The following is a 134,817-nucleotide window of genomic DNA, read 5'->3' as shown; positions in this document are numbered from 1 at the left end:
AACCTTTCCATGGCTGACGTATCGAGCGGAATCGACGAGGGCTCGAGACGGTACGACAACATACGTACATCAGCACCGGCCTCGCAACACGCACGGAATGCAGACCTCTGTTGTCTCTATCGTCTGTTGAAAAGTGCTGCCAAGGCATTCGCCGGTAAAGCGAGATAGACAATGCTGAAGCCTACGGTTTTATCTCGCACACAGATCGTACCTTATCCCAGTCATAACACACACCCTTGATGCAGTTTCATCGCTTACTACCACCCAACTTTGCATCACACAGAGACACGATTGTTCTGCATTATTAGTTGTGTGCAGTTGTGAGGGTGAGAGCGAGAGAGAGAGCGAGAGCGAGAGAGAGAGAGAGCGAGCGAGAGAGAGAGAGAGACAGAGAGAGAGAGGGAGCGAGCGAGAGAGAGAGAGAGAGCGAGAGAGAGAGAGAGAGAGAGAGAGAGAGAGAGAGAGAGAGAGAGAGCGTGTGTGTGTGTGTGTGTGTGTGTGTGTGTGTGCATGCGGCTGTGTGTTAACGTTCTAAAAACTGTTGATATAATATAGATCTTCCATACCTCAAAACTGGTCACATGAGTTATAAACAAACTTGAAACTTCTAGACGTGTACGTTCCCGGACACGTTGTTTCAATCATAATTCCATTCATATATCAGAATTTGCTTAAAACAAAACAAAAAATCCCATTCGCGCGCGTCTCATTCTGTCAAACTCCGTGTGTGCACTCCACAGTTTTGAGATCATCAACGTCAGTGTTTTCTTCTAATTCCCCTGGAAACAAACCTCACACCCTCCCCCACCCAGCCCAAGCACCCACCCCATCTCTCAACCAAAACCATCGGGAGGAGAGAATGTCTGCTGCAGTCAATATTACTATCAGGGGCAATCAAGCAACCTATTGGAGTCTGCAACAGATAATAAAAACGCCATTTGGTGTGCCCTTTGGGAGTGGAGGCGGTTGTAGGACTCATAAAAAGCTTCTCCAACTGATATACCCCCCACCCCCTCTCGTCATCCCTACACCTTCCCCCTTTCATTGTTTCAACGTTTCCCACCCTGAAATCCATAATATAAATTATTTCACTGGATATCAACCCGTGTGTGTCACACATCAACCTGCATGCTTCTGATAAGATGCTCACCGGCATGTCTCAGACTAGCATAGTCTGCAGTGTTTCTATTCTAGATCAACAAAGCAAAGGGTGGAACGAACAGCTACAAATCTATGCACCCAGACGTATGATATCTATTTTAGTATTATGTGCACGTAACGAATCATCTTTCCGATTTTATACACACTATGAAACAATCATTTGAAATTAACTGTGCATTCTCTTATCTGTTACATCTGATTGCTTCCGGGCGCAATATAATAATGATTAATTCATCACAGGAATTGCGAGTATACGTTATTAGTCGTAACAGGATCTCGACCTAATATGACCCAACTTTTAACAGATTTGAAACCTGATTCAACCAAAGTTGAACTTTACATTACACACTACATTATTTTCATAAACTGTGCAGTGGTTCAAATACACGCACATGATAAAGAAAATTCTTTGCTTCCGGTTTATTTTGTAAATTCTGCACGGTATCCGCATAACAGCTATATTATAACACACATGCAACTCAACACATATATATCCTTCAATCTAACATAAACGTCAGCAGCTGTCTTTTAAGAGCTGCCGCTTTATGTATGTAAAAGATAACCTGAGTTAAACAAGTGCACTTCAACCAAGCACGGGAAGTGCCCCTCGCCTGTTGTTATTCAAGGCAATTTGTCAAATCGCCACCCCTCCGTCGATCTCAACCAATTTTATAACAGCGCCGCCTGTCCAAAGCACAAGGCAGATAAAGCACACAAGCAGATAAAGCACACAAGCAGCAAATTCCCAGTGGAGAAAAAGATCCAAGGTAATAAAGAGCACACCTGCTTGTCCCGGGCATTTATCAAACAAACTCTTCCCTCCTTTCAGACGTAATAACCACCCACCTCACAGTCATTTCCCACATGGAAAACATCTTCTGATGTGCACGTCTGTTGAAAGCCACATGAACAGAAACAGGTGAGAGAATCTGTGATCGAAACAGCTCAAGAGACGGCAAACAGCGCAGCTGCTGTTTTGTTCCCTCAGATAAATCAATCTTTTCCGTCAAAATAACCACCCACCAATTTACCAAAGCTCATCAGCTGGGAGCGATTTTCTCTGCTTGGACTATTGGTTTAAACAAAATGTATTCTGAAAATACAGGGTGACATACATGTATAATAATACGATATGAGCATTTGTTACCACACAACAAGCTAAGCTTATACTAAGTGTGGTTTTAAATATGTACATCTAGAAAGGAATTATTATTTCATGTTATGCCGAGGTCAGAAAATCGCAAAATACCCTTATTAGAAATGTAAAGCAAAGAAAACAAATTGGAATTCACCTGGGAGTGGGAGCACTGATTGAGGTGTAGAAAAAACACACGAAGAAACCTTGGGTAAGTCGCCAGGCACCCTTTCCTCGCAAGACTAATCAAATATCTATAAAGATATCCTTTACTCGCAAGACTAATCAAATATCTATAAAGATATCCTTTACTCGCAAGACTAATCAAATAAGGTGTACAAAAACCACGAAGATACCTTGGGTAAGTCGTCAGGCAACCCTTTCCTCGCAAGACTAATCAAATATCCATAATAGACACTGACAGACACATTGATTAGTCACAAAATTAACGCAAAGATTGTTTCGCCATGCACATTCATGGAGAGAGTGGTAAGGAGGATCAGGGTGCGGGTGTGTGTGTGTGTGTGCGGGTGTGTGTGTATGTGTGTGTGTGTGTGTGTGTGTGTGTGTGTGTGTGTGTGTGTGTGTGTGTGTGTGTCTTTATGTGTCTCTGTGTATATGTGTGTGTCTGTATAGATCTGTGTGTGTGTGTGCAGCTGTTTATTCTCTCTTCTGATCAAACGGCCATCAATAATCATAGACAGCTTTCTGTTTCATTACCAGTACCACACATCCACGTTCCCAAATCTCCCTTCAAGTTGAAGCAACTCAGGCCATGTTTAGGTAAACAGAAGACTCCAAGTCAAAAGCCAGACTCAAGGAAAAAATGCATTCAACGGGCTAGTGCATGATCATTGATGTAGCTTCATGCTGAGGATCCTCCTGGGAAGATTTGTCAGGAAATAAAAAGAAAAGCCCAACAAATCGCCTTGCGGTGACGCAATACAACCATCTCATTCAGGTCAAATAAAGAAAAGAAAAAGAAGAAAAACTACATTAAAGAGGGCCTGGGTATCGTGGAGATTCACTCGTGTCGAGGATTATCCGTGGAAGATTTTTCAGAGGAAGATAAGAAGTCCAACACAAAGCCTTGCGATGAATCCAGCCTAAAGGATCTTATTTTCTTCTATTGTTTTTCGAAGAACATGTTTTCCATTTTTTATTTCTGTTCTTTTAATTGACAACTGTAATCCTGATCTTATCTTTTTTTCTGTGAATTGCAGAGTGCATCAAGGAATTCAAGTTGTTAAAATCCTTTCTCGCCTCAATCGACCTCATTCACACACACACACACACACACACACACACACACACACACACACACACACACACACACAAACACGATCACAGTTTTGCTCAAGTCAGAATCATATTGCTAGTGTGTGTGTGCATGCGTGCGTGAGTATGAGTGAGTGTGGGTGTGTGTGTGTGCGTGCGCGCGTGTGTGCGTGCGTGCATGCGTGCGTGAGTGCGTGAATCTGCACCTTGATCCGTGCATGTATTCCTGTTCGTGCAAATGTGCATTTCGTTTTTGCTATCTAAATTATTAAAGACACAAACGAGGTGTCACGAATTCTTGATGGCCGGACGCATTTGTTAAAACACAATCTTAGAAACCAAACGGTCCGACTCAGTCCAAGCCTCTTGGCAACCCCATTTCGCACGAGGTGTCCACAGTCACGAGAGGCAGGCAAAATCAATTGAATTGTTCGTTAGCATCAAGAGCCTCCCTCACCCCCACCCCCACCCCCCAGCCACAAGTCGGGCTAGCGAGACAGTTCATTTGCAAGCATTCTTTCCAAAAACAGAAAAGGTGGTAGGGACTGTAGAATTGGCACCGGTAGCAAGTATTGCATTGTTGTGGGAGTCTGCGTCCCACTTTCTCGTCTCAAATTCATTAGTAGCTATACAGTACTCGGGGCAGACTTCGCAAATGAAGCCTGGGCAACAACAACACACACACACACACACACACACACTCTCTCTCTCTCATTTCCGTTGTCCATGTGGAGTCCCACAAGGTTCTGTGCTTTCACCAACATTGTTTTCATTCCTGATCAGTGATTAATGAACTGGCACTTGAAATGTTTCAAAACGGTAAACATGGAATACAGTTAACACCTGACGTGATGCAGATTCTCATATTGCTGTTTGCCGACGATGTACTCTTGATATCCTATAGCGCAGCCGGGTTACAGAAACAGATTGATGTGTTAAAACAGTTTACGGATAAGTTTTCCATGACAGTCAACCTGGATAAGACAAAGGTAATCGTTTTTAGAAAAGGAGGATTTTTGGCAGCAAATGAAGCCTGGAAGTACGGAAACGAGGACATAGAGGTTGTGAACAGTTACAAGTTCTTGGGGCTAAATTTCACCACAAAATTGTCATTGACGCAAATGGTCAGCGATCTGGCCTCAAAGGCAAAGATAAGGACTGGTCAAATCCTAAGATGTTTGTGGAGGCTAGGCAACATACCTAGAAGCGTATTTTTTAAAATATATGACGCACAGGTCCTCCCGATCTTAATGTATGGATCTGAGCTGTGGGGATTCCAAAGGTTTGAAGCTCTTGAGAAAGCCCATTTGTTTGCATGCAAGAAGTTTTTGTGTGTAGGACGACAAACACCAAACAAGATGGTATATGGTGACTTAGGCCGCTACCCACTTTATGTCACTTCGTCGGTTCGCTGTATTAAGTATTGGCTGAGAGTGTTACATTTGCCAAGCGAAAGACTCCCAAGGAAAGCATATGACATGATGAAACATTTACAGGGTTATGGCAAGAAAACATGGTCTCATTATTTGAAAGAAATGTTATGCATGTACGGCTTTGGGGATGTCTGGCTGCAACAAGGTGTAGGCGATTTGAATCGATTTATAGCAGTATTCAGACAACGACTGTTTGATTGCTTCCAGCAAGACTGGCACGACAGCATCATGAACTCGGAGCGATTTGAATTTTATTCGCTCTTTAAACAATTTTTTTTGCGCTGGAAATGTTTGTATGTTAGAAAGAGAGAGAGGGAGGGAGAGAGAGAGAGAGAGAGAGAGAGAGAGAGAGAGAGAGAGAGAGAGAGAGAGAGAGAGAGAGAGGAGAAAGAGAAAGAGAGAGAGTTTGTGCTGTGGAACGATAGAGAATGATTGAAAGCCGATAATGTATGTTAGCACTGTATGTTAATTCATGCGCTGGATATGTCTTTAGGTTTAAGAGTGAGTGAGAGAGAGTGAGTGCGTGCGTTCGTGTGAGTATATATGTTAGAGAGAAAGAGATAAAACCGGTTGATTGTCCATAAATACAAACACACCGCATGTATTACTGACCCCCCCCCCCACACACACACACACACACACACACACCCCGTTGAAATGAACCTTGTGTGTTTAATCAATAAAATGTCTTACGTCTTACGTCTCTCATTTGCATTTTATCATCTCACTACACGTACGTGTTTGCTTCAGTTTTATCACCATACGCCTACTACCTTTAGTTTCACTCTCGCCCACAACACACAACTATTGTACTAAGCAATCTTTTGCAACAAGTTTACAACTAACACCAAGGAGGAAGAACACTTTCTCTTATTCTTTGTAGGTGGAGATTTACACTACAGGGAAGATCTTTGCCCGCATCACACTGTGAGTGTGACTACTGAGTACTGTACAGATGTATGCCAAAGATCCAATTAGTCACACAGGCAACCAACATCCAGACTCAAGATCACTGTCCTCATAAATCCTTGGATCGCACAGCTGTTAATATTTCTGCTCTGATCACAAGATTTACATCATACCGAGAATTAAGGCTTTTAGCATTAGTCATGTCATGTACACAGTCAGAATAACGGTAACTAACTCAATAACTTTGAAGTTTCACCAGCAAATGACAGTACACAGAAACAGACAGCTCAGACAAAATGTTCTAATTAAAAACGCTTACACACACACCACACACGACACACACACACTTAAACACACACTCTCTGTACAAAATGGTTTTTATCTAAGAGATAAGGAAGTACAATCTGACCTAATTGAGCAAACACGGCAGAAGTTTTCTTCAATGCTATTACTTGAGTGTTCTTGGTTGTTGATCTGTTTGATCACACTCACAGGCACCCAGATTTTATATCACTATCAGGTGGTCTCAAAAGATACAATCGATTGAGAAACTATCTACACAAAATAATATTATGAAATTGTTATTGTATCAAAAGTATGCTACTTTAGCTTTAAATGTGTCCGTGACTTCATGGGGCTCAAGTTTCACGTTTGTGGATGCAGGTTCAAGGGAGTTTTCTGGGATTCAACCCCAGAATCCCTCCTCCACCCTCATCTCACTGAGGAACCATCTTGCACTTGCAGTACACAGTAGGTATGCTCCCTCTAAACTTTATGTATCTCTCTCTATCTCTCTCTCTTTAAATCCAATCCATCACCCCCCCCCACATGCACACACATTTGACTACTTATTCCTATGAGATGCATCTCTCAAAGCTACATGAGATCTTTCATTGTTGCAAGGTGGAAATGAAAACAAAATCTCACTTTAACAAGAAGTCAACTAAAGCATTTTAAAGCTTTCACACTACAACCATGCACTGTGTATTAACTTATAAATAGTTTTACTTTTCTATCTCAAAACAAGGCTAGCCTGTTGTGTAACATTTGCTTCATTCAGTCAATGAGTCACACACAATGAGTGTTTTTCTTTTAGTTTCAATACCAAATTCAATACGTAAAAAAAAGAAGTATTTTTTGAAACTTTTGCAAAAGTGCTTAACAACAATAAACCTTTGCTTTAAGACTACAGCGGAACCCCCTTTTTAAGACACCCCCCTCCCCCCCCCCCCCCAATTTAAGACTCCCTCCCTTTTAAGACCCTGTTTTCAGACTTTCTGTTCATAACCTCTCTAAATGTACCCCCATTATAAGACTCCCTCCTTTTTAAGACCTGGTTTTTTCAGATTTTGGGAGGTCTTACAGTTAAATGTGGGTTGCACTGTACACTAATGAGGAAGAAAAAAAAATACAACTAATTCACAGTGCTCACAGCAGTACCTGGCCTTAATCAGATCACACTCACAGCATATTCTTTGTCTGACTGATACACAAAATGAATTCCAACAATTGTACCATGCAATTCTATCTCAACAATTGTACCATGCAATTCTAATTTCTGTCTCAAATGCAAATCAACACAGCAGAAACCCGTGACTGGGTCTTATTTCTGCAGCGTGCCACTTTCTTTCTAGAAAGTTCTTTATTTGGTGTTTAACATCGTTTTCAACCACAAAGGTTATATCGCGACGGGGGAAGGGGGAAGATGGGATAGAGCCACTTGTCAAATGTTTCTTGTTCACAAAAGCACTAATAAAAAATTTGCTCCAGGGGCTTGCAACGTAGAACAATGTATAATTACCTTACTGGGAGAATGCAAGTTTCCAGTACAAAGGACTTACCATTTCTTACATACTGCTTGACTAAAATCTTTACAAAAATTAACTATATTCTATACAAGAAACACTTAACAAGGGTAGAAGGAGAAACAGAATCCGTTAGTCGCCTCTTACGACATGCTGGGGAGCATCGGGTAAATTCTTTCTCGTCCCAACCAATATGGGACTCCCCCCAACCAATATGGGACTCCCCCTAACCCGCGGGGTGTAGCTGCCACTGGAGTTTCTGAAAAATGGACTAAGGCGGTGGAGTGTGTCTTTTCAAGAAATGTGTCACTGACAGCCGCAAGCAGGGTGTGTGTGTGTGTGTGTGTGTGTGTGTGTTTACAAAAGAGGATTCAACAGTTATTCTTCACACACTCAATGATTCTGAATAGCCGGACACTAGTCACTCCATCTGCCATGATGAAAAGCACATGGCCTCTCTATTAAAAAAACATTTGTATTTCAAAAGCGTGAATCATATGACTGAGAAGTAAAATGGAGTTGTCTGCTGTACATGAATGCACGTTTTCCAATCTACACAAATCAATCTTTATACAGACAGCTGTGCCAAGGGCTGTTTTTTTATTTGACTGAGGTCTACTATTAAGCATAGTGTGCAGACACACAATGTATCAACTGTGTGCACTACTGCTACTAGTTCAGTAGTTGTCAACCATTTTAGGACTGAGAGACACAGGTGTGGCCTTTTCTCATAAAAGAGTTGTTGTTCCAATTTATTATATTGTATGATATTTTTCTCAGTTTCTTTGTATAGATGCAGGGTAGCGACCTGTAGATAATGTTACCCTCCCCTGCCAACACACACACACACAAGCAGTATCAGCAAGTTGTGCATGCACACATCCACACTGGTACCATGGCATGCATGTACATGCATTGAAACACATTAACAGTATTTTAAGTATTTTAAACACTAAGTGGCTAACACTAACAGACTTACACACATGCACACACACACACACACACACACACAAACACAAACACTGAGAATCAGAAATACAAGGAAAGAATAAAATCCCCCCTTGGATTGTATTTATGGTTTGCTTCTTAGTTGGATACCATGGGTTGACAACTCTCGCCATCAGTACCACCTGACCACTGATGAGACACAATAGTGTCGAACTGATGCTCCCAATAGGCTGTCTGTGAAGGGATACTTATTTCTCTCTCTTTCTCTGCTAAGACTAAGAGATTTTAACAAATCTCGGAAGAAAGTCTCTGCTGACTTTCAATTGTTTCTTTCACAATTTCTGATGTTTGATATCACTACTATATGGTTGAGATCACCAGAAGATAGCACAGTCATCTTTTCTTTTACCGATTAGATCAATAGATGTTTAATTATTCAACAAAAGGAATAAAAGAAGAAAACACTCTTACAACAAGCCAAAGCCCACCACTACTCTGCAAACTGACAAACACTCAAAAACATCTTGTCTAAATTTAATTCAATTACTGAGTGAGTTTCATCCTGTCAAGGAAAACTACAAATAGGCCATTATGAGGAGAAAGAAACTATTTTCTGCCTAAAGGTCTTGACTTCAGTTGAGTAGGTGAAATTACATCTCAAACGAGGAAGCGATGTGCACGAAAAAACAAAAAAGCTGTATTTGAAGCTGTTTTCAGTTTCACACAGTAACATCAAAATGTTGATGCAAAAGACTTTGATTGAATCTGCATTGAGAGGAAATGCACATGAAACTCTAGCCGACTGGGTCTTTGGAAAAATGAATGCATACAGCATGCACACAGTGTGTCATTCATGGTGAATGAAGAGAGGGGGAGATAAGAGGGAATGACAGACGAGTGTCTCAAGTGTCCTCCAGTGACAGTCTGTCGCCCCCATGACAGCTGTGTCCTACAGAGTTACCTAGACCTCAACCTGCCCTTGAATAATACAGGAACGAGTTATGTCAGGTGAGACGAGTCTCGGTTTCACTAGATCATACAAAATGCATACATCATTAGGCCAAAAAAAAAAGAGGTCTGTTTACGGTAACATAGGCCCAAAAAATAGGGTCGGTAGGTCGGGATTTTTTTTTTCCCTCAAAAAAACCATATTTTTACGTTATTTGATTTTTTTTTCTCCCCCAAATGCCAAAAAAAGTCTAGGGTCGCGCGAAAAAAATAGGGTCGGTCGGGTTACCGTAAACAGACTATTTTTTGGGGGGGGCCTTACATGTGCATCATGCTGCACTAGTGTGAGTGTGTGTGTGCACATGCACTATTGTATGCATCAACTGCAGAGGACTTTGACCTGCAGGCTGAGTCATGCCAGCTTTATCAGTTTATGTGTATCTTCAACTACATAAATTAATAGATTATACTAGACACCTCTTTTTTCCAAAGGCACAGACACACACAAACAGATCACACACACACGCATCAACATGCCTGTACACACAACACCGATAGGGCAGTACACAGACACATAAGAAAGGACATGTAATATAAGTGCATATATATATATAGTGTGCATGAGTTGTTAATGCGAAAGAATGTGTATGAGTGCGCCTTGAGTCGCCTTGTGGTGAGATATGTGCGCGTTATAAATTCTCGTATTATATAAAGGTATCATTGTAATTATATTATGCAGTTTTCCACCACTTTGCCAATAGTGAGACTAACAATCGCTAGTTGTAGTAGAACTCCTGCTATACAGCTCAAACACAGACACTCAATCACCAACTTGAGTTCAAAACACGACATTCACTGGCAAGCACCACACATTGCAATGGAAACAAGTTGATTGGCAAAGGAAAGTGGCATAGACTTGTAAAGATTGTAAAAACTCTGCTCCAGGGTGCTTTGTTATAATGTTAACACTCAACTGTCCTTCTCCGTTATGTTGCATTAAAATGTATCCTGAGCATGTCTATGGAATTAGAAAATGGCAACTGCAATGCCATAAAAACAGCTGGTTATAATCAAAAGTAGACAAAGTGTATGGAGCAAAGATCGACAAACTCCTAATAAACCTGGTACTATTAGACTTTGAGCAAACGTCCAATATCAACAATACTGACTTTCGCTGTAACGTTTGTAAAATCATGGCATACTTCTCACAATCACACGAGTCACACTACTCACAGTATTCAGTATATAATTATTCACCCCTTAATTTCCATTTCAACATCATAAACTATGATGATGTAATTGCTGATGTCAGAGACTCAAACAAAACTGCACCAAAGTCTGATATATATATATCTACATGCGTCACATAACCGATGACATATAGTATGACTTAAATAAAAAGTTACTTTTGCTGTTAACATAGATATTAGGGAACTGAAAAGAGTCAGCGTGCTTTTAGTTTTACTCTTACTCTTAGTTTCAACTTCAAGCTTCCTACTCTTATTTTAAGTCGCCTAATGAATGACAAGAAACCATTGGAAGTACAAGAAAGTCAGAAGAAACTAAGAGCGCTATCGTCTCTGCTGCAACCTTGGAAACCGACGCACAGCTGGGCCGATAAAATTAGGATCCACTGAAACGCTCGTCTGCGCTGAAGCGACCGAGCAGGGTAGTCGAGGGGAAGGAATCGCTTCTGAATGCGATCATGCTATGCAAAACACACACAAAATGTTCCCGCTGCCACAAAACAATTGTCCCAGCTCCCAACGAAATCAGATCGTCGCGAAGCAAACCCCAGGTCGGAATATTCGATCGCGAATCTGCTGGCTGCATAGCAAACGACCTGTCAGATCATCGAAGAGCCGATGCAGAGAGCAACTGAAACAAGTGGAAGAGGCGTCGGCCGCATCATAAGTGACTAATCGGACAAAATGACAAACAGGCATGCGGTGAAAATGGATAAAATTACTCACGCTTTTTCTCATGGTCGTATCCCACCACAACGAAGTAGTCCGCCAAGCGAGACATCACAAAATTTCCCCGTAAAGTACTCCTAATCGCGCTCTTCCTCTACGTAGTCGCCATGTTGAATCGTTCCCATCAGTGCGTTGCCCTCTGCATTTCCAACATTTCCGGGGAGTTGTGTTGCACTAGAAAAGACAAGTCTGTAAAGACGAGTTGAAAATAAGATTGCACGAGTAGCTTCCCATCTAGTTTTGACTTCTCGCCGTCCAGCAGTTTTGCTCATAATCAATCATGATATTATTCATACAGAAAATGTGAACATATATGCCATATAACAAACAAGTAACAAGAAAGTGAAAAAAGAAGACAACCTACAACAGAACAACGACAACAACTACAACCAAAAAAACAAGCATGCAAAAACAAAGAAACAAAAAAACACAAGCATCAACATAACATACTGTTGTAAGCATAACTACTGTTGTCCTCAAACAATCTGCTGTAAGACCCATTTTTTTCTTTACATGAACTAACACAAAAAGTAAACAACTGTTTAAACATGTTTTTTTTTTAAAATGCAACCATTTCTTAAGAAAAAGACTACAAAAGAATTTTTTTTAAATGAAACTTTAAATTTACTTCAGTGTTTTTGTGTGCTGACAGTATGCTTATGTCGGTTTCATCAATAAGCACACAATTATGCCTCGAAAGCAAGCAAGCAAGCAAGCAAACAAACAAAAAACAAACAAAAACAAGACGAAAACCATGAGCGATCACATTTCTGCAGACAATAATTATACTAAAGCCCCAAAGTTAAGCAACCTTTTTTTAAACGATACATTTTTTAACTTCATTTAATGAATGAGTCTTATCAATAGTTTATATCGAAAGCGTGTCTATCTGACTTCCTCGTGAGTATATATATATATTCACGATTTTCACCTGTTAAACTCGACAGAAAACTTCATATCTTCAAAACATCGTCTGCTATAGTAGAGCAAACAAGGGATGTCACTCCTAACACAAATTCTGTGTTGACCCTGTTGGGCGCAAAGTAAGAATCCGGGGCAGAGTTGGAATAATCGGGATTTCCCGAAACCTCATTTGATTTCCAACAAAGCGCCGCATTTCCGGAAACGAGCTGCCTCGTTCTAGAAATGGCAACCCTTCGACTGGCACAAAAAAGTATACCCTTTTCACATGTCATGAATAAGGTATATGAAAAAGCAAGGTCTTATACAGGGGAAGTCTTGAATTGGGGGTGTGGGGGTACACTGTGTAACAATTCTCTCAGCCGACACTCACTCAGCGCAGGGACCTATATTAGGTCTATGCTCAGCGCATGCAGCTAGCTAGTTGCTGCTGTCTCGATCTATTTTGAACACAATGATTTTTTTTCTCAGAGTAGAGTGTTAGTTTGTTACAACAGGCTGAAATCATCTTTAATTTGAATCAACATTTTGCAACAATCAATCACATCAATATAGCGCACAGACTGACTTGCAAATTACGTTTCAAGAGCCTAGATTACCACTGCAGTGACAAGAGCCTACTCAGTAAAGGGACGTAATATGCTGTCTCTGCAGCCCAGAGAGACTGTGTGAGTTTACAGATCTCTGGTTTAATATACAATCAGTTAAGACTGAGTAGTAAAAAAATTATTACAATCGATAGTTACCAGTGAAAAGTTAGTATCAGAACACTCTTGTTGTGTTTTTGTTGTTGTAAAATGTAAGATCTGAAACGTTAAAAATTACGTAAAATTGGTGCGTTTTGGTCGAGTGGGATGGGTCGTTGAACTGTGTTGTTACAGCCAGCCGAAGTTATCAAAAGTGTTTTGCTTTTTGTAATTCGGTTGGTTTGGTGCGTTATACAATGCATCTGCTTTTTCAAGACTAAGCATTGATCACTTTAAAACACAAGGATCACCATAGGCCATCATGACTTGTATCATTTTACATCGCATTCTAAGAAAGAGCAGAATTCTCACTATGCGCGCGGTACATTTCTAGAATCGCGTAGCGCAAAGTTGGAATTCCTACAATGGCGGCCATTGTTGGAATTCCAACAAAGCGCAGGTCATTTCCGGAAAAGCGCCGATGACGAGATGGGTTGCAACAGACCCTAAACATGGCTGGTTACATTCGAGCTCTGCGCTGGAGGGGTGGTTTTCAAGCATTTAAACGTTCTTGTCATGCTCAGAAAACACGCCTTTTGTGGCTGTCGCAAGATCAGAACTGTTTTCAGTGTCGTGCACTAAGTTCCACACCTGCATGTCGTAATCGTTATGAAGAAGTTTTTAGACGATCAATTGAGCAGCCAGACGACTTTTGGGCAGAAGCAGCGGAGAAGTTGGTGTGGCACAAAAAATGGGACCAAGTGTTGGACAATTCAAATCCTCCCTTCACACGATGGTCTGTAGGCAGCATAAATCAGGAAAGAAGTATACTGGGAAAAAATCATTGAATGTCAGCCGTTTTTTATGTCTGAGGTTCTGAATTGAGAATGTTGGGCAATCTGCCAATCAATTGACATGCATGCATACATGTATACAGTTTATGACCTGCAGTTCATGACCTGGTTAAAGTTTGATAGTGCATGGTTGTCACCTATTTCTGCACTCAATGCCTGGCAATGCAGAACAGCTTAGGGGTGATTTATGCCATAGCCAACATTACTTCTGCATGTGATCATTCAATTGAGTAGATCCGAATTGATTACCTAGGGTGGGAGGGGTGGGAGGTGGGCTGGGGCTCAGGGTGGGGAGGGGGGGGGGGCACACAACTTGAGTGTGATCTCTTTTTCACAAGGATCTCCTCCCAGCACATTCCCTGTGACCAAGAAGTCCACCTGCAGGAAATGCACTTAGATGTATTGACCCCTTAAATTCTGCTGAGTATATGATGTGTGGAAATACACTGCTATTAACTTTGCAGGGATTTTCAAGCGTTCTGGAAGAGTTGATCCCCAGAATGAGTCTAACAAAAACTCAGATGAACTGACTCCGATGTGTGTATATATATATATATTATGTAGTGTCGGCTTCATATGATGCCCTTTTCTTTGAAAAATCTGAACATTGGAGCCGAAAGTCACTGGCAATAGTGATCGCTGAGCATGTGTGTTCACCAAGTTCATGTGACCTCAAGGGAAACTTGCGTGATGAAGATCGATGAATTTTTTGCAAAACTTAGTTAAATGAGTTCTTAAATTAAGTTACGAAAAAAAATCTTATTCTCATCTGCCTGCATATAATTCCAGAGGCCATTATATCCATGATGGCTTGAAACATTTTTTTTCTTCTAACAACACTTTCTGTTTTGCAAAATATGCATGAAAGACTTTTTTCAATACTTTTTACATTGCAGGTTTGTCGGTGGTGAGCTGAACACATGTTACAATGCAGTGGACCGTCACGTCAAGTCAGGTCGCGGTGACCAGGCAGCAATCATCCATGACAGTCCTGTTACTGCCTCTGTTGCACACATCACTTATAAACAACTGCAAGAAAAGGTATACTATTTGGATGAAATGAATGTAATTAAGATAATTCTGGTATTTTGAGTTACATGAGAAGTGAAATTCATTTTCCTGCAAAGAATAAGGCAAACTAACGGATTCATCGCAGCCCCACTTTGTCTTTCTCAATGATATCACACACACATACACACACACACATGCACACATACATATGCTCAAAGTCACATACACATAAGACACACGCACGCACGCACACACACACACACACACACACACACACACACACACACACACACACACACACACACACACACACAGAGTCTGAGTCACACACACATACACAGTATAGAGAAGAAGAAAAACCCAATGTATTAAAAAGTTTACAACAGTTCATAAGAAGCAAACTCCTCAACACAGAATCGAGGAAATTAAACAGAAAGTGAAAATACATTTATTTGCTAAAATAAAATTTCTCTCAATATTTCCCTCCCACAGGTGAGCCTACTGGCAGGAGTGCTACGCAAGCATGGCGTGCAGAAGGGGGACAGAGTGCTGATCTACATGCCCATGATTCCAGAGGCCGTGATAGCCATGCTGGCCTGTGCCAGGCTGGGCGCCATACACTCCCTGGTCTTCGGGGGCTTTGCTTCCAAGGAGCTGGCCACCAGGGTCAACCATGCAGAGGTAGCTCTTGGTGGTGATATGATGGAACCCCCCTATTATTAGACAAGACCCCCCAATTTTAGACCCCACCGACTCCCCCCCCCCCCCCCCCCCCCGAAAGCGGCGTATGGCTGCCTGAATGGCCGGGTAAAAGCGGTAATACACATAAAAACCCACTCGTGCAAAAGCATGAGTGAACGTGGGAGTTTCAGCCCATGAACGAAGAAGAAGAAGAAGACGCCACCATTTTAAGGCCCTGCATGTTGACTCAGATTATCTGTTCATAACCTGTGTAAATTTCCCTTTCTTTTAAGACTCCCTCCTTTTTCAGACCTGATTTGGGCGGGGTTGGCCGCTGTCAGCGTGAGTTCGTCCCCACGTTCGTCGAGAGATTTATTTCTCAGAGTCAACTTTGTGTGCAGACTCTCCTCGGTGTCCGAACACCCCCCGTGTGTACACGCAAGCACAAGACCAAGTGCGCACGAAAAAGATCCTGTAATCCATGTCAGAGTTCGGTGGGTTATAGAAACACGAAAATACCCAGCATGCTTCCTCCGAAAACGGCGTATGGCTGCCTAAATGGCGGGGTAAAAAACGGTCATACACGTAAAATTCCACTCGTGCAGAAAACACGAGTGTACGTGGGAGTTTCAGCCCACGAACGCAGAAGAAGAAGAAGAAGAGACCTGATGTTCTCAGATTTGTTGGAGGTCTTAAAAGGGGGGTTCCACTGTAGAACATTTGATAGCAGTGATGTACATTTTAGTCGGTCTCCGGTCTCTGACCGATCCAATTTCCCCAGGACCTATAGCTTTAACCCCAGCAGGACACAGGTCCGATTAACCTACAGAAGAAGTGGTCAAGGGTCCGATCGTTTTTGACAATGAAGCGGACATGCGGACTGTTCAATTTTCAAGAGGAAAGCTTGTTTCGGTTTTGCCAAGCGAAAGTATGCACTGCGTGTGACCAGTTTGTTGAGTGAACGAGGCACCAAATGGGATCTGATTCTTTGAATTAATTTATCCTCTAATTGGATCAAGAAGAAAAAAAGAAAACCGAACCCATATGGTGCCTCGAGTGCATTCATTGGCTCAGCAATAAATCGTTTAAACCAATGGGAACCACCCGTGCATGTTCGCACATGCGCAAGGCATTACTTTTCGTCATAATATCCGGAAAAACCGTTGTGCGTTCAAACGAAAATAAAATGAAAGAGAAACGACATGGGTCCGAAAAAAAAGCTCAAAGCAGATAAAAAAAATCAGCAGACATTGATGTCCATGCTGCGTTCGCCAGCCACTGTGGCTTCAGCTGAACCAACAACAACGTCAACCGAGAACGAACTCGTCGACTGAAGTGGAGAGTTATGGTGACAGTCGCGGAAGGTGGAAGAATTTAAACTGAAAAATCTTTTTAAATGCGGTTTTACGAGTCGTGTTTTTGTCCTATTGAAATTGCAATCTCAGGACACTGTGTCCTATTGATTTTCAGTCTTCAGGACAATTGTCCTGAAGGCTGCTAGAAAAATGTACATCACTGGATAGAGACGGGTCCCTGAAATTCAAGGCCTGGAACTAGCTTTTTATGACAATGTCATCTTTGAAATTCAGATAATATATTTTAATGTTTGATGGTGTGTGTGTGTGCTAGTGACTTTAAGTCTCCGTGTGTGTGAACGAGTGTATGTGCGCCTTGAGTCGCCTGTTGGTGAGATATGTGCGCGTTATAAATATTCGTATTATTATTATTATTATTATTATAAGTGTGTGGCTATTTAAGCTTCTCGTGAGATAATGCAGAGCTATGTGCAGAACTTCTTCTATAAGATTCATTTAGTTATGGACAAGTCGTCAGCACATTCAAGATTAAAAATGTTGAATAGATCGAGCTATGGATGCCTGTTTCTACTGAATAAAGAAAGTTTTCCATTAACCAAATGAAAACCATCTTTTAAACTCAGTTTATAACACACTGCACTTTTTCCTCGACTGGATTTCTTTATTGAAACAGTGACTTTGCCCTCCTTCAGTAATTGTTATTTAGCGCTTTGAAAATCTCCGCCGGTTTTGCAATGAAGCTACACAGGTGATTATGCAGTGAGGCAGGCTCGGTGCCTTGTTTCAGCCAAAGGTTGTGATCAGCGCCAACTGTGGGGTGGAACCGACTCGGGTGGTACCCTACAAGCCCATGCTAGATGGCGCCATTGACCTCAGCGAATTCAAGCCCTCCAGTTGCATCATTTTCAACAGACCACATGTGAGTATGTTAGGAGTACTGGAATATGCATTGTGTGGATGATCAGTAATGAATTTGGTTTAAATGATTCAACTTTGAGTTTGATCAGAGGAATGGACGTTTCTTTTATTTTGTATTTTGTTAAAAGATGAGGTTTTATAAGGCAGAAATCAAAACACGATTAAATTACATGTTCTTATCTTTGATTGAAGCTTGACATTTTTTGTTGTTGTTGTTGTTGTTGCTGTACTTGGTTCTATTCTAAAGAGCTTGAAACAGTGAATGTGCTTATTTCACATCATCTTTAGTTTTTGACTACACTAGTACAGTACCTGCTATTCAGACTTGGTCGTGTGACAGACGTTTTCTTCCACACGAGATTACGTTGATTGTCTAACGAAGCCGTCAGGCTGAGTTAGACATCAGCTAATCGAGTGTGGAAGAAAACTCTGTCACACGACCAAGTCGGAATAGCATTTATGTCTCACAGCTTCAACAGAGGAGAGAACAAACACGTTTTGCGTACTCAAGCTTGACAAACCTAAACACAGGAGCAGCCATTGTGGAGAGATCTACTTTTTGACGGAAGTGAACGAACAACTATGAATGACGTCTCGGTATATGTGAATGACGTCACAGTCATCGTCACAGTCTGTATCTTTTGAAGCATCGCATTCTTCATGACGTCTTTCTGTGTCTGCATCCGCGAAATGTTTGTTCTTTTCGGGGTCTTTGTCATCTATGTTCAGAACTCTGTCCTTCTAGTTTCAGACTAACAGGCCTCCTGAGCGAGCCGCTTTCCAAGGGCAGCTAAATTCGCGTATGGAAACTTCTGTCGTCTGGGATGCCGTTCTCAGTATTCTCAGCGTTGAAAAATGTGTAAAGTGAAGAAACGATAACAGCAGGAGAAATAAAAGTCGTGTGTGTATTTTGGGGCTTTTGGAGGGACGATTTTGAGTTTGAATCCGTTCTTGCACATGCTCCAAAGCGTGTAACATACAATCTTGCACACGTTTGCTTTAGTAGTGGCAAATAAGGAAAGCGTGTGACATAAAAAAATGTACAACATTTTGTGTAAAAAGTTGTGAACAGTGTAACTGGTTAGACACTGCACTAGTTTAGACAAGTGTCATCCAACTCTCAAGTCTCCATTGGTACCAAGCGGTAAGATTTTCTTGCCTCACTTTTTTCTGTCAGTAAAGGGAGCTAAATCTAATCAGAAAATCATCAGTATCAATTTTTAACGAATAATTTTTATTTCAGTTCGATCCAGCCCCCTTGAAAGCGGGGCGAGATTTCTGCTGGGAGGAGGAGATGGCTGGTTCCTCACTTGTGGACTGCGTACCTGTTAGTGCCACTGATCCCATCTACCTGCTCTACACCTCTGGTACCACAGGTATGCCAAAGGTAAGGTGTTCTTCCATTCAATACTCTTAGAAACGCTCCTATATGTAATAGGTGAATGCTGCGACGGGCGTGGTGGTAAGACGTCGGCCTCCTAATCGGGAGGTTGTGAGTTCGAATCCCGGTCGCTGCCGCCTGGTGGGGTAAGAGTGGAGATTTTTCTGATCTCCCAGGTCAACTTATGTGCAGACCTGCTAGTGACTTAACCCCCTTCGTGTGTACATGCAAGCACAAGCCCAAGTGCGCACGAAAAAGATCCTGTAATTCATGTCAGAGTTTGGTGGGTTATGGAAACACGAAAATACCCAGCATGCCTACTCAACGAAAGCGGAGTGAAGCTGACTATGCTCTCAGAGTATAGTATGGGGAACTCAAATGGCCAAAACGAGCTCACACGTAACCAGACAATTCTGGAACGCTGAAGAAGAAGAAGAAGGTGAATGCTGCAGGGACTGTCAACTTGTGAAACCAACTCGTTTATCTAAAACAAGGCATTATAATCTTAAAAAGATGGAATCAAAAAATAAAGTGAGTTGCATTATTTTTTATCCCCCTCTGCCAAGTAGGATATTTGACAGGAAATAATGTCATCTTAAGAGGTAGAATTGTTCCTGTGTTCTGAAATGATTTGTGTGGGGTTACATATACACTACATTGGAGTGTGCACGTTAAAGATCCCACGATTGACAAAATTCTTTCCTGGCAAAATTGTATAGGCATAGATAAAAATGTCCACCAAAATACCCGTGTGACTTGGAATAACAGGCCGTAAAAAGTAAATATTCGCCGTAATGGCTTGAGATTTACTGGTCGATGTGAATGCGTGATGTATTGTGTAAACAATTCCATCTCACACGGCAGAAATTAATATGTAAATCGCCGTGAGCTCTTGTGAGAAAGGGCGATTAATAAATGTCCATTATTATTATTATTTTATATAGTGTCTAATCCTCCTGTACCAAGAAGAAAATATCTTCCCAGAGATGAAAAAAAGTCTTCTTGTGAGATATCTTCTCTTTGCTTTTACAGGCAGTGGTGCGTCCCAGCGGCGGCTACGCGGTGGTACTGCATTGGACCATGTCCAACGTGTACGGCATGAACCCAGGGGACGTGTGGTGGGCTGCCTCTGACCTGGGCTGGGTGGTCGGTCATTCCTACATTGCCTACGCTCCTCTTCTTCACGGCAACACGTCTGTTCTGTTTGAGGTACAGCAGTACCTGCGATGTGTGGACCCTCCCTTAAAAGGACACCTTCTCTTGTCCCTTTTTACATTTAGTCAAGTTTTGACTAAATGTTTTAACATAGAGGGGGAATCGAGACGAGGGTCGTGGTGTATGTGTGTGTGTGTGTGTGTCTGTCTGTCTGTCTGTCTGTCTGTGCGTGTGTGTGTGTGTAGAGCGATTCAGAGTAAACTACTGGACCGATCTTTATGAAATTTTACATGAGAGTTCCTGGGTATGATATCCCCAGACGTTTTTTTCATTTTTTCAATACATGTCGTTTATGACGTCATATCCGGCTTTTTGTAAAAGTTGAGGCGGCACTGTCACACCTTCATTTTTCAATCAAATGGATTGAAATTTTGGCCAAGCAATCTTCGACAAAGGCCGGACGTTGGTATTGCATTTCAGCTTGGAGGCATACAAATTAATTAATGACTTTGGTCATTAAAAATCTGAAAATTATAATTACAATTATTTTTTGTATAAAACGATCCAAAATTACGTGCATCTTAGTCTGAATCATTTTTTGATTCCACACACATATAAATAACAGCTATTGTGTTTTCAGCGTAGCAATAGGGTCCGATATTTAGACGAGACAAGTATAATGCGACGAGTCGAAGACGAGTCGCATTATACTTGTTCGAGTCTAAATATCGGACCCTATTGCTACGCTGAAAACACAATAGCGATTATATAGCTGTTATGACCTTGATTTGTTGTTCCAAACTTACAAAATGACAGTTTTTGCGTCGATGCGTTGATCTCAGGTTTTGATAGCAGACAAACTTCTTACGCGCATCATGTTCGCGCAGACATGCACACCGCTACACGCTTTCTGACTTTGGAAGAAAAACTGACTCCAAGTGCATTCGACTTCACAACACAGTTGTTGAAACAGCTTTTTAAGTTGTCAGTGTAAGCTGTTGTCGATAGAAACATCGCCGATGGGTAAACCGGAACCATGCGTCGGCCATTTTACTCAATATGCTTTTGGATATTGCGGAGAATGGCCGACTTTGGCAGCAATATATGCTTTGATGATCGGGAGATACCATCCAATCACAGCCCCCGAATTCCCCCACGTGTTCATCAGAATAGCTATATTATGTTATATTCGGATTAAAAACAAGCTCTAAAAATTAAAAATATGACAATATTATGATTAAAATAAAATTTCCGAAATCGTTTTAAAAACAATTTCATCTTATTCCTTGTCCGTTCCTGATTCCAAAAACATATAGATATGATATGTTTGGATTAAAAACACGCTCAGAAAGTTAAAACAAAGAGAGGTACAGTAAAGCGTGCTATGCAGCACAGTGCAACCGCTACCGCGCTAAACAGGCTCGTCACTTTCACTGCCTTTTGCACTAGCGGCGGACTACGGTCATTGTGAAAAAATGCAGTGCGTTCAGTTTCATTTTGTGGGTTCCACAGCTTGACTAAATGTAGTAATTTCGCCTTACGCGACTTGTTATATTATCTCTACCAAAGTATACCTGTCATGACAGGCCATCTGCAATGTAGGGACACTTTTGGCTGGTCCCTAGGGTGTCCTTTCATCACAGGTACCACTGTACATTGAATTGGACTCCCTCTCTCCTCCTCATTTTGTTCAAACTGTTTTTCAAGTTAGTACAATGCATTTGTTAGTTACTTGAGTGCTTTATTAGATGGTTTGAAAGTTAAGTTCTTGTTCTTTGGAATGAATTTCTTTATTTCTGTTTGAATGGGTTTAAGCATGTTTTATTCATTTTGCTGTGTGCAATCGTTTGACAAAAACAACATATAGAACGATAACAAGCAGACTGCTTATAAACACGTTCTAAAAATGATAAGCTATACACATTCACGATTACAACTGTTTGAATTGTGTGGTGTATCTTGTTCCGGCTTCAATTGTTATAACAAATCTTGATGATTTGTTTTTTCAGGGCAAACCTGTGGGCACACCTGACCCTGGGACGTTTTTCCGTGTCATTCGCGATCACAACGTGAAAGGAATGTTCACTGCCCCCACTGCACTCAGAGCCATCAGGGCAGAGGTAGGTTAGGCACAAAAAAAAAATAGGTGTGGTTAAGGTAACATAGCCAAAAAAAATAGGGTAGGAAGGTAGGCAATCACTTTTTTTTTTTAAACTTTTTTTTCTAATGTGTGCAAATTAAACCTACTTGACAGGGAAATAAGTGTGCGACTCGAGCGCTTTCGCTTTCATTGCGTGTTCTGCACTAGGTTTTTTTTGTTTTGTTTTGACAAATGTAATCAAAAGCTATAGGGTCGGCCCCTAAAAATAGGGTAGGTCGGGTTACCGTAACCACACCTATTTTTTTTTAGGCCTTAACAGTTCTTCTGGTTTGCTTTTGACTGTTGTGGCACTGTATGTTTTGCTTGGCTTTGAAGGTGTTTTGCTTGAGAAGATATCAGCATTGCAATACAATGTTATATTGTAAAGCAACACACACCTTTTTCCCCCGTCCGTTATTTTTAAAATTCATCTTTACACTTAGCCTGATAAGAATATTGAACAAATCTAGTGAGATGAGCACGGTTTGAAGTGGCTTTCTGAAATAAATTGTTCTAAATCTTGCCTTGCTTGTTTCCTGATGTTTTTGTTTCTAAAACCAGAGGACACAAAAATCATTGAAAGAATATCTCTACACCCTCCTTATTTGAATTTTGCTGTCAGATGTTGCTTTGCGTAAAATTATACACTTTTGTTAAGATAGGTTTTTTTTGGCCCAAAAGTGCAATGTGACCAGAGATGCTTTAATCACGTTGAAATGCAGATTAATTACAATAATGACAGGATATCTTCTTCTTCTGCGTTCGTGGGCTGAAACTCCCACGTACACTCGTGTTTTTTGCACGAGTGGAATTTTACGTGTATGACCGTTTTTTACCCCGCCATTTAGGCAGCCATACGCCGTTTTCGGAGGAAGCATGCTGGGTATTTTCGTGTTTCTATAACCCACCGATCTCTGACATGGATTACAGGATCTTTTTCGTGCGTACTTGGTCTTGTGCTTGCGTGTACACACGGGGGTGTTCGGACACTGAGGAGAGTCTGCACACAAAGTTGGCTCTGAGAAATAAATCTCTCGCCGAACGTGGGGACGAAGTCAAGCTGACAGCGGCCAACTGGATACAAATCCAGCGCGCTACCGACTGAGCTACATCCCCGCCCATGACAGGATATGAGAAGGGCGGGAGATGTTGGAAGAATAACATATGCGGGTAAATGAGTGTTAATCACAATATATCCTCCCTTCATTTTGCAAATCCAACTTTGTCATATCAGTTTTTACTTTGCAGTTTTTAGCTAGATGTTTTACTTCTCTGTCTCAATGTTGCTTGTGTCGATCTGCAGAATCCATGCAATTCTCATGATGTGGTTATACAGAGGAGTCCGGGTACAACGAATCTCAAGGGAGATACATTTTAGTTCGTTATATCAGTAATTCGCTGTAGAGTTTTCAACCCTAAATGGCCTCAAGACAAGTTTTCCCAATCACCTTCAAATGATCGTCCCATCGATCTTTCCTTGGAGAGTACAATCTCTGCATGTTTTCAACAGCTTCATAATATAATCCATAGAGAGAGGCAAACTAACAGCGGGAGGTGCATGAAAAGCGTCAGTTTTCACGATAAAACTTTGACTCGCTCATTCACGGGACATAACTGCACTCCGGACTGTCCACAGTATTGAGCAATTTAGGAGACTTCACTGCCTGAGGAGAGTATTGATTCAAACGAACGCGTGGTTCTATATCGCGTCACTCGGTCACGGATCGGAGAAAACAAAAAAACAGTTCCAGATTTCAAAACCATGTTCGTCAGCCATTGTTTTTAGCAAGACAGACCACATGTGCACGAGCTTCGCTGACGTACATCGCAAAATGTCATGACGTCACCACAACTTTCGGTTTTGGTTTGATCTGTTCCGTGCACCTCCCGCTGTTAGTTTGTTCAGAGTTCGCTCATCACACGATGTGCACTTGTGTTTGTGTATTTTTGTGTATTTTTGTCTTTGGAGACAATTATTGACATCAGTTCGTTGTAGCCTTGTGACTTTTAGAGACAAAATGGCTCTGGGGCGATGAAAACGTGTTTGTTAAAAGAGGGGTTCGTTATGCAAATGAGTTCAAAAGTTTTGATGTAGCCGGAAAGTAACAAGTAAGAAATAGAAGGCTGTCTGCCGGGAAATCAATGGCAGTTTGTTAAAAGAGGGATTTCGTTATACCCAGGTTCGTTATAGCTGGACTCCACTGTAATCCTTTCAGTTTACCGATAAAATGGCATGCTATGTTGTCTTGAACCTTTTTTACCACATACTTTTAATTGTTTTCAACATTGTTGGAACTTGACAGAGATGCACGGGAGGGGTTTTCCAGTCACCACAGCTTAAAGGCACAGTCCTTCTTGTGAAAACGGTCTCAGATCTTTCTGGGCTTATGTACATGGGATAAGACACCCCTCCACTTGGTCACATGCCAATTAAAAAAGAAATGAATAGCCTGGGTGCTCTCTGTGCACAGCGTGATTTTTTTATGAAATAATTTTGTAAAAGCAGTTAGGGTGTTGATTTTTGGTATGCGACCAAGTTAGTGGAGGCAGGGGCGGACGAGGGGGGGGTTCTGGGGTTTCCGGAAACCCAGCCAAAAAAACAACAAAAAATAAATTGTGTTTTTTTTGGGGTATTAATCAGTGACAAAATCTGCTGCCTGAAACTGGTAATGATCATCCTCAGAATGCACCAGATTGCACCATTTTGCATCCTTTTTTTCAAAATTTTCCGGGGATGAACTGATACGCCCCTGGGAGGGATGGTCTTACTCCATGTAGAAGCCTGGCCAGGTCTGAGACGGTGAGCCGCACTGTCTTCACGAGAAGGACTGCCTCTTTCATTTTGTGAAGACATGTTTTGATTTTGTGTCTTGCTTTGCTGTGTTGTCACAGGATCCCGAAGGGAAGTTTGCTAAGAAGTATCTACCTACAGACAGGTGTGCTTTTATATGCTACATACGAATATTGTCTTTTGCAATTTCTTGTTTAGATTGAACGTATATTCATCAATCATCACAGATATTTCAGGATTTTACGTGGAATGAGAGCGTATATTTCCACCTGAACACATACCAATAATCAAACAGCATGGCTGCATGCTTTATGCGTGCAGAATGGGAAATTGTTTCTGAAGTAATTTTAGATGTTGATATAGTGCAGAATCAGAATTTTGTCTGAGTTAATTCTAGTTGTTGATATTAATGCCGTGTACAAAATTAATCCAACAGTAGCTGGGTTCTTGAGTTTGGAATTGGTCTTACTCTAAGTGAAAAGATGCTAGCTCTTAATTATCCCATGACAGATCTGTGTTGATGAATACGTTCGCTTACACAAGACAGAATTTGTCTGTAACATGTTATGTCTCTTATGCCTGTGTAGTACAGCAGTGGTATGCAGGGAAAAGATTTAGCGGCACTTGACGGCATGGTGGCGCTGTTTGTTCTGTAAGTCGCGCTAATTGCCATTCACAAAACCCCGTTTCGGCCCGCCAAAGTCACGTGACAGTTTTAAACTTGCGGGACTTACCTCTCGGCTCTACAGTTACTAACGGCATGATGCCGCCGGGTAATTTTTTGATGTTTGGATGGTTGTGTCCGCATCTGGTCTGATGCAATCGGTTGCCTCGCTGACAGTGCTTATCTCGTCTAGTAGGAAGCGTCGAGTGGCGGTGATGTTTTTTGGATAAGGGTGTTTGTGCGAACAGGGCAAGAAGCGAGGTAACAAACTCATTATTTAAAGGGGCTCAATAATGGTCTCCTGTATGCCAGTTAAAATCCGAAATATCACCGTAGTAGCTAAAACGGCTTCAGCATCTGAAACCACCTCAAATTTTTATTTTTCCTGTGTACCACTGCTGGGCTGTTACAATAATGTAGTTGGTGAATCGCTGTGATGAATGACTAGCTATAGAATTTGATTTGCTAGCTGTATGCTTAAAATTCAATGGCCTGTACTCATCTGAACCAAATCTATGGATCTGTTGCTTTTAACTACAGGTAAAGTATTCAGTAAAAGAGTTCTGATATTAATTGATACTGATAATGATATTAATCAATGAAAGTAACTCGCAGCTGAACATATAGTCGGTGAATATGGTCTTTGTAAATTATGCACTTTCTTTTCTAACAAAATGGCTTTGTAACCCATGAATTGAATGTGAGCAGACTGTTGTTTTAACCCCCTCAAAGTTGTCCTGTGTTTTACTTTTTAGAATTAACACATCTTTTTGCAAGCATTAAATGTGATTTGTGAGTGCATGCAATGCATGCATATTTAAGTAAATATCTCATTCAAAGTAACAGATAGGTGCGACGTGCTAAGTGTAAGCATTGGTTGTGATACATGTACAGGACTAGTGACAGTGTTGATTTTTTGTTAGCATCAATGCAGAATGCAACAAAATATATGTGCATAATTTTTTGGTTGAGTTTTAGGTCATAATTTATCCGGTAGTTAACACTATTATGGGAGCACAATGGGGTAGTGAAGATGTTCTTGATACATAAACAGTGGAACACCCCCACCCCCCCCCCCCTCCCCACCCCACTTTTTGAGACCTCCAAATATCTGAGAAAATCAGCCAGGTCTTAATAAAGGAGTCTTAAAATGGGGGTATATTTACAGAGGTTATGAACAGAGAGTCTGAGAAAACACATCCTTAAAAAAGGGAGGGCGTCTTAAATTGTGTGTGTGTGTGTGTGTGTGTGTGGGGGGGGTGGTATTAAAAGGGGGGTTCCACTGTACAGCAAACTAAATTCAAAGTCAAATATTGAAAAGACATCTCATGTCTTTGGCCTTAAAATAAGCAATTGCAGAGTGGTGGAAGGGGGGGCGGGGGGTTGACGATCGGAAAGACAAGATTACTAGGAACTACCTGGTGCAAGGAACATTCAATAAAGCAACTTTTGTTTTCTGCGACCCAGCTTTAAGGTGTTGTTTGTGGCTGGTGAGCACTGTGATCATGAGACCATGGACTGGACCAAGAACTTGCTGCAGACACCAGTCCTGGACAACTGGTGGCAGACAGGTATAAAATGGGATCACCACAGTGCCACCTCAACTTTTGCTATAAAGCGGATATGACATCTTTGAATACATTTATCGCAACAACAAAATTAAAAAAATGTCTGGAATATAACGCACATGTAAAGTTTTATAAACATCTGTCAGGTTACTTTTTTAAGAATCACTGTGCATGCACACACGCAAGCATGCACGCACACAAACATGCACGCACACGCAACACCACAACACAACACAAACAACAACACAACACAACACACCACACCACACCACACCACACCACACCACACACGCACACACACACACAATCACACACACACATAAATATCACCCATCACCCTTGTATTGATTCCCATTCTATCTGAAAAGATGTAGTCAAAACATAACTAATAGTTAAAAGACCAAGGGAGATTCGACTGTGTATTAGGTTTGGTTCCGCCGGTAACTAAGCCAAAGTTTTGGATTCTGCCGGCGTTACCCATGCAGATGCAGATGCAGAAATATTTAGCAAGCTTTAGATTTGACAAGATTAACCCTTCTAACAGAAAGACAGTTATGTGATATAATTTAAATGTTCCACATTTGTGACAGAAACTGGCTGGCCCATCACTTCAACGTGTTACGGACTTGACATGGATCTGAACCCTCCCTCAGGTGTCACCGGTAAACCTGTGCCTGGCTGGAATGGTACGTGCACACTTTCACGCACAAGCACTTGACTTTAAGTTGAAGAAAAGTTTAAGCTGTCAATGTTTTAAAGTTTGAGCGTCAAGCAAGTCATAATTTAGTTTTTTTTACAGTCGCACCTGCCTTGGCGACCACCTCTCGAAAACAACCATGACCTGTCTGAAACGAGCGCCTGAAAAGATCCCTGATGAGTTTTTATTTTGTCTGTAATTCACCTTTCCATAAAACAATCATCTATCCATAAAGACTGCTTTTTGTTGATCGCTTCTGTGGTCATTACAGACAGGTTTGACTGTACTTGATTTTGATGTGAAGGGGGCTTGCAGGAAGGAGGGGAGTGGAGAATTAAGGCTTAGGATTGTGTTCTGTGGCTGTTGTGAGCATGGTTATTTTCAGTGTTGTGTTGCATTGATTGACCTTCTCTTGTTTTGATGCAGTGAAGGTGTTAAGTGCCCATACAATGTTACTGTTATGAAGATGTTTAGTTAGAGTGGGTGTCGGTCATCTGGCGTTGAAGGTTCAGTGTCTTGGTTGTTGTGTGGCAGTGAAGCTGTATTACTGCTATATATATATATATATATATATATGGCTTTACATGTCTCTGTTGTTTATATTGCAGTGAAGGTGTTCAATGTTTCTCTTTGTTTGTTGCTGTGAACACATTAATTAAATGACTCCCAGAGTGTCCAATATTGTCTGCTAGATAATCCACATGCAGATTCAGTAATAATTGACAGTAGAAATAATTGACAGCGTCCTTGGGTGAAGACTGATGCAAGATACTTTCATAGCCAACATCAGTTCCAGTTTGAAGGGAAGTAATATTGTGTAACAATAATGTTGGACGAAAATAGCCAGTGTTAATGTTGCTTGGGCAAAATTGATTTCCCTCTTTCATGCAGAGAGACGGCATAGGTTGAGCAAATGAGAGCGAGCCTTGCTTCATTAGGTAGATCATTTGGTCTCATGAGAACTGCATTGGAAACGGCATGATACTGTGCGGGAGGCAGAGGATCAATTATATACGATAACATTTTTATAATTTATTATATAAACATTTTGTAATCATATATAATTAGTGAAGCGAGCTTTGTGAAGTCGACTTCTGCCAATTAATTTGAGGCTTTGAACATCCTTCATTATTGTGTTGCAGTGAAGGTGTTCAATGCTGCTGGGAAGGAAGCCGAGGTTGAGGAACTGGGAGAAATCTATGTCAAGTAGGTTTGTTTGTTTGTTCGTTCATGGGCTGAAACTCCCACGGCATTTACGTGCATGACCGTTTTTACCCCGCCATTTAGGCAGCCATACGCCGCTTTCGGAGGAAGCATTCTGGGTATTTTCGTGTTTCTATAACCCACCGAACTCTGACATGGATTACAGGATCTTTTTCGTGCGCACTTGGTCTTGTGCTTGCGTGTACACACGGGGGTGTTCGGACACCGAGGAGAGTCTGCACACAAAGTTGACTCTGAGAAATAAATCTCTCGCCGAAATGTCAAGTAGGTACGTGAAATCTAGAAAATGACTATGAAACAATCTTAGTTTTGCACTCAATTGTGTGAGCTGGCACTGGTAACTGGCATTTGAATGGACAACCAACAGTTTAATCAGAGTCAAAGAGTGTGACTATATAGGCCCATTGCAGAAACTCAAGTTATCAACAGCATTTCTACTCGGCGCGCGCGGTATGAGAATCACGGGTCGTAACTCTCTGGAATTGGTCATCCGCCGCCATGTTGGATGCCTTGCACGATCTCTGACAGTGCTTGAGCGTTGGGTGGCGACTCGACAAAAGTGAAAATGACACGTTGTGTGGCCAAAAACTGCAGTGAGCAGGCACACTTTAGGATCCCTAAAGTTGTTTACCATCAGGGTGACAACTAATTTTGATGCAGGCGCTAACATTTTTAAAAAATATTAATTTATTACCTGTACCATTATTGCTGCACTAAAACTAAAACTAAATGTTAGTTCCTTGTAGACTTTTTTAATATAAGATTTACTTTTGACTTTTGTTGTTGTCATAAATTTACATTTTGGTTTTGTTTGTTCTACAGGTTCAAAAGGCTATTATCATCTCATGAACCGAGTCAAACATTGTCGATGAGTCGTACGGGTCTATGCCGTCGATATCTTTCAGTTTCTCAACATATCGGGCTCTTACAATCGGCACAAGACTGTCAATGTACTTCCCAACTTCCAGCTTTTGAGCCTTGACGGTTGTTTTCTTCATTTTGTCTGCATACACAGTGAAATACGCAAAAAGAACAAGAGTGCAATGAAGAAAACTAACAAAGACGGCATCCAATATGGCGGCGCGAAGAGATTATGAGCGGAGTTGTGCCCCTTAGGGCTAAAGCTAGCCGATCCATTTGATAACGTCACGCCGAGTAAGAAGAATGAATTGGACCTTTACCTGTGTCTCTGAGTTTGTCTCCCCTGTGTGTGTGTGTCTGTTCTTTCTTTAATATAAAGATCTAACAACACAGTGAAGCTGGTCAGCTGCTTGGTCATTCACTGATTCACTTCTGTGCTTATTTTCCAACACTAGGCTGCCTCTACCACCATCATTCTCCACCCTGTGGAAAGCAGATGAGCGTTTCAAAGAAACATACTTCACACAGAAGCCTGTGAGTGTTTCAAACAGCAGTATATAAACATGAACAGAAAGCAGTTTTTTCTCGGAATTATTAAAAATGTATTTTTTTAACACTTTGAGGAAAAATCAAGTTACTTATTATTGAAAGATTGTGCTTGCCAAAGCCATTAGGATTAACCTTGTGATTAAAGTGCTTTCTAAGCAGTTGTTTTAATCAGTCTGGTTTTCTCTTGTTTTCATCTTATGAACATTCTAAATGTTAGACTAACTTATTGTCTTGTACAGAATAACAACTGTGTGAATGGTGCTATACTGAATGAAAGAGTGTGACATGAAGTTCTTGTACATCATTGTAAAGAGTGTGAATGACGTTTTAGTTTAGTTGTCAAGCGCTTAGAGCAAGCCTTTTTAACGAAAGTTTTTGATTTAGCGCTATATAAATGTTATTATTATTATTATTATTATTATTATTATTATTATTATTATTATTATTTCTGCATTTGGAGCATTTTGCTTCTTTTTCTCCAGTATCTTTTATTGCAAGACAGCCAGGCATGATTTTAAGTCAATGCTGTTCATTGTAAAAGAAAAACCACCACCATTTTAACCAATTTCCTTCAGGGATACTATGCTACGATGGACTCTGGTGTGCGAGATGAGCATGGCTACATATGCGTCATGTCTCGTAGCGATGATGTCATCAACGTTGCTGGACATCGCATGTCCGCTGGTGCATTGGAGGAGGTGGGTGTACAGTGTGTTAATATCCCACGAGCTTTGTCTTTTGCTCTGTATTTCTAGTGAGCAAGTATTTCTGGTGTTTGCACGCTAGAAAATCACAACTTTCACACAGTGTTCTCTTTTTGCCGAGACTAGAGAGAGAGATACAATGACTGATGATCATAAACAGTAACATACCTAATTCAAAATATCTAGGTTTTCCTTTTAATGATTTACTAAGAGTTTATGGTTGATTTTGTTTCTGTATCCATTTAAAGTTTAAGCTATCTGAGAGTGATGACTTGATACACACACTTGTTACAAAGGCAAACTAACGGTAATCTGAAAAGATTGTACACAGTCACAGGTTCACAATAGTAATCATCAGAAATGATTGAAGTTAGTTCCCTTTAGTTCTCAGCAGTCACGTGACTTGTGACTGCTGATCCCTCTCTCTGTGTGCATAGTGTGCTGTGTATATGAGGGAGGAGAAGGCGTTATTGTCATTAAAATGTGCTTACAATTTTAATTCGTTTTCAATCATTTCTGAATGTTGTATGTTTGATAAACTATAGCTATCCACTGGGTACATTTTTGACATTAATTGATTTGAATTATTTTATTAATTGATTTATTGCTTTACTATTTTATTGGTTTGAATGTTTGCAGGCGATCTTGGAGTGTGGTGATGTGGTGGAAGCAGCGGTGGTCGGGGTTCCAGACAAACTGAAGGGGATGGTGCCCCTTGGACTGTGTGTCATCAAACATGGTCAGTTTTGATCTCAATGAGATTATAGATGTAGGTGTGTGTGTTTGTATGTTGCTGAATTTATTCGTATTTTGACAGCGTCATTTAAGCGTGGAAGGGTGTACCCCTACTCTCCCAACCCACCCAACCCACTCGGCCTCCCATCTACCCCACTAACAAGCCCATCCACCCACCCACCAAAAACATCTTCCCGCTATTGTGTTTCTTGCATGACGATAGGGTCTGATATTTTGACTCAAAGCAGCCTAATGCTCCTGTCTTGGACATGAGGCATGTCTTGTCAAAATATTGAGATGACATGATGATGATGATGATGATGATGATGATGATGATGATGATGATGATGATGATGATGATGATGATGATGATGATGATGATGATGAAGATGATGATGATGATGATGATGATGATGATGATGATGATGATGATATTTTTCTGTATCTTTATGTAAATGTGAAATGCCTTGTGCAGATTGCATAACGAGTCACGAGGAGATGGTGAAGAATGTGATAGAAGCGGTGCGCAAGTCTGTGGGGCCAGTGGCGGCCTTCAAGAAAGCCTTGATCGTACCCAAGCTGCCCAAAACTCGCTCCGGCAAGGTGGCCCGCAACACTCTCGCAGCTATGGCTGCTGGGAAACCCTTTCAGGTACAGTTTCTGTCCTCGAAAAAAGATCTTAAGATATGTTTTGAAGGAGTATTTAATCATCACACAATTATACTTTAATATGGCTTTTTACATCTGATAAGATCCGCCCAAAATATGAATTGAAAATGAAAAATAGTGACACTCATGGCTTACCATTTCAGGGACAGTTTCTGTCCTCAAAAAAGTCTGAGATATGTTTTGAAGGATTATTAAATCATTACACGATTACACTTAAATGTACTTATGTAGCTTTCTGCATCAGGTAAGAGTGTAAGATAATTGCCCAAAATGTGACTGAAAATAAGAAAAAGTGACAGTCATGGCTAAGGCTGCTGGAAAATTCTTTCAGATACTGTTTCTGTCCTCCAGAAATTCTAAGATGCATATTTTTTTCATTCATTTATTATTCCATTACAAGAGTGGTTAAATAGAGTAAAATGTGGCCGAAAAATAAACATTTTAAAAGTCTCTTAGATTGGATGGTAGCATAAAACAGTTGTCATAATGGCAAACAAACAGATAAAGAAACAGTGGAAATGTAAACACAAGGTAAAGTTAGTACGTGTTTTATTTGAAATTAAGATCTATATTTTAAAGTTTGGTCATCCAAGTATAAAGATTTTTGTTTTGTTTGGTTGGTTGTCACATATGTGCACTTAAAGTGGCTTTTGCATGGAGTGTGAAACTGATACTGGCAATGGCTGCCTTGTGTTGTAGTGTGTGCTGTTTATTAAACCTTATTTGGACAAATTTAAGGCATGTGCAGGTACATTTAGCGTGATACAGATGCAAGGAGGCTGATAATTACTCTGAAGATTGCTGCATTTCTCTCCAACAATGGTTTTTGCAGATGATTTTCATTATTCTAAACATTCTTATTTTAAAGATGCAATATTTCTAAGTTTAAAATAACATATGAAAGAATCGTACACAAATAACATAAATGAATGAGGTATTGGGTGAAGACTGACGCAAGATACTTTCATAGCTGATAGCAGTCCCAGTTTGAAGGGAAGTAATTGTGTAATGAAAATGATGGAGGAAAACAGCCTGTGTTATGTTACTTGCATGTAACATTTAGTGAGTATGAGGACACACACACACACATGCACATGTACACTTGCATGCACACAGACACACACACACACTTAGTGAGTATGAGGACAAATGCAGTGATGTACATTTTTCTAGCAGCCTTTAGGACAATTGTCCTGAAGACTGAAAATCAATAGGACACAGTGTCCTGAGATTGCAATTTCAATAGGACAAAAACACGACTCGTAAAACCGCATTTAAAAAGATTTTTCAGTTTAAATTCTTCCACCTTCCGCAACTGTCATGACTAGATACTCAAAGGATTGAATCACATTTCAAAGTTATTTGAACAGTTGTCGGTTTTTTTTCACTGCCCATCTGTCGACAATGTTTTTCAGGTAGGCATCTGACCGTTCTGCGGGTCCCTCAAGTTTTGCTTTCAGGATCATGTCCTGGGTTTTGACACACAATCGGTTTCTTCGAGCCGTGCACACCAAGTTCTGTGCACTGAATCCTCTCTCAATGATTTATTGCTGAGCCAATGAATGCACTCGAGGCACCATATGGGTTCGGTTTTCTTTTTTTCTTCTTGATCCAACTTGAGGATAAATTAATTCAAAGAATCAGATCCCATATGGTGCCTCGTTCACTCAACAAACTGGTCACACGCAGTGCATACTTTCGCTTGGCAAAACCGAAACCAGCTTTCCTCACGCAGTGTTTACTTTCGCTTGGCAAAACCGAAACAAGCTTTCCTCTTGAAAATTGAACAGTCCGCATGTCCGCTTCATTGTCAAAAACGATCGGACCCTTGACCACTTCTTCTGTAGGTTAATCGGACCTGTGTCCTGCTGGGGTTAAAGCTATAGGTCCTGGGGAAATTGGATCGGTCAGAGACCGGAGACCGACTAAAATGTACATCACTGCAAATGAACACACACACACACGCAAACACACACACACACACACACACACTTTGTGAGTATGAGGACAAATGAACACACACACACACGCAAACACACACACACACACACACACACACACACACACACACACACACACACACACACCCATACACACACCCACTTAGTGAGTATGAGGACAAATGAACACACACACACACGCAAACACACACACACACACACACACACACACACACACACTTAGTGAGTATGAGGACAAATGAACACACACACACACGCAAACACACACACACACACACACACACACACACACACACACACACACACACACACTTAGTGAGTATGAGGACAAATGAACACACACACACACGCAAACACACACACACGCACACACACACACACACTTAGTGAGTATGAGGACAAATGAACACACACACACACACACGCAAACACACACACACACACACACACTTTGTGAGTATGAGGACAAATGAACACACACACACACGCAAACACACACACACACACACACACACACACACACACACACACACACTTAGTGAGTATGAGGACAAATGAACACACACACACGCAAACACACACACACACACATGCACACTTGCATGCATGCACACACACATGTGTACTCTCACACACACACACACACACACACACACACACACACACACACACACACACACACACACACACACATTTTAACACTTTAGAGTGATATACTGAGAGAATTTGTTCAACACTTCAAGTAACATATCAATAAGTTGTTTGTTGATTTGTTTCCTTCTAGATTCCAGTCACAATAGAAGATGCTTCAGTTTATCCATCCATTAAGGAAGAACTGCTGAAACTTGGGATTGGCACACAAAATTAGTGCTGTTATTTCATAGGTTATCTGTTTTTAGTTGTCACTTAATCATTGATATTTATTTATACAGTGGAATCTGCTTATCAAGAATTTGGGAAAGTGCAGTTAGTGAAAAGTTTACCATTTCTATTGGGATGCTTTTCTGTTCTTTTTTTACAATTTCACAATCTCATGCTTGATTGAGTTAAATGTCACAATGCGCAAGTTGAAAATAACCAATTTAGTAATGGTTCGGATGTACAAATTAGTTCACTTGAACAAAAAAATCCAATGCAAGCTAGCTCACTGGAAGTAGATTCCATTGTAACTGTTGTTTTTGTATTCATTAAGGGAATTGGATTGCATTAACACTAACATGGGTTTTGTTTTCTTTTGGCGTTTCTCTCACAGCTTAAGCTTTTAAGAAGGAGATTAGCTTGTACCGCTTGAGCTGAAAATTCAAACGTGAAATAATCGGACAGTCAAAATAAGTACCTACCAGAATTTTGTTCGAAAAAAGGGAAATAAAAGTACATGTAGTTGGGAGGGTGAAGACAACAGTGAGCAGTTAAAACCTGGAACCAGTTTGTTTGAGAATTAATGTTCAAAGGTGGAACTGGTTAGTTTGCCTTTGAATTAATATTCCTCTGTGTGGTACCGAGACAATTCGGTCAGAATGACATGTAATGGCAATAATTATATATAGGTCCAAATCTCCTGGCTGCAGACAAACACTGTTTAATCAGAATACAGTGGAACCCCCCTTTTAAGACCTCCAAAAATTTGAAAAAAATCAGGTCTTAAAAAGGAGGGAGTCTTAAAATGGGGGTAATTTTACAGAGGTTATGAACGGAAAGTCTGAGAAAACAAGGTCTTAAAAGGGAGGAAGTCTTAAATTGGGGGGTCTTAAAAGGGGGGTTCCACTGTACATCCTATGTATTTTCAAAACTATGGGACGGTCAATTAAACAGGGATCAGAACAATGCGTCAGATTAAAAAAAAGTATGTTTTAGTGATGTAAGACTGAGGTCTGAGAACAACTCGATCTGTACCTAAAATCTTCTCAGGGTGGGTTTGTGGACAAGTTAAGCTTTTCTTCAACTACAAGAGATTAATTTGTCTACATAAAATATCACTGCTAGGTTAACATTATGTTCAAAGCAGGTGACAATTTAACTGCTTCTGGCAAAAAGTGTGTAAGTTATCTGCATAAGCTCATGAGGTATGGTCACAGTAGCCAGCATATTAATTACATATTAGTTACAATTAACTTTGCAGGTGTACTGTAATGGTTATCTTAGCATGCTTTCTTGTGATAGAGGGCTTAACTTACACTCAGTAAATCATTAGGGGATATGTAATCATGTATCCTGTATTTTTTATTTTTACCTATCCCTAGTTATATGTTTTGATTTTTGTTCTTGTTTTGCTTAGTTCTGGTTGCTTTTTTGGAAACAGTATTGTTTTTTTTAATTAGTGACCTTTAATTGCTTCATTTGGTTACTTGGTTTAGCTGCTTTTAACAGTTTGTGAGCAACTGCTTTTTTGTTACATTTTCACCGCTTCGTTTTTTTTGTTGGTGTTGATTTAAGTGATCTTTACTTGATTTTTTAAAATTATTTACACTGAGTGCACTAGTGTACTTGGAGAAATAGAAATGTGCTAGCCTGCTTCAGGAATCTGACACTGGTTTTACAAACAGAAAGCATTATAATTTCAATCAACTCATAAATTATATCCTGTGTTCATTCTTTTTTCAGTCTGATTGATCAGTTGATGTTGAAGAAGGGGGGGGGGGGGGGGGGGGGTTGTGTTTTAGTTTCTTTCAATCGATCTCCTGCAAAAAATAAAGTGCCCTGATGTTGGTTTCTGGTCTTCCAGTAAAAAAACTATGAGAGAATCCACTTTTCGTATTGAAACTAATAAAAGTGCGATGTATGTTAATTCTAATATTTGCCCTAAACTATAGGTTTTGCACATGCAATTCTCTAATCCAAATCTTCAGTTTGAAAATGAATTTACTGCAGCTGCGGATGGAATTGTTCTTAACATTGGTAGGGAAGATGACAGTGGGTTTTATTTCATAACAGAACTTGAAATTGGAAGAAGAAAAGGTTAGATTTTTATTTTTTAATCTGTTATTATTTTGCCTTGCGTTTGCATGTACGTGGTAGACCTTACCACTACCAGATTCATAATTATGTCATTAACAATTTCAAAATCTTGGAATCCTCCTCCTAATCTGTATGTATCAAAACCAATCAGAAATAAAATGACTCTTTCTGTGTTTCAGATACCAGTGGCCATTGAAGATGTCACAGCATATGACTATCTGGAAGCTTCTTTCCAAAGAGCTGGCTACCAGCCGGCAGAGGCAACTAACCGCGATAAGTTTTACCCTCGCAAGCATTGATGTCAGTCTTGAGGAGAGGGGATAGCTTTTAATCAAATCTGCAACTGCAGTTATATGGAAGTCTGATTATGTGCATTTTATTTTACTGGGCTTGTTTTAAAAAGAACTATATCTGGTTCAGCCTACTGCATGCAGAGTTGGAAAGGGTTTTTGACTCACATGTGAAGCAAAAGTGAGTCTATGTACTCACCCGAGTCGTCCGTCCGTCCGTCCGTCCGGACGTCCGTCCGTCCGGCCGGCCGTCCGGCCGGAAAACTTTAACGTTGGATATTTCTTGGACACTATTCAGTCTATCAGTACCAAATTTGGCAAGATAGTGTATGATGACAAGGCCCCAAAAAACATACATAGCATCTTGACCTTGCTTCAAGGTCAAGGTCGCAGGGGCCATAAATGTTGTCTAAAAAACAGCTATTTTTCACATTTTTCCCATTTTCTCTGAAGTTTTTGAGATTCAATACCTCACCTATATATGATATATAGGGCAAAGTAAGCCCCATCTTTTGATACCAGTTTGGTTTACCTTGCTTCAAGGTCAAGGTCACAGGAGCTCTTCAAAGTTGGATTGTATACATATTTTGAAGTGACCTTGACCCTGAACTATGGAAGATAACTGTTTCAAACTTAAAATTATGTGGGGCACATGTTATGCTTTCATCATGAGACACATTTGGTCACATATGATCAAGGTCACTTTGACCCTTATGAAATGTGACCAAAATAAGGTAGTGAACCACTAAAAGTGACCATATCTTCTGGAACAACCTTGATGACAACACGATCCAGTCGTCAACGGTCAACGAATTCAGAGGAAAGCTGCCAACCGCTGACTAAAACACCAAGTGCTCTCCCCAAATTCCGCCAACGTATATTCCCAAGCTTGGGACCTGTTGGCGTAACTTATCAAGATCAAGATATCTCATGGTAGAAAGAGCCAATAAGCACCATTGTACTTCCTATGTCTTGAATTAACAGCTTTGTGTTGCATGACCTTGGATGACCTTGACCTTGGGTCAAGGTCACATGTATTTTGGTAGGAAAAATGTGTAAAGCAGTTCTTAGTGTATGATGTCATTGCTAGGTTTAGTTATTTGACCTTGACCCTGAAGGTCAAGGTCATGTAAAGGTCAAGGTCAAGCATGTGAGTCGTATGGGCTTTGCCCTTCTTGTTTGTACATATTTATGTTGTTACACTTTGTCCATACAATAGCAGATGACGTATGTGTCCATAAATATGTACAACAACATTGAAGTAGAAGAGCAACAATGTTCACATCTTTCTTCTGATTTTGACCAGTTACTTTTTCATCACATAAAAATCTGTGACATATCCGTTAATGTATGCAAGTTTTAATACATTTTTATTATATTTTTCTCGGCTGAGTCAGAGGTTGAAGGGAGAGGGAACAGGCTGGGGGACTAAAAACTGCGTCACCACTGATTTTGGGTTTGGGTGACCTGTGAAAGAATAAGCATATGGAAAGAAAGGGACTTGGGGGAGGGGTCAAGCGAGACCAAAATCACTGTGCCTTTCTGCTGGTGTCGGTATTGAATGACCAGTGAATAATAAAAATACTGGGTTTTCAATTGTGTTGGCCATTACACACACAAATATGTGTGTGTGTTGTATTTGTGGGGTTGATTTTTTTGTCATGCTTCTTCAAATGAAAAAGAGATTTATTGTTTGATTTTGCTACATATATTTTCTTGTGCCTATGCAAGCTCACAGAGAAGAGAAAATGTAAGTTTAACGCCCTCACGGCAAAGCCATTAGGAGCATGTTACAAGGAAAACCCCGGCTTTATTTAAACATAAAAAATAAAAATGCAGGGGGGGGGGGGGGGGGGGGGGGGATGATGTAGACAGCTGGCTAGCCGGCTGCCGGCTGCAAGAGGAGACCTGAAATGGGCTAGGGACCGGGTTGGGTCGTCTTGGGTCAGTGCTGAAATGGTTACTTTATGGGTTGTTGGCCGAACGGTCACCGGGGCTTCATGTTTTTGCATGTATGCGTGTTTCCAAGGCCTGAGGCTTTCGCTGTGACCCTGGGATCTTTATTGTGCGCATGCATGCACACGGGGGTATTCGGACACCGAGGAGAGTCTGCACAAAGTTGACTCTGGGGACACACATCCCGCGCCGAACTTGGGGGTTGAACCCACGCTGATAGTAACAACCGGTTTTAAAGCCAGCGCCTCTACCGACTGGGCAAACTCCCCACCCAATATGTTGGGGTCAAGAAGTTCCATGGAGGGCGGGGGGTATGGAGTAACACATAGTGTTTTGCTCAGAACATTCCCACCCAAGCAGAGCGGCGCTAGGGGTACGCATTACTGTGAAGCTGGCAGTCAGTGCTACCAAATGTCGTCTGTGTCTACCACTCACAGCAGCATGGTTGTACTTCTATGCATGCTGTGATGAATCATGCAGCTTTTACACAATAACATTGCATGTCATATCAGTTGCTGTCCATAGCAAACACATGCTGATGAGAATGATGAGTTGAGACAGAGAACTGGGAACATTCATCAAATGTCACATAGTGCAAAGTGCTCTAAACAAACAGGACATACAAGTCTTATTGACTGGTAAACAGGACATGGAATAAAGGAAAACATTATTTTGGTTATGGTAATCAAACATGATAGGGATAGGTGATCTTTGAGGATGGGCAGTAGAGGAATACAGATAATAATTTCAGCATTGTGTGAACTGTGAATCTTACAGAGATCCTGCTGAATGTGTGTGTGTGTGTGTGCGCGTGTATGCGTGCACACGTGTTTACATAAGCTTCTTGTTTTTGTTTTGTTAGTTGTTGGGTTTTTTTTCATTCCTTTTTGGTCAATCCTGGGGGCCTTGAGCAGTTTGGTTTGTATTCCAAGTCTGCTTCTGTATTTGCCTGATATCTTTCATTGCAGTGAAAGGGTATGTTTGTGGGCATGATGTGATGGTTGTGTACACGTTCTTCATAAAGGGCACACTATATCAATTTTTTGTAGTAAAAAGAAACATTTACATTGATAGTCAGTATTACTATAAATTAAGCAGGGCATTTATATTAAAACTTGTAGCAATCCTTATTTGGCCTTCTTTTACATTTTTGCTCACTGTTTTCACTGTTATTGTGATTAAATAAAATTATATATAATGTTGCAGTAAGGATTTCCCAAAAATCTATTGGGATTTTAACTCTGTTTTTCTTCCACTTGTTTAGCTTTGTTTAATTGTTAATTCAATGATGCTGCTTTTTATCTCGCAATAGTTTTGTTGTGTAAAATAATGTGGTACAAATTTACGTACTACATAATCTGAAATACTGCTGATCTTAGTTGAGAAATTAAATAAAAGAAGTGCTCATCATAATCAGTGCCAGTAATTCATTGTTTGTACACTCATTAACATGTAATCAAAGGGGTGTTACACACATATGCATTCTTAATATTAATTTTGTTCATGGAAGGTTGTGTATTGTTGGTAAAAATAAACATAAATGCAATATTTTAAGAACTTTTCTCTGAAAATGATAACTTTGAGCTGCTTTCTTTAAAGTGTGTGTGTGTATGTGTGTGCGTGTGTGTGTGCAACATTGTGTTTGCTAACTACGCAGAAGAGAGAGAGAATTGAATCTCCATGAAATGTGTTTTAGTTTCTTTTACATACTAAATCTTATTCGTTCATGAATGCTTTCATCGATGTATTTTCCATACTCAGTTCAAGTTTCCCGTGATCATTTTGGTGAAACAGATGTCTCACGATGCTTTCAATTATTTCTGGCAGGATAAATGGTCTTGGAAGTTTTGGTTCCTTCAAAATTTCATCTGGTGCAGTGTTTTGCATCAAGGCATCCGTGTGTATCTCTCTCTCTCTTTCTCTCTCTGTCTCTCTGACTTAAAGAATTTTAAGAGTTTCAATATTTATTCAATTTTTCACATGAATGAAAGCATGACTTGGCACATTACACATTTACATTATGAATTACAGTACAAATAAACAGAAGGTAATAATACTAATCATGCCACACAATGAAGTACATCTAAATTATGAATTCATAATACAAACATTTCCAAGCTGCAACCATGCAGTTCAAAACAGAGGTTAACCAAACAACAGGCTGGAGAATTCTCTTTTGATCTCTGATTTTCTGAGAAAAGCGAATGTCCTCTTGAGAAAAAAAAATGTGGACCAAAGAAAAAAATCTTTGAAACTTCACTTCTGCCTGTTCTCACTGCCAGCAAAGGTCATCAAATTGCCTTTAAAATAGCCGGGCCTAGGCAGAGATTTTCCCCCTCGGATATTGACCCTAGCCTGAACTAACTAAGGCACAAACAAGCACACACACAATGACAAAAAAACTCAGTTTACTGCGTAGCATAATAACAATTCACTTCTCAGAAGTGGACAAAGCAACCATGAACAGTTGATTGTACAGGGAATGGTTTTGACACGCTGGGCGCCTCTGATTTTACGCTGTCTGTAAAAAGACAGATTTTCATTTCACAATTAGAGATTCAGGCAGTGAACTGGTGTGTTGCGTGCTTTTCTCAGCCTCAAAACATTGAGCTAATTAGCACCAAGGATCATTGGTGAACTATCATGGATGGTGAAGTCATTTGGTTTTGAGTCACAAGTCTACAAAATCATGTACAGTGTAACAGCAAATCTAAGTTTAACCTACACTAGATCATGCAGTCTCGATGTGAGTTGTGTACGATCAATTGAACTTTAAAACCATGGGTCATACACGACACATGCTATTGGAATAGGTATAAACCTTGTACTGCCTCTTTGCAGAGTATAGGTCCTTCATGACCCAAACGTCTTCCGATTAGGGATTGAGACACTTCAACTCTTCAATGGGACTGGGTGGCCGAGCGGTAACGCACTTGCGCTCGGAAGCGAGAGGTTGCGAGTTCGACCCTGGGTCAGGGCGTAAGCAATTTTCTCCCCCCTTTCCTAACCTAGGTGGTGGGTTCAAGTACGTGCTAGTCTTTCGGATGAGACGAAAAACCGAGGTCCCTTCGTGTACACTACATTGGGGTGTGCACGTTAAAGATCCCACGATTGACAAAAGGGTCTTTCCTGGCAAAATTGTTTCGGCATAGATAAAAATGTCCACCAAAATACCAGTGTGACTTGGAATAATAGGCCGTGAAAAGTAGGATATGCGCCGAAATGGCTGCGATCTGCTGGCCGATGTGAATGCGTGATGTATTGTGTAAAAAAAAAAAATTCCATCTCACACGGCATAAATAAATCTCTGCGCCTTGAATATGTGCGCGATATAAATTGCATAAAATAAAAAAAATATAAAAATGAATCCCTGCGCTTAGAACTGTACCACGGAATACGCGCGATATAAGCCTCATATTGATTGATTGATTGATTGATTGAACTCCTTGACAAATTCCATATTAGTCGAATACAACCTACATCGTTCAGAATCTGTAGTTCAAATGACATCATTATTATTAGTTTGTTTACAAACATAATCGTTAGCGACCTGGACTGAGGTGCACGCATCCAAACTGGGGTCTGATTGGTTGAAATCAGAACAAATCTCACTTTTAATCGATCCGACCCAAGGGCTGTGTTAACCACCATTTTGGGGGCGGGGATGTAGCTCAGTCGGCAGCGCGCTGGATTTGTATCCAGTTGGCCGCTGTCAGCGTGAGTTCGTCCCCACGTTCGGCGAGAGATTTATTTCTCAGAGTCAACTTTGTGTGCAGACTCTCCTCGGTGTCCGAACACCCCCGTGTGTACACGCAAGCACAAGACCAAGTGCGCACGAAAAAGATCCTGTAATCCATGTCAGAGTTCGGTGGGTTATAGAAACACGCAGCGCGCTGGATTTGTATCCAGTTTGCCGCTGTCAGCGTGAGTTCGTCCCCACGTTCGGCGAGAGATTTATTTCTCAGAGTCAACTTTGTGTGCAGACTCTCCTCGGTGTCCGAACACCCCCGTGTGTACACGCAAGCACAAGACCAAGTGCGCACGAAAAAGATCCTGTAATCCATGTCAGAGTTCAGTGGGTTATAGAAACACGAAAATACCCAGCATGCTTCCTCCGAAAACGGCGTATGGCTGCCTAAATGGCGGGGTAAAAAACGGTCATACACGTAAAATTCCACTCGTGCAAAAAACACGTGTACGTGGGAATTTCAGCCCACGAACGCAGAAGAAGAAGACCACTATTTTGGGGGCACCAACTTTTGGTTTGTGCACTTCAGCCCAGTTCAGTAGGAAGATTAAACGGTGTTTCAGGATTACATGAGGTCTCCAGCAAAATCTCGGAATAGTTTCAGAAATATGTTGTGAGGATCTGGGTAGTGCCAGCCCCAGGCAGAATTGTACAGGTTAAAGAAATTAAAGCAATTGATCTGGAAATGACAGCCCACTTCGTCAACATCACGGGCCAAAGAATCTAGACACAGCCATCGTCGAACGCTGAAGAAGAAGAAGAAAAGCAATTGATGAGCAACCTAAACTGCCTGTGTATGTTCAAGAACTACACACACTAATGCACACACACAAAAACAAAGAGAATTAAACAGTTTGGTGTTTGACTAATATCACAAAATGCCTTTGATGGGATGTTGTAAGGGATGCATGGCTTCACCTGGAATAGTAATTAAGTAGATGGATGGAAGGACGAATTTAGGGGTAGATGCGAATGGTGAGTGTGTGGGGGTTGGATGTAACAGAAGAACTAGCAAGATAAAGCTCTTACATACACACATACACACTTTTTTAAGCCTAAATAACATGGACAAACATTTCCTGGGCAGTAAATCAAGAAAAGCAAACGGTTTTTACCACTCCCTTCGTCATGGTCCATTTGATTACACTCACTGAATTACAGTGAACACCCCATCCCCAAATAGAAGACTCCCTCATAAAAATGTGTTGGCTCTAGCTTCAAAAACAGAAATCCTGAATGTGAAGTTTTTATGATCCCGCTGTGACCCCAACATTTGATGAGGATCAAACAAACTGGGGTCATGTCGGGAGATCATCAAACCCTAGAAGTGTGGCAAGTTTCAAAACTCTAGCTTCAAAAACATCCAAGATATCACCACAGCTTCAAATTTTTGGTCTTTCTTTCTTTCTTTATTTGGTGTTTAATGTCGTTTTCAACCGTTCAAGGTTATATCACGACGGGGAAAGGGGGGAGATGGGATAGAGCCACTTGTCTTCTTCTTCTGCGTTCGTGGGCTGAAACTCCCACGTACACTCGTGTTTTTTGCACGAGTGGAATTTTACGTGTATGACCGTTTTCACCCCGCCATTAAGGCAGCCATACGCCGCTTTCGGAGGAAGCATGCTGGATATTTTCGTGTTTCTATAACCCACCGAACTCTGACATGGATTACAGGATCTTTTCCGTGCGCACTTGGTCTTGTGCTTGCGTGTACACACGAAGGGGGATAAGCCACTAGCAGGTCTGCACATAAGTTGACCTGGGAGATCGGAAAAATCTCCACACTTAACCCACCAGGCGGCCGCGACCGGGATTCGAACCCTCGACCTTCCGATTAAGAGGCCGACGTCTTACCACCCCGCCACAGCGCCCGTCCTGAGCCACTTGTTAATTGTTTCTTGTTCACAAAAGCACTAATCAAAAAATTGCTCCAGGGGCTTGCAACGTAGTACAATATATATATGACCTAACTGGGAGAATGCAAGTTCCAGTACAAAGGACTTAACATTTCTTACATACTGCTTGACTAAAATCTTTACAAACATTGACTATATTCTATACAAGAAACACTTAACAAGGGTAAAAGGAGAAACAGAATCCGTTAGTCGCCTCTTACGACATGCTGGGGAGCATCGGGTAAATTCTTCCCCCTAACCCGCGGGGGGTAATTTTTGGTCTACGGCCGGCCGATTGACAGTCTCAACATGGCTGTGTCTATCTCATTACCTCACAAGCCGGACCCCTAACACTGCTCATCCTTTAGACTCTCCTGATTCTCAGGAGAGTCAAAAACAAAGTAACAAATCTGATGCATGAAACTACACGGAAGCAAATGTTGACCAAATCATACTGCTCTAACCTAACAAGGAGTCGGTCCACCAGGGACAGACTGCAGGGTTCCAATTCAACTTTCAAATGACATGCAAAAGTGATACAAGTTGAAAGGTTCCAAAAATAAATAAGCTTACATTTGCAAACGCAAAAGATAGTTAATGTCATGCACTTCCCTGGATTTTCTTCACCTGAAAATATGCCACAAGCTCAACATGGTTGTGTCTAGCACATAATCGTTTCTGGTCCAAGCAGACCTGCCTACGTGTGATATTATTCTTCAGTAGTATTAATTCCAGTTCCAAGTTAAGTCAAGCACCATTCTCGGAAGCAGTCATGAAAGATTTCAATTCACAAAAGCGACAAAAGTTCACAAAAAAGGACCATGGGCTGCTCAATATAGAAATTGTAAAGAGCAGATTTGACTAAGTCAAAATTCATTTCCAGTCAAAATTCTATGACACTAATATTACCCAATATTGACGGACTGTGTGATGATATCTTCTGCTATGGTCTGTTGAGACAGTGATATCAAAATCGAGACCGGAGGTCGAGATTTTGATATCACTGTCGAAACAGACCAATAGCAGAAGATATCATCACACAGTCAGTCAATGTTAGATATATTGCTAATTCTCTGGACATTTTGTATTTACTGTAAAGAAATTAAAAAAGTATTTGTCTCAGTTTTGGCTGTTCCATATCCCTCCCTCTGATTATTATTTCTTTTTGTTCACTCTTTTCTTGTACTTTTCAGTTTTTCAAAATGTTTTTTTCTTTCAAAAAGTCTTTAGTCACTTGCTCAACTAAATTCTGGGATAATTACATTTTCATATATATTTGTTTGTTTTTAAATTTAGGTGTTTTTGTTTTTGAAGTGGGGAAGCAATAAAGAGGTCGTCGATATCAAAACTGATATCGACGGAAATGTCGTCGATATCACTTTTGCACTGAGCTCAGTTTTGCCCAATTGACCAATGGAAATCCACGTAACATATGAAATAGCAATATTTAGCTATGACTACTATAGTACTAGTAGTTATCGAGAAATAGAAGCAGTCGGCAGGTTTGCACAAGTTATGTGACCACTGTACCATCTGACAAGTCGTGACTACTGCACAATCTGACAAGTCATGTGACCATATGACAAGTCATGTAACTACTGCACAGTGGGACAAGTCATGTGACCATTGCACAGTATGACAAGTCATGTGACCACTGCACAATCTGACAAGTCATGTGACCACTGCACAATCTGACAAGTCATGTGACCACTGCACAATCTGACACAAGTCACGTGACTACCTCACAATCAAACACAAGTTGTGTCACCATCTCGTAATGTCAGAGGTTGTTATACACCGTTTGCTCTCATATATGGCTTCAGGCCTGCAACCAAAAATGATCTGCAATCTCCTGATTTAGCCCTGTTGATGATTTGACATCACACTGAATGAATCTCAATGAGTTCACTCCTCTCAGCTCACTCAGCATCACTTCCATGGGGCTGTTTCAAAAATCTTGGTTTTGTTGGTCAACTTACTCAACAAGACTCTTTAAATTCAGCATTTAACCATGCCCTCAAGCTCATTTTCATCCACTTGGCAGTACGTGTGCTTTGATGATAAGCGTATCGTTCTTGATGTAAGACGAGTTTTTCAACGCACTAAGGGGCAGGAACTCCATATAACCAAAACCTTTGTGATTCCTGGGAGTGGTTGGCCTTTGAAAGGCTGCCAAGTTTGGTTTTGCGGCAAGCGTTTCCGCCACATGATTCCTGAGTTCACAACAGTCATTTTGATCCATAACAGACAGGATTATTCGGCCGCCGAACGGCCATTCCAGTACATCGTCGTACTCGCCCTGCATGAAGTGAATGAACAGCGACAGGTGGCTCCCTCTGGCTGAGTCGACACCGTTCAAGTTGGCCCGCACACAGAGTTTATAACCTCCGGAAGGAGAGGTGTAGAACGGCAGGCTGTGCAGAGCCGTTGTTTCTCCCTTTTCAGCCTCACGCTGGTACTTGGAGTAGTTTCGTATTTTCCAGAAAAACTCTCCGTTGCAGATCCGTCCCTCCATTTCGTTCAGCTGCTGCTCCTGTGCCCGCATCTAAAAGAAAGGAAAGACAAGTGAATATGGAATGTTTCTTGTACTGGAGTGGTCTGATGCAAAATTCACACAGATTTTTGTACAGCTTGTCCTACTATTGTGAATTCCCAAACTATGCCCATGTGGCAAAAATGAAATAACAGTCATCACTGTTGAAATTATTCCGAAGTCAATGGTAGCGCAACGTTCTTTAAAATTCCCTAAGAATGCACACAAAGGCAGAACATGTTTGAAGAAGCCTGCACATGACAACTTCTACAGTGGAACCGCCCTTTTAACCCCTCACAAATCTGAGAAGATCGGGTCTTAAAATGGAGGTAAATTTACAGACGTTATGAACTTCTTCTTCTGCGTTCATGAGCTGAAACTCCCATGTACACTTGTGTGTTTTTAGCATGAGTAGGGTTTGTTACGTGTATTACCCCGCCATTTAGGCAGCCATGAGGGGTAATGAACAAAAAAAATGAAAAAGAAAGGTGTTAACAAGAAGGGCAAAGCCCATACGACTCACATGCTTGACCTCGACCTTTAGGGTAACTAAACCTAGCAATGACATCATACACTAAGAACTGCTTTACACATTTTTCCTACCAAAATACATGTGACCTTGACCCACGGTCAAGGTCATGCAACACAAAGCTGTTAATTCAAGACATAGGAAGTACAATGGTGCTTATTGGCTCTTTCTACCATGAGATATGGTCACTTTTAGTGGTTCACTACCTTATTTTGGTCACATTTCATAAGGGTCAAAGTGACCTTGACCTTGATCATATGTGACCAAATGTGTCTCATGATGAAAGCATAACATGTGCCCCACATAATTTTTAAGTTTGAAACAGTTATCTTCCATAGTTCAGGGTCAAGGTCACTTCAAAATATGTATACAATCCAACTTTGAAGAGCTCCTGTGACCTTGACCTTGAAGCAAGATAAACCAAACTGGTATTAAAAGATGGGGCTTACTTTGCCCTATATATCATATGTAGGTGAGGTATTCAATCTCAAAAACTTCAGAGAAAATGGGAAAAATGTGAAAAATAGCTGTTTTTTAGACAACATGTATGGCCCCTGCGACCTTGACCTTGAAGCAAGGTCAAGATGCTATGTATGTTTTTTGGGGCCTTGTCATCATACACCATCTTGCCAAATTTGGTACTGATAGACTGAATAGTGTCCAAGAAATATCCAACGTTAAAGTTTTCCGGACGGACGTCCGGACGTCCGGACGGACGGACGGACGGACGGACGGACGGACGACTCGGGTGAGTACATAGACTCACTTTTGCTTCGCATGTGAGTCAAAAAGGGTGGAATTTAGTCTTAACATTTGGGGGTCCTAAAAGGGGGTTCCACTTTACCTAAAATCCTTGTACTCTTGCCCCAATGAGGGGGGCTTAAACCTAAGAACAGAGAAAATGCGGGGCAATACACTAACCACATCCCCCCCTCCACCCCCGTTTTTCTCTCAGAAAACCCATGCACCCACCTTCAGTTTGTAGCTGTCGACCTTAGCCTGCAGCTCCAACAGCCTCTGTTCATGTAGCACCAGCTTCTGTTCGTCATGCATCGTACTGTAACTGGACTTGGACGACGAATCCATCCTCAGGGAATGACCAGACATGTTGCCGCCTTCTGCGTCCGACAGTGCTCCCGACGCGTAGTTTAAGACCTGAGCTTCCAGGGTTCCTGTGGAGGTGGCTCCGGACATGAGGTATTTGGGGTCAGAGGGTGAGCGGCGAAGCTGTGATGATTGGCCGTGGAGCCTCCTTGAGGAAGAGTCGAGGGAGGTGGAGGCAGGGACCGGTGTTTTCAGCATGTGGGATGGAAAGGAGAGTGGGCCTCCCTGGAAGTGATAACAATGTTTGTATCATTAGTGGTATGATCACGACTAGACTCTGTTCTCCATCAACGTTAACTCTGATGTGCAACATGCACAGTCGTTCTCGAACACACATGCGATGACAATCCATGATGGCACACGGTGCAAGATGCCAGCTAAGTCAATTGCAAGATATTTTCTAAAGGTTATTTGATTCCTGCAGAAAACCCAAAGTCAGCCTATAAGAAAGCAAACACTCTCTCACCTGAAGTACGGGAGAAGACCTGAGCGACAGCCCTGCTTCCACAGAGGTCAAGTGATGTGCCATACTGGTCATGGCCCCGGACATCTCCGTGGGCGAGAGGTTTCGTGACGGGAACGTCGTCATGTCTCGTGACAAGGGGTCCATGTTAAGAAAGTGGAAGATTCGCGTGAGCCCTTGGCACAGCATAACCATGTGATCTGACATGCTGTCTCGTAAATGGTCCTCCATCGTGCAGCGCTCAATCTGAAAAACACAAATGGTTGAGGCTCCTTTGCAGGGAATGTGCCTACAGGCTATTGAGAACTACTGTGTGGCAAGGTTATCAAACACCAGCAATTTCTAGTGTTAACAGTCTTAACATTCTATGAAATAAACTGTAGACCTAAGTTTGTTGTTCTTGCTGATTTGAAGTGCAAGTGAAAACCAACAACAACCTCTCTCGTGAATCTTATTTAATTTAATTTTAAGTGCCACAAAGTTATATGTACATACTTTGCTATCATCAGAAAATCAATAGACTGCGAGGGAAACAACCGCTGTATATTGTCCTTTTAATTGCAGGAAGATGAGCCTCATCTGGAGTCAATTTTATCAGTTTTGGCCAGTTGTTTTAGATGGCCTGTTCTGGTTTTTTCATTGGATTTTTAAACCAAATTCTTCCGGCAGTCAAGGGGTTACAATGAGTCATGACACTTGACTTCAAGATTGTTATTACGACTGAGCAAAAGTGTGTAGGAGATAATGTTTTATCAGAAATACTTTCGAGTATGAATTAATAGAAAGCAATCCACCATTGCCATGCTCTTTGCACCAGGAAAACACTGATTGGAGATTTAGTCCTCAACTTCCTGCTCCAAAGTTAATCTCAGATACTAATAGATCTGAGCAAGAAAATGAATACAAGTGTATCTCCTTGAAATATCCTAAAAATCCTTCCCTGTAAACCTAGCTCTCTGAACTCGCCAAACATCTGTCCAAGGCTTCACAAAGGAGAAAAAGAGTGTTCTTTCACTCAGACTCATACCCACAGCAGACCTGTTTACCCCTAAAACATTGCATGTGTATTTTCTGGGAGCAAAATGAGGCAAATGTGTAGTTTTGTAATTGAATGTGTAGAATTTCTCGTCGACCTATCACAACAACAAGAACAATGATTGCTACTTTTTACCACATGTATTGATTGACTGACGGAAAAATGGGAATTGCAGACAGTGCAATGAGCATGACGTTTTCCTTTCCGCGAAGAGACAAGGCATGGGTAGTCCTGATGATATTTTGGCAGAAAGACTTGGTTCGGCGCATTGCTCGTCTTTTTCTTTTTGGTCGGTGGCCTTTCGGAGTCATTTTCTTCACAGTTCTCATCTTCACTTTCGTGTGCTCTGCGTTCAGCCATTGTGTCGAAACGCCCGCATGGTTTGGCAGTAACGCGTTCAGTTGTGCCCGGCATTTGCTTGGAGAAGCCTATTCGGCATTAACAAGCTACAACGCAACGCCCGCGGGCGCTTTACGCGCTGCATGCAGCAAACGACTCCTGGCCGAAAACATGGATTGGAAAATGGATCAGTCAAGGGAGATGAAGAAAATTACGGATTGTGATATGCGTAGCCGAAACAATACCGTTTGCGTGCAGGGACGGGGCGGTGTGAGAGCACAACGGGACAAGGAACAGGTGTAAACAGTAAAGACAACAAAAAAACAAAAACAAAAAAATTTTTAATTTTTTTTTTTTTTTTTTTTAAATACCGTTTGCGTAGAAAACGACAGACTTGCGTAGTTGCGTAGTATATTATTCAAATTCGTAGTTTACTACGCTCAATGTGTAGTGTAAACAGGTCTGCCACAGATCTAGGGCTTGGACTACCCAGACACACAGATCTAGGGCTTGGACTACCCAGACCCACAGATGTAGGGCTTGGACTACCCAGACCCACAGATCTGTAGAGACCCAGAGTACTATTCTTTCACTTTTGCACACGTGAGGGTATTCTTTTTACTGGGTATCTTGATTAGCCAATGACTGCTTTTTGTTCAGTAAAAAAAAGTCTACATGTACCAGTAATCTCAGGCTGCAACTGGCCCACCTTATATTGTTATTGTTCGTTAAGCGAGCTAATCAAGTGCAGGAATAACCGAGAAATAAATACCCAGTAGATGCGGAAGGATACCGGTAGATTCTACTGGGTAAAAAGTCAACTTTCGTATTCCATGAAATGTTTGTGTACAAATTCAAATCAGTGAAAATTTGACAGCCTTTGGTGTCAGCTAGGACTTTGTCTCCTTGGGTAAAACATGATGCAAATGGAGATGTTCTTTTTACCATCCAAAGAAAGGAGGATGCTCTAAGTTACTTTTCTGGTTTCTCCATTCTCTGAGTAATTCATTTTAAAAAAAAACCAAGTCGCGTAAGGCGAAAATACAACATTTAGTCAAGTAGCTGTCGAACTCACAGAATGAAACTGAACGCAATGCCATTTTTCAGCAAGACCGTATACTCGTAGCATCGTCAGTCCACCGCTCATGGCAAAGGCAGTGAAATTGACAAGAAGAGCGGGGTAGTAGTTGCGCTAAGAAGGATAGCACGCTTTTCTGTACCTCTCTTTGTTTTAACTTTCTGAGCGTGTTTTTAATCCAAACATATCATATCTATATGTTTTTGGAATCAGGAACCGACAAGGAATAAGATGAAAGTGTTTTTAAATTGATTTGGACAATTTAATTTTGATAATAATTTTTATATATTTAATTTCCAGAGCTTGTTTTTAATCCAAATATAACATATTTATATGTTTTTGGAATCAGAAAATGATGGAGAATAAGATGAACGTAAATTTGGATCGTTTTATAAATTTTTATTTTTTTTTACAATTTTCAGATTTTTAATGACCAAAGTCATTAATTAATTTTTAAGCCACCAAGCTGAAATGCAATACCGAAGTCCGGGCTTCGTCGAAGATTACTTGACCAAAATGTCAACCAATTTGGTTGAAAAATGAGGGCGTGACAGTGCCGCCTCAACTTTCACGAAAAGCCGGATATGACGTCATCAAAGACATTTATCAAAAAAATGAAAAAAACGTTCGGGGATTTCATACCCAGGAACTCTCATGTCAAATTTCATAAAGATCGGTCCAGTAGTTTAGTCTGAATCGCTCTACACACACACACAGACACACACACACACACACACACACACGCACGCACGCACGCACATACACCACGACCCTCGTCTCGATTCCCCCCTCTACGTTAAAACATTTAGTCAAAACTTGACTAAATGTAAAAAGATAAGAAAACAACATTTCTCACCTTTATATTGCATCCTAAAACACCAAAGGTACATGTGATGATTTTTTGGGGGCATAGGTCCTCTTCATGAGTTGGAAGCTGCAAAAAACAAGACAGAATATAGAGCTCTGCATTCTCATTTCAACATTTCATGTCAGTATACTGCATCCAAACACAGACACTGACAGATGGCTGACTTTGACATACTCACTATTAGAAATATAATTCTCACGCAATCACACAACACACTTGGTAAAAAAAAGCCAAGAGAAAAAACAACACAGTTAATTCCTGGTGCATTGTATTTCATATGGCTTCATTAAACCTTGATAAGAAGACGCATGCACGCACGCACACACACACACACACACACACACACACACACACACACACACACAGACGCTATCTCTCTCTTACTAACATACACACTCACTTACGTTCTCTCTCTCTCACACATCCACTCTCCTTGGTAGAGCCCCAAAAGGGAAAGAATGTAATCTTACCACTTCTCTCGTTACTTCCTCCTCACAAAGCTGACATTTGACTTGACCCTTAGGACATGACTGTACATGTGTCTGCAACACACAAAAACAATGGTGGTTCATTATTAACAATGTGAGAAAATGATACATTTTTGCATGTTGGAAAAGCACCCATGGCCAGATATATAGAGAATACTACGTCATGACTTGCTTTGTCGTACCAGATTTATACAAGTTACTTTTTTAAATATTAAACTGCGAGCGAAAGCAAGCTTTTCAATATTTCAAAAAAGCAACGAGTGTAAATCTGGTACGACGCAGCAAGCTGTTGTAGTATTTTGTTTATCCTATATATACTGTACTTGCTTGTCTTTTGCTACAAATCCCAGAGTCAACATGTCCGAATTAATATGCTTCTCATGAAACCTCGATCTCTTCCAAAGCCTCGTCACTCTAGAAAGTATAGCTTGACGTTTTAGATCTAAAAATTCTTTCGTGGAAACAGCAAGTGCAAAAGTGTTTCCAGAATGACGTTTGTCTCGGTGACTTTGGTATCATGAGCAGTGGAAAATCAGGTCCCTAGCTGTCAGACTACTTTGACGTGACCTTATTTACATGATATACCCACGTGTCAATTGAACGATATTGTTATCTCATGAGTGGTCTCTCTCACGTACGTAGGATATACTAACAACACACCTGAGCAAATATTGTTTTTTTGTACTCAATCACCTTGTCCGCGTCAAACACTAGAAGCAATTTTTTATCCGTCCAGATACTATCTATATGGTTTGCTAAATGTTCATAAAAACATTTAAAATAAAGCAGTGTCAGATTTATATGCTCAAACGGGACTTGTTTTTACACCAGATGCTAAAAATGCTTCTTTAAAAGCAGTCTGCTTCATGTACAAATTATTGATAATTTACTTCTCAACGGGGGGTGCTGGCAATTCATGAGACATGCTACATGTCGCCATATTACGCTGTTGATATAATTCATTTCATGTGTATCAGCATGGGGCTAGGGACTCAAAACAGTCAACACCCAGGAAACAGTGAATACCTAATACAAATCTTTGTGACAAACCAGGAACACCTGAGTTATATCATTATAGTCCATAACATGTAATATCCCCCTCGGTTCGGGCCCTTTCAAGTCCCCCTCACCTCAACCCCCGCCATACCGCCACATCCGCTCTTTTCAGGTTCTGCTTACTCAGATTTTCGGTACATATTAATGTCTGTATTTTTACCCCTGTTTTAAGATTACCTCGTTTTTAGGACAAGACCCAATTTTCTCAGATGTTAGGTGGGATTGGGGGAGGGGGAGGACTTAAAAGGGCCTGAACCGAGGGTGATAATTACATGTTATGGACTATAATGATATAACTCAGGTGTTCCTGGTTTGTCACAAAGATTTGTATTGGGTATTCACTGATAGGGTATTGACAGTTTTGAGTCTGACGGCCCCGTGCTGATACACATGAAATGAACCAATTCAGGTACATGTAGCAATTAACCAGGTCCACAGATAATATCTGCATGGGCTGTAACTGGTCATATTACTGCATTGCAAATGAACAACAAAGAGGCAGTGCATCATGACACACTTCCCACTGAGATCGCAATCTTTCAATAACAAGGAACTGCGGTGCATAAATTGCGTCATCAAGGAAGAGTCTTTCCGCCTTCAACAAACTGGCATGTCATATTACATCTGACAGACACAGGCCGGGCCAAGCAGAATGTGTCTTTTTAACAAAAAGAAGAAGTTATTTCAGCTTTTTTCGTCTTCTTTATTTAGAGTGAACAGTTTACCCTACTGTAAGACAGTAGTAAGACACTGACAGAGACAAACTGGTTACAAAACCAGTGCACTATTGACTGACTTATAGTAAGACGCTGACAGAGACAAACTGGTTACAAAACCAGTGCACTATTGACTGACTTATAGTAAGACGCTGACAGAGACAAACTGGTTACAAAACCAGTGCACTATTGACTGACTTATAGTAAGACGCTGACAGAGACAAACTGGTTACAAAACCAGTGCACTATTGACTGACTTATAGTAAGACGCTGACAGAGACAAACTGGTTACAAAACCAGTGCACTATTGACTGACTTATAGTAAGACGCTGACAGAGACAAACTGGTTACAAAACCAGTGCACTATTGACTGACTTATAGTAAGACGCTGACAGAGACAAACTGGTTACAAAACCAGTGCACTATTGACTGACTTATATAGTAAGACGCTGACAGAGACAAACTGGTTACAAAACCAGTGCACTATTGACTGACTTATAGTAAGATGCTGACAGAGACAAACTGGTTACAAAACCAGTGCACTATAGACTGACATAGTAAGACGCTGACAGAGACAAACTGGTTACAAAACCAGTGCACTATAGACTGACTCGTAAGCGACTTGGCGCCAAGAAGCACTTACGAGGTCCCACGATTTCACCGACGATATCCTGCATTTAAACCTGGACTTTTGCAACAAGAAAACTGATACTCTTAAGAACAGTCTCAGTATCAAACAATGATGTAATCATTCTACATACAACAGTACCAGGAAAAGGAAAATTCAATGCAATCGTGTCCCACAAAATTTGTTGCTGTCATCACTGATGTAAATGCATGCATGCATTACGGTGCTTGCACGAACACGAACCCCCCCCCCCCCCCCCCAGCACAGGACACACATGTACACAGACACAGGTCAAACACAAAAATAAATAAATGTTCCCCCCCCCCCAACCAAGTCCACACTGGGAGTAGGACCAAATGTTCCAAATGCTCTTTAGTCGGTTAAATCTTGTGTGTGTGTGTGTGTGTGTGTGTGTGTGTGTGTGTGTGTGTGTGTGTGTGTGTGTGTGTGTGTGTGTGTGTGTGTGTGTGTGCGCGCGCACGCTTGTGTGTGCGCGCACGCTTGCATGTGCGTGCGTGTGTGTGCACGTCTTTTGCTGTAAACATTTTTTCTTGTAATTGGCAAGTGTTCTTAGCTTAAATTAATCAAGCCCACCCTCATGTAGATAACCCTTGATACTCAACAGCATGCACTTATAACAGCCCAGTGGTTATCCAGTCCATTAAACTTAAAGCCTCAGCACCGGGTATTGAATTACTTGAAAAAACAATAAGAGCATGAAGACAAACCGTCACCTTTCTACACGACCACCTTCATACTATCTCTGTTGAGACTGTTCTAGAAGATTGATTGTCTCATACCTTTTTTGACCCTGTTCCCACTTATGTACTTGAAGGAAAGAAGGGGGGGGGGGGGGGGGGGAAGTCCTACCCACAGGCACCATAACTAGTCTAACGTATTTATACCAGACCACAAAGACATGTCAGTTACGCAGTCAATTTGGGTCACTACTTGACCGTAATGCTATTACCTTTGAGATTATTCTCGAAAATTGATAAGGAGGTCTCTGCTTGCACTTTTTTCTCTGCCTTTTTTTTCACACTCCTGTACATATTACTTTGGGGTGGGGTGGGGAGGGGTAATTAGGTGAGAGCTGTGTTGCAAACAACAGAGGGTAATGTGATCGGTTTTTAAGTGCCTGCCAGAGTTATAATTCTACACCTGTAGATGAGAGCTGTGTTGTAAACAACACAAAATATTCTGATCGGTTCATAAGTGCCTGCCAGAGTTATAATTCTACACCTATCTCTTGATCTGCGGTATTGCGAAAGAGGGTATGTCCGTTTTGGGACAAGAACTGTAAACAAGTTGCTTTTGTGATCGTGGAAGACTTTAACACTAATTCCCTTCCTGATTGTACACACATTACCTACAATATTGCCTTAGATGGTTAAGGGGTGAAGTGCTGCATTCTGTACATGCTGCAGACATCCTGGTACACACGCACAGGTATACTCACACACACGCACAGACATATACGCACATGTAGATGCAGGTCGGCTGCAGACAGGCTAGCAGGCAGACACAATACAAATTTAAGGCAGAAAGGCATATGCATAATGGGGGTGGGGGGGGGGGGGGGGGGAGATGAGAGAGAGACAGATCAAGATAGAGAGAGGGACAGAGAGAGAGAGAGAGACTGAAACACACACACGTCACACACTGTCACACATTATAATTTATATACAGGCAGACACTGCACTGAGCCAAACAATATTCCCTTTTGAAACACCCCCCCCCCCCCCCCCCCCAAACCCACTTGATCTGCCAAGGAAAAAGGCTTCCTGGTTACTATTCTCAACCTTGCTATCACGAGTATATTTAGCTAATGGCGGCTTCAAAAGGTATCAGATTACACCAATGAATCACTATCGGCCATGCCTTCAAGGTAAAAAAAACTGTCCTGAGATCAATTTACAAGTAACAAGACACTGGCGACTAAAACACTACTTCCCAGTCATTATTTGTAATTCCACACTATTGTGGAGTGCACACACTCTCACCCAAAGTAAATCGTCTGACAATTAAATAACAGCCAGTTCTTTTTTAAGAAACTACTGAAGCCTGACATTGACAATTAATTGTCTTCTGCCTTAAATAAAGAAGTTAGCAGCTATTTTAGTACCTTCTTTCTGAAAATAGCCAGAGGGAGGAAACACAATACACATGATTCATTGAACATGTATTGACACCTGAATGGTATCATTGTGATTTGATCTGAGGAAAACTTCAATGTCAACGCTTCTTAGCTCTAGATTATAGTGTTAATCACTTGCACACAGTAAATCACCTGGCAATAATAACAGACAGTTTTTATTCAGGAAAGTACTAAATCAGTCCTCTTCATAAAGAGGTCGGCTATTTTAGTACCTTCTTTTTCTGAAAATAGCCAGACAGAGTACACTGAATAACTGGGTGGCTGAGTAGTAACGCACTTGCGCTCGGAAGCGAGAGGTTGCGAGTTCGACCCTGGGTCAGGGCGTTAGCAATTTTCTCCCCCCTTTACTAACCTAGGTGGTGGGTTCAAGTGCTAGTCTTTCGGATGAGACGATAAACCGAGGTCCCTTCGTGTACACTACATTGGGGTATGCACGTTAAAGATCCCACGATTGACAAAAGGGTCTTTCCTGGCAAAATTGTATAGGCGTAGATAAAAATGTCCACCAAAATACCTGTGTGACCTGGAATAATAGGCCGTGAAAGGTGGATGCAGCGCCTATAGGCTGTTGATCTACTGGCCGATGTGAATGCGTGATATAATTATTGTGTAAAAAATTCGATCTCACACGGCATTAATAGGTAACATGCGCCTTGAGTCGCCTTGTGTGGTGAGATACGTGCGCGATATAAATCCTCGTAAAAAAAATAAAAAAATAAAAATAACTGAACAGTAGCTTTACTCACCCCTTAAAACTGTACTGAATCAATTGAGGAAAATGTCAATGTAAACACTAGAGAGCATTTTCTAATGCGGACGTTTAGTCGGTTTACATTAAAAAAAAAAGTGCAAACATTGCAAAGCAAACAAGATGAACGGGAAGTCAAATATGTTTCACAGCTTGTGCACGTTTCCCACTTTTTAAGAGTGAACTTGGGATTTTTTGTAACCATTTCCTGAATAGTAAGCATTTATTCAATCTTAACTGTACATCAACATTTGCTGTTCCACACCGGTCTGCACTATGACAGGCCATTAAGTTCAATTTTCAAAGAGTGTGTTACTTTTTTTTGCAAAGTTTGCTCTTTTTGGGTGAATCGAAAAAAAAATTTGTTTCATTTGTCTCATAATAATTTGTTTTTCTCTGTCAATTTACCCATTTTGATTCCCCTTCCAAATGAAAACACACACACACACACATTACAGTCTAGAGACATCCTGCTTGCTGCCGCGCGAGCCGAGAAAATGTTCTCTGCGCTGGATGCAAAACCCCTCCGCGCGGGGTGTTTTCAGACATGTCCGACACAGGGTGATTAATTTCAATCTTACACTCAAAACCAGTATTTCAATAATCTATAAATTCTCCCTGTTAGTAGCCCGATGAGATAACATTGGATTGTAGAATGTAAGACCATCCAGCAGTGATAGAATAAGCAAGTGTCAAGCCACACTTTTTGAAATCAAAATCAAAACCTACACATGATCAAAACAGACAGTTAAACTGTGTCTTTGCACTCACGATAACCCCACTCCATTACTCCGCCTTAATTCTTTCTTTTTTTTAATAAAGAACTGCCAAACCTTCATTCACCCCCCTCCCCCCCCCCCCTCCATTCTGTCTGCTCTGTCTCTTACCCCCCCCCCCCCCTCCTCCATTCTGTCTGCTCTCTGTCTCTTTTGTAAAGTGTGAAATGTTCTTACTCATAGACAACCAAGCCTAACACACACACACACACACACACACACACACACACACACACACACAAACTTAGCTCCTGCTCTTTAAAAAGGTTTCTCAGGATTACGAGAATGTTTTTTTCAGGGACATGTGAAGCCAAACAAAATGTCACGTCTGTCCTGACGATATGAAATGACTTCCTGGTTCAATTTAAAGCTACAAGTAAACAGGCACATGGAACTATTCTTTTCTCATAGCACAAGCACACCCCACACAAGCACACAGTCTGACACACAATAAAACGTTATAAGAGCACATAGCTCAGCGGTTGGTTTGTTTTGGCTCATAAGCCAGTTCATTGCTAGATCATGGATTCCATTCCGTACAAAGGGATATTGTCAACTTTCTTGCAAATGAGACCCCTGTGTAAAAGATCCAAAGCTGCCAGCGAAAGTCTTAAGGCTTGAAAAACACAAAGAAAAACAGAAATGTATACTCTTCCCAGGGAAAGCAACCCGGACTTTCACGAGGGAAACCTCTGAGGACTACATTCTCACACATATATATATCTCTTCTATCTTCTCCATCCTTTTTTTCCACACACACACACACACACACACACACACACACACACACACACACACACACACACACACACACACACACACACACACACACACACACACACACATCCACACCTTCTTCTCGTTCGCTCCTTCTTCTTCTAGACATCAACTCCTGTGGCACTCACAAAAACATCTTCTAGAAAAACTTCTTCTAGACATCAACTCCTGTGACCCCCCCCCCCCCCTTCCCCAAGCATTGAAAGTAACAGCTTACGCACATACAATCATTGTACTTGTAGGTTGTCATACCCTCAGGTAACCTCTAGATATCTACCAAGATGTTACAATTAGACACCTACAATCTCTTCCTGGTCGACACAATGCAAAGGGTGGAGTAAAGTCTGTGCCTACTTTGGGTGCATGATTCAGCTCATACAGACGTACAAAATCTGCCCTCACTGTGCACAGTGGAGCCTCCATTTTAAGGCCAAATTATTTGTTCTTAAAATCAAGTCTTAAAAACGAGGAAGTTTTAAAATGGAGGTGCTCCCCCGAAATCGGCGTATGCTGCCCGAATGGCGGGGTAAAAACGGTCATACACGCAAAAATCCACTCGTGCTAAAAACATGAGTGAACGTGGGTGTCTAAGCCCATGAACGAAGAAGAAGAAGAAGAAAAATGGAGGTACATTTACAGAGGTTATATGAACAGAAAATCTGGAGAGTAAAAAAGGTCTTAAAAGGGTGGAGTCTTAACCCTTTGACTACTGATTTAATGCAGACCGTACCCTCCAGGGCCGCTATTAGAGTCACGGCTCACCCTGCCTGGGAGGTTCTACCGACTACTGTACATGATTACGTTCACCACCACAGACCCGTCTGGGCCTTTACATGGAAAAAGAGCATTCATTCCCTTGGACACATGCCCCAAATCTACTGTGCAGCCTTGTACTTATGTCAATCTCTGATAACATCATTAAACAAGTCGCGTAAGGCGAAATTACAACATTTAGTCAAGCTGTCGAACTAACAGAATGAAACTCAACTCACTGCATTTTTACAGCAAGAGCATATACTCGTAGCATCGTCAGTCCACCGCTCGATGCAAAGGCAGTGAAATTGACAAGAAGAGCGTGGTAGTAGTTGCGCTGAGAAGGATAGCACGCTTTTCTTTATCTCTATTCTTTTTAACTTTCTGAGCGTGTTTTTAATTCAAACATATCACATCTATATGTTTTTGGAATCAGGAACCCACAAGGAATAAGATGAAATTGTTTTTAAAGCGATTTCGGAAATTTTATTTTAATAATAATTTTTATATTTTTAATTTTCAGAGCTTGTTTTTAATTTGAATATAACATATTTATATGTTTTTGGAATCAGAAAATGATGAAGAATAAGATGAACGTAAATTTAGATAGTTTTAAAAACAAATTATTTTTTTAAAATTTTCAGATTTTTAATGACCAAAGTCATAAATTAATTTTTAAGCCACCAAGCTGAAATGCAATACCGAAGTCCGGCCTTCGTCGAAGATGGCTTGGCCAAAATTTCAATCAATTTGATTGAAAAATGAGGGTGTGACTGTGCCGCGTCAACTTTTACAAAAAGCCAGATATGACGTCATCAAAGGTATTTATCGAAAAAAAGAAAAAAACGTCCGGGGATATCATTCCCAGGAACTCTCATGTCAAATTTCATAAAGATCGGTCCAGTAGTTTGGTCTGAATCGCTCTACACACACACACGCACAGACAGACAGACACGCACAGACAGACAGACACACACACACACACATACACCACGACCCTCGTCTCGATTCCTCCTCTACGTTAAAACTTGACTAAATGTAAAAAAGGTCATATTGTATAGGGAATGGCAACTACCATTCAACAAGATGGTAGAGTACCATCTCTCACAAGAAACCTGTCCAAAAATAACGTCCTTCGACCCTGGGTGCCCATTTTAAATACTATGATTAAAGTAGCAGATCATCAATTAACAAGAGAAGGAGTCTCTTCTTTGGAGGTGACCTCTCAACACAGTGACGTCATACTAATGTCAAACAAACCTCAAGAAGTTAAAACTTTTCTTAACATTTTTCCCTGAAGAAAATGAAGACAGATCCTCCTCCCTATCACTGTGACATTCCCCATATTCCCATGCCAAGCCAAATATTTTAAAGATCACACACACACACACACACGCACGCACGCACACACATTTTTCACCCCCACTGCACCAAACATCCTGAAACACTAACACATAACCAATATTAACTCTTCACTCTGTAATCTTACCACAACTTGCACACTAACACTTAAACCCCTCACCTCAAATTCCAAGGCGATGAAATCGTTGCTACAATCTGGGCACTGTACACTGCGGCGATCACAGGCGCTTTTGACATGTTCCTCGAGGTCTCTTCGTAGCAACACGTTGGAACATCTGTTTGGACACGGGACTAGAGCTAATGGACATTCATTCTGGTGAGCCTGGGATGACATAAAATGCAAACATTAAAACAATTTTTTTTGTGACTCTCATACTATAATCAGACCTGTTTACCCTAAACCCGAGGCAAGAGTACTTTCCCAAAAAGTTGAGTGTATTTTTCAAAAAGTTGGTGTACTTTGCAAGCAAAGCCATATGGGCTAGGGAAAATGTATGCGTGGGTGCAAACGTGTTGGTGTAAGAATAGCATGTCTTGTGAACACCTTCAGAATTTAACTCCTTCCAATACAACAGGGATAAAAACAATTTTATTTACCTGTCAGTTTATAGCATTATAACCAGTGTCTTCCAAACAGATTGATAATGAAAAGATGCAGTTCGTGAAATAACATCTGCGGTTGACAGTGGCAAGTTCATTTTTACAATCATCTCAGAAAACATTGCTTCAGCACGGACAACAGTCTTTTCTTCTGGCAGGATTTGCTTTGCGGGAATGAACTTCATAATTCCTTGGCAGCTTTCAGCGGATTTTCTTTGCAGCAACCTTGTCCAGGTGAGTTTTGGAAATGCAGTGTCGTTCGATGTCATATTTCCCAGCATGGGCAACGGAGAAATTTGATTTACAATACTTGCAGTGTGCATGACTTTTTCCCATAGTAAGACTCCACAATTCCTGGCTCTTTCTTATATTTCTCCAAGAAAATCTGCTGCTTCTGCTGTTTAGACTTCGTACAGTCATCCGAAACTGGCACATTTTACCGCTTCATTTTGCCACGATTGTCCAGACGATCGCACGTGCCAACAACTGAACAAGGTTTCCACAGCTGAAGACTCGCTGTCATGGTTATCTCCCTTCGACCGAAACCGGTATCAGTTGTACCATCCCGTAATCAGCACACCAACACCGGAAAACGTATTCTAGACTTTTTCTTATGCGTATTTGTGCGTGTGTCGCGTATTTGCGTACCGATAATAATTTGGCGTACAAAATACGCCCAAATCGTACTGGTAAACAGGTCTGTATAATCAGCCCAGAATACAGTGGAACCCCCCTTTTAAGACCCCCCAATTTAAGACTCCCTCCGTTTTAAGACCTTGTTTTCTCAGACTTCTGTTCATAACCTCTGTAAAATGACCCCCATTTTAAGACTCCCTCCTTTTTAAGACCCGATTTATCTCAGATTTTTTGAGGTCTTAAAAGGGGGGTTCCACTGTACTGAACACTAGCACATATGTGCACACCCACACAGAAAAAATACTGTGCTACAATTGTTTTCCTACAACAAACTAGAACAATAATTATGCAAATCAATTTCAAGAAAAAGTCATCACCCCATGAATATAGCTTATCTGTCTTAAAGATGCCTTCCTTATTGTTTAGATCATCTTGTCGATCAACGACGATTCAACGAGGCCTTTACATGGAATTGATCTAAGGCAATGACATAGGATAAGACTAGCATCGCTCCACTTAAAGTTAAACACACACTATAAATTAACAGCCTGCCTGCTTTGTGTGCCTACAGGGATTTTTGTTACCAATTTAATTTTGTACACAACACCCTTGTCAATCTGCAAAATTAATTCAGCAAAACAATCTCACTCTGCATAGAAAACAGCCAGGCTGTAGTTTTTAACAGCCAGGCTGTAGTTTTTAACAGACAGGCTGTAGTTTTTAACAGACAGGCTGTAGTTTTTAACAGCCAGGCTGTAGTTTTTAACAGACAGGCTGTAGTTTTTAACAGCCAGGCTGTAGTTTTTCGGTATATTTCCAAGAAAAAGGACAGTCTTATCCCATGTAAAAGCCCAGAAAGATCTGTGGCGGTGGACCGATGATCGTGTACAAGAAGGTATATATATATATCTACAGAAAATGTGACCAGCATTCTCACAGGTAATTCTTTGACTGTCGTTATCACATCACAGCCTTGTTTGCTATTGGGACACCTGGCGTTGAAGTTCTGAATCTCTCGCCTTGCGAAATTGTCTGGAAACAAGTCGGATTCTAAAATTTCTTCGTTGTCGACCGGACATCTTGCAGGCTGATGAGAGCCCCTAAAAACAGAGAGAAAAATGGGATTTGAGCATCAATTTGTGAAATACTGACTTAATTAACTGATGTTTTGGAAAAAAACAGGCATGATACTGTACCGTCACTGCATAACCAGTAGTGTACGCCCGATACCACCATGATACCTTTTTCTTTCAAAAACAGTGATCAATAATATTGTGGCCTCAGCTTTAACTTCAAGAGTGCTTCTTCTCTTTCTGTCTTTCTTTATTTGGTGTTTAACGTCGTTTTCAACCACGAAGGTTATATCGCGACGGGGAAAGGGGGGGAGATGGGATAGAGCCGGCCACTTGTCAATTGTTTCTTGTTCACAAAAGCACTAATCAAAAAATTGCTCCAGGGGCTTGCAACGTAGTACAATATATTACCTTACTGGGAGAATGCAAGTTTCCAGTACAAAGGACTTAACATTTCTTACATACTGCTTGACTAAAATCTTTACAAACATTGGCTATATTCTATACAAGAAACACTTAACAAGGGTAAAAGGAGAAACAGAATCCGTTAGTCGCCTCTTACGACATGCTGGGGAGCATCGGGTAAATTCTTCCCCCTAACCCGTGGGGGGTGCTTCTTCTCTACAGCCCATACCAAAATACACAGTTATTTTCACACAATGTCTCTCACTCTCGCAAACACATCCTTATTCTTCACACACACACACACAGTGACACACACACACAGTGACACAAACACATGGTCTCATCAATATTCTCTCTTGCACACACATTAAACACACACACCCTTATTCCTTAAACAAATATCCCCCAAACACACACCTAATCCACCGCAGTATACAGTTCTTGCAGAAGCGATGCCCACAGGGTGTCTGTCGTGGTTCTCGCAGCACAAACAGACAAATGGCACACTCATAACGTGAGTCTGCAGGAGGCTCGAACTCGAAGTCATACCCCTCCACCTTGGTGTCGAAGGGGTAGCTTCCATCGCTCCCTGATGATGAATCGTAGACCCCTGAGGGGTTCATCATCGAAGGGTCCATGGATGGAGGCTCAGCCATCGTGTCTTCAGCTCTGCTGGTCGGCAAGATTTCTCACTCTGAATGCCGCCTGCATTGGCCAGACACAGTTCGTTGCAGTGAATTGTGAAAAGGACGCGTCCCGATGGGATCGTTGGTCTTGGGCGTAGCCTTCTTTCTGGGTCAGCTCGTTAACATGTGTAAAGACACTTGACATTTTTCACAGCTAGGTATCCTTCCACTCACTTACTCGGTACATATGTCAGTGCAGAAAAAATATTTTTCAATCGTTCACTGTGAGGAGATATCTTCACAAACCAGTCTTTATTCTTTCTGCTCGGGACTGTCATGCCCTGCAGATATGTTTCTGCTATCTCAGAAGACAAACTGTAAACTCAAGGCATATTCCTCTCAAGCTGCTTCTACACTCTTTTGAGCAAATCACATTTTGAAGATTGTATTTGCGAAACAAGCAGGTCATGGCAGGAAAGCTTGAACCTCAACAGAGCTCTGAGCAGACTGGACTGCTTTCATGGCCATGGCACAGTACTGTAGTCTGTCAGCTTAGTGGGGAGACCTGCAACAGACGAAAGATGGATCATCATCAACATGTTAACAAAACTGTGTAAACCTGTACATAGTGTTCATTAGCCAAGTAAACTGAACAATGTACGTATCTCTGCCACTTTCTGTACACATGTAAGCCTGCAATACACAAGACACACAGAAACACACACAGACACACACACAGTCACACATTATATCACACACACAAATGTGTGTTGGTGACTTTAAGTCTCCGTGTGTGTGAATGAGTGTATGTGCGCCTTGAGTCGCCTGTTGGTGAGATATGTGCGCTGGGGAGCATCGGGTAAATTCTTCCCCCTAACCCGCGGGGGGGGGACCGACCTTGCTAAGGGTAACTAAAGTAAAATGCAGATCAGAAGCAAAAACAAACAAACATAATTTGAAGCCATGACCACTTCAAGCATTCACATCCAAGAAGAGTGTTTGTTGCGTGTCAATCACTTGAATCAGTCAACCTGAAGTGCCTTAAAATGTGCTGCTTGTCAGACCTCTCACAACATTTTCCATTTTTTTCTCTCTCGTTTTTTATAAAACACTTTAACTTCAAAGATTAAACCCACCAAATGCAAGCAAGCCATTTCTCAAAAATAAAAAAAAGTGTTCTTTATTCAACAATTAGTTGCAAGCAAATGCAACATCTATCTATATATATATACGACTTGTGTCTGTCTGTGTGTGTGTGTGTGTGTGTGTGTGTGTGCGCGATGCACGGCCAAAGTTCTCGATGGATCTGCTTCAAATTTAGTGGGCATATTCAGGTACACCCGGGACAGGACACAACCTGGTCGATATTTCAACACGTGCTCTCAGCGCGCAGCGCTGAACCGATTTTGGTTCCACCTCAGCGCCTGCCAAACGGTTGTGTGACGTGTCTAGTGTGTTGGCGAAGTGTCTTGTGCTTGTCACTTCTCGCTTTCAGCCCTCACCGCTGGCTAGCACCGTCTGTCCTTTTTAGGACAATGCGAAAAGAGAGCAGAATGCGTCAGTCTCTCCTGCCAGTAAAATAACCTCTCCACAACAAGCCCTATGTAGTGCCTCCATCGCGGCGACAGGCGTAAACTGGGTACCGCAAGGCCCCAGGCTAGACTACAAGGACTCGGAGGAGGTTGGCCCCTAGACGTGCGGCATGCGGGCCCACCGGTGTGTGGAAACGCCCAGGTGCCCACGAACCAACCTCCAGCTATGGGTCAAATAGCCGGGCAGGATAAGCTCGTCAACCCTGGCAGGCAGCTATCCTAAGAGAAGACCACTCTGAATTCAAAACGAGGGTAGAGGAGGCTCATCATCCATGGAAGGAAACTCGTCTAGGAGAAGGAAAACTCCGAAATGAAACCCACGCAGTCCCTCGAAGACGGAACGGCACTGGCCTTTTTTAGGCGGGGAGCAGACCGGGTGCCTACGCTACCCTCGACAAATGGTTGTGTCATCAACGAATCAACGTGATGGTGTCGTCTTCATGGGTCGCAGCCAGGTGCAGGTTCCACCTCAGCTACCCGGGCCCCTATACCGACACACCAAAGCCGCTAGACCACATCACAACGCCAAAGTTCTCGGTGGATCTTTTTCAAATTTGGACACCGTATTCAGCTACACCCCGGACACAATATCATCGATGAGATATTTCAACACATGCTCTCAGCGCGCAGCGCTGAACCGATTTTGGTTTTTCTGTTCATTTCACCATTCCCAGTAACTCTTCCTTATCTTCTCCAGTGTTTTGCGTTTATCTCCCTTCCTTCGTGTGGCTTCAATCCATATTCCCGTTTCTACGTTACTATTTTTAGAATGTCACTGCGCTGTCCAAAACGCTTCCCTTGCACCCGTAAGTTGTTCTTACTGTCAAAGTGAAAAGGTCGAATCAATTTATAGCCACGCGAAAAATACACTGTCACCTATCTCTATATATTTATAGATATAGATATACATATATATACGGCTTCTCTGTGTGTGTGTGTGTGTTTGTGTGTGTGTGTGTAAGCAACACCTGTGGATTATAGAGTTCTGTTTGTGATGGGGTCTAGCGGCTTTTGTCTGTCTGTATGTTCTGGCATTTGAGAAGCCACAACAGATAATATAGGGCTAAGAAATAAGCTCTAAAATTCTCAATCCCGTTTGACAGGACTTCGCCTTCAAAGGTGATTGTGTAACTCTTCCTTATCTTCTCCAGTGTTTTGCGTTTATCTCCCTTCCTTCGTGTGGCTTCAATCCATATTCCCGTTTCTACGTTACTATTTTTAGAATGTCACTGCGCTGTCCAGAACGCTTCCCTTGCACCCGTAAGTTGTTCTTACTGTCAAAGTGAAAAGGTCGAATCAATTTATAGCCACGCGAAAAATACACTGTCACCTATCTCTATATATTTATAGATATACATATATATATACGGCTTCTCTGTGTGTGTGTGTATGTTTGTATGTGTAAGCAACACCTGTGGATTATAGTCTAGTTCTGTTTGTGATGGGGTCCAGCGGCTTTTGTCTGTCTGTATGTTCTGGCATTTGAGAAGCCACAACAGATAATATATGGCTAAGAAATAAGCTCTAAAATTCTCAATCCCGTTTGACAGGACTTTGCCTTCAAAGGTGATTGTGGTGAACCGCCACGCTGTCTGTCTCTGTCTCGCGATTCACCCCGGCGAAGCCGGGTATTCCTCTAGTTCATAATAAAGAGATAGACAGGGGTGTACCTTAACTTTTTTTGCTACCGGCCCCCCTGGCCGGTAAGTCAAAAATTGAACCGGCCCCCCAAAATCCCAACCGGCCCCCAACCTGCCGGGATTTCTTACAACCGCCCCAGCGGCTCGTCGCGTGCTAACCACATACACAAAAGACGTACATTCATACTTATAATGCATACATGTGGATTTGCACTACTAATAACTACCACAAACACACACAAAATTTGATGACTAAAGTGCTATGTTTTAATATAATGATAATTAACCTTGTTTTTATAAAGAATTTAAAATAAAAGCCGCCACAAAGAAACAAGAAATCAAAACCACATTCACACCCTGTCACACAATCACACACTAAACCTCACTAAAAGTTACCCCCTTTATGTACCCCCTACCACACAATTTACAAAGTAATTTACTATGGAACTCTACTTACCACATAAACACACACTACAAAAGAGTAAATCAGCATTTTTTTTAATTTAAATTATGTTTTTTTGTTGTGTAAAACCAAGTATAAAAAGCTGACTACAAAAAAAATTCTAAGTTGCTTTCTTGTTTTTTTTCTTTTTCTTTATGTCTGTGTTATTAATATTACTGTTAGATCAAGCAGAAGTATAAAAGTTGCATACCAGCCAAATTTATCACAGCTTAAGTCATAAATAATCAAAAGCATTATATTTCATTTCTATTTCCTAATGAAAACAAACAGATGTTCAGATTTCCTGATCCTAGAATTGTTCACAGGTGATCTTTTTGCTTTTGATTCAGCAGAGTTGCATCCCTTGTCCTATTGTTGAAGGTCTGTCTTTTCTTCTTTATCACATATAGTGGATCCGGTTGGTCTTTTTTACTTCCTTAGTTGAAGGGAAATAATTGACAGCAGTAGTACTGTCACTACTTGTACTAAGTTGGTCAGCAAAGCTGGTGTTAACATGTTTTGGAAAATGGTCTCAATGAGTATCCCTGCAGTCAATGACATAATTATACATTTCCCAGAAACTGGATCAGTGGTACATAGCAGGCACATCAAAGGAAAAATACAGAGGGCTAGGGGGAATATGTTTGCTCTGGATGGGCGGTCAGATCAAAGGCAGATGCATTGTAAAAGCTGGTTGGCCTTGAGACCTGGGTCAATGACCCGTACTTGCAATCTGAACACAGCTGCCTGTCCAGACACTGACCTTCTTACTCGGGGTCAATGACCCAGTTTTGAGAGGAAACTGTTTTACAACATGTGAAAGTCTCTGAAGGATTGGTGAGCGCAGGATAAGATATAAGAGAGGGGGTGAAGTGAATACCGATTGACTACGTTGCCTAACAACTTTGTGCTTCAGCGAAATTTGAACTCGCCAGGCGGGCGATTTTAGAGGAATTTCGAACCCGCTCGACGCGATTTGAAGTCGCCGGGGGCGAGCGGGCGAGCGCCAAAACTCACCCCTGGATAGATACATCTTGAAACCTCAACTTCAGATTCATACTCTCATCACCGCATCGACCATCTGTGGGCTCAGATAAACCAGTATAATTTTTTTTAAATAACGTACACGTACCACTTTCTGGTATGAGTCTTCAAAACCTTATCAAAAGTTTTGATTAAAACTGTTGTCTCATGACTTATGCATACCTTTTCAAAACCCTAGCACAACTGAATTACCAAAAACTGAGCTATGTTGACAGCTTTAGCTCTTGTTTCTTTCTAATCAGTGGACACTAAATGCTCAATTTTTTAATCCTGCATCTCCTCTTTGTCTTAATCCTGTTCAAGGGTACCCAATCAGCGTAATTAAGCATGATTCAACTTCGGTACTTCCTCATCTGCACCAGCTCATGTTCACAACTTATGCAGTCACATCCTTGTGTGACTTACAATCCCACCCAACCATGCAATGCCTAAAGAAACAACTTGACATATTATGTTTCCTTGAGTGATTTCAATTTAACAAAACAAAAACATTCAGAAACAAGAAGGGCAAAGCCCATACGACTCACATGCTTTACACATTTTTCCTACCAAAATACATGTGACCTTGACCCAAGGTCAAGGTCATCCAAGGTCATGCAACACAAAGCTGTTAATTCAAGACACAGGAAGTACAATGGTGCTTATTGGCTCTTTCTACCATGAGATATGGTCACTTTTAGTGGTTCACTACCTTATTTTGGTCACATTTCATAAGGGTCAAAGTGACCTTGACCTTGATCATATGTGACCAAATGTGTCTCATGATGAAAGCATAACATGTGCCCCACATAATTTTTAAGTTTGAAACAGTTATCTTCCATAGTTCAGGGTCAAGGTCACTTCAAAATATGTATACAATCCAACTTTGAAGAGCTCCTGTGACCTTGACCTTGAAGCAAGGTAAACCAAACTGGTATCAAAAGATGGGGCTTACTTTGCCCTATATATCATATATAGGTGAGGTATTGAATCTCAAAAACTTCAGAGAAAATGGGAAAAATGTGAAAAATAGCTGTTTTTTAGGCAACATTTATGGCCCCTGCGACCTTGACCTTGAAGCAAGGTCAAGATGCTATGTATGTTTTTTGGGGCCTTGTCATCATACACCATCTTGCCAAATTTGGTACTGATAGACTGAATAGTGCCCAAGAAATATCCAACGTTAAAGTTTTCCGGACGGACGGACGTCCGGACGGACGGACGACTCGGGTGAGTACATAGACTCACTTTTGCTTCGCATGTGAGTCAAAAAGCAAGACCCACACACAGACACTGGGAGTGGTTATACTGTAATACAGTGTAAGTTTTAGCCAGTCTGTACTTGACTATAAATTACACCTGAAGTGATATCATAAGTATTACTTTGAAATGCTCAAGTATTCATCCTCATTCACTACCTGAATTAGCTTTACCCAGAAAAGCACAGAAGATCAGAAACGTGTAGGTCAGGTGTTCATATATATATGAATTATAGCCAAGATTAACAGGTTTTTGTTCCTCTTCTCGGAAATCAGGAATCACTGGATGTTCCACAAGTAATATACATTTCTGGGGCATACAAACACCAGCTATCAGATAACCTGCCATTTCACACACAACTTTGTCTGCTAGCAGGCACTTACTTAAGGCTGTGTCAAATTACCCACATTCTCTGAAAACATACTTCATAGTACAGATCACCCTCCCTTTTACTCCCCCCCCCCCCCCCCCCCCCCCCACCATCCTCAATTTAAGACTGGCCCTAGAAAAGTTGAGATCTCTGTATATAACCATATCACCCGTTCCCTCCAGTACAACCAAACATGGTTATGATGGGACTGACATTAACCTTGAACCCCTTATAGCTAGGACCCCTTCTCCAGATTTTCTGCTCATAACCTCTTTTAAAATAAAAGTAAGAGCGAACGACGAAGAAGAAGAAGAAATAAAAGTAAGACTTACTACTTTTTGGGACCTGGTAGTGGTATATATTTCACTCAAACTTTGGGAGGTCTTAAACTACAGGGGGGGGGGGGGGGGGGGGGGGGGTACGTTCCAAGGTATTCATTAAATAGAAGAAATTCTAAATATTGTACAGTTGAAACAGACATAAACTGAATAATGACAGAAAGCCTTGACCCAGATTCAGGGAGCACTTTTAAAAGTCAATGCACCATCAAACACTTGGCATGAATGATTCTGGCTAATGGCACGAATCTCTACAAAGGATACCAGCATAAATGGGGACAGTGAGTATTCTATTAATATCAATGCCCACTATCCACACTTGGAAGAGGAGCAGGCCTCACCTCACCCCTACCTTCCAGGCTGTTGAATTGCTCTACTCTTGTACAGGACTGATCTTTCCTGAAAAACCTTAAACAGTGGAACCCCCCTTTTAAGCCCCCCCCCCCCCCCTAGTTAAAGGTTTCCCCCCTTTGAAGACCTTGATTTTTCAGATTTTTTGTTCATAATCTCTCTAAATGTGTCACTACCTCCATTTTAAGACTCCCTCCTTTTTAAGACCTCACTGTCTCAGATTTTTTTAAGGTCTTAGGAGGGGTGTTCCACTGTATTGAAAGTGTGAGGTAGGCTTCAGGTTTTGCACATAGAATGGATATCCTAGGATGCCACGTTAACATTCTCTCCATGGTCTGAATCTCAAGTTTTAGGGAGAATTAAGATCCTTAAAGACAGTGGACACAGATGCGAGACTTGTAAATTTAAGTAACAAAAGGGAGAGATCTGTGGCATATCAAACTGCTGAACTAAGCATGCACATTTGTTATTTTTAGCTAATAATAATAAATAATAAAGTGTATTTATATTGCGCCTATCCCTAAAAAATATATATCCCTATAACTATCCAGGATAACTGCTTTAAGCTAATACTAAATACATGCAGCAATATGTATGTCATTAATTTGTTTGTGATAAAAAAGATCTTTTTTTTAAAATAATAAGGTTCTTACCAGCACAATACGTCATTTCTTTTTAAAAAGTGTCACGTAACATGGTAGTATGAGAATCGGGAAAAATTTATTTGAAAATTCCGGTTCCAATCAGTTTACAACTCAGCTTAACATTTGAATTTTTAAATTTTCAAGATGTCAAACTTCTTAAAATAGCAAAGAAATTTGATTACAGTTAGGAACCTTAAGATTTATATACATGTACATATATATATATATACAAATCGATGCATCCAACGCATCTGAGTTTAATATTATAAACAAGCAAAATCTCTTCTCTTGGGGAAACTGGACATTTTTTTTTCTCAACATGTTTATACTTCTTTTAAGTACATATATAACATTACAACTACATCAGACATAAACAACTGTGCTAGATGCATCTTTAAAAACCAAAAACCAAACAGAAGATGTACATTCACATAGCCCATATTCATTTCAAAAAGTTTAATTATAAACAAGTAAAATCTCTTCTCTTGGGGAAACTGGAATTAGTCACACAGGAAATCTCCATTCTCAACGTGGCTTGCAGTGCAGAAATGTTGTGCTTTAGATAACACTGTACGTGTATTACGCAAACCGTTGTGAGCTGCCTTTGTCATGCTTTTTCCTCAATTAATTTGGAGCAGTTTGAATTTTAACTTCATATACCTATCAATTCCACATTAAAAGAGACAAATATTTTGTTAACAAGACACCAATAACGAACAAATGTATACATGAACTCTGAAATGTAGCATATATTAAACCATGGCTTCTTCATTCAAACATTCACCCGTCAAGGAAGAACAAATGAAAAGCAAGCATGAAGATAAAAAGCAAATTCCCTCACCAGTTTCAGCGGAATATTGATTTTATATATAACTTATATATATCCAGTGGCCACAAGGCACCACATGTGTGTTCACAGCGTCACAAGCATTCAACTGCTGTCCTCTCACAATCTAAAGCTGTAGTGCAGCAACTTCCTGGTTATTTTCTTTCTCCAGCCCCCTACAGTTAAATATTACATCAGGTTTCTTTTCTACTGTGCTCCTTGTCTCTGTGCGTGACAATGTGTGTGTGTGTGTGTGTGTGTGTGTAGGTGTGATGGGGGGGGGGGGGGGTTGGGAGAGTGTCTCCATGAAGTTCACACATAGTTGTTTTGATAAAAACTTTCATCTTCTTGTGTGGTTCTAAGCTGTTTACTCTCACTCTCCTGAAGCCCTCTCTCCGAGGTTGTGCCTGCCACTCTGATATCGGGATCATTGAAACTCATGATCTATTACATGCGCATTGGTCTTTGTGAATACAATTGCAAAGGCCATGGGTGGTTACATGCCCTGTGCTTAGAGTTTCCAGTGAACATAATGACTCCAGGAAATACAGAAAAATCCCCCCCATAACCGCACAAGCCGGCAGCAACAAACGAGCTAATGACGACTCATGACAGGGCCGGACTAGGCGAAGAGGAGGGGGGGGGGTTGCCAGTGGTGGCTCAGGGGGATGTCCCCCCTGGCGGCAGGGGCGGATCAGTTCATTTTATGGTGGTTTTTTTTCAAAAGTATATTGTGAAGATATGGGTGTGAAGGCGCGAAGCGAAGCGCCGAGCCGACGGCGCAAAGCGCCTAGCTTGCTAGGGGGGTCCGGGGGCATGCCCCCCCGGAAAATTTTGAAAAAAAGGATGCAAAATGGTGCAATCTGGTGCATTCTGAGGATGATCATTACCAGTTTTAGGCAGCAGATTTTGTCACTGATTAATACCCCAAAAATTGAAACTCAATGTAAAATAAAGAAATGCATACCTCATTAAATATTTTTATTTTTTGGCTGGGGGGGGGGGGGGGGGTCCGGAAACCCTAGAACCCCCCCCCCCCCCCCTCGTTGTGGGGGTCAGGGGGCGAAGCCCCCTGAAGCTGATGGGTAGGTCATATTCTGAGATAGGAAAATGGTCGCTCCTTGCATGAAACGGCATAAAATAAGCAATAATAAAAAAAAAAAAAATTAAATAAGTAAGGTACATGTTTAGGCTAGGGGGGGGGGGTTGCGCAACCCCCATAACCCCCCCGGTAGTCCGGCCCTGCATGACCCCTTTAATGAATACAAAACAAAAAGATACACGGCATGACAAAAAATGCAGGAGTGAACAAGCAAAACAGAACATGACAATGATTGAAAATTGTGCATCAGGACTTAATGACTGCATGGTTGCAATTGTGTTCCTTTCTCAGTAAAAATGCCAATGGAAAACTTTGTTTCATATTTCTGTGTGATTTACACTGTTTGACTAAAACTAGGAAAAGTACAGTAATACATGTATAGATAAAATTAAAAAAAAGAAAGCCTGTGCTACTTCATTCTGCATTGTGTGTAAAAGCCTCATATTAATCAGGGAAAGTCAACTTTGCACAGTACACTTTGCTATTCCCTCACTCACAAAGCTTTGGCACTCAACATTCTGTAAAAAGACTTCACAAAGTCTTTACCGATTCAACTTAGGGCTCCATTGTCATTGAGGAGGGCCTAATAAGAAATGCTTCACAAATGTCAGCCCTATTTACTTTCCCTAAAAAGGTACAGTCTCTACCTTCTTTCAAGGCACAGTAAGCCTCCCATAAACCATCACAGATACGGTCAGGCTTTTACACACAGTACAAACACCCTTTCATCTAAACACTCACCGATTGAGAACATCCTAGGTGCCCTTCGTAAAGAGCGAACAATTTTCAAAGAATTTATTTTTGCGTGGTTTATCTTACCCCTGAGCCATCGTGAACCCGTGTGATCCAGTTTCCCTTTTTCACAATGTATAGTCGCCACTTAGTCATTTGAATGCGATGTGAGCTTACCTACAATAGCACGTTTTCATGCACAAAACAAACGGCTGTGGTTCACAAGAACTCTAGTGATGGCTTTTGACTGTTGAGAGGAACGGCGATATGCATAAACCATCGTCTGCTACGACCCTTGCGCGACCCTGCTTCCCGGCTTTTCTTTTTTCAAACTTTCACAACTTCGAATTGTACTGATCTTGTCTTGATGAAAAAAGAATTCTTTTGTGATTAAAGAATGTTTGTGTAACAAGCTGTCAATTTATTATTTAGATTTTAAAACTTAAAAGTTAGGTCAAGCGCAAAAACGCACCACGGTCCAAAAACATTCTGATAATCATCGATCCACGGCTATGCCTATGGCCAGTTTACATCGATAGAATGAGACCCAAAGGGAAGTAACTCATTTTTGACCTGAGTTCAGGATGGGTCCAAAAAGTGTTCGAGACAATCTGCAAAATTAATTCTTTAAAAATTGCTCGCTCTTTACGTAGGGCACCTAGGATGTTCCCGTTTGGTGAGCGTTCAAAGGGTGTTTGTACTGTGTGTAAAAGCCTGACAGTATCTGTGATGGTTTACGGGAGGCTTACTGTCCGGGCGTGATTTCCGGTATTGAAACGAGGCGCCATTGTTGTAGAGGAGCAAGTCCACAAAAATAAATTCTTTGAAAATTTCTCACGCTCAACAGAAAGCAGCCAGGATGTTCCCGTTCGGCGAGCGTTCAAATGGAAGTATGCTTGTACTGTATGTAGACGCTTGGGGAGCTCTGTGCCTTTAACCATCGCCGGTGGTCATGGGTCCGTGTGGACCCAGAAGGGTGTTTAATTGCAAATATCTCCTAAATACTAGTTGGAATTTTTTAATGAGCTTTTAAGAATGCCTCAGGCACCTAAAAAGCTTTATGTCCTAAAATTTCTGAGAGAATAAAAAAAAGGTCATATTTAGGCTACAAACATCGTGGGGCCGTGCGGACCCATGTTTCTCAAAGAAGGAAATGAGAAGCATGGGTCCGCACGGCCCCACGATGACTTCCGTGTGTGGTTCATAACCCGGACGGGCGAAGGTTAAACAGGGCTAACACCAAAACAAAGTGGAAAACCTGAAAGCCCAGCACAAACTGTAATAACAAAAAAAATTAGAATCCAGACTGATAGGAAAAATCCTTTTAACATTACATGTATGTGAGTGGTATTCAATTCAAAGCTAATGTCAGTAACACAATTATTCTGTGGATATTTCCAAACTATGTGTGTGCCTTTTCTTTGGCCAACAAATCTTTACCAGAAGGCCAAGGCCACTTGAGGTCATGCCAAGCACAGACGCATGCCCTCACATTGTACTTGTAGTCTTAAGTCCTAAGCTACAACCCTTACTTTTACTACCTTGACAATGACATACACACATCACCAATTAATGTTTGGGTAGAATAGATTCATGGATATTTGGTGAATGCCATGGATCGAAACATATTGAGTTTTCGAAGTGACAAACACAATTAAACAATCAATCATATACAGTATCACTAAACTTGTCTGAATTTCAGTGTTCCTAGTCTGGTTTTTTTGCAGATAATTATTTACTCCATCTAGAATCTGTCTTCTTCATATATATATATATCCCTACACTATTTAAATAAGATAGGGGTGGGTTGGTACTGGTAGGCAAGCTACTGCTTTTCGCGATTCGCCCTGGCGCCAAGTTTCAGGCCCTGGCCGCTGTGGGGCTAGCCTACCACCCAGTGCTACCTAGCGCAATAACTGGGCCCCGACAAAACAGTACAAACAGGACGAACAATATGGAACCCAAAAAAATTAAGAGCGATATATACTGAAATACCCAAATGATTCGAGAGACATGCAGAAAGGAACTTACAGTTACACTTACACTGTTCCAATACAGCATGTAGGCCTACTCATGCTTGTCTACCAGCTCTGAATCATATACATCATGTAATGTGTATAGTAATGTCATCAAATAAGATCAGGATGTACATACTACATGTATGCAAACATGCGACATGGTGATCCACAAGATACATTTAGCAGTGCCTTCTATTGCTAATCTTACGAGTTACGTCCTGTGTCAAAGTGTCATTTCAGTTATGTTCCTGTTAATGTGTTATGTGAACTCCGTTGCGAAGATGACCAACAGTGGTTCCTGCAACGTAAAAGATCCAGATCCAGATCCAGAACTTGTCTAACTCTTCTCTACTACTGAGGAACCTCACTCTGAATTGTTCATTCACTTGGTTTCCAGTTGACTGCTACGCAACGACAAAAAGAACTTGAAGTTTTCCTGAAGTTATCACACCCATAAGTTTGACAGAAATAACTCAGCAAATAAGACAACAATCTGCGTCGCTTCTTGATGTGATACTGATAGGGAAAATGGGTTGATCACGTTTCATTGACAGATTGATGATTTTCGAACAGGAGGAAATCACTATCATCTGACACGTACCTTCACAACCTATCAAGAAGCAAGGTCCTGGTTGTATTCAGACATGATGTTCATAACGACAAAGCAAAGTTTTGTCATTACCTTCAATGATAATACGCCATGCTGTTATTACACTAATAGTAATACTTGAAATATGGACCGGAAATTTGTAGAAACGAAACGTTTCAAGAAGGGACGCAACTCGCGCATTATAGTGTAAATGTTGCGACCCATTTCGTCATCGGCGCTTTTCCGGAAATGACCTGCGCTTTGTTGGAATTTTAACAATGGCCGCCTTGTAGGAATTCCAACTTTGCGCTACTCGATTCCAGAAATGTACCGCGCGCAAAGTGAGAGTTCTGCTCTTTCTTAGAATGCGATGTATAGAGATTACACAACGTCATCGAGTGAGGGACCGAAAAATATTGAAACTCGAGGATGATTTTTTTGTGGTATCAACCGAGACCGTAGGTCGAGGTTGATACCACACAAAAAAATCATCCGAGAGTTTCAATATTTTTTGGTCCCTCACAAGATGACGTTTGTGTAATTTGTGTATACAATGATCAACGACAAAGACAAAAATTAAAACAAAAACAACACGAACTCTTTTCCATCGAGGAATGGTGGAAGGAAAAGAACGAACGTTGGCGTGTGAATACACAACCGGAAATAGATCTAGATCTAAATTGATCTCTATGACCCGTGCCTTGATACCATTGAGATCATAGGAGATGCACAGCAGTGCCGATACCAGGTTTCTTTAGCTTCACTTTAAAATGATATCAGAACGATAGTTATTCACTTGAAAGTGAACACAGGAGAGTTGTATACAAAAGGATACAAGTCATGTTGGCACATGATGATCCTTGCGTTTTAAAATGGTCAATGCTTAGTCTCGAAAATGCAGATGCATCGTATAACGCACCAAACCAACCGAATTAGGGGAAGGGCTCCTAATATGGACCGGCTCCTAATATGGACTACCTCTTGATCTGACAAACGAACGGCGCTAGAGCGCTAAAAACAATTTTGTTCGCTGTATTCACCCTCTCTGGATAACTTGCACATGTCAAAACAGTTGCAGAAACACAAACCTCAAAACCGTTAGCCTTTTTCTCTTTTTATATTTAGTCAAATTTTTACTAAATATTTTAACACCGAGGGGGAATCGAAACGAGGGTCGTGGTGTATGTGCGTGTGTGTGTGCGTGTGTGCGTGTGTGTGTGTGTGTGCGTGTGTCTGTGTGTCTGTGTGTGTGTGTAGAGCGATTCAGACTAAACTACTAGACCGATCTTTATGAAATTTGACATGAGAGTTCCTGGGTATGAAATCCCCATACGTTTTTTTCATTTTTTTGATAAATGTCTTTGATGACGTCATATCCGGCTTTTCGTGAAAGTTGAGGCGGCACTGTCACGCCCTCATTTTTCAACCAAATTGGTTCAAATTTTGGTCAAGTAATCTTCGACGAAGCCCGGACTTCGGTATTGCATTTCAGCTTGGTGGCTTAAAAATTAATTAATGACTTTGGTCATTAAAAATCTGAAAATTGTAAAAAAATATAAAAATTTATAAAACGATCCAAATTTACGTTTATCTTATTCTCCATCATTTGCTGATTCCAAAAACATATAAATATGTTATATTCGGATTAAAAACAAGCTCCGAAAATTAAATATATAAAAATTATTATCAAAATTAAATTGTCGAAATCAATTTAAAAACACTTTCATCTTATTCCTTGTCGGTTCCTGATTCCAAAAACATATAGATATGATATGTTTGGATTAAAAACACGCTCAGAAAGTTAAAACAAAGAGAGGTACAGAAAAGCGTGCTATCCTTCTTAGCGCAACTACTACCCCGCTCTTCTTGTCAATTTCACTGCCTTTGCCATGAGCGGTGGACTGACGATGCTACGAGTATACGGTCTTGCTGAAAAATGGCATTGCGTTCAGTTTCATTCTGTGAGTTCGACAGCTAATTGACTAAATATTGTATTTTCGCCTTACGCGACTTGTTTTCACTTTTGGCAGCGTTCACTCTAAATTTGACGCCTAAAACAGACTCGTTTCTGTCCACAGCCAAAGCTTTTATCAAACAAAAATTGCTCTATATGACAGATAAGACCGTATTTGTTACATTTTAGCAGTTTTGACCCCGAGTTTCTACTGCAAACAAAAAATAATAGCAAAATCTCAAAGTATGTGTGACTGAGTCCCCTAATATGGACCACCTTCAGCAAATCGAACAAAATAAAAGCTACAGGCTATTTTCATTAATTCATTAAGAAGCTTTCTGAAAATAACTTATAACTAGCCCCCAAGCTTTCAACAAAATATATCAAATTGTCTTCTTTTTGTGGAAGTTGATCATTTCACTTATTTTGACTCTCTGTATGTTCATGGATTCCTTTGCGAATGCATATCAGTTTTTATAGGGCTTAGAAATAAGCTCTAAAATTCTCAATCCTGTTTGATTGGACTTCGCCTCTGCATATGGTGATTGTGGTGTTTTGGCACTCGGTTACATTTGGCGTCGTCGACAGGGATGGGACTCGACATGATATGTTCAGGAATGGCGTTATGGCCACTGAATCATTTTTCGTGCTGTTCCCATTCCACGAACCTGGGAGGGACCTAAGCTTGGCGGGTCCATGGTTCGGAACTTTGGGGACAAAGTTCATTCAAACGGGGGCGAATGTGACAGGGAGACTACCGTCGCCCTTCACAGCAGACTCTGCAGAGTTGTTCGCCTTTGAAGTAGGCAACACCTGTGGATTGTAGAGTTCTGTTTGTGATGGGGTCTGGCGGCTTTTGTCTCTCTGTATTCAATGCTTCACTCTTTAACGAAATCAGTGTCGACCCAAATGATGTGGCCCAAAACCCCATATCTCGTGATCCCTCATGGACAATGAAAGAAATTTTGACACAGAATATATTGTACAGCTACAAAGGATGATCAGTTATTACTCAGGATACAAGCCCTTGAGCACATTGATACTGTATACAAATCAAGGCCATGTTCATGTTTACACAGACGGGTCAGTTTTGGATGACAAGAAGGCTGGCGCAGCTTTTGTAATCCCCAGCGATGACCTGACTGGGAAATTTAAACTGTGCAACAGAAACTCGATCTTCTCAGCTGAGCTCCTTGCCATCTGCATGTCGCTTGTTCATCTCAACCTCAAGAACACTCCTCCTCAAAAGATAGCTATATTCTCTGACTCCAAAGCAGCCATTGAAGCAAAGAACTAACAAAAGATCAAAAAGACAGGATCTTGGCATTGCCATAAAGGAGCTGGCAAATAAAGTTATAAACAAGTCGCGTAAGGCGAAAATACAACATTTAGTCAAGCTCAGTCGAACTCACAGAATGAAACTGAACGCACTGCATTTTTTCACAATGACCGTAGTCCGCCGCTTGTGCAAAACGGAGTGAAACTGACGAGCCTGTTCAGCGCTGTAGTGGTTTCGCTGTGCTGCATATGCATAGCACGCTTTTCTGTTTTTAATCCAAACATATCATATCTATATGTTTTTTGGAATCAGGAACCGACATGGAATAAGATGAAATTGTTTTTAAATCGATTTCGGAAATTTAATTTTGATCATGATTTTTATATTTTTAATTTTCAGAGCTTGTTTTTAATCCAAATATAAAATATTGATATGTTTTTGGAATTTGAGACCGTGCAACAGCTTTAGCTGTCAGAGAATTGTTACACGGTGTACCCCCCACCCACCAATTCAAGACGTCCCCTGTATAAGACCTTTGCTTTTACATATACCTTATTCATGACCTGTGAAAAAGGGTATACTTTTTTGTGCCAGTCGAAAGGTTGCCATTTCTAGAACGAGGTAGCTCGTTTCCGGAAATGCGGCGCTTTGTTGGAAATCAAATGGTTTCGGGAAATCACAATTATTCCAACTCTGCCCCGGATTTTTACTTTGCGTCACGCAAAAACTAATGCGCGTGAAATGATGACAATGAGATGATGTGTACAATTAATTTCAGTCACTTTTCTCCACTAAACACAGGATTATTTTGTCTGGAAATCAGTAGCCACAGGCACATGCAGTTTTCACTGAACTCGGTATCTCTTATCCTTAACGGATTATGACTTAATTCAGTTATTCTGCAGAAGAACAGAAATGCTGCCCCCCCCCCCCCCCCCCCAAAAAAAAAAAACACAAAAAAAACCACGGGTTTTCCGCAGCATTTCTGAATAATGTCATCATCCACCGAAGCATCATTTTTTTTCTGCAGCAAAATAGTTTGTTTTTCTGCGGCATTATTGCGATTAACTGGATCAGGTTTGTTTCTGTCAAGGTATGATGTAAATGGTGACTCGATGAGAGTGGGTGTGTAACTGACTCGGATGTGTGTAGTCGTACGGCGTGTTTGTGTGTGAGACCGGGTGAATGATATGGGTGTCAGAGTGTGTGTGTGTGTGTGTGTGTGTGTCTGTGTGACGGTGTGTGTGTGTGTGTGTCAGTGTGTGAGTGTACAGGTGTATGTGTGTGTGTGTGTGTGTGTGTGTGTGAGTGTACAGGTGTATGTGTGTGTGTGTGTGTGTGTGCGTGTGTGTGCAGGGGCGGATTAGGGGGGGGGGTTACAGGGGTTCCGGTCCCCCCTCTCTGGCAGTCAAAAAAAAAATCTGTCTGTGAAAAAACAATATTTCTTGAAAAGAAATAATGAGTGGCTGCTGACACCAGTTGATCATGTTTAAAATCAAGGATAAGCCACACATTGTTTATAAAATAGCTAAAATTCTTCAGCTTCATGGGGGATCTGCCCCCTAAACCCACCAGGGGTCGGTACACCCCTGAACCCCAGGTTGTAACCCCCCCCCCCCCCCGGCTTAACTGCTCCGCCCCTGGTGTGTGTGTGAGCGAGTGTGTGCGTGCGTGTTTCACTGAGTGTGCCTGTGTGTGCGCGGCGCATTATCACTGAGACGGTTCCAGTTTCAGCCAGTCAGTCAGTCGGTGTGTGCGTGCCCTCTCATCCTGCTGTACCTGTGTGTCAGTTTTTACATTAATTTTAGTCAAGTTTTGACTAAATGTTTTAACATAGAGGGGGAATCGAGACGAGGGTCGTGGTGTATGTGTGTGTGTGTGTGTGTGTGTGTGTGTGTGTGTAGAGCGATTCAGACCAAACTACTGGACCGATCTTTATGACATTTTACATGAGAGTTTCTGGGAATGATATCCCTGGATATTTTTTCTTTTTTCTTATAAATACCTTTGATGACGTCATATCCGGCTTTTTGTAAAAGTTGAGGCGGCACTGTCACACCCTCATTTTTCAATCAAATTGATTGAAATTTTGGCCAAGCAATCTTCGACGAAGGCCGGACTTTGGTATTGCATTTCAGCTTGGTGGCTTAAAAATTAATCAATGACTTTGGTCATTAAAAATCTGAAAATTGTTAAATAAATTTTTTTTTAATAAAACGATCCCAATTTACGTTTATCTTATTCTTCATCATTTTCTGATTCCAAAAACATATAAATAGGATATGTTTGGATTAAAAACACGCTCAGAAAGTTAAAACGAAGAGAGGTACAGAAAAGCATGCTATCCTTCTCAGCGCAACTACTACCCCGCTCTTCTTGTCAATTTCACTGCCTTTGCCACGAGCGGTGGACTGACGATGCTACGAGTATACGGTCTTGCTGAAAAATTGCATTGCGTTCAGTTTCATTCTGTGAGTTCGACAGCTTTTGTTAAAATTATATCTTTGTTTCAAAGCCCTCTGGGCCCAAAACAATAAAATACTTGACTTGACTTGACTTGACTTGACTAAATGTTGTATTTTCGCCTTACGCGACTTGTTCTTTGTATTTTTGTTTATTCTTCTGTTTGTACTGCATGACTGTGTCTCTTTGTGTCTGTGCACCAAGCAGAAAATTCTCAGAACTTGCAATATTTCCCAAAACAAAACTAAAATCGGTTAGCCTGCCGTCTTCTTCTTCTTCTTCTTCTGCGTTCGACGGTGAAAGCCTGCCGTCAATCAAGAGCGTGTGTTGTCAGGTGAAGTAAGCCGCCGTGTGTGTGAACCTGAACCGACCTACTTTGAATTGCGGCAAAGTTCGCGGGGAATTCCCTGTCTTTTTTTCAACTACCGGTGTAACACGAGAAAATTACTCCCACGACATTTTAAATTTCGTACGAAAATGTTACTCCCTTTACGAAAAATAATACTCCCCCATAACACGAGAAAATTACTCCCCACGACAGGTGAGTTTCGAGTAAACATTTCGTACAAAAATGTTACTCCCCTGACGAACAAATAACGAATAAATTACTCCACCCTAACAAGAGCAATTTAACTTCCCATGCCAGGTGTACGAAACTTTTACTCCCTTGTCCCCTGTTAGTTTTGGTGGTGGAAGGGGTGGAGGGAGGGTAGCGCAACATTTGTTTGCGCGAGATCACATATTGGCATTAACCCTTCGCCCGCATCCCATTATCGCGTACGAGAATTATACTGGAAGTAAAAAAAATGGGGAGTCAACATTTCGTGGAGGGAGTAATTTTTTTGTGCCTTGGGGAGTTCTTTTCTCGTACGAAAGGTGTACTCGGAGAAAGAATTTCGTACGAAATTTATACTCCGGAGTAAATTTTTCGTGGAGTAAACATTTCGTGTTACACCGGTATTATACATAATTATCGGGCAGCGTCGAGTTTTGTTTTCTCTATGATTTTGGTTCCTGTTTAAAAGCTGCCTTTTTTAATGGCGTAGACATGGCGTGTTGTTGTTGATGTTGTAGTGGTGGTCGTGGTTATTGGACTGAAGTGGTGCTTTCTTGCGTAAATGATCAATTAATGTGGCGGAAGCCATTAAAACCGGCAAAATGACTGTGCACTGTTCTTCTGTGAAGGTGGGTGTCTACGCGTGCTCTGAATATCATGTGTGGGAGTGGTAGGGGGTTGGCACGTGCCACTAGCTGACGTGAGCGTGTGAAAGATTTTGCTTCTTTCCTTCCTGAATGTATAGTCAGGTTGTTGTTGCTGCTGTTGTTTTGGAATAGAACACTCAGTGACACGTGAGTGTTTCATGAGAATTAATGGCCACACCGTCACGTGAAGTCGACCGCATGGACATGCAATTTCAGTCACAATGATGTGGAGGTGTGTTTTTTGTGGTATTTTTTTTACCTGTGCCAGGAAGAACTGATAATAATAATAATAATAATACGAGAATTTATAACGCGCACATATCTCACCACAAGGCGACTCAAGGCGCACTCATACACATTCTTTCGCATTAACAACTCATGCACACTCATATAATAATAATAATAATAATACGAATATTTGTAACGCCGGCGCACATGTCTCACCAACAGGCGACCCAAGGCGCACATACACTCATTCACACACACGGAGACTTAAAGTCACTAACACACACACACCATCAACCATTAAATATGTACAGTTATTCAGGGTGGGATGGGGGTGGGCAGTGTAGAATGCATGGATTATTTGGAAAAAAGGAATGTCTTGAGTGCAGATTTGAATGATTCGATAGTGTGAAGAAACATCGCAGCGGGTTTATAATTCGCGCGTAAGGAAAAACTGCCTAATAATTTTCTTGCATATCGATTGCACGTGCAGAAATATACAATTACTCGAACCTTCATCATTTCATAGATTTCCTCGGGATCAGCTCGTTACTCCCCTGTATCGCTACTCCCCCGCTCGCTACTCCCCCGGCTCGTTACTCCCGGCCCGTATCGCTACTCCCCCGTACACAGAAAATGACTGGATAACCCTGTGATAGTAAGTTGGCATGAAATATTGTCCCCCCCCCCCCCCCCTGTCCAGCTGTTTTGATTGTTTCTTTGTTTGTTTATCCAGACAATTTCTCCGGAAAAACAATATTTCATGCTAACTTACCATCACAGGGTTATCCAGTCATTTTCTGTGTACGGGGTAGTAGCGATACGGGGGAGTAACGAGCCGGGGGAATAACGAGCCGGGGGAGTATCGAGCCGGGGGAGTAGCGATACGGGGGAGTAACGAGCTGAGCATCTCGTTACTCCCCCGTATCTCTTCTGCTTAAGATATATACTTTTTTTCTCAAAGATGTACTGTACACGAATGTACAGGCAGATCTGACAGTTGTAAGTTCTTTAAACATGCTCTCTCTCTCTCTCTCTCTCTCTCTCTCTCTCTCTCTCTCTCTCTCTCTCTCTTGAAAATTCAATTAAGTAATAACTACATTACTTAAGTGTAATAAAAAGGCACGGGGGAGTAACCACCGAGGTCGCTTGGTAACAACTTTACAGTGAGGTTGACCTGCACTTGTCACATAATGCGGAGAACTCGTTTTGGGGCGAATACACTTATAAATATTATCCTTGACTTCACTTGCAGTAGTCGAGACTGTAGCCTACTTTCGATCGTTTCAGCAAAGCGCTATTATAGATCATAACATTGTCAGGGACGACAGGGCGACAACTCAGTGTTGTTGGCGGTGAGTGGCCCGGGTTAGCTGGGGATTCCCCGTGTTTTCAGTCGGTCAGGGTATTTTCAGCTCGTGCTTCCGAGGTCACCGTGCAGCTGGCGAAGTGTTATGTGTTCGTCAGTTGCTGCCTGTGGCGTTTTTAAGCTCCGCGCGAGGGCTTTTGTGGCTCAAGCCCCTCACGCCTGGCTTATATATATATATATATATATATATAAAAAAAAAGGTGCAACACTAAAGTAATTTTTTCATGAATGAACTTGGCATTTCTACAACGCCCGGGGGCTTTTTCCGGGGCAGTCTCTTTAAACAAAATATCCACGACCACAAACACAAGGTCAGTGTAAGTGTCGTCTGCGCAATGATCATCGCGGCGGCTGCGCCCGCGGCTTTCTTGACCGCCAAGGACGACCGCGCACGTTGTGATACGTCATTCGAAGTTAGACCTCAATAGTTCCTGTGCTGATGGCTTGTGTGCGATGAACTAGATGTTCACTTCAATGCATAATTATATAAGTTGACTACATTAGATTTACATTTTCATAATACAGAAGACAAAACAAGAGCAAGAACAAGAACAAGAACATACAAACAAATACCGTCTGGGGCCGCTAAATTTGACCCGCATCAACAACAACTGACAACAACAACAAATACGGCTACATAATCAGTCGCAGGGGAGCAAATTCACTGACTCTCTCTTAGGGCGGGATTTAGGATGTAGCCAAGGCAGGTGTTGCCATACCTTCAGGTGGGTATTTGTAATGTCCCAGCTGTGCGGAGTCAGCAAGACTTGCTGATCAGCCATAACTAGTAACTCCTGGCCAACACAACTTAATTGGCCTGCGACCCAAAAGTGACACGACTCAACGTTGGCACGCACAACGATACACGAACCAGGAAGCGATATAAGAAATTGAATCACTGTGGTACCACTGAGGTCAGAGGAGTCATAAATCGAGTCGACAGAGAAAGTGATGGATTTAAGAGGTTCCTTGTTGACAGTGCCACAGGGTCGCGTGCCAAACAAATTAAGTGGTATGTGAGAGTGTGTGTGTGTGTGTGTGCGCGACTAGTGAGCCTCTGTATGTTTGTGTGTGAATCACGGTGAGTGCACGCGCGCGTGTTGTGTGTGCGTGGGTGCCGGGTATATGTTTGTTGGTGTGGGTATAAGCCCGTGTGTGTGTGTGTGTGTGTGTGTGTGTCGCTTTGTGATTGAGACTGAATGAGAGTAAGTGTGACTGAGTGCATACGGTTATCTGCGTACGAGCGTATGAGGCCGCTAGCTGTTACCTGGGTCAGTTTTCGTAGTTTATTTATGCGTCCCTCTGACCAAAAGTCTGGAACCCCTGTGCCACTGTGGCAATATATTTCTTTTCTCCGGTCGATATCCATAATTAAGTCACCCTGGACCAATAATCAGTGCCACTTCTAAACCGGCGGAACTACATGAGCTAAAAATAGGCACATACCCAACTCTTAACTGCTCTTGAAATTTCATGTCTACCCCCCCTCCCCTTGTCCTCGTTCAGCCTGATGTTGCGACCCATCTCGTCATCGGCGCTTTTCCGGAAATGACCTGCGCTTTGTTGGAATTCCAACAATGGCCGCCATTGTAGGAATTCCAACTTTGCGCTACGCGATTCTAGAAATGTACCGCGCGCATAGTGAGAATTCTGCTCTTTCTTAGAATGCGATGTAATATGATACAAGTCATGATGGCCAATGATGATCCTTGTGTTTTAAAGTGATCAATGCTTAGTCTTGAAAAAGCAGATGCATTGTATAACGCACCAAACCAACCGAATTACAAAAAGCAAAAAACACTTTTGATAACTTCGGCGGGCTGTAACAACACAGTTCAACGACCCATCCCACTCGACCAAAACGCACCAATTTTACGTAATTTTTAACGTTTCAGATCTTACATTTTACAACAACAAAAACACAACAAGAGTGTTCCGATATAACTTTTCACTGGTAACTATCGATTGTAATACTTTTTTTACTCGGTCTTAACTGATTATATATTAAACTCACACAGTCTCTCTGGGCTGTAGAGATCGACAGCATTACGTCCCTTTACTGAGTAGGCTCTTGTCACTGCATGGTAATCTAGGCTCTTGAAACGTAATGTGCAACTTGAGTCTGTGCGCTATATTGATGTGATTCAGTGATTGTTGCAAAATGTTGATTCAAATTAAAGATGATTTCAGCCTGTTGTAACAAACTAACACTCTACTCTGAGAAGAAAAAAAATCATTGTGTTCAAAATAGATCGAGACAGCAGCGGCAACTAGCTAGCTGCATGCGCTGAGTGTCACTAGTGAGAGAATTGTTACACAGTGTACCCCCACACCCCCAATTCCCACACCCCCAATTCAAGTCTTATACAGATAAGACCTTGATTTTTTATATGCCTTATTCATGACCTGTGAATTGGGTATACTTTTTTGTGCCAGTCGAAGGGTTGCCATTTCTAGAACGAGGCAGCTCGTTTCCGGAAATGCGGCGCTTTGTTGGAAATCAAATGAGGTTTCGGGAAATCCCGATTATTCCAACTCTGCCCCGGATTCTTACTTTGCGCCCAACACTAATATGCACGATCACAGCCCCAAACCCCGAGTGTCTAGAATCCCTCAGCCAGCGCTAAACGTTTTCTTATTGTGATACCCCAGAGCCATCGTGAACGCAACCATACGCACTTTCTCGCGGTACCTCAACGCTATCGCAGATCCTTGTCGAAAAAGTGTGTCTACAGATTATTATGTCCTTTACTGAATCGCGATGAAATTGTTCTCCGAGTTCGCCCACACACGAATGTGTGAACACACAAAGACAGACAGGCAGACAAACAGAGGCATGCACGCACACACACATGCACGCATACATGCACTCAGTGGTACTCACACACACTGTGACTACTGATCCGACTTTTGCGATATGCCTCCCCCCTCTCTCACCCTCCCTCTCAATCTCTTTTCTACACCCCCTCCTCTTCCCTCTGTCATTCTCTGCTGCCTCCCCCCCTCTCCCCTCCCCTCCACCTCTGCATCACAGTCTGTGGGTCCGAGTCACCCCTCTCCGTCTCATCATCCCTCTCCGTCTCATCATCCCTCTCTCTATCTCTCGGCTCCATCCGTACTAGCAGTGACTTTTTTTTAAAAGTACCCTTCTATGATCCTTTAGGGCTATATTTTGTCTCTGGTCAGGTGTGTTTGTGTGTGTGTGAGTTTGTGCGTGCATGCATGCATGCATGCGTGTGTCATGTGTGTGTGTGTGTGTGTGTGCACAAGTGTGCATGTGTTACACTGACACTGAAGGCATTCTGTTTGTTCAAACTTTCTTTTGGTTTAAACATTCTTTACATATGCATAACAAATAAACAACAACTAACATACATGTATAACATATGAACAATTCATAATGCATGTTCTGTAACAAAGACATCTTACATATGATCACAATGCTTTGCATAATTTTGAACCTTTCAATTGAGTACATTTGTATCAATATAAAAATGAAGACAAGTTGTAACCAGTAACACAGCACATTGAAACCAGGTCTTATGGGAACAAGACTGCATGTGTGTTTTCAAAATTCAAAAGTAGTATTAAAACAACATTCTCCAAAAAGTAATACATGTATATGCTAGACTCTCTAGCGACACTTAAATGATCTTATGCTAGACTCTCTAGCGACACTTAAATGATCTCCAAAAGCACAATGCCGCTTCAGCTTTTACACAAATTCCAAGCCCAAATAGCCAAAAAAGCAGAAGCTAATTCTTGTAAAAGAACCGACTTTTTTACACTTAATTTTTTAACGCAAAACAAACAATCAACACCCCACAGCCACCTTAAGAAAACCACACAAACACACACACAAACAGCAAAACTACAAAAACAAAAACTGTCAAAAATCTAACAAGGGCTCCAACCAGAAAAACCCACATGTACACACAAATGCATGCATGAATGTGTTTGTGTGTGTGCGTGTGTGGATGTGTGTGTGTGTGTATGTGTGTGTGTGTGTGTGTGTGAAAATCTGCAAAATCACAGTTGATTGCTGATCTACATCTGACATTTGACATAAACCTCAAAGGCACCATCATTATGCATGCTAGATCACAGCTAGATTAGCACTGAATGAAACAGAACAACACTTTTAAATGGTTTTACTGTATATGAGGTACACTGTTGTAAAAACCAACAAAAACACACACACACAAACAACAACACTTTGTTAGTTTGTAAAAGCCTGGAAAGAAAATATGTGGGGATTTACATGATCATTTACACGGCATGAGGACATTTTTTGTTAAAGCTGTGATGTACAATAAAGCCATTCCTGACCATCCAGCTGACCTTCACCTAAAGTAAATAAGTACATGTAACAGCTAGTGGGTAGATGGGTGCATGTGTCCGTGGTGGGAATGGCAGAGGGGGGGGGGGGGGGGGGGAGGAGGGACAGGGAGATAACACTGATTGGAAAATGCAACTCAGATGAAGCAGTCCTTGTCAAATTCAACATCATTTTCTCTGAAACTGTTGTACGCTTGTACAATACAATAAACACACTGGTCTGTCTGTAAACCCAAACCAGTACAACGGAAACCTGTTCACATGGTAACAACAACAACAACAGCAGCAGGAAAAATCAAGAAATCAATACTTGCTGGACAAAATCACAATCAGTATATATTCCAAAATGTGTGAGGTAAATCGTAAACAATACGTGTCAGGTAAAAAATTCTCTTTCAGTTTGTAACAGTGATTGATCAATGTGTAGATGTAGAACCTCCAATGTCCGAATGACAGTTCATGGAGTCTTTATAAACGGTTCCAACTGTTCATTTTTTCTTCATATGTTCCACCATTTTGTTCCTCTGTTGGAGCATTACTCCTGTAAGCATGGATTCTGGTACCATGGTGGTGATAAATTGCTGCACACACAAGAATAAACATAAACAAGTGTCTGATGGTAACATGTACAAATGTTTGTGTGCATGTGCGCACCAAAACACACATACTCAATCAGACAGACACTTGTACAGACAAACAGACAGACACATATACACACATACAGAGACATAAACACAGACACACACACAACCCCCCCAACCCCCACACACACCTCGCCTATACCCACTCACCCCATCCCTCCCACTCTTCACTGGATCATACCTGTAGTTCATGTGACCACCCACTCACCCAAGACAACCCCATCCCATCCACTCTTCATTGGATCAAGCCACACACCTGTAGTTCATGCAGCCACCCACTCACCAAAGACACTCCCACTCTTCACTGGATCAAGCCACATACCTGTAGTTCATGCAGCCACCCACTCACCAAAGACATTCCCACTCTTCACTGGATCAAGCCACATACCTGTTGTTCATGTGACCACCCACTCACCCAAGACACTCCCGCTCTTCACTGGATCAAGCCACATACCTGTAGTTCATGTGACCACCCACTCACCCAAGACATTCCCACTCTTCACTGGATCAAGCCACATACCTGTCGTTCATGTGACCACCCACTTACCCAAGACATTCCCGCTCTTCACTGGATCAAGCCACACACCTGTCGTTCATGTGACCACCCACTTACCCAAGACACTCCCACTCGCCATTGGATAAAGCCACATACCTGTAGTTTATGCCACCACCGACTCACCCAAGACACTCCCACTCTTCACTAGATCAAGCCACATGCCTGTAGTTCATGTGACCACCCACTCACCCAAGATATTCCCACTCTTCACTAGATTAAGCCACATACCTGTAGTTCATGCCACCACCCACTCACCCAAGACACTCCCACTCTTCACTGGATAAAGCCACATACCTGTAGTTCATGCCACCACCCACTCACCCAAGACACTCCCACTCTTCACTGGATAAAGCCACATACCTGTAGTTCATGCGGCCAATGTGCGCCAGACACACACTCTCTCCCAATCGTCTGTACGGCCTTCTTGACAAAGGTATCAGCATCTGGAAAAATCATCCCTTTGGTCAGGCCAGCCGCCACTGACATGTCTCTCGACATGTTGGACTCCACCATGTTGGGCCGGAGCAGCTGAAAATCAGACATGAGACCAGCAAATGTTCAAAAAGTAGGAAAGTGAGCCGGGGTCCAGGGGCCGCTTAGGCCCCAGGTGGGGTCCAGGGGCAACGCCCCGGTAGGGGGTTCAGGGAGGCTTTGCCCCCCTGACGGAAAATGAATGTTAGAATTATAAAGGCCATTTTGGGGCCTCTCCTGATAGCAAAAATTGAGATCATGCCTTTTTAAAAAGCTATAAAACCCACAAGAATAATATGTTTTAGCATTTTAAACAAAAGTGTGATTTATAACAATCACACACACACAAAACTTTCCCCTTATTCTTTCAGTTGCTAATGAAAGATGAAACACCCGACTACGTTCTCACATAACATGCCTTCGGAGATCACAGCCAGGATTCAAATCCCGAACCTTCCACATGAAAGGCCATCATCTTAACCACTAGACTAGCTACTGTGCTGGTCAATAACTGCAGATCAACTGAAAAGACAGAATATGACGACAGAGGCAAAAGCTTACCTGACAGGACACTCCTTTAGCTGAGTACTCCATATTCAGAGCTCGTGTGAAAAAGTCCACGAAGGCCTATTGAAAAGAAAGCCATCAGAAAAGTTCTAACAGATGGACATTAAATCTCCTCTTGGGAAATCAATCAGTCAGTCAGTCAGTCAGTCAGTCAGTCAGTCAATCAATCAATCAATCACATCAATCAAGGCTCATATACAAAATGACAAAGTATCCTTTTGCAAAAAGAGTTCAAAGCGCAAATCCAACTGTCCCTTAATTCTTTCGAATACAAATGAAAAACAAAAACAAAACAAAACCACTTAACGTTCCATCAGGACCATATTCATTTAGTATTTCTAAGAGGGGCAGGGGTCACTCTGATCATCATCGCTCCACGTTATCGCTTTAGTCCCTCTGACCGGACGCTAAAGTCCTACGCGAATCTATCGAAACAAGAATACAGAGTTATCTCCCATTTGTTGTTCGAGAGCAGTGTTCGTGAGACGAAAATGATTGCAGATTGGCCGACTTCGACGGTGATCTCTGTTCTGTTTTTCACAGTTATGATAAAGACATCGTTCTAAGGTCAAAACAAGTCGAAATTTTGGGACTGCTGCCGAAAGGAGACCGTAATATATGGTTGCATCACTGTAAAAAAATTGTCTGCTCCAGCGAGCGCCAAAACCAAACGGTTGATTATCACGTGACACTTTTGCCATATTTAGAGTTGTTTGCACAGTAAATACAGACGCGAATAATAGCTCGCTTAAAACTGTCTTAGATATCAATTCCTTTGTAATTTAAAAATTACACAACACCATGAAAAATCATTATCGACGATCGCGAATCTGCTTACATCCATAACACATTACGAAAAGATCTAAATATGTAAAAAATCGATTTCCTCGCCAGACAAGGAAAACCAAGGCATCCTGTGAGTGTCAGGGATAGAATGAGCCAAACTCATTTTGACCTGAGTTCAGGATGGGGCAGGGGTTCATTGTACACGGAGCTGCCAACCCCCCTGAACCCTCAAGTGTAACCATTTGAATTTGTAAGTACAGCAAGTATAGCAATAATTGTCTTCAACAGCACACACGCGTGTATGCTATCTCAAACAAGAATGTACAGTTTTCATAACTTTATTTAGATTACAATAACAGAAGAGAACAGTTCCATTAGACAGTGTCTGCTTTGTCTCACTGTCCGGGCTGACAATATAGACGTGTGATCGACAAGAAGAAGAAAGAAGAAGATGACAGTGTCTGCAATGGCACTTTTAAGTGGGAGATCAGTTTTTTGGACCCATATTCTGACTGCTAACAGGGAGTGAGAAGCAGAAATGAGTATCAGGACTCACAACAAAGGACGCTGTTGCATTTGCTTTCTATTGTTTGAGCGTAGCAACTTTTAGCTTGGTGTAACAACGTAGAAATGTTTGCAACAAAGTAGCATGCTGCAGGGAAAGTAGAATAGTTGGCATCTCTGTGTACATGACTTGCTTAGTTCACTTTCATGGGTTCACAACCATTTTTTTCATCTAATGCAAGCAATCTAAAGGTGTAGTCCAACAATTTTTGGCTGCAGCAGTAACTCAACAATTGAAAACATTTGTGACGGATGTTCTGTTCATTTCAATTTACCTTGGTAGCGGAGTAGATGGAGAAGAAGGGAAGGGGGCGCACCCCTGCACCTGACCCGATGTTGATGATGACTCCCCTCTGTCTCTCTAGCATACCTGGCAGTGCAATCCCCGTCATCTGTGGGAGAAAGAATAAAACAATGATAATACATTATATTGACACAAGCTATAATGCCTTTCCTGTGTGTGATATTCACAGTGGAAATGCAAGTTAATTAATGGTTCTTTGAAGGAAGCACAATCACGTACCCATGCATGCACACATAGCTACACACACAATAAATGCCTGCACACAAAGTTCACCCATTCTTCTCTCTCTCTGTCTCTGTCACTCATGCGTTGGAGAAAGTCCCTCGCTGGGTGATCGGCTGGTTGAAAAGAAAGTTTGATTGTAATGGTTAAGCCACAATCCTCGTAAAATAACATTTAATTAGATTTGATATGCCTGCATGTCAACACGCATTCATACATGTATCACACATGCACCAATGAAGACAGACACATGCACCCACACACAGCCAACTCAAAACACTCATCAAGCAAAACAACATAACAGTAATAATGCTCAGTACAACTCAAAAAGCAAATGCTTATAAGACTCACCTTCACCATAAGTAATATGAATCAGAAACAAGTTATCAGCTGCTTTAGCTCCATGGACATTGAAGAAAATGACTTCATTCCTTTTACCCATACTTGACCCTACTGTGACATTGAAATATGATCAGCATCAACAAAACGTTAGCCGCGTCATGCCCTAGAAGTCATCAAACCCTGGAAATGTGGACAGCTTTAAACTCGAGGATATAGCTTCAAAAAGGTTCAAGATGAATGATTAAAAATATTGAACAAACTGATAATTTTCCACTTTTTGATAAGCACATGACCCCACAATGACCATGAAGTTTGAACCAGAATAAAAAAATTAAGCAAGGTAAGTTGTTGGAACGTTTGTTATTGACAAAACCATATATTACAGTCACAAATATATCGACCCAACGGTCTTTTAAGTGCACGGACAAACAATAAATTACAAGAACTTAGCTTGATGGAATGTTCGGCCGCTTGCTGGGAAGTCACAAGCGAATCAAATTTGAATTTAGGGTCAACCAGGTTTGGGTCATCTGTGAAGGTAATGTTAAAAAGGGTCATCTGTGAAGGTTATCTTAAAAAGTGTGTCAAATTTCCAAGCTCTAGCTTAAAAACTTTTCAAAATATTGATAATGTTCAAGTTTCTTTTACCAGAACACGACTTCGCTGTGAACTTAAATTTTGAAGAAGGTCAACTAGATTTGCATCATGTCTGAAGGTTATCAAACCCTAGAAGTGTGTAAAGCTTCAAATTGATAATTTTTCATTTTATGACCTCAGTTGGACCCGGCTGTGACCTTGACGTGGGTCAACCAGACTTGGCTCATGTTGGGAAGTCATCAACTCCAGAAGTGTGTACAGTTTCAAAGCTCTAGCTTTAAAAAAAAAATCTGAGAAAATCCAATGTTTATGAAGTTTCTTGGTCATGGACAGACGGATGCATGACCGCCAGCTGGACGGCAAGACCGTCCATCCATACAAAGGAAGATGGCTCATTACTATGACTCAATAACTACTCAGGTGAGCTACAGATAAAAAGATAATAAAACTACAAAGACCTACCATAACACAGGACAGGATATTCACATTGATGATATCCTTGTTGAACTGTTTGACATTGTAAGAATTGAAAAATACAGATTGTGATAAAACCAAAATACATGTACATGTACATATAAATCCCTACAATACATGAACATATGCTAGATAAATGTTCTCTTTTAACTTTATAACTCAAAATACATGTGTTACTATCATATGTGTAGAATCGCCTTATGTCAAAAAGAATCAATTCTTTATATATTCCCTCAAAACCATACAATCTTCTTCCCTCATAACAGAACAACATCCTCCCTCCAAAGAACAACCCAGAAACAACAACAACAACACCAAAACAACTAACCTGACAATAACAAACAAAACAATTTCCTTCCCTCAGGAAGAAAGAATGCTGTAGTTTTGGAAAAGGTATCAACATAACTATAAAATGTGAACTCGCACGCATATATACATACCGGTACACACACACACACACACACACACACACACACACACTCTCTCTCTCACACACACACTCTCTCTCTCTCTTTCTCACACACACACACACACACACACACACACACACACACACACACACACACACACACACACACACACACTCTCTCTCTCACACACATACTCCCTCACGCACACATGTACTCAGATCATACACACACACCTGTTCAAAGTCTTCTGCATCACAATGGTAGTCTGGGGACCTTGCATTCAGCATGCCAACATTGTTCACTGTAACAGTTTAAAACAGAATTTTCTGTTGATTATAGACAACAATGCCTTGAAATTCAAAATTGTATTATAATAATAATAAACAATCCGTCAAACACTTAGATCAGGCTGGTGATCAAACCATAAAAATTGAGGATGTCGGCAGACTTGCCCTTTTGTTCTTTCCCTCTGTTTTGTAATGCTGCCCTGTATACATTTTGTTTGTTTGTTTGCTTAACGCCCAGCCGACCACGAAGGGCCATATCAGGGCGGTTGCCCTGTATACATGCCACAGGGCATAAGTTGCAGTTTTAGTAAGTCTGTTATTTCAATGCTTGGAAACCAGTTCTGTTAACTCGATCTGCTCATGTACTTGTTTGATGTATTCTTCGCACTTCTCTCCCTCTAGTTCGTTTGGTCTGCCAATAGTTTTAAACAGGAGCTTTTTAGACCAAAGAAATTAATTCTCTTCAAACTAATATAGACAGTACTCTTTCCAACTGCTCTCTTTAAGTACCTTCTGTGCACTATTAATATATTTATAGCATACAAGAAGACTTTTAGAGATGCTTAAATTCAAACATCTGAAAAGCAGATCACTTAATTACCATGTTAGTCGATCAGCAGATGACAATTAGTGAATAACATTATGTTCATTAATGAAACAAATTCTTTTAAAACTTACATCAAACTGCTCACTGATGCCACTAAGGCTGTTAAATATCAATTTCATCATCATTGTGGGGTGGGGAGGGTATGAGAGGTAACATCTTGTACCCTTGTACTACTATATTAGCAACAGTCAAGCCCTGTGGCTCACTAAAAAAAACTGTAAAATACAACAAAACACCTAACATTACCAAGAATTCCAATATCCAGCCCCTCTAACTGTTGCTTGATTTTCTCGTAGATGTCTGTTTTCTTGAAGTCCGCTACAATCACCTTCACTTGCGACTTGCTGTTCTTCTCTGTGAAAAAAAATTAATCAGTTTAACATACACAGTATACAATAAATTGTAACCAGGACAAAAAAAACCACAAAAAACAACCTGAGATAATTCCATGAGTATTAAGCTCTTAAAGGCACAGTAAGCCTCCCGTAAACCATCACAGATACGGTCAGGCTTTTACACACAGTACAAACACCCTTTCATTTAAACACTCACCGATTGAGAACATCCTAGGTGCCCTCCGTAAAGAGCGAACAATTTTCAAAGAATTTATTTTTGCGTGGTTTATCTTACCCCTGAGCCATCGTGAACCCGTGTGATCCAGTTTCCCTTTTTCACAATGTAGTCGTCAGTTAGCCTTATTTGAATGCGACTCGATGTGAGCTTATTTACAATAGCACGTTTTTATGCACGAAACAAACGGCTGTGGTTCACAAGAACTCTAGCGATGGCTTTTGACTGTTGAGAGGAACGGCGATATGCACTGACTGATAAACCGTCGTCTGCTAAGACCATTGCGTGACCCTGCTTCCGGGCTTTTCTTTTTTCAAACTTTCACAACTTCGAATTGCACTGATCTTGTCTTGATGAAAAAAGAATTCTTTTATGATTAAAGAATGTTTGTGTAACAAGCTAGATTTTAAAAGTTAGGTCTAGCGCAAAAACGCACCACGGTCCAAAAACATTCTGATAATCATCGATCCACGGCTGTCGTCAGTTTAAGGGAAGTAACTCATTTTTGACCTGAGTTCAGGATGGGTCCAAAAAGTGTTCGAGACAATCTGCAAAATTAATTCTTTAAAAATTGCTCGCTCTTTACGTAGGGCACCAAGGATGTTCCCGTTTGGTGAGCGTTCAAATGGAAGGGTGTTTGTACTGTGTGTAAAAGCCTGACAGTATCTGTGATGGTTTACGGGAGGCTTACTGTCCGGGCGTGATTTCCGGGATATTCATAACAGCCGTCCAGCACCAAAACGAGGCGCCATTGTTCTTCAGGGCCAAGTCCACGAAAATAAATTCTTTGAAAATTTCTCACGCTCGACAGAAAGCAGCCAGGATGTTCCCGTTCGGTGAGCGTTTAAATGGAAGTATGCTTGTACTGTATGTAGACGCTCGGGGAGCTCCGTGGTGGTTTACGGGAGGCTTACTGTGCCTTTAACATGCCTTTTAGTCTAAGATGTTAATGATTTTGTTGTTGTTGTAGACCTAGCATTCATTGAAGGAGTCGCCCTTCACAGTCTTTTACCTGCATGTGTTTGTTCATGTCTCCAATCCCTTTTGTGCATAGCAATCCAAGTAGGAAAAAGCCTATCACCCCCTTATTTATCACTATTATCATTGTCATCATTATTGGCTAAAAAATCCCAAGGAGCAGTAAGTACTAGTATGCACTGACCAATTTCTCTTTGAACGTTGGACAACTTCTGTGGATTTCTGCTGATGAGAACAACGTCCATGCCTTTTTCTGCAAGCTAAAGACAGAGCCAGGGATTATTTTCATTTTAATTATTGTTGCATTGAAAATTAGACATCTTCTGAAATATTTCACTGGAGCACAGGTGATATATATATGGAATGTCATTTTTTGGGGGGTCTATTTTCAAGGGCTAAATTATCCTGCATCAGTCACTGAGACACACAGATAGTGAGATAAACATGCACATACCCACTGATACACATAGACACACACACTTAGTAATCAGCACATCTTTCCTTATTTTTTTTCTCAAGCATTCTGAACTTTTAAAATATACATTTAATGCTGATCATGTGCATTAAGTATAAAGCTTTAATCACTTCATGTTGTTTTCTTTCTTTTTTATTATGCACAGTGTAATAATCAAGCAATAATTAATCAAGTGTGCAAAGCAGAGATCGAGAACACAAAGCTAAGCTTATCAATTGATAAACAGAGAAGTATCTGCATCGATCATATTAACTTCTGTACCCCTCTAAACCTACACAGACATACATTCTGTTTCTATTTACTGTTTGTATTAATACTGAGAGTGTGCACTTCAGTACATGCAGTTGCAATGTATTACATGTACATACCTGCAGAGCGTAACATCTTCCTATGCCATCGGTACAGCCAGTGACAACTGAAACAAGGCCTCTCATCAGTAATATTGTATACGACACAGTTAACGATTAACAAAAATCATTGAATTGACTGTATTGTATGAAAGATAAAGTGCATGTACTGTGCATATGTTGCATGGGCATCTGTGTGTGTGTGTGTGTGTGTGTGTGTGTGTGTGTGTGTGTGTGTGTGTGTGTGTGTATGTGTATGTGTGTGTAATATAAGAATTCCAAATATGTTTTCCTTCATATATTTATTTGCATCTATAGACAAACAGAAAGACACGTAGACAGATTTATTTCCAAACCTGCAAAAACTGACAGACAGACTCAAACACATACAAGATGATGAAATCTTCTAGGAGACAGACAGACAGACAGAGAGACAGACACAACACACGGATGCAACCTTCTTTCACTGTTGTACCGTTACATACCTGCCCAGCGTCCGTGTTTAGGGAGGTCAACTGGGAATGATCTCCGTATTGCGCGAAGACCGATAGAAAAAATCTTCTTTCCCACTTTAAAAACAATCAGGCCGCAACAAACAGCGCCAACAATGGCGAAATAATCCTTGCAGCTGCCTAAGTAACTGACAATGTCCGAAGCATCGAAGGAAGCCATGTTTGCAGTGCCGACTCAACTGATCAAGAGCTGCGGCTTCTGTGGGATAAAACACTCACGATTCCTTTACGTACGTTGGTGTGCTGCCGTATTATCTTGAATTACATGTTGCGGTGATACACCAGGCTATTGAGGCAACGTATTTATGGCTGAGAGTCCTTCGGATTTCCTGTTCAAACACGAGATAACGGAACGGAAGCTTCTCATTTCAGTCGGTTTCGTTTCGAGTCCAAAGGGGGAAGGGTCAAGGTCACTATGAGGTAATAAGAGTAAGCTCCCTTGGATTGTTTCCTTCTTCTTTCGATTTCAGGAAAACACAGCGTCGCCGCAGGAATAGTTATTTGTAAGGTTTCATGAAATATGCCTTTAGTTTGTGTTCGAGTCAGTCGTACGGTAGAAGTTTTTTCGAGTTTTACTGAGCTACTGACGTGACTTTGCCGGCATCGGCGACCGATGTTATTCGCCGGTATCACAAGGTTTTGATCAGAGCACATCACTGCCGCTGGACTGACGGCACAGGACCAGTCTATGATAGTGTTGGTGCAGTGAACGATCATACTCTGAGGGTGGCCGGTGTCATTTTAGGCTAACGCACACGTGACTGACTGGCGGTAATATCAACAGAAATATATTTGACGTGTTATTAATCATAGCACTGCCACAACCAGTGTGTAACTGTGACGACGCCGGCACGCACGCCCGGCGATTACTTTTGTTGTTGTTGTAAACCTTCGACGCGGCCGTTTTTACTGATACCACAAGCAAACACACACTGAAAACTGAACAACACGAACTTGCAGAATAATTTGTATTTTATTGATAGGTATTTTTCTTTTGCTTATTATCATTCTGAATGCACCAACTTTAGAAAAGTGTGTTTTTGTTCTTTCTTTCTTTACTTTATTTGGTGTTTAACGTCGTTTTCAACCGTTCAAGGTTATATCGCGACGGGGAAAGGGGGGGGGGGAGATGGGATAGAGCCACTTGTTAATTGTTTCTTGTTCACAAAAGCACTAATCAAAAAATTGCTCCAGGGCCGGGCTTGCAACGTAGTACAACATATATATTCATGACCTTACTGGGAGAATGCAAGTTTCCAGTACAAAGGACTTAACATTTCTTACATACTGCTTGACTAAAATCTTTACAAACATTGACTATATTCTATACAAGAAACACTTAACAAGGGTAAAAGGAGAAACAGAATCCGTTAGTCGCCTCTTACGACAATGATGCTGGGGAGCATCGGGTAAATTCCCCCCCCTAACCCGCGGGGGGGGGGGGGGGGGGGGGGTTGTTAGGGCCTTTCCCTGTACTGAATTAACTGACAGAACGGTCATCGAAAGCCCTATGCATAAGGCCTATAAAGCTGCGACTTCCTAGATCACTTTTCTTTCCTTCCTCTCTCAGTGTCTCTCTTTCTCATAACATGAACCAGAAGCAGATTAACTGCTGCTCTTACTCCACAAGTGTTCAAGCAAATGACAATTTCCTACTTATTGAACCCACTGGGACCTTGCCATTTGACCAGGATAAGCCAGACCTGAGTCATGTCTAAATGTCAATCAAACCCCGAAAGTCCCAGTGTGTGAAGGTTAAAAGCTCCAACTTATTTTTTACCTCCATGTTTTGACCAGAACTTGACACCACTTTGACACTTAAATTTGAAGAGTCAACTAGACTTATACAGTATCTGGAGGTCATAAAACCATGGATGTGTGACAAGAAGTTCCAACCAAGTTTTAAAGCTCTGGCTTCAACAACATCCAAGAAAACCGGCCTGAACGTTAAGTTTTTTGTCTACACACGCCCGGCCGGCCGACCTACCACTCTTGATTAATTACTCAGATGTACAACAACAACAAAACACCCCCATAATACAACAAAAAATGAGAATGGCAGAGTTTTAGAACACTAGCTATTCCACATGACAATAGCCTGTTCTTTATCTGCGGCGCGAATCCTAATTAAGGCTGCATCCTTTTCAAGATGAGCTGTCGGGTTCGGGAGTATGACTGAAAACTACAATTCCTCTGTGCAATCAGAAACGTACTCCAGCGAAGTTTATTTTCATCGTCCATCCATTCACCAAACAATGTCAATCCCAGAATTACATAAACAAAGCGTGAAAACATGCCTACCAACATCTCTGAATTAGTCGCTGTTCAATCCATCTGAGATAGAAGCCAGTGACCCAAACTTAAATAAAACAGCCATATCTCATTTCAGATCGTGAACCATGATTGCACTGATTGAATCCACCAAATTTACTTTGATTAAACAGTCTCGGAACCTCGAAGTCAGTCAGTGAATCCATCATGGCGCTCCGTCCTGAGAGGCCCCGGATGTGCGCCGCAGAAGCTCGAACTGTACAATGGGGTCCGTGGTGCCACTACTTCCGGTCTCGTTGAGTCGGCGCGCGCGCTGCTTCCTGCGCTGTCGTTCAAACTGCGTGGCGAGGACGAAGAGTGTGGAGAGGGCCAGTAGCGTCCCTCCAACTGCCCACAGTGTGGTGCTCTGGTTCCGGTGGTCAGTCTGCTCCGGAGAAAGAAAGCAAAAAGAAATGCATTGAATTCTGCTGGTCTTAAAATAAAAGCTAATGTTTGTTTTTTGTCTAATGTGTAGGTTTACAGACAGATATCAAGTTTTGTATGACATCGTCTATTTTTGAGGTTGTTGTTGACATTGTTGTGGTTGTTGTTAGATAAACGGGCACAGCACTCTTCCCAAATGAGTTCTCGTCCACTTTAATTTCGAAAGGTCATCCAACCCTAGAAGTGTGCAAAGTTTCAAAGTACTACCAGCCTTCAAAAACAACAAAAAAATGGATGATTTTCCATGTTGTGACCCCGCTGTAAACCTGAAATTTTGAGGAATTGAGGTGGGTCATGTCGGGACATCACCCAACCCTGGAAATGTTTTTATTTTTATTTTATTGTAACAGGATTTGATTTTAATTTTTAGAGAGGATAGTATAGATTTTACTTTGATTTTTCGGTTTCTATATCAATATAGTATTACATTTGTGCAATAACCCTATTGTACTACCTGTTAAGGGGACACGTTGTAAACGCGATGTACTGTGTGTGTGTGTGTGTGTGTGTGTGTGTGTGTGTGTGTGTGTGTGTGTGTGTGTGTGTGTGTGTGTGTGTGTGTGTGTGTGTGTGTGTGTGTGTGTGTGTGTGTGTGTTCGTGTGTACGTGCGTGCAAGACAAGCAATTTTCCTAGTGTATGAGCACTGCACATGGTTGAAATAACATCTTATGTCTTTTGTGAAAAGTTTCAAAAACGTCATTTTATAAACGAACAGGACCCCGCTGTTCTTCCTGAAATTTGACGACAGTCAACCAGATTTGGGTCATGTAGGGAGTTTATGAAACGCTAGAAGTGTGCAAAGTTTCAAAGCTCTAGCTTCAAAAACATCTAAAAATATATAACCTCAACGTTAAAGTATTTTGTTCACGTACGGTCCTTGTTCATTTCAAAGACTCAATATTAGGGGAAAGGCTCCTAATATGGACCGGCTCCTAAATATGGACCACCTCCTGTTCTGACAAACTAACGGCGCTAGAGCGCTCAAAACACTTTCATTCGCTTTATTCACCCTCTCTGGATAAGTTGCACATGTCAAAACAGTTGCAGAAACACAAACCTCAAAACCGTTTGGCTTTTTCCACTTTTGGTAGCGTTCACTCTGAATGTGCCGCATAGAACGGACTCGTTTCTGTCCACAGCCAAAGCTTTCATAAACACAAAAATGGCTCTATATGACAGCTAAGACATTATTTGTTACATTTTAACAGTGTGTACCCCGAGTTTCTACTGCGGCAAACAAAAAATAATAGCAAAACCTCAAAGTATGTGTGAGTCCCGTAATATATGGACCACCTTCAACAAATCGAAGACAATAAAAACTAAAGGCAATTTTAATTAATTCATTAAGAAGCTTGCTGAAAATAACTTATAACTAGCCCTCGAGATTTCAAAAAAAATATAACAAATAGTCTTTTTTTGTGGAAGTTGATAATTTCACTTATTTTCACTCTGTGTTTGATAAGCTTCTTAAGTTTCCTGGTGTGCTTCAAATAATGCTCTCATCAACCCGAAACAGCTAAATCTAAAGCATATTTGAATTAGTCTGACTTGCACACTAAGTTGTATCATGTTATTTTGAAGTATAGTGGACTGGGTGGCCGAGTGGTAACGCACTTGCGCTCGGAAGCGAGAGGTTGCGTGTTCGACCCTGGGTCAGGCCGCAATTTTCTCCCCCTTTTCCTAACCTAGGTGGTGGGTTCAAGTGCTAGTCTTTCGGATGAGACGAAAAACCGAGGTCCCTTCGTGTACACTACATTGGGGTGTGCACGTTAAAGATCCCACGATTGACAAAAGGGTCTTTCCTGGCAAAATTGTATAGGCATAGATAAAAATGTCCACCAAATACCCGTTTGACTTGGAATAAAGGCCGTGAAAGGTGAATGCTCGCCTAATAGGCTACTGAGCTTCACTGGCCGATGTGAATGCGTTATATATTGTGTGTAAAAAATGTCTGTTTGTCTGTCTGTCTGTAAAAAATTCCATTTCAAACGGCAGAAATTAATATGTAAGCGCCTAGGGCTATATCTAGATTAGGCGCATAAAAATGATCATAATAATAATAATAATATAGGGGGCTTTATACGGTGATTCGTGAAGGCCGCTTCACTGGTCCATATTGGGCGCCCAGGCTCCTAATATGGACCATTTGCGATTTTTTCTGTATTCAATTTTTGCTGACGGTCTATCAAAGCTATTTCACTCTAATTAGGCCTAACTGTTAAACTGAGAGAGAACCACAAAATGAAACTTCTTCGCAAGGAAACAAGCTAGTTATCAGCAACAAACAAAAAGTGGTCCATATTATTAGTCAGTAGGGGCCCTTCCCCTATTATTACTCAGGTGAGTCAAAAACGTCTTACCTCGGGGTCTTCGATGATTCCCGCATCTACTACTGCCTGAAATTTGTTTACTGGCGCAGCGACCGTAACATTTTTCTCTTCTGTTACGACTGTTTCATTTCCAGCGGTAGTTGTGGTGGGCTGCGTTAGGTTGCTGTGCGTTTGCTTTGGCATTCTGTCTTCTAAATCATTACTCAAAGTCAAAGCAGCTGGGCCTGAGTTCAACTTTTCACCAGACACCAAACAGCGAAACCGAAGCAAGCACAAGAGTATGATTAAATTCATCATTAATTTCAGAGATGGAACAAGGCTATTTCATTAACCACAGAAATGTTTCTGGACATTGTGGAGACGAAGTCGAAGACAGCCAGACGATCGAAGGTTTTTCTGGATCACAACAGCACAGACAACTTTATTTTCATTTATGCTAAATTCATGCAATAGTTTCGTCACAATTCCGAGACAAACACTTTTTTACGTCATTCTGGTGTGCGTCACAATTTTGCGAGCATGTTTCATCGAGAGTTAGCCGACAGGCTTATGTAACACGAAGATGGATCATCGGTTATTAGAGACATCCAGATTTGCCTTCGTCAAAAGTTCGTGAGTTCCGATCTTCGCGAGTTTGTTGAAGTGGTGACGTCACATCCCGTCACGGTCACCACCTTCTAATTTCGGTCCAGATCTACGCGAAGTTCTTCGTGCGTTCGTCTGTTTTTCGAAACAGTGATGACGAGTTGTGTTATATATGACGAGTCTTTTTTATCGGAATATTCCAGACATCTGAATATGCTGGGTACACAAGCAACACTGAATTTTTTTTCGATTTTTAGATTCATTCCTGTAAAATCTCCCAACTCTAAAACAAATATGTCTAGTGGAAACAGGTGTCTTGTGCAAGAGAGATCAAGGGATATAATTGGCAGGATATGTCGCCCGTCGACTCAAGTTCTGAGTTTTGTGTGGGTATCCGTGTTCATGCACTACGCCTCCAAAATGAACAGTTTACAGATGCACAGTCCACAGAAGCGTCGTAAAGATATTAAACTTTAACACTGCGCACATAAAACATATTTTTAACATTATGAAAAGGACTAAAAGTACTCACGAAGATTGCTGATTGAGGTTCGTCAAACATGCCTTTTTCACCACGCAGATCCCGATCTTCGGCAAGCAGTGCTGAGCGCCAAAAACCAAGCGCATGCGCATTGAGGCACAAAGTTAAAAATAGAGAGGAAATCCCCACCACCGACGAATGTTCGTCTGACGAAGGTTGAATCTGGATGTCCCTATTGGCTCACGTAAGTGTAGCCTATGCGATCGTAACTTTGTCTGTCTGTGCGTTTGTGCGTGTGTGTGTGCGTGTGTGTGTGTTTGTGCGTGTGTATGTCTGTGGTAGAAACTTTAACATTTCGTCATTTGAAGACGTCACATTATGGCGTAAGAGGGTTAGACGTCACGCGAAGGAATTACTGAAAGTCTCGGTTTTGAGCGGGCCGAGACTACTTGGAAGGCAAGAGTTATCTTTTTCTTTTCATGTCTTGGCGTCTCAAATCGTATTAGTCAGAAAGCGCTTGCACGTAGTCTCGACCAGCGCGTGGTGTGCTTCTTTCTGAGTACTTTACGTCACAAATTGTACTTTACGTACTTGATGATGACGTAAGTTAATTGTATGTGTTCTATTTCGTTGACTGAGCACGGCCGGGACCAGTTGGCGTGAGCGCTGGGATTTCGAGTTTCATTCGACATGTCAATGCATCGCAGAATGAAATAATACAGGTAGGAGGTTAGTTCAGGCATGAAAACTGAAGAAAAAAAAAATACTGAAAACAAAATTCGAAGGCGCATAGCGCTAAGTTTCGCAGGCGCGTAGCGCCAAGTTTCGCAGGCGCGAAGCGCCAAGACTTCTAGGGGGGTCCGGGGTATGCCCCCCCCGGAAATTTTTTTGTTCAAGGGTGCAATTTGGTGCAAGGCTCAGGCCTTAAAATTGGATTCAAACATGGCCCCAAAACTATTTTACTATAACTATGACTAGGAAAAAAAATATATATAAATAAAAAAAAATAAAAAAAAGGAAAACTACTGAAAATAAAACAAAATACGGTTTATTTTTTTCAAAAATACGGAAAATACGGAGAATTTTCATGCCTGTTAGTTCTTGTACTTTGGGTCAACCAAAGTCGATAAATGCATTCTTCACTATGGTATTGAGTCTGATTTCGTCGTCCATCTTGAATCGAAAAGCACTCTTCTTACAAAAAAACCCAACTTCGTTGCGAGCTATGGCGAAGCTTCGCATGTCAAAACTTGAGAAGCGATGTTGGGGTCAAAGTACCACGCCGTAGCTGCGGGTTTTTGGTATTAAGACTTTGCGAAGCTTCGTGTAGTGAGTTTGTGTTACTGTTTGTCTATTTCTTACGTGAGCCTTGAAGGCTTCGCCTCTTGTTATAGTTACTGTCATGCCTCAGCCAGGCAGCTATCCATTTGAAAAAATACAAAGTTTCATCGACTTTCACGCAAGGAGTAAAAATTAAAAATGCATTTATTTTACGGATTAATTTTGGTCATTCTCCTGGCCAGCAGGAAAGCGTGGCTTTCGACCATGCTCACATCCCATCCCGCACGTGAACGAATTACGTCAAATGCCTGCATGGAAGCCGCTAATAGTCTCGGCCGGAGGCGAATTTGCGATTCCTAAACGCCCCACTGAACGACTGACGTCACATGTCGCTTCTGTCTTTTCCGGAGCAACACCGCGTGTACATAATACACACTTCGGTCGCGTAGCACTGCCATAGCACATTTTCGCAACGAAAACCGTGCCACTGTTTCATTCATCTTGGTGTGTTAAATCTGAAAGCAATATAAGTGAACGAACTGACAAACCTATCACGTTACTAAACTGTAGCTCAGTGTTTCAGTATGACGTGGAAGTGTTGAAATATCTGCTGTATCAGGCAAGCCGATTTGGTCAAGTTTCACCTGAACGACTGCGAGAGGCGAGCGCAAACCGTTGTGTTGTTCAGAAATGGTGTTCCCTTTGATATTTTAGTGGACATTTAACTTCAAATGCAACCTTTCTTAGCCGTAGAGTTGGTAACAGAACCTTCACTGATGCGCGAGAAACGCCACATACGACGGAGTAACCCCGGCTGAAATGCCTTCACTTTTGTAGCCCTATCTGCCAGTTGCTGTCGTAGCCTAGTGGTTTGTGCTCCAGCTTGAAGGTCAGCTGACTCGGGTTCGACTCCCTTCCTGAATAGATTTTTTTTTGGGGGGGGGGGGGGGGGGCTTTATTTTTGTCATCTATTTTGTGTCCTTAACTCCACCCTTCAATCTTTTCAACCCTGATGCATTCCGTTTATTTTTTTTTTTAAACCATTTCCCCCAAAGCGGTTTAGCACGGTGGTATGTTATGATGAAAACGCGATTACACAAAGCTCACATGTGCACGGTCTGCAAACTAAACGGCGTGGGCTCACCGTATTACCCAATAACAAGCACAGATATTAAACCGCAGCACAAAAGCGTAAACATTAGTACAACTTGAAGAAATCAATATAGTTACCAGAAACAAAACCGTGCTTCGCACCGAACAGTTCGACAGTGACTGGCCTACTGACCGAACCGCACCTCTCCCTTGTGACAGTCGCTCATGATACAACCATTCTTTTGCCGAGTCTGAAATTGATCTTCATAAAACTATGTGTAAGTGTAACAAAAGAAAAAACTACTTTCTTTCATATTGCCTGAATAATAACTTTATTAACTTCCTCCGAAAGCGGAGTATGGCTGCCTAAATGGCGGGGTAAAAACGGTCATACACGTAAAAGCCGTGGGAGTTTCAGCCCATGAACGAACAAACAAAACAAACTTTATTAACTGATAATCAAGGTGGCATCGCCGAATGACTGCGGCAAGTGCAACGCGATTGAAGTGGCACGCGGTGTTCCTCCGGAAAAGGCCGAAGCGGCTGTGACGTCAGTCGTTCAGTGGGGCGTTTAGGAATCGCCAGCCGGAGGGAGAATTATTTCTATTTTGGGTACTTTACATCAAGACATTGGGTTTGATTTCGTAAGAAAATTTTAAAAAATGGTATGTGGGTCCATTTGGGCATTAGCACACTCAACCAAACAGGTGCACACACACACTGACACACACACACACAAATCTAGCGCACAGTAACGCACGCAAACATACACACAGACGTACGCATACATACACACAGACGCACGCAAACACACACACACAGACGCACGCAAACAGACACACGCACGCTTGTAACAGTACTGTCTGGTTGGCCAGTACTGTCTGGTCAAATGGGTCTAAATAGCCATTTCTGCACTTTTGCTGCTTGTGGAAGACACTTCAAATACTCCTATGATACGAGTGATAAATATCAAGCCTATCGACAAACTGCCACATTTTCGCGTTTCGTTACATTTTCATTTTTAAATAATGTTCTCAAGCAATGGGAACTCCCGGGGATTCCCCTTTTACGCGCGCGTCATGAAGCTCGGCTGCAAAATGCACGTGTCGCTATATTTCATCTATGCCCTGCTTGTAGCGTTTTGTGGCGAAAGAGGACTTGCGGCAGACAAAGAGGACGAGAAGAATGTGAGCCGGTATACACATAATTATATGCAATTGTGGCAAACTATCATTCATTGAATGTGTTGCATTGTAGTGATCTAGTTCCGTTTTTCCTTTTTGTCCCCCCCCCCCCCCTCCACAAGCCCCCACCCCCAGTAAATGTTTACTTACTTTTGTGTTAGATGTACTTGACATCAAACTGCATTACAGTCGTATCACATAGTTTACATAATTTATTACCGGTTTCCTATCCGCTTGACTCAGATTTTTCACCATTTTCCATTCTTGTATCAATGTGGATTTTTTCAATGTTTCTGTTAAAAAACTGATTTTAAACAGACAGTTTAAAAGGTCCTTGTCTACATTTTTTTATACATAAATAGACATTTGACCATTAAAATGCCGAGTTTATTCTCTACAAATATAAAAAATACACCCCCCTTCGATCAAGAAAGACGAAGCAAGGGTAGCCGTTTGAAAATTCATTGTAGTATTTCAGCATAGCAGGATATCCTTATTTGGGAAATGCCGAGGGCAAAACTCCTCCCGAATACCGTGCATTTCGTTCGTTTAAACAAAATCGTGGACAGCGCTCCAATACCCAGTGTCAAACTGTTGCTGTGATTGTGTGGGCGTGGCTGTCAGCATAGTGACAAGAATTTGATTGGTCGCTATTTTAGGCAAAGCACATGTTCTCAGCAAACAGAAAACATAATATTAGAAGTGTCTGAGACACTACCCAAAAATAAACTTTTGTTACACATATTTTTTTTCTATTACTTTTTTCCCCGTGGTTCTTTCATCATATGACATAACTTTTTATCGAAATCTAACCATAAGATTATTGAAAAAAAAGCAAAAATGTAGACGACCACCTTTAAAAGTGAGAGACTTTTTAGTGCTTTTGTCACGAGTGTCTGAGCTTTGAAGCAGCAGGAAATTGCGGCATTTTCTTCAAATAACCATGATGTCTGCAGTTGACACGCGCGCTCACATAAGAGAGAGAGAGAGAGAGAGAGAGAGAGAGAGAGAGAGAGAGAGAGAGAGAGAGAGAGACGGAGAGAGAGAGACAGAGAGAGAGAGAGAGAGAGCGAGAGACAGAGAAAGAGGGAGGAAGAGAGAGATATATATGAAGAAAGAGATAGAGAGAGAGATAAAGAGAGAGAGAGAGATAAAGAGAAAGAGGGAGGAAGAGAGAGAGAGAGAAATAAAGAGAGAGACAGAGAGAGAGAGAGAGATGGAGGGGGGTGGAGAGAGAGTGAGTCAACCCAAAAAGAAAAGCCGGATAGTGATATTGACTTTACAACTGTGGCAGTGTGGGTGAAAGACTACACGCTACCAGCCAGTACAGGGGCGGTGCGTGTGTGTGTTTTCGCCGTGAGAGTACTGGCTTCGCTCATAACTTTTTTTTTAACTTTATTTTTTATTTGTATAGCATCATTGCTTGAGCATCTCGCGACGGCAACAATGTTAGACCTGTGTACGGGACGCTTTAAAACTGCTCGCAAAGGCAAAAGAAGTTTCGTTCAGGGAGAAGTCCTTACTTGTTCACTGCTATCCAGTACTGGTTTGCCAGGTAATACTGTAACACACGCTCACATGCAAACACGTGTACGGCAACGTTCGGTAATAAACATTGAGATTTATACCAGAACACACGACTCCTCGTGCACCTATTTTGATGTGAAACTGTATAACGTTGTTTATATAATACAGATTAAACTGCAGTTCATACTTTTTTAGGAGAAGCTGGTATCCCACAACTGACACGAGAACAAACTGAAGCGTTAGAAAACCCAGTAACTGAACAAGAACTTCTAAAATGGTTCTTCACCGGGATGTGACGGAGTGACTACAAGTTTTATTAAATTCTTTTGGTCGAGAATAAGAGAGCTACTATTAGGCTCGATTCAAAGATCCTTTCATGTAGGAGAAATGTCTCCCTCACAAAAAAGAGCTATTATAACCTTAATCCATAAAGGAAAAGACCTCACAAGAGATAACTTGTGTAACTGGAGACCCATCTCCCTTACAAATACAGACTATAAATTATTAGCAAAATGCCTTGCGCTTAGGATGTCGAATGTTATAAGTGATTTGATCTCAGAGGATCAAGTGGGATTCATTAAGGGTAGAAAAGCTAGTAATATTATCCGATTAATAGATGACGTAATTGAACATATGAATAATGAAAATAAACCCGGTATTTTATTGGCCCTAGATTATACACGTGCATTTGACTCTATCTCCAAGGAATTCATGCTATGGGCTTTCAGAAAATTCGGATTTGGCGAGAATTTTACGCATTGGGTTAAAGTTCTCACAAATGAGACCGAAAGTAGTATTAACTACCTTGGCTGGATTTCCGAACCATTCCCGATTGAGACAGGAATTCGCCAAGGCTGCCCGTTTTCGCCAATGGCCTTCATTCTCGGACTGGACATTCTTGCAATAAAGATTAGAAACGATCCAAGCATACACGGACTTCGATTACCTCGCTCCCAGATAGAGACTAACAACTCAATTGATATGATAAAATTAGCAATGTACGCTGACGACATTAGCATGCTATTACAAGGAAAACAAGATCTGGAAAATGCAATGAAGCTTGTCACTGATTTCACGAAAATATCACAACTAAAAATTAATAAAAACAAAACGGAAGCAATGTGGCTAGGATCTCAAAAGGACAGCAGAGAACATCTCTGTGACTTAAAATGGAAAAAACAACTAAAGATTTTAGGTATACTCTTTAAAAATGATGTCACTGCATCAGACATAAATGAGAATTGGTCGGTAAGAATCGAAAAAATAGAAAGAATAATAAGCATATGGTCTAAAAGAAACCTTAGTATCACAGGCAAATTATGTATTGTAAAAAGTTTCTTAATTTCACAATTTGTATACCCAATGCAAGCTTTAAGTGCTCCAGCCACTATCCTACAGAAAGTAAATACAATCTTATTTCGATTTTTATGGAAAAAGAAGTACACAAATACGCGAGCCTATGAAAAGGTAAAAAGATGTGTAATGTGCAACGTAGGGGAGAATGGAGGTTGTAATATGATAAACATAATAGATATGCAAGCCTCCTTTATGATGACATGGATAACTCAGTTAAAAATAGACACATCTGCCAAATGGAAATTAATACCAACCTACATCTTTAATGAAGTTGGAACAAACCTTTGCGGCCTCAATGCTACTGCCAATCCAAAAACATTTTTAGGACTCGAAAAAGTCAAATCTAAATTCTGGAAATCATGTCTAATTAAATGGCTTGAATTCAGAAATATATACCTGTCCAATACTGAATTCAAATATACCTGTCTCTGGAATAGCAAAGAGATAATGTACAGAAACAGACCTCTGTTCTTCAAGAGATGGACAAATGCATACATAAATTACGTCCAAGATATATGGACAGACGAGGGATTATTACCACTCGCACGTATTGCAGAAAAAATCGGGGACTACCCTGCTCTGCTGTTTGATTATAATGCAATGCGAACCGCGCTCATTGCGCAATCATTGCGAGCTGACAATAACCAAACTCAAGAAGCGACTGTCTCTCTAGAACCTCAATCTCTTAAAAACTGGACTCCCAAAAAATTTAGATCACTACTTACCAAACAAAAAGCAAATACATTTTTGGATGAATAAATATAACTATAAAATAGAAAGAAATCATTGGATGATAGCAAACAACTGCACCAAGGAAGAGCGACTAAGGCTACTTCACTGGAAGATATTGCATAATATCTACCCCACTAATATCTTACTACACAAAATGAAAAAACGTGAAAACAATCGCTGTAATCTGTGTGGAGATATTGATTTCATTGAACATTTTTTCTTTAAATGCCCAAGAATATCACTTTTTTGGAAGAACGTAGAAAAGCAAATTTATATAAAAACAGGTTCACAGATAAAATTAAAAGAAACTGACGTTTTATTTGGTTTCCAACCGAACAAGCAACAGGACCAAACTATAAGAAATATTAACTTTATTCTGCTTGTTGCAAAAATGTCAATAAGTATATACAAATACGGAGAAGGCTTTGACCCAAATTGTATATTTGAAAGAGAGCTCTCCATTCGGCTTTTTGACTGAGAAACCCAGTACTATCATGCTATTGTAAATGACTCGTTGCAAATGTCAATGTATTAACTAAGGTGAACCAATGATGAAAACAATTATGACGAACAGCAAAATATATCATTATTATTAATTCATTTAAACACAACCATGGTAATAGAGAGAGAGAGAGTGGGGGAGGGAGAGTGAGGGAGGGAGAGAGAGAGGGAGAGGGAGGGAGAGAGAGAGAGAGAGGGAGAGAGAGAGAGATTGAGAGAGGAAGAGAGAGAGAGAGGGGGACAGGGGAGGGTGCGAGAGAGAGAGAGGTAGAGAAAGAGCGGAGGGAGGGGTGGGAGAGAGTGAGCGAGAAAGAGAGATTTTCGAAGATTGTCCATGTTAAACGAAAGAATGATATTATTGCTATTTATAACCCTATCTGTTTATGTTTAAACTGTTCAGCATCGCTCACAGTATCAGAGAGAGAGAGAGAGAATGGTAGGGTTTATGTTTAAACTGTTCAGCATCGCTCACAGTATCGGAGAGAGAGAGAGAGAAAGTGGCAGGGAGGGTGAGAGAGACAGAGAGGGGGAGAGAGAGAGAGAGGACGATTAGAGATAGAGAGAGGGAGAGAGGGGAGGGGAGGGAGAGAGAGGATGAGGAGAGAGGATAGAGAAAGAGAGAAAGTGTGCAAATGCCAGTTGACGGAGAGAATTATAGCTAAATTATAATTGATTGAAAATATTGTACATTTTCGAAGATTGTCCATGTTAAACGAAAGAATGATATTATTATTATTTATAACCCATTCTGTTTACGTTTAAACTGTTCAGCTTCGCTCACAGTATCATACTCGTAGCGAGTCATATTGTAACTGAGGTTCAAAAAGAAAAAAGAGAAGAAAGAAAAAAAGAAGAAGAAGAAAAAGAGAAAGAAAAGAAAAAAAAGAAAAAGAAGAAGAAAAAAAAGAAAAAAAAAAAAAGAAAAAAAGAAAAAAAAAAAAAGAAACACAGACACATAACTCTTTCCCAATATCTCTCTCTCTCTCTCTCTCTCTCTCTCTCTCTCTCTGTCTCTCTCTCTCAGACTCTCTCTCTCTCAGACTCTCTCTCTTCTCTCTGTCTTTCACACACACACACACACACACACACACACACACACACACACATACACACACACACACATACACACACACACACACACACACACACTGACATACACACACACACACAGTCACCGTAAGACACTCACACATATACACACACACAAATCAACATATGACGTGATTGCGATTTCAATTTCAAGAAAAATTCATAAAAAAAAAAAATAAAAAAAAAAAAAAAAAAAAGCCTGTTCAGGTCTTAAAAAAAAAAAATAAAAAATAAAAAAAAAATAAATAAACTGCAGTTCAAACACTCGTTTTCATTCGAAACTTTGAAGACATCATTCAAGTTCTTATTTTTTTCAGAAATAAACTCGGTCAATGAAGATCATTCGCAAATGTCTGCAACGCACTGATCTGCCATTGTAAAGTGGCCATTGTCACACCACAAGGAATAATTTTAATGATGCACTTTAATTTATAATCCGTCGATGAGTAACTTCTCTTACGTGCTGTCGTTAACCGCTGGGTGTGTGTGTGTGTGTGTGTGTGTGTGTGTGTGTGTGTGTGTGTGTGTGTGTGTGTGTGTGCCCAGTGTGTGTGTGTGTGTGTGTGTGTGTGTGTGTGAGTGTGTATGTGCGTGCGTGCGTGCGTGCGTACGAGCGTGTGTGTGTGTTTAAATATTCATGATTATCAGTCAAGCAAGAGCTTGTTCGTCGGAGGCCAATCTTTCCAACCAGCGTTTTCGCGCGGCAGTCATAGGAATTCGTTGACTTGCGTTCCAGATTCCGTCTTGCTTAGTCAGCTGCTTTCTCAGCTGCCAAGCGAGAAATACACAACCAAACACAACGACGACGGCAGTGATGGTAAGTCCCGCTGCCAACCCAACATTAACCGCGTCATCGTCATCGACTTCCGGTGTCATGGTGGAGTGTCTTGATGCATTGGTGCCATTGATGGTGTCGTCTTCTAAAACGATGGTCAGTGTGATGATTTGGCTGGTTGAGGTTGTTGCGGCGTTGCTAACGTGCAAGAGAATGGCCGCGTCGTTGTTGATGCTGCTGTTGTCGTTGGCGTTGCTGCCAGGAACGGCATAGGCAAAAGTCTTATTCTTGGTGGTGTTGTCAGTTATCTGGAGAAGTTCGATTTCAGCGTTCGTCTTGTGAGCATTGGTGTTACGGCCGTCCACCTGAATCTGAACAAAGGTGTACATGTGGTTTGAGAAGCTGAAGAAGAAGAACGAACGGGCGAGGTGGGGGAAGAGGAGAAACGAGGGAGGTGAGGGGGTGGAGACTGAAGAGACTGAGAGGAGTAGAAGGAGAGAGAGGGAGGGAGAGAGAGGGGGAGAGAGAGCGAGGGAGGGAGGGAGAGAGAGAGAGAGTATAGCTTAGCAAAGAGTTACATGCACACACATAGCCTAGATAGAGAGAACAAAAAGAGAGAGTAAGAGAGAGAGTGAGAGAGATGTGGTTGGTTGTTGGTATGTCAAACCCCTTCAACGAGAGAGAGAGAGAGAGAGAGAGAGAGAGAGAGAGAGAGAGAGAGAGAGAGAGAGAGAGAGAGAGAGAGAGAGAGAGAGAGAGAGAGAGAGAGAGAGAGAGAGAGAGAGAGAGAGAGAGAGAGAGTCTACGGCAAACAAAACAAACAGATAAACAATTGCTAAAAAGAATATCGAGAAATTTAGAAACAAAAAAACAAACAACCCACAATTAATCGAAGAACACAAGAACAAGAACAAGAACAAGAACAAGAACAAGAACAAGAACGCTACCACCACAACGTACAGCAAAACACGTGCATATTCTCTGATGGCATTCTCCAAAACACAACAACATTTGTTTCGACGTACCTGTGCACAGGCCAAGCCCAGCATCAACACGAACATGTGTCGTTCAGTCAGCATATTCGTAGTATGTTGCTGCGCCGTGCCTCAAACAAAGGTCATAATAAAATTAAGTCCAATATAATGCTGAAGTCCTTTTGTGTCCAATGTAGAAACGCTCAAAGGTAAGATTTCCACCAATGCGTTTTTTCATGAAAGAAAGAAGACACACAGAGTGTCCAATTCTGCTTGTCCACTATATTACTCCGTGTCTTTGTCTATGACCAGACGTGTTCGTGTTGCTGTTTCAGTGTTTTTTAAAACTCAGTGCACGAAAATATGGAGGAAAAAAAAAAGAAGAAGAAAGATTGAGATGAAATCACATGACGATGCAGGGACGTAAGGATGGCGTCCTTCCAAAGCACGTGCTTTGCGTTTTTGTTGTCATTTGGCTGCGTTCTTAGCTTCTCCACTATCTTCCATTCATTAATTTTATTTAAAAAAACAAATTTTTTTGCGAGATGGGGAAGGGCTTTGTTTACGTGGGTTTTTTTTATCACTATTTCCAGTATCATAGTCTGTGCGTGCACGTGCATGCATGCGTACGTGTGTGTGTGTGTGTGTGTGTGTGTGTGTGTTCGCGCGTGTGTGTGTGTGTGTGTGTGTTGTCCTGTGGTTTTTACATTTAGTCAAGTTTTGACTAAATGTTTTAACATAGAGGGGGGAATCGAGACGAGGGTCGTGGTGTATGTGTGTGTGTGTGTGCGTGTGTGTGTGTGTGTGTGTATGTGTCTGTCTGTGCGTGTGTGTGTGTAGAGCGATTCAGACTAAACTACTGGACCGATCTTTATGACATTTGACATAAGAGTTCCTGGGAATGATATCCCCGGATGTTTTTTTCATTTTTTTCAATAAATACTTTGATGACGTCATATCCGGATTTTTGTAAAAGTTGAGGCGGCACTGTCACACCCTCATTTTTCAATCAAATTGATTGAAATTTTGGCAAAGCAATCTTCGACAAAGGCCGGACTTTGGTATTGCATTTCAGCTTGGTGGCTTAAAAACTAATGAATGAGTTTGGTCATTAAAAATCGGAAACTTGTAATTAAAATTATTTTTTTATTAAACGATCCAAAAACAATTTCATCTTATTCTTCGTCATTTTCGGATTCCAAAAACATATACATATGTTATATTTGGATTACAAACAAGCTCTGAAAATTAAAAATATAAAAATTATGATTAAAATTAATTTTCCGAAATCGATTTAAATTTTTTTCATCTTATTCCTTGTCGGTTCCTGATTCCAAAAACATATAGATATGATATGTTTGGAGTAAAAACAAACTCAGTAAGCTAAAAAGAATAGACATACAGAAAAGCGTGTTATCCTGCTCAGCGCGACCACTACCGCACTATTCTGCATGGCTTGTCGATTTCACTGCCTTTGTCACGAGCGGTGGACTGACGAAACTACGAGTATGTGGTCTTGGTGAAAAAAGCATTGCGTTCAGTTTCATTCTGTGAGTTCGACAGCTTGACTAAATGTTGTTATTTCGCCTTACGCGACTTGTTGTTGTTGTTATTATGCAATATGCTAAATTTGTTTCAGAATAAAATCTGATGACCATGTCATAAGAAAAAGTGAAAAGAGAAGGCTTCACATCTGTAAAAGCTATGTCCGCAACTTTCTTACAAAAACTTAACACGTACCGTGGAGCTTAGTTTTTAGAGAGGCGTTACAAGGTGATTATAGTATCATTGCATTAGCTACAGTCTCTCTTTGCAGCCAACCAAAACGAAATCTTCAGTTCCAATGAAGAACTCATGGTGAAACTGACCCATGGGAACTAATTCGAATTTTGTTTTTGCGGGCTGCACTCCTCTGTCATCTCTGACGTAAATCTGGCAACACAGATACGACATGAACGAAACGAAAGCGGCAAAAAAGACAACACACAGGACCGGAAGGAGCACCTCCATTTTCACGCCATTTCCGCCGGAAGTGCTGGGCATTTCCGCCACTACCACCGGTGTATTTTCTGTTTTGTTTCTGATGATTAGCGTTTTCACACTGTTTGTGACGATGTTAAAGGTGCTGTTTGCAAAAGCAATTCCCACGCTGTTGTCCCTTGATATGTTCAAGTGTCTGTTTACTTGAGCCATCATGTGTTTTCCGTCATCGCGTTGAAACTGTGGAGATGATTCCGACACTGAGACGCCGCTGATTTCTTCGCGGCTCGTAGGGTTGTTGAAAACAGCGTTCAGTTCATTGGGATGGATACTGGTGTTCGTGTATTGTGTTGTTTCTCGGTCAGACAGATTCTGAAAAAAAAGATAAACCGCTTTCCGCTTTGTATTGCTATCAGAGTAGAAGTGTACTGTACGGGTTAAAACGCCATCCTCCCACAAACCCCGACCGCCCGCAACCAGCAACAACACCACTTTCTTTCTTTCTTTCTTTGGTGTTTTACGTCGTTTTCAACCGTTCAAGGTTATATCGCGACGGAGGGAAGGGGGGAGATGGAATAGAGCCACTTGTCAATTGTTTCTTGTTCACAAAAGCACTAATCAAAAATTTGCTCCAGGGGCTTGCAACGTAGTACAATATATTACCTTACTGGGAGAATGCAAGTTTCCAGTACAAAGGACTAAAGGTCCTTGTCTACATTTTTATTCCGAAATCGCCATTTGACCATTAAAATGCAGAGTCTATTATCTACAAATATCAACAATACACCCCCTTTCGATCAGGAAAGACGAAGCCAGTGTAGCCGTTTGAAAATTCATTGTAGTATTCCAGCGTAGTACTCATAGTAGGATATCCGTATTTGGAAAATGCCAAGCGCAAAACTCCTCTCAAATCCCGTGCATTTCGTGCGTTTAAAAAAAAGCGTGGACAGCGCTCCAGTGTCAAACTGTTGCTGCACTTGTTTGGGCGTGGCTATAATTACAGTGACATGAATTTGATTGGTCAGTATTTTTAGGCAAAGCACATGTTCTCAGCAAACAGAAAACAAAATATTGAAAGCGTGAGTCACGCTACCCAAAATCTTTTTTTACATATATTTTTTTTTCTATAACTTTTTTCCCCATGGTTCATTCATCATTTGACATAATTTTGTATCGAAATCTAACCATAAGATTATTGAAAAAAAGCAAAAATGTAGACGACCACCTTTAACATAACAACACCACCACAACCACCATCAACAACAACTTACAACACAACCATTACCACCAACTACACACATAGGCTACACACGCACTGTAGACCTCGAGAAGGTAATTAATATGAAGAATGGCACCCTAAAAGCACTCTTGATAATGCATTACACGCACGTGCGGCGTAACTACATCAGAAATTGCGAGACAAGGTATCTGACAATAAAACAAAATTATAATAAATGTAAGAAATACTCAGTAAGAAAAATGTGTGCCGACGCACGTACCTTGATTACGTCACGGCGTATGACGTAAGCAGATGTCGTAACCAACGTCAACGTAAGAAACAGCCAAGTCTGCTTTCTCATTATTCTTGCCTTGCGTTCATTTCTGATCGCCTGTCTAAATGAATAGCAGTTAGGGATATTTTATGCTAACAGTACTTACACATATATATACATGTATATAGACCATACCAACATTTCAAATGTTGAACTGAGTGAAAATTCTCACGAAAATTAAGGTGTAACATCAACGTTAATTACTATGCTTGCACTCAACACCGACATTTAAGAACATGATAATGAAAAGAGACCTTCACCTGCAATTGTTTGTGATATGGTAAATAGCCTATCAGTGCACTAAGGCAAAACTACAAACCACATGATGTTTTATCGAAATGCCGGTAGATCTAGTACCCTAGTACATGTACCTAATTATCCTTATATAGCCTCAAAAATACTACTGAAAAACCCCATTCCACACAACCGTTCTAGGTCCCGTTCCCGTACCGACCAAGGAATTAACGGACGGGTGCGGGCACGGGAGGGATCGGGAGGGAACCGCAATGAAACGTAAATGATCGTTAACGGAACTGCTTTGAACGGTAGGGTCGGTATGGACGGTTGAGTTTGGGCTGCATGTTCAACATTTTAGCCGTTCCCCTCCCGATCAGAATGAACGGTAATGGAACCTTAACCCATCGGTAACAGAACGCTTGGATCGTTAAAAGAACTTAAAACAACGATAACGCAACGGTAGCACTCTCACACACTGAGTTGTCATACCCACATTCCACACATCCGTGCTAGCTTCCGTTCCCAGCCGTCCCCAGGACGGCTGCCAGGCTGCCACTATGATCAGACGCTGCTCAAAGATGCCAAAAACGGCCGTTCCATTGTTGTGGCAGCCGTCCTTGGTCGGTACGGGAACGGGATCTAGAACGGTTGTGTGGAATGGGGGTATAAGGTTGAGTAAGATATTTCGATCGACCGGCACTTTGATACAATACTTATTCTAGTCCCCCGTGTGCTCTTTTCTCATCCTTAAACTGGAAGGGGTGTTTATTTTGATAACCATCCAGCAACCAAAGCTACACTTTGTGGGCACTCGAATGACGAAACTGAAAGTTCCCGGAACGCTCAAATGAACGAAATATACATCTCTGCAGCAGACAACACAAATATGCCGCATTTAAACTAACAACTATACGTATATATACAGGTTTCAGCAGACTAAATCCAATATGAAATCCATCAGTTTGGTTGTTCGTGTTCTGAATCGAAATCTACCTTGTACACACCATCGGCGCCAGCAAGGTCTCAAGGCAAGTAACTTCCTTTGTGTAGAGACTGGAGTTGTTCCCCTTTCAGATTTCCACAAACTCTGCCACTTCAACAAAAAGACTGCAATCCGTCGGTCATACGCTGTATTGCACCAGAAATCCTAACTTCATACAGTATAATTATGACGTTGGAACACGAGGGCAATTAAAAGTTCGTCTCCTTCTCAATACGACGGACGAACATTTCCGGCCTCGGCGATAGGGGAAAGGCTCCTAATATGGACCACCTCCTGTTCTGACAAACTAACGGCGCTAGAGCGCCCAAAACAATTTCATTCGCTTTATTCACCCTCTCTGGATGAGTTGCACATGTCAACAAGTTGCAGAAACACAAACCTCAAAACCGTTAGGCTTTTTCGCTTTTTTTCACTTTTGGCAGCGTTCACTCTAAATGTGCCGCCTAAAACGGACTCGTTTCTGTCCACAGCCTAAGCTTTCATAACACAAAAATGGCTATATATGACAGCTAAGGCAGTATTTGTTACATTTTAACAGTGTGTACCCCGAGTTTCTACTGCAAACAAAAAATAATAGCAAAACCTCAAAGTATGTGTGAGTCCCCTAATATGGACCACCTTCAACAAATCGAAGAAAATAAAAACTAAAGGCAATTTTAATTAATTCATTAAGAAGCTTGCTGAAAATAACCTATAACTAGCCCTCGAGATTTCCAAAAAATATAACAAATAGTCTTTTTTTTGTGGAAGTTGATAATTTCACTTATTTTCACTCTGTTTTTGATAAGCTTCTTAAGTTTCCTGGTGTGCTTCAAATAATGCTCTCATCAACCCGAAACAGCTAAATCTAAAGCATATTTGAATTAGTCTGACTTGCACACTAAGTTGTATCATGGTTTTTTTAATTTTTTTTAATTTTAATTTTTTTAAATTTTTTTATTCAATAAATTCTTCTTCTTCTTCTGCGTTCGATGTATTCAATTAATAAAACACAAGATAACAAACATGGTAACTGTAGTTTCTGTTTGCATACATACTCTCTCATTTACATGTGGTTCAGAAAAAAACTTTTACATTATACAAAAGGACAAAAAATAGTCATACGTGAAAAAAATATACGTGTCAACATGTGTAGCATCAAAATGATCATATTTTTTTTATGTCATCATATATATTGATCTTTTTAAAAACAATATTCGCATCATAATGTATGGCTGTCTTTACCTTATATCAAAGAAAATAAACAATAATTTGTTTTCAATTAATATTTATGTTATTTTGAAGTATAGGGGGCTTTTTACAGTGATTCGCGAAGGCCGCTTCACTGGTCCATATTGGGCGCCCAGGCTCCTAATATGGACCATTTGTGATTTTTTCTGTATTTAATTTTTTCTGAAGGTCTATCAAAGCTATTTCAGTCTAATTAGGCCTAACTGTTCAACTAAGAGAGAAGGACTACCAACCACAAAATAAAACTTCTTCGCAAGAAAATAAGCTAGTTATCAGCAATAAACAAAAAGTGGTCCATATTAGGGGCCCTTCCCCTACCAAAACATGAATAGGACACAAAAGTATCTGCCTTTATCGCCACAGCAGCACAACAGCATAACTGTACTTGATGTTAGTCCAAACCAAAGAAACTGCTGTAAAGTGTTAGCAGAACTGAATTATTTTCACGGAACTACACAACCGCGCAAAATAATCACTCACCAGCACAGACAAAGTGATAAGGGGTCGATCCAAAATGAGGAACGAAACACCTTTTTCTTAGTTTGAAAACGGATTAAAAGATGAATAAATAGGTAAAACACCTCGTCTCAACGGATATCAAAATTAATGATCTCAGTTCGCCATCATGAAATCGCATTGTTCATGATCCATCATTATTTTAGATATCCAATAAGCGGCGGACTCAGCATGTAACCTCTACTTCTTGGACAAGCTTAACAATACCGAGACCAAAATGTGTGTGTGTATATGTGTGTGTGTGTGTGTTTGTGTGTATGTGTGTTAGTGTGTGTGTGTGTGTCAGTGTGTGTGACACACACAGATACAGACACGTACTGCCACTGCCACTGCCACACAGACACTGTCACTGACACAGACACACACAAACGCACACACACACACGCGAGCACGCGCACACACACACACACTCACACACTACAGACAAAAACGCACCAACCTCTATCATTAGCAGCATCAACGTTTGCAACACACCCTTCAGTTGTCGGCCTTTATATATGTATACACGGAAGCGAAGGCCAAACAAAGGAAAGCGCCTAGCATCATTACCTGTTTCACACCTAAATGCTTTGCGAGTGCTTTTGCTGAACAAAAAAAAAATGTTTCAAACAACAGATTGTTCAGTGGCTAACTTTGCGCTCATATTCTTGTCAACGAAACTCACCCAACAGACATCAGACTGAGTGCACGGAAAATAATTTTTATTCCATTTGAAAGCCAGGGTGGATTTGCACGAAAACGTCACCAACCGGGTTGGAGCCATCTGCGACGTCGGATTTGTAGGACTCACAATTGTTTAGTTAAAATTAATATTAAAAGTCCTACGGTTTTGAGCCATTAAGGACTTGAGTGTTTGTCCGCTTTCCTCACAATTGTTTAAACACATCTTAATTTTAATGAAGCCGACCCCGCGGCTGGCTCCCACTCGGTTGGTAACTTTTTAATGCACATCAGCCCCAGATCTATGTACGTGGTTGCATGATCACTCATACGAGGAGGACGGCAGCTTTAAAACATGACTAGTCAAGACTAGATAATAGGCTTACATAGCCTGTGGCCACGCACAAAGACCGTTGATCCAAATTCACTTTCTGTATTCAGAATCATGCGCGGTGACAAATTTCAGTCAGGGCCCTGCTATACTAACTTTGTTTTTCTGTCCCCAGAACTATAGTCTATTTGGGACATGACGTGGTTATATATGCTAAAATGTCAGGGCCCTTGCAAAACAGAGAACATCTCCGCTTCGTTCGTACAAATCATGCAAGCTCGTTTATCACTTAGAGAATACTACATGGCTTGCTGTGTAACACCAGGTTTACACGGTGTTTTTTTTTAAATTAATTTTTGTTTTTTACATTTAGTCAAGTTTTGAAGAATACGAAACAGCGTTGGCACTGGCAAACACTGCACAAACTATAAAGCAGAGGCAGAAGCTCTTATGCAGGTCGCCTCCTTGGTTCAGGACTCCGCAGACCCTTCCTACCAAGTTGTCTTCCTCTCGGACGCCCTTTCAGTCCTTCAGGCCCTAGAGAACGACAAACTCCCACAGCTGGCCAAAGCATTACAGATAGTCAGACAAACCAGAAGAGTTGTCCTCCAGTGGATACCAGCACACTGTGGGATACCAGGAAATGAAAGGGCAGATGAGCTGGCGAAAGAAGGAGCCGTGGAAAACCAACCTGAAAACAGTGTCAGCTTTAGTGAGCAGAAGACAATCATCAAGGCATTGATGAGGCCAAGGACAAACAGAGATGACTACCACACAATGTCCAGAGAGCAGCAAGTCAACCTCATCAGGCTGCGTACTGGCCACAACAGGCTCAATGCTCACATGAACCGAAAGTTCAAGCTGGTGCCATCACCAACCTGTGCCTGCGGTCAAGAAGACCAAACAGCGGAACACATCTTACAGCGATGTCCCTTACTAGATGAGGCCGGAACGAAAAGAAGTGTGGCCGTCACCAACTCCCTTGCAGACCAAACTATATGGCAGTCGACAGGAGTAGGAGAAAACGACAACATTTATCACCAGTGCTGGACTGATCGTGTAACCTCTGCGAACGCCAAGAAGAAGAAGAAGAAGAATACGAAACAAATAACAGCAACGTTTCAACCCTATAGGGTCTTCTTGAGGCACATTAACATATCAGCCTGGCTCCCCACGGATGCCCCGCCGAGAGGGTCCCGGGGCCCCCACTTTTGTTTTTTGGAGGGTCCATGGACCCCCTCAGCGGAGTCTTAGAGGGACCCAAGAGTCCGGTGGCCGAAAAGCCACTGTGTACTTACAACGTATTTTTCTTCCTCCCCTGCTTCACTGTATCTGTGTCACTGTGATTGCTTGTCACTAACGTCGCCCTACATGCTTTTGTGATAGAAGCTAGTACTTTTTACATTTAGTCAAGTTTTGACTAAATGTTTTAACGTAGAGGGGGGAATCGAGACGAGGGTCGTGGTGTATGTGCGTGCGTGTGTGTGTGTGTGTGTGTGTGTGTCTGTCTGTGTGTGTGTGTAGAGCGATTCAGACTAAACTACTGGACCGATCTTTATGAAATTTGACATGAGAGTTCCTGGGTATGAAATCCCCAGACGTTTTTTTCATTTTTTCGATAAATGTCTTTTATGACGTCATATCCGGCTTTTCGTGAAAGTTGAGGCGGCACTGTCACGCTCTCATTTTTCAACCAAATTGGTTGAAATTTTGGTCAAGTAATCTTCGACGAAGCCCGGACTTCAGTATTGCATTTCAGCTTGGTGGCTTAAAAATTAATTAATGACTTTGGTCATTAAAAATCTGAAAATTGTAAATAAAAATAAAAATTTATAAAACGATCCAAATTTACGTTCATCTTATTCCCCATCATTTTCTGATTCCAAAAACATATACATATGTTATATTTGGATTAAAAACAAGCACTGAAAATTAAAAATATAAAAATTATTATCAAAATTAAATTGTCCAAATCAATTTAAAAACACTTTCATCTTATTCCTTGTCGGTTCCTGATTCCAAAAACATATAGATATGATATGTTTGGATTAAAAACACGCTCAGAAAGTTAAAACGAAGAGTGGTACAGAAAAGCGTGCTATCCTTCTCAGCGCAAGTACTACCCCGCTCTTCTTGTCAATTTCACTGCCTTTGCCGTGCGCGGTGGACTGACGATGCTACGAGTATACGGTCTTGCTGCGTTGCATTGCGTTCAGTTTTATTCTGTGAGTTCGACAGCTACTTGACTAAATGTTGTATTTTCGCCTTACGCGACTTGTTAGTATTCTGCTGGGAACAGCTACATCTGCATCGGCTTTAGCCTCCTTTCCGATGTTATTCCCGCGTGAAATTGACATTGGTTCTCCCACAAGACTTCGGTGACAACTACAATCTGAAAACAGTAGGGTCTACCTTTGGTAAGCACAATAACGGAAATTTAGTGCGTCCCGGGACCCGCTCTTCGTTTTAAGGTTTAGTGCGTCCCGGGACCCAGTCCATGAATTTCTAGTACATGATATCGGCTTCTAGTGCGTATAGGACGCAGGGACACACAGGGGAGCCCTGCATATATGCCTGAAGAAAACCCCAGGCTTGAAACGTTGCTGTTATTTGTTTCGTATTCTTCTTTCACACGTGAGTACAATATTTTTTGGTCTTTTTATTTATCGTGCAGTCACCTTTGTTTTTCAGATCTTGGTTCTACACGGTTACTCTTCAAAGAGTACCCACACTTTTCTGTCGATCAATCCTCTGCAGAACGAATAGGATTTCTTTTTTACAACCAGCACTTTACATATAGGAGCTACACGGAATATTGTGTCGATCAATCCTCTTTGAATCATGACGTGTTGTTTGTACAATCTGGCAAGCCGCTTGAACATGAATATAATAATAATAATAATAATGAGAGCTTTTATAGCGCGAACCACAGTAAACTATGCTCACCGCGCTTTACATATTTAATATGAATAAAACCATACTATTTAAACATCAAATACATTCTGACAAAATAATAATGATAACTATAATAATAACTGCAAATTTTTAAGTGCCTAACATATGGCTCTAGGCCCTTTACAAAAGAACATATACAGAATAAAACAATTAAATGTACAACCTACATAAAACAATTAACCATACGGACGAAAATCACCTCACGTACTGTTCACACAATATTCATATATGCTATACACACCATATATACACACATACCCAGCGAACACTTTCAACAATCATGCCAACCCTGTGGGAGAGGAGTACGTGCAGAAATGGAATGAAAAAGACATCAGGCCGGGTTGGTGTAATATTGTGTGAAAAAGAAAGTTTTCAACTGTTGTTTGAAAGAGCTGAGAGAGGTGCAGTGTCTGACAGAGAAAGGAAGAGAGTTCCAGAGTGGTGGTGCACCACAACAGAAGGTTCTTGCTCCGTGCTGCTTCCTGTTGAAGCGCTCAACTTTCAGTAGCCTGGTGTCAGCGGATGATCTGAGTGTGCGTGATGGGGTGTATGTGTGCAGGAGTTCAGAAAGGTACTGAGGGCCACTTCCTGAGAAGACCTTGAAACACAGACAAGCGACTTTGTACTTGATACGCTGTTACACCGGCAGCCAGTGGAGTGCGTATAGCAGGGGAGTGACATGCTGTGTTTTCTTTGACCCAAAGATGATGCGGGCTGCAGCATTTTGAACAGTTTGGAGAGGTTGGATAACTAACGAAGGACATCCAATCAACAGGGCATTACAATAGTCTAAACGAGACAATATGCAGGACGTGACAAGGGTTTTTGTGGCTTCTTCAGTGAGAAAGTGGCGGATGGAGCTGATGCGCCTAATTTCAAGGTAGGCTGCCTGACATGTTTTTGTGACATGATGTCTCACAGTAGAGAGGTCAGAGTCAAGGTGGAACCCAAGATCTCTGGCCGGCCTTCCCTGAGAATGTGACAGATGCTGAGCCTAACTGAATGGCAGATGGAATTAAAACTGTGACGAGAGGAAGAGGTTGAAGAGGCAAACAGAACTGCTTCAGTGTTTTCTTCGTTAAGTTTAAGTTTGTGTTCATTCATCCAGTCTTTTACATCAGAAACGCAGTCTTGTAGGAAAGACACAAGGTCATTGACCTTTTCAGGAGGAGATGCTTGATGAAGCTGTGTATCGTCTGCGAACATTTTGTGACTGACTGCATGGTGCTTGATGATGGTAGATAGCTGTGTTGTGTACAAGACAAACAGTACCGGACCTAAGACTGAGCCCTGTGGTACTCCATAGAGCAGAGGTGTTGTGCTAGAACGATGGATAAAATAACGTAACAATAAACGTACAGCAACACATTATCCCCTCATGGACAATGCTACGCAATAGATGCACAACTCACAATAAATCATGTACAATGAACATTGAAAAATCGCAACTTAAAAACTGAAAACCACACACACACACACCTGAATATACCTGTAACCCGTCATCACTGCTCACGTCGGCTGCATTAAATATCCACTTTACTGTTTAGGCATCCCGCTGTGCCGGGTTTTATTACAAGAACAGCTGGGCCGCTTTTAGACTGTAATATGCACTTCGCAGAAGTTTATATTAATTTCTCTCATACAGGTGATGGTTTTACGAGGAACCGTTGTATTGTCTCATTGAAAGCATCCGGCGCATGCATGGACACTCATAACTTGATTATTGATGGCAACAAATGCGTAGCAGTTTCAACAACACAAAATAATCCTTTGGCGCGGCCCTAGCCCGGCTACATAGCATACACTGACAAGTGTGTGCGAAGTGTAGCAGGGCCGCACCAACGTATTACATGTAGTATCTTCCAGAGCATTGTTTTAGTAACAGAGTCCTTTCCGTGTAAACGATTGGGCTCGCCATCTCAGATCTTGACAGGCTTTTACATGGGACAAGGCCATCCCTCTACTTTCGACATATACCCAAAACCAACAACCTGAATGCTTTTTGTGCAGAGTGGGAATTTCCTCAGTGAAGTATTAATTTCTTTAAGGCCACTATATTGTCAATCTGCGAAATTAATCACTAAAAATTGTCATTATGCACAAATATATTTGTAGGCCCTATCAGTGTGTCAAAGATCATGTGAGGGTGTTGTCTTAAGCCATGTAAAAGCATTAACAGGTATGAGTAATTGAGCAGAGCTTTCACCATTTTCTCGGGAAGAACTGTGCCTTTCGGTGGTAACACCCTTCAGAAACGACGACTTTTATTACTATTTAGTTTAATTGTTCCCCCCTTTTCAACGAAAACAAATGGCTAAGTATATAGTTCCATCTGTTGTTGTATTTTATATGAGAGAGAGACGTAAGCCATTTTATCGATTAAACACACAAGGTTCATTTCAACGGGGTGTGGGGAGGTCAGTAATACATGCCGTGTGTTTGTATTCATGGACAGTCACACGGTTTTATCTCTTTCTCTCTAACATACACTCACACGAACGCACGCACGCACGCTATCACTCTCTCTAACGAGAGAGAGACTGAGAGAGAGAGAGAGAGAGAGAGAGAGAGAGAGAGAGAGAGAGAGAGAGAGAGAGAGAGAGAGAGAGAGAGAGAGAGAGAGAGAGAGAGAGCACAATTGTAGTCGGAAAAAAAAGCTGATTGGGATGTCCATTCTCTCCCTCTCTTGATCTTCCTGGTCTATCAAAATAGAAATGTAAACAGCAGCAACCTTAGTTTTGATGACCGAATGATGAAGATTTAACTTCAATTCCTGTGAAATAAGCCAAATAAATCATGTAAACGACATCAAATGATGTCCGTTGGTGTTGACAAGAGTTATTGAAATGTAGTCGATACACACACACGTGTACACGTTAAAAAGCGAGACTCTCGAAGGGAGAGAACTTCCAATCCGTATCTCTACAGATAATTGTTAAAATTAGTTCCCTTTGTGCCGATGACATTCGTCGTGGTTCCGTACTGTGAGTGTGTTTATTTGTGTTTGCGTGTTCTGACCTTCAAAGTCAGTATCATGTGACCCTCAGCTCAACCCTCCTCAAAACTCAAAACAGAAACATTTGTCAGAGAACTTGATTTATTTCAAAATGCTACATGTGACTGGGACAGGTAACAACTGGTCAAATGTACTAATACCTTTCCCAGTAATCACTGCAAAAATAACAAATATTAAGGAAGAAATAATGTCAAACATTGAAATTGTTACTGTTTTAACTGGAAAAAATCGAAACACCACATCACTTGTATTGAAAGGTTTGAAAATTTGCTGAGAAAACTCATAAAAGTGAGTAGGTGTCTGGTTTTTAAAATGCAAAAATTAGCTGAAGTAGTTTATTTGACTGCTCTGTGTGCATATCAGGCATGCATGCAGGCCTGTGTGTGTGTGTAAAATGCTGTAGATAAAATAATGGAAACAAAAATAATATTAAATTGTACTGTATGAACACATTTTGTTAGTATTATGACCTCTTTTCTCAACTGGGATTGTCAAGTAATTTCACAGAACGCCTTTAATGACTTTACGACTGTAAGAATATGAAAGAACGATGGTGCCTTTTATTCCATCTTTAACCACCATTATAAACTAAAATGTAAAAGGTTCCATGTACTTTTGTTATACATTTCTTTAGTTTAATACCATTTGAGTGTCATGATTACAGGGGTGGGACTTTTCCGCGAATCCGCGGATTTCCGCGGACACAACTTACGAATTCCGCTGGAGTAATCTATTTTTCCGCGTCCCATTTCATCACAGTATCTATAACTTGTTGACTGAAGTGAAGATGGAACAGAACACTGGAGGCTTGAGAGTTAAATTGTGCTGACTGAAAACTCCTGATAACTAATAGTAATTTTGAGCTTCAATGCATTTGGGCGTCACTTGGATCATACTATTGCCAGTATTGGATTATGGATACATGGTTCACTACGTAAGTATGCACCATTATAATGTTACCATGGTTGTGTGAAAGTGTGTTTTTTGTTTGGTTGGGTGGTTTTTTTTTTTGGGGGGGGGGGGGGATGGGGAGTGTGGAGAAAGACTTTTTTACCCGATCCAAACGAGTTGAATTTTAGTCTCAGAATGCACCAGATTGCACAGATTTTAATGTACTATTTAAAAACAATTCGGGGGAGCATGCCCCCGAACCCCCCCAAGAAAAAAGGGATTTCTTCTTTTTTCATCAAAAGAGAGTCCCACCCCTGTGATTAGCCTTTTTCATTAACTGGACGCCTGGACAAAAAGTTATAATTCCTGAAAGTCAGTAAAATTAACTCCTGGTCGTTTTTCATATCACTGTTACATAACAAAAATCCCAACTTCATCACAAATCTAAAAGTGACAGTTACTCGAAGACTCACAAACAGAAGCGCTGCTTCTGAGAATGGATGGTCACATTTTCATGAAACACAGTTGAGAAATGAAGCCAATTGATACAGCAAATTCCTGTCTATCAAAGATTAAGCATAATAATAGAATGACAAAAACATAAGAACATTATCACAAATTGCATAAATTTAGCAAGTGGTTCAACAGTGCAGTGGATTGAGAAAGGCACAAGGAAATGAAGAGCAATCATTACATATAGAATAAAGAAGAAAAACAACACGGAATCAATGAAGAAGTGGAGCATCATAGAAATCATAATGGAATTAACTTACAAGCAATCAAGCAACTTGAAATGCACAACAACAAAATCTCGAAAGCCTTTTTTTAATTGCTTGATACTGATAGATAATGACTTGTTCACTGTATACGACACACTTTCTTTCTTTATTTGGTGTTTAACGTCGTTTTCAACCACGAAGGGTTATATCGCGACGGGGAAAGGGGGAAGATGGGATAGAGCCACTTGTCAATTGTTTCTTGTTCACAAAAGCACTAATCAAAAATTTGCTCCATGGGCTTGCAACGTAGTACAATATATACTGTTCAAAAAAAGAAACGCATAGCTTGTAATATTTGGTTAATTTAGTTATATGGCTACAAGGATATCCACCAAACTGCAGAAAATGTTTATCTGGTCGTCGACCTTTCGTCCATTGCCACAAGTGAGCTCTGCACGTGACGCATGCGTTATCAGTGGCTACAATGTCAAAATTGCTCATTTGGCATGACCACTCGTCATGCTTCAGTGTAATCTCGTGAGACTCGGGGAATATTGAGCTCTCACCATGTCTTCCAAAACCCATAAAAGCGGATTGTTCGCCACAAAGAAATCAGACGACAATTCAGCGACGAAAGATGGCCCGATTGAGCAGAGAAGACCGCCAAATTGCATTGGGTCGTTTACAAGCAGGCCAAAGTCAAAGTGCAATCGCCAGGCACTTCCACGTGTCCCAGAGCACCATCAGTAGACTGTGGGTCAGGTTTCAAGCCACTGGCTCCGTTGCTGACTTGCCACGAGCGGGAAGACCAAGGGCGACAACTGCTGCTCACGACCGCTTCATACGGCTCCGCCACCTCCGGAATCGTTTCCTGTCGGCCTCATCTTCTGTCCAGGCTCTCCCCGGGCCACACCGATTATC

At 41.2% G+C, this 134,817-nt stretch overlaps 5 protein-coding genes across 11 annotated transcripts in view; 1 reads left to right on the top strand and 4 right to left on the bottom strand.

The window, feature by feature from the left end:
• Positions 1 to 11,717, bottom strand: part of LOC138971135 (myotubularin-related protein 13-like) — an 86,012-nt gene extending 74,295 nt beyond the window's left edge. For all 3 annotated transcript variants that reach the window (XR_011457175.1, XM_070343765.1, XM_070343766.1), the window contains exon 1: positions 11,591 to 11,717. Coding sequence is in view for 2 of the 3 variants with exons in the window: in XM_070343765.1 (XP_070199866.1) it covers positions 11,591 to 11,645 (55 nt within the window). In the remaining variant the exon portion in view is untranslated. The remainder of the gene's footprint in view (positions 1 to 11,590) is intronic.
• A 1,981-nt stretch (positions 11,718 to 13,698) lies between these two features.
• On the top strand, positions 13,699 to 42,376 carry LOC138971125 (acyl-CoA synthetase short-chain family member 3, mitochondrial-like). 3 transcript variants are annotated; one of them, XM_070343751.1, is made up of 17 exons: positions 13,699 to 13,996; positions 14,951 to 15,095; positions 15,558 to 15,746; positions 17,850 to 17,981; positions 19,224 to 19,367; positions 20,394 to 20,570; positions 22,526 to 22,636; positions 25,549 to 25,592; positions 27,579 to 27,682; positions 28,270 to 28,365; positions 29,519 to 29,582; positions 30,917 to 30,995; positions 31,586 to 31,708; positions 32,354 to 32,453; positions 32,925 to 33,100; positions 35,864 to 35,963; positions 38,214 to 42,376. In XM_070343751.1, the coding sequence occupies exons 1-16, from the start codon at positions 13,713 to 13,715 to the stop codon at positions 35,945 to 35,947; spliced, it is 2,052 nt and encodes a 683-aa protein (XP_070199852.1). In that variant the 5' UTR covers positions 13,699 to 13,712; the 3' UTR covers positions 35,948 to 35,963; positions 38,214 to 42,376. The 3 variants fall into 3 exon arrangements, with proteins under 3 accessions (XP_070199852.1, XP_070199851.1, XP_070199853.1); XM_070343750.1 differs by lacking the exon at positions 35,864 to 35,963; XM_070343752.1 differs by lacking the exon at positions 38,214 to 42,376 and having other exon boundaries at positions 35,864 to 37,713.
• Positions 42,377 to 47,371: 4,995 nt separating this feature from the next.
• On the bottom strand, positions 47,372 to 79,739 carry LOC138971126 (TNF receptor-associated factor 6-like). Of its 3 annotated transcripts, none has more exons than XM_070343753.1 (9): positions 79,615 to 79,739; positions 66,467 to 67,240; positions 65,509 to 65,671; positions 63,496 to 63,657; positions 54,344 to 54,415; positions 53,862 to 53,939; positions 50,556 to 50,798; positions 49,958 to 50,314; positions 47,372 to 48,468 (listed from the first exon to the last, which is right to left on the bottom strand). In XM_070343753.1, the coding sequence occupies exons 2-9, from the start codon at positions 66,703 to 66,705 to the stop codon at positions 47,953 to 47,955; spliced, it is 1,830 nt and encodes a 609-aa protein (XP_070199854.1). In that variant the 5' UTR covers positions 66,706 to 67,240; positions 79,615 to 79,739; the 3' UTR covers positions 47,372 to 47,952. The 3 variants fall into 3 exon arrangements, with proteins under 3 accessions (XP_070199854.1, XP_070199856.1, XP_070199855.1); XM_070343755.1 differs by lacking the exon at positions 79,615 to 79,739 and adding an exon at positions 79,039 to 79,195; XM_070343754.1 differs by lacking the exon at positions 79,615 to 79,739 and adding an exon at positions 75,177 to 75,344.
• An 11,656-nt stretch (positions 79,740 to 91,395) lies between these two features.
• LOC138971124 (very-long-chain 3-oxoacyl-CoA reductase-like) lies at positions 91,396 to 103,291 on the bottom strand. The gene is made up of 10 exons (XM_070343749.1): positions 102,117 to 103,291; positions 101,653 to 101,699; positions 100,994 to 101,069; positions 99,508 to 99,615; positions 98,601 to 98,668; positions 97,946 to 97,990; positions 96,294 to 96,410; positions 94,663 to 94,728; positions 93,991 to 94,158; positions 91,396 to 93,014 (listed from the first exon to the last, which is right to left on the bottom strand). The coding sequence occupies exons 1-10, from the start codon at positions 102,301 to 102,303 to the stop codon at positions 92,922 to 92,924; spliced, it is 975 nt and encodes a 324-aa protein (XP_070199850.1). The 5' UTR covers positions 102,304 to 103,291; the 3' UTR covers positions 91,396 to 92,921.
• Positions 103,292 to 117,172: 13,881 nt separating this feature from the next.
• Positions 117,173 to 120,231, bottom strand: LOC138971123 (uncharacterized). The gene is made up of 2 exons (XM_070343748.1): positions 118,857 to 120,231; positions 117,173 to 118,202 (listed from the first exon to the last, which is right to left on the bottom strand). The coding sequence occupies exons 1-2, from the start codon at positions 118,908 to 118,910 to the stop codon at positions 117,705 to 117,707; spliced, it is 552 nt and encodes a 183-aa protein (XP_070199849.1). The 5' UTR covers positions 118,911 to 120,231; the 3' UTR covers positions 117,173 to 117,704.
• Positions 120,232 to 134,817: the final 14,586 nt, after the last annotated feature.

This window comes from Littorina saxatilis, linkage group LG7 (assembly GCF_037325665.1).
Source record: "Littorina saxatilis isolate snail1 linkage group LG7, US_GU_Lsax_2.0, whole genome shotgun sequence".
Classification (NCBI taxonomy): Eukaryota; Metazoa; Mollusca; class Gastropoda; order Littorinimorpha; family Littorinidae; genus Littorina; species Littorina saxatilis.
The sequence above is the reverse complement of the archived record's forward strand: the minus strand, read 5'-3'. Positions and strand labels throughout refer to the sequence as shown.

What these genes read in the sequence shown, in the direction of transcription:
- LOC138971125 (XM_070343750.1), top strand. Translation starts at nt 13,713, where the DNA reads ATGGCTGGTTACATTCGAGCTCTGCGCTGGAGGGGTGGTTTTCAAGCA. An exon ending in CCAGGGTCAACCATGCAGAG is followed by an intron (nt 15,747 to 17,849) that starts GTAGCTCTTGGT and finishes GCCTTGTTTCAG; the next exon opens with CCAAAGGTTGTGATCAGCGC. An exon ending in CCGCTGGTGCATTGGAGGAG is followed by an intron (nt 31,709 to 32,353) that starts GTGGGTGTACAG and finishes GAATGTTTGCAG; the next exon opens with GCGATCTTGGAGTGTGGTGA.
- LOC138971123 (XM_070343748.1), bottom strand. Translation starts at nt 118,910, where the DNA reads ATGCTGACTGAACGACACATGTTCGTGTTGATGCTGGGCTTGGCCTGT. An exon ending in TGGGCTTGGCCTGTGCACAG is followed by an intron (nt 118,203 to 118,856) that starts GTACGTCGAAAC and finishes ACCTTTGTTCAG; the next exon opens with ATTCAGGTGGACGGCCGTAA.
- LOC138971126 (XM_070343753.1), bottom strand. Translation starts at nt 66,705, where the DNA reads ATGGCTGAGCCTCCATCCATGGACCCTTCGATGATGAACCCCTCAGGG. An exon ending in TGTATACTGCGGTGGATTAG is followed by an intron (nt 65,672 to 66,466) that starts GTGTGTGTTTGG and finishes CTCTGTTTTTAG; the next exon opens with GGGCTCTCATCAGCCTGCAA. An exon ending in GGTCTTCTCCCGTACTTCAG is followed by an intron (nt 50,315 to 50,555) that starts GTGAGAGAGTGT and finishes TATCACTTCCAG; the next exon opens with GGAGGCCCACTCTCCTTTCC.
- LOC138971124 (XM_070343749.1), bottom strand. Translation starts at nt 102,303, where the DNA reads ATGGCTTCCTTCGATGCTTCGGACATTGTCAGTTACTTAGGCAGCTGC. An exon ending in CCATCTACTCCGCTACCAAG is followed by an intron (nt 94,729 to 96,293) that starts GTAAATTGAAAT and finishes TCTTTTCAATAG; the next exon opens with GCCTTCGTGGACTTTTTCAC. An exon ending in ATTGGCCGCATGAACTACAG is followed by an intron (nt 93,015 to 93,990) that starts GTATGTGGCTTT and finishes TTGTGTGTGCAG; the next exon opens with CAATTTATCACCACCATGGT.